Source organism: Mytilus edulis, chromosome 9, assembly GCF_963676685.1.
Source record: "Mytilus edulis chromosome 9, xbMytEdul2.2, whole genome shotgun sequence".
In the NCBI taxonomy this organism is placed as follows: domain Eukaryota; kingdom Metazoa; phylum Mollusca; class Bivalvia; order Mytilida; family Mytilidae; genus Mytilus; species Mytilus edulis.
The window spans coordinates 82006291-82150469 of NC_092352.1; the positions used below are offsets into that span (position 1 = coordinate 82006291).

The 144179-nt window shown below is 32.8% G+C and overlaps 6 protein-coding genes and 1 long non-coding RNA gene across 9 annotated transcripts in view; 1 reads left to right on the forward strand and 6 right to left on the reverse strand.

The window, feature by feature from the left end:
* LOC139489180 (uncharacterized) overlaps positions 1 to 1992 on the reverse strand; it is a 22388-nt gene extending 20396 nt beyond the window's left edge. For 2 of the 3 annotated variants that reach the window (XM_071275359.1, XM_071275355.1), the window contains exon 1: positions 1296 to 1410. The gene's annotated coding sequence lies outside the window, so the exon portion shown is untranslated. Of the gene's footprint in view, positions 1 to 1295; positions 1411 to 1858 lie in introns of those variants that run through there. The other variant, XM_071275356.1, reaches the window with a different exon arrangement.
* Positions 1993 to 12498: 10506 nt separating this feature from the next.
* On the reverse strand, positions 12499 to 30149 carry LOC139490218 (uncharacterized). The gene is made up of 5 exons (XM_071277066.1): positions 30036 to 30149; positions 22566 to 22634; positions 20768 to 20939; positions 19883 to 20083; positions 12499 to 13472 (listed from the first exon to the last, which is right to left on the reverse strand). Exons 3-5 carry the CDS (start codon positions 20919 to 20921, stop codon positions 12499 to 12501), a joined length of 1329 nt encoding a protein of 442 aa, XP_071133167.1. The 5' UTR covers positions 20922 to 20939; positions 22566 to 22634; positions 30036 to 30149.
* Positions 30150 to 34541: 4392 nt separating this feature from the next.
* LOC139489179 (uncharacterized) lies at positions 34542 to 81619 on the reverse strand. The gene is made up of 5 exons (XM_071275354.1): positions 81515 to 81619; positions 39305 to 39373; positions 37288 to 37459; positions 36426 to 36626; positions 34542 to 35567 (listed from the first exon to the last, which is right to left on the reverse strand). The coding sequence occupies exons 3-5, from the start codon at positions 37439 to 37441 to the stop codon at positions 34594 to 34596; spliced, it is 1329 nt and encodes a 442-aa protein (XP_071131455.1). The 5' UTR covers positions 37442 to 37459; positions 39305 to 39373; positions 81515 to 81619; the 3' UTR covers positions 34542 to 34593.
* A 4543-nt stretch (positions 81620 to 86162) lies between these two features.
* On the reverse strand, positions 86163 to 86543 carry LOC139490219 (salivary glue protein Sgs-3-like). The gene has a single exon (XM_071277067.1). The coding sequence runs from the start codon at positions 86541 to 86543 to the stop codon at positions 86163 to 86165; it is 381 nt and encodes a 126-aa protein (XP_071133168.1).
* A 4729-nt stretch (positions 86544 to 91272) lies between these two features.
* On the reverse strand, positions 91273 to 91587 carry LOC139490220 (probable basic-leucine zipper transcription factor R). The gene has a single exon (XM_071277069.1). The coding sequence runs from the start codon at positions 91585 to 91587 to the stop codon at positions 91273 to 91275; it is 315 nt and encodes a 104-aa protein (XP_071133170.1).
* Positions 91588 to 95083: 3496 nt separating this feature from the next.
* LOC139490221 (salivary glue protein Sgs-3-like) lies at positions 95084 to 104695 on the reverse strand. Its single transcript, XM_071277070.1, has 2 exons — positions 104582 to 104695; positions 95084 to 95779 (listed from the first exon to the last, which is right to left on the reverse strand). The coding sequence occupies exons 1-2, from the start codon at positions 104693 to 104695 to the stop codon at positions 95084 to 95086; spliced, it is 810 nt and encodes a 269-aa protein (XP_071133171.1).
* A 7485-nt stretch (positions 104696 to 112180) lies between these two features.
* Positions 112181 to 114433, forward strand: LOC139490461 (uncharacterized). Its single transcript, XR_011656338.1, has 2 exons — positions 112181 to 112363; positions 114062 to 114433. It is a non-coding gene; the product is annotated as an uncharacterized lncRNA (long non-coding RNA).
* Positions 114434 to 144179: the final 29746 nt, after the last annotated feature.

The following is a 144179-nucleotide window of genomic DNA, read 5'->3' on the forward strand; positions in this document are numbered from 1 at the left end:
AATTATTTACGTTACCGGATATAATTGGGATGTATAATTATGTTTACCGTGATTCTTAAAAATCAGTTATGTTTTTTTTATCGTCAAGTAGAAATGAACTCTATGTTTTTGTTGGAGTTTGTGTGGACTATTGTTTATATTTTCGTCGGTTTTTTTTTCTCACCATGTTGGAGTCTTGTCTTCGACTCATGGGTTCTAATGCACCTTTGCATCTTTTGTTCGTTTAAAAAAAGTAAAGTAGATTGCATTAAGACTATATTACTAATACATGCATTACATTTTGAATTAAATGAAGCATTCAAAATTATGAGTTAATCATTCTTTTTAAGGTACAGGGATGGATGTCTGTGAACCCAATTTTAGAATTTAATGAAAGTCAAACTATTGTTTAAACGATAATTTTTTTTTTATAGTTTCTTTAGAAACTAAGAAGTTATATATAATGAAATAAAATTATATAACACCATGCTTGACTTAAATTCACTTTGCATGTATTGATGTTTGAATGCACACGGAAACTAATTCAAACCGAATACTAACCAAACCCATGACACATCATTTATAACGAGATATTTTCATATACTCTAAGGAATAGTGTTATAAATAGAAAATATGGACTTTTTCATTAGGTTATTTAATACAGGATAGTTAACCCAGAGATATTATATTCACCGAGGTAAACGGACGAGGGTGATAGGTCTCTTGGGTAAATTAGGGAGCTACCATTTGATTTTTAGGGGGGGGGGGGGGGGGGGGGGGGGTTGGATGAAATTGGAAAAAAATAGGCAGGACAGGAGTTCTGAGTAAAAAAAAAGCAGGATGACACATTTTGCAAAAAAAAAAAGGCAGGATAACAATTTATGAAAAAAAGTCAGGACAAACTAATAAAAAAGGCAGGACCGAACAGAGCGAAAAATAATTAGGCAGTACCGAGATTGCTAAAAAAATGCAGGACAAAATTTTTCATCCTAGCTCCCCCCCCCCCCCTCCCATAAAAATCAAATGGTAGCTCCCTTAATCATTTTATCGACTGAAGTCAAAGTCAAAAATTGATTTATTATATGACTTTTATCATTCTCAAATGTTCTAGTATTTGCTCAAGATACTTTTAAAACTGCCTGTTGATTAATTATACTAAATACATCTTCTGCTTTTGAAGTTTCTAACTTTCATAGATAAATTTTTCAATAAAGGTTAATACAAATATAGACAATAAAAAATTAAAACATAAACCGACCACAAGATTAAGAAAAAGAAAAAAAACAGGTTCATTTTATAAACAAATATTTACTCACCCTATCTTTGAAATAATTTAATCAAATCCTTTTTGGAAAGGATTTATTAAATCCTTTTTGGAAATCAAAATCATTAATCCATTTTCTTTTATGAATGAACTACACATCCCTTTAACAAATCGCACGTGGTAAATGATCACTTTAAATGAAATTGAAATTAACATAACAAAAGACTTGATGTAGGATAAAATTGAAACTGCTTAATAAATACATGTAGCCTTTGTGAGAAATAAACAAAGATAAAAAACATACTTTATTAAAAAAAATATATATGGTGAGAGGTTAAGATACATAGATCGATAATGATTGAAGGTACATGTACAATTGTACGAGGATAGATAATTTTTATAAAGGTTGATGTTAATAATTCATAGTTGGAGTTTTTTTCTTCTCATTTGCTTTTTTCCCGACAAATGAGACTGTAAAAATTGGGGCCCCCTCAGTTGCTCCCCTGGGCAACTGAGGGTTGATGTAACAGGTGATTGTTAATAAAATATGTTTAATATTAAAAAAAAAAGAAAAAAAAGAAAAAAGAAAACCGAGATATTGCATGATGACGTTACCTTGGAATATCTATAAATAGATTTTTAGGCACACGGACGCAGCTTCAAATCTCATATCAACCTCTCACATTCCAATGTCAGTTATCCACCATCTTGATATTTTTATGCAGGTGGTTCATCCAGTTCACGAACAATTTATGGCTCTCTTTATTATATAATGTGTACTGAAGTAGTACAGATATGTTACAGTGAACAACTTTTTGTATTATAACTTTATATTTAAAAAAAATAACTTTTGCACAACCACTCACCCGTAGGAAAATGAAACTCTATCACTTTTCAGTGACTTTTATTATTACGAACTATTGTAAGCTTATTCATCGTTGTGTATATACAGTAGTTCTGCTTTAATAAATAAATTAATTAATTGCTGTCCATTCGTTTGATGTGTTTTGTTATTTGCTTTTGCCATTTGATTAGGGACTTTCCGTTTTGAATTTTCCTTGGAATTCAGTATTTTTGTGATTTTACTTTTTAATACAAAACAGAATATCTAGTTTGAAAACGGATTGAATGATGAGCCTTTGACAGAAAACTCACAGTAAAACAAAATAAGATTATATACGTTAAACACGTCTTTCGATATCTCGGAAGGAGATTTATTGACTAGTGAAGATATATATCGAAGTAAAAATACAGTATTTGAGGTGCATCTTCTTATTTTATCTTTAATCTTTACAAATTTAATATAAATAATAAATGACAAGAACAGATATTTCTCAACCATATATAATGCGAGTTTTAAATCAAATCAAATCAAATCAAATCAAATCAAATATTTTATTGTCATATCAAACTTTACAGTTTGTGACCAACATATATTAACACAATAAACACAATAAACATACATATTTAACATACACAATAACAACAGCATCACTTTTTTTTTAACAACAAACAAGTTGTTAAGAGTCCCCTGCCCTCAGTTCTAATGACTTTTTCAAGAAGGATCCTAACTTATTTGTTTGTAAAGGCGATGATGGATTTAGTAAATATTGAATGTTTTCTTCTTCATTTAAATTATTAAAGTTATTATTTTCAGTACATATGTGATGAAAAAAATCATTTCTTAGAGTTCTATTATACTCACAATAGAGTAAAAAATGTTTCTCATCCTCTAGTATTTTACATTAATGGCAAAGTCGTTCCTCTCTTGGGATTTTAAAATATCTCCCCTTTTCAATCAAAAGGGAGTGATCACTTATTCTAAATTTAGTGATTAATCTCCTTATCTGAAATTTAGATGTATTAAGATAAGATTCTAGTTTGTAATCTTTTTTAATTTTTTTATAAAGAAAAAAATTACTTTTATCATCAATGTTTTGAAATTTATTTTGAATTAAATCTTCATATCTATTTTTCATTTTTAACTTTATATCTTTTTTTTATTTTATTTACATCTTTTATGTCCTTACAAGTAGAAAGAATATTAAGGTCAACATTAGTCTCTTTAACAATATTTTTTGCATATGTATACCATGAGTAAGTTCCTGTCAAATCTAGAGACTGTGCTAGAGAAAAAGCTTCCTTTATCAATGGATTAATATTATTATTATATAGTCTAGCTAAATATAAAAGGGTTTGTGTTTTAATAAAACATTCGATAGGCAATCTCTCTAATTCAGCTCTTGCTCCCAAATTGGATGCATTTTTCCTTATTCCTAGAGTAGATTTACAAAATTCAAGATGCATATTTTCAATGGGGGTTTTGTCTATAAAATCAAGTTGATTAATTTCTTTTTCCTGAAGATAAGGCTCTGTTATTGGCTCGATGAAAAGAAATATATGTATCCAAAATTATAGGTCATAATTGGTTTTACTAAAGAATCAAAAAGACTATTTGCTACTTTTATAGGTAGATTATTCAATGGTTTAGTATAGGATTTTATTGCAAAAAATACTTGTTTTGCCTTTTTTGTCAACTGTAAAGTACTTTGTGATAAATTTCCATTACATTTTATCAACATTCCCAAAAATGAATATTCTGTTACACTCTCTATGGCTTTATTCTTATAGTAAATATGTGATGTTTTACTATTATGTTTTGACTGACTAAAAATCATGGATTTAGTTTTGTTTGTATTCAAAGAGAGTTGCCATTTGTTACAATATAATTTAACATTATTTAAACTGTTTTGAAGACCCTCTTTTGATTCTGACAGGATTAAAAGATCATCTGCAAAAAGGAGGCATCCCACCGTACTGTTTATAAGCTTAAGGGGACTTGAATCATTTCCCTCAAAAAATTTTACAATATCATGCCAATGCGTGTATCAGAGTAGGAATATTTCTTTTAAAATTTGTATTCCATCGAACTAGAGAAAAAGGATACAACATATTCAGTTAAGTCTGCCTCATATCTTGACTTACATCTAGAAATTGAAAATTGGGTCGGTTGAAACAATTGAAAACTTAACGACAAAAGAGATGATTTCAGCTTCTCAATTGTGAACTTTCCATTTCCATGTAGCAACATTCCATATCATTATTTCCTTGATAGAGGATTCCTGCTCACAAGGAAGCTATCAAACCAAGACTTCCAAATGGTGAAGTTGAAATCATCCCTTCGTAAATTTTACGGACGCCATTACGAGTAAGTTGACTGTGTTAGATATGTTCCTTATGTCGTTACTAAATCCCAGTTCTCCTTTCACGATCGCGAATGTGAATACTGAATATTTAATTACAACTTAACTATAGATGGTAACATCTATTTACTTGTCATATATCAAATATTATACACTTTGAGACTGTCACAGAAATGTGTTTTTCATTATTTCTATTTTCCAGTATTGTTTGCTGTTGTAAACTCATATCCTCATTATTAGAACCTTAACTTTCTTATTTCTCTGCTTTGGGAGAGGTACAAAGCTGCGTATCTTCATGTGATCACCATGGTTTTCATCCGACTGGCAGTAAACCTTTGTCAACATTGGATGTTTGTTTGATTGTGCGGGTTGTATTTTAATTTTCAATAAATGTCAAGAGTGGTGACGTTTTGTCCGATGCCTCTTGTAGCGAGAGTTCCACGCTCTCTACAGGTTAAGAGCCATTGCAACAACTCTTTAAAGGGCCATCGCTGGCCTTTTGTTTTAGCCTGTTGCAAGGTAAATTCCTGTCCTTATTCGATATACTTTCATTGTCCAGTGGCAGTCAAAATTTCATTGACCTTTTTTTCATCTTAGACGGCATCTATTACAGGACCTACCTATCATATGTACTGTTAAAACTGTTCTCGTTCTGAACATGCTTGTAATATTTCCCGCTGGATAATATAAAATGATAATATTGTGAGTACTTTATGAAATATATTATTATTATTTGGAGGACTCTCAGGAGGGTTAGTTTTAACTAATGGAATTATCAACTTGAAATAAAATTATTTATTTAAAATATTTTTCAATTATCCAGTGTCGGACTTTTTGATGTCGGACTATTGCGGAAAAATTGATTATCAGGTCAAGATCTATCTGCCCTGAAATTTTCAGATGAATCGGACAACCCGTTGTTGGGTTGCTGCCCCTGAATTGGAAATTTTAAGGAAATTTTGCTGTTTTTGGTTATTATCATGAATATTTTTATAGGTAGAGATAAACTTAAAAAGCAAAAATGTTCAACAAAGTAAGACCTAAAAATAAGTCAACGTGACTGAAATGGTCAGTTTACCCCTTTAGGAGTTATTGCCCTTTATAGTAAATTTTTAACCTTTTTTTACAAATCTTAGTTATCTTTTACAAAAATCTTTTCCTCTGAAACTACTGGGCCAAATTGAACTAAACTTGGCCACAACCATCATTGGGGTATCTAGTTTAAAAATTGTGTCCGGTGACCTGGCCAACTAACCAAAATGGCCGCCATGGCTAAAAATAGAACATAGGGTAAAATGCAGTTTTTGGCTTATAACACAAAAACCAAAGCATTTAGAGCAAATCTGACGGAGGTTAAAATGATTATCAGGTCAAGATCTATCTGCCCTGAAATCTTCAGATGAATTGGACAACCCATTGTTGGGTTACTGCCCCTGAATTGGTAATTTTAAGGAAATTTTGCTGTTTTGGTTATTATCTTGAATATTATTATAGATAGAGATAAACTGTAAACAGCAATAATGTTCAGCAAAGTTAGATTTACAAATAAGTCAACATGACCGAAATGGTCAGTTGACCCCTTTAGGAGTTATTGTCCTTTATAGTAAATTTTTAACCATTTTTCGTAAATCTTAGCAATCTTTTACAAAAATCTTCTCCTCTGAAACTACAGGGCCAAATTATTCCAAACTTGGCCACAATCATCTTTTGGGTATCTAGTTTAAAAAATGTGTCCGGTGACCCGGCCATCCAAACAAGATGGCTGCCACGGCTAAAAGTAGAACATAGGGGTAAAATGTCAAAAACCAAAGCATTAAGATCAAATCTGACTGTGGTTGAATTGTTTATCAGGTCAAAATCTATCTGCCCTGAAATATTCAGATGGTCGACACGTTGCTAAGTTGCTGCCCCTGAATTGGTAATTTTAAGGAAATTTTGCAGATTTTAGCTCACCTTTTCTAAAAGGAAATGTGAGCTTTTCTCATCACTTGGCGCCCTTCGTCGTCATCTGTCGTCGTTAACAATTTTGCAAACATCTTTTCCTCTGAAACCAATGAATGGATTTGGATGAAAATTAACATGATTGTTTCTTAGATTATCCTGCACAAAGTTTGTGCTTCGATTTTTAATCCGTCAAAAAACATGGCCGCAGTTTCTTAAAATAGAACATAGGGGTCAAATGCAGTTTTTGGCTTATATCTCAAAAACTAAAGCATTTAAAGCAGATCTGACAGGGGGTAAAAATGTTTATTAGGTCAAGATCTATCAGCCCTGAAATTTTCAGATGAATCAAACAACCCATTGTTGGGTTGCTGCCACTTAATTGATTATTTTAAGGAAATTTTGCAGTTTTTGGTCATTATCTTAAATATTATTATAGATAAAGATAAACTGTAAACAGCAAAAATGATCAGCAAAGTAAGATCTACAAATACGTTAATATGACCAAAATTGTCAATTGACCCCTTAAGGGGTTATTGTCCTTTAATGACAATTTTTCACAATTTGTTCATCATAACTTTAAAAAATCTTTTCCTCTAAAACTACTCAACCAAATTCAACCAAACTTCATTTGAATGATCAGTAGGGTGTATAAAATAAAGTTTGTGTTTTATTTTCTATTTCGTCAAAAAACATGGCCGAAGGCATTGTTTACCAGGTGAGCGATTCAGGCTCTTGAGAGCCTCTTGTTTTTTTAACCATTCAGTTATCAATATCATATTAAGCACTCTAAAAATTGTATGTTTCTTTGCTAAAAAATATGTTAAATCTAATGTAATGTACTGACTGCACAAATATTTACTTGTAAAGATCAATACCATTTAAAAAAAAACGCCCTTATGTTATTTGTTTTCTATACCATCATCTACGACATGGCTGTCGTTGTACGTTTTCTATGTTTATAGTTCAAATTAAATTCGCTTCGAACAACAGAACCTAGATTGAAATTATAAAAGAAAAATGCACAAACGCATACAATTTTTTTGTCACACAATTTAGACATTCGTTTGACAATGTCTCACTGAATCGTGCGGATGATTACACGATGGCGTACTTATTTGGTTGTATAAGTCTATATTTTGAATTTTCGTTTAAGTCTTTTGTGTTCCTCTCTGTTATTGCTTTACAGTATTGGATATAAAAAAAAACAGTACAGAAATATTTATAAAAAAAATTATGATTTACAAAAGAAAACGAAGAAGAAGTTAACATATTAAGTTAGGGTTGTCAAATCGTACACTTTTGCCTAACCGGTTACTCGGACAATCGTTCGACCGATTAACCGGTTAACTGGTAGTTTTAGGTGGTGTTTGAAAGCCTTATCAATAGTACCTTAAACATATTTACAAGATGTGGTATGAGTGTTAAATTGACAACCTTTCATCCAAGTCATAAATTTACGCTCCTAGAATTGAAGTTTGTCATTATAAGGCTAAAGGATAAATCGCTCTCACCCAATATGGAATTTACTGACCCCGTATATATCATATTAGGTCACTTACACACTATGTAACTAATAATTCATTTTCAAGACTTGATTTTGAATCTCGTGACTATCAGAGTTGCATCTACAGACAAAATATTTGTATTCCTCATCTCAGATTTAGACAATATACATGATACGTATAGTGTCTTGAGATATAAAATTTATTTATATGAGGCTTAGAAACCGAGCATTTTCCCGTTTCGTGCCGAATACAAATAAATTTCATATTTCAAGACACTATACGTGTATTGTCTCTATACTGAAATCGATAAAAAAATAAAAAAATATGTAACAAATATTGTTTAAAAAAAGTGTTTAGAATTTCCCTCATGGGGTACCATTTTGGGGTATTTCCCTATGAGCGTAGTCAAGGCGGTAAGACATTGACATTTTAAGGATTTAGAAAGGAAAAATGAACTTAATTAATAACATTTAATAAACATGGTATATAAATTATCAATTTGAAGATATACATTTTTTGTAACAAGTTTAAATTCATAAAAGTTTGACGGGGCTTATAGGTTAGTTGAGGTCATTGGCGTATAAAGCTAACGTTTAATTTATACGTATAGCTTTATCTGTATAGTAAAATAGCTGATTGCAGTATAAATGGTCTTACACGCAGCCTTTCACCTCATTTCCTCATCACTGATTTTTCGTCAAGATGACATATGTTTAGGACCCTTGATTCTATCCATTTACTGACAAAATATTATTTCTCCACGAGTTGCATCTCAAATATTGACTCTAACGCAAACTTTAATCAGTCACTTATATGTGAAATGTAGGTCAAGATAACATTTTTTTTATCAGGACCACTTGGTTATTCAATACGCATCTCTGAACAAAATCTCATGAACTATAACTTTAACACAGATATAAACAATGTGTGCTGTTAACTTACATTCAAAAAGTTCAGAATGAGTTTAATGCATAAAAATCTGTATTTATTGCAGAACCAATATTTTGAAAAAATGAGTACTACAAAATTTGTATTTGTTATGAAAAGCGCCAAATACTATTTCAGTGCAGCTGTTCTGTCATAACTATGTAGCATTAATATTGGAAGAAAAATTAGCTAATATCGTGATTTCTATTATAAACCATAAATGGGTCAAAAGTATTCAGTAGAACCCAAATTATACACATTCTACAATCATGTCATTTTACATTGTTTTCAATGGAAGAGTTGCGATACTTTTTTCTAGGTGTATAGATATGGAGTCGGGGTGTAGTGGTTAGTTCATCTGACTACTAACACAAAGGTTCCTGGTTCGATCCCCGTTTTGGCTCTCCTTTGACACCATTTGCGAGTGTGGTCTTGCGAAACGATGATAGTCTGTCGGAAGGAGTGTCATATATATTGCACGTAAAAAGTGAAATTACAAAAATACTGAACTTAGAAAAAAATCAATGCGGAAAGTCCATAATCACATGGCAAAATCAAATAACAAAACGCATAAAAAACGAATGGACAAGAACTGTCATATTCCTGACTTGGTACAGGCATTTTCAAATTAAAAAATGGTTGATTAAACATGGTTTTATAGCGCTAAACCTCTCACTTGCACGTAATAGACACCCTTGCAGATTTAGAAAAAAAAAAGAGGAGGCGATCGCGAATTCTGCTAAAAGGCAGAACTCGCACCCGCAAAGTGGAAAGGAATAAATATAAGTTTCAAGAAATTGTTTCCAAATCCACTATAAATAAATATGTTTAAACTAGATACTAGATGGATTTTAACTTTATGATGGACAGATGAAACACTAAATCCCTTTAGTCCAGCGGCTACAAGCATAATTCAGACGAATCGTGCACATCTTGCTACAAGCATGAAATTTATCATAGACCTTTCTCAACTATTACTCTTTAAATTCAGATAGGGAGGCATTTTAGAAAAAAATGTCTCACTTCCGGTAAAATCCAAAACGGCGGACATCATACTTAAATCGGCCCAATATCGAAGGCTAGTATGTGAAAAGGCATAATAATGATGCTACTGTAGTAATAGTTGGTACAAACCTTCGTTATGTACTACTTTTGGATAAATTGTATAGATAAGATGTGTTCGAAACCGCTACTTCCGGTAAAATTCATTATGACGGACATTGTATAAAAATAAGCTTATTTTTTAGGGAGGGTAGTTGAAATGTGTTTAAACGTATTGCTGCTATCATTATATTGTACAGGAACCTTTCATTGGTGCTTCTCATGGAAACAATTTAAAGGAAATAGTCTTTAAAACTCCTACTTCCGGTAATGTCCAATATGGCGGACATAGAAATATAAACTTTTTATTTAAATATATAGATATAGGAAGATGTGGTGTGAGTGCCAATGAGACAACTCTCCATACAAATAACAATTTAAAAAGTAAACCATTATAGGTTAAAGTACGTTTTTCAAAACGTACAAAAAAAAATGTGCTGGTCATTAAACTCTTGGCTTTAAGTTTCCTCCAAATCACTTATTCTCTATTATGTTTGAAATATTTTAATACAAAGTAAACACTTCCGGTTAAAAAAAAACAATATGGCGGAAATTTCAAAGATGTGTCCTCAATTCATCTCTATATCCTCGATGTAGAGTTTTCGATAGATTGATTAAAACAAAATAAAGTCGCTAAAGTACTAAAGTCTTTTTAAAATTACTACTAATCGGCCACAAACACATGTTTTAGACACAATCAGCGCCACAAGCAGTGCACGGAAGACCCGATTTTTCAAATTAACAATGACCGCGGCATCCTTTCTTACATCCTTTATGTACAAGCTCCTCACAAGATGATGAGACATCAGACTATTTTTTTAAAGGGTTCCCATGGATCCTCCTTGTTCCTTCGCCATCCATTAGGGCTTAGACTGGGTAGAATGAGAACCAATTCCAAGCTCGTCCCCCCAAAAAATCCGCTTTTAGTATATTGCACGTTTCCTCACAAACTAGATGATTTTCAGCTTCCCAATTGTGAACTTTCCATTTATATGTAGCAACATGCCAGCAGCACCTGCATACAGAGTATATTTATCCCAACTGATATGATATTCCCGCGCTTGTATTTCCTATCATGATTTCCTACGTCGTAACTACTATCACCTTCCCTTTTCATGAATGAGACGTATTAGACTTTTTATCGGGTGTGTATTGACATGAGCAACACGACGGGTGCCAAATACGGAGCAGGATCTGCTTACCCTTCCGGAGCACCTGAGATCACCCCCAGTTTTTTGTGGGGTTCTAGTTACTGTGTTTTCTTTGTTGTTTCTTGTGTACTTTTATTTTTCTGTTTATCTTTTTTTCATTTTTAACCATGACGTTGACAGTTTATTTTTAATTTATATTAGTTTGACTGTTCCTCTGGTATCTTTCGCCACTCCAAGCAAAAAGAGAACAGTATAACAAGCGGTAAAGCCAAAGATCACAGGAAGTGTGTGTGATCACTCATTATTTATTGCATTTGAAAGGTCATGGATAGACATTTATCTAAAGCGTTTTGCCCTCCAAAACACAAGCCATAGTTCGTATACCCCTATGTAACGGAATAGCAAAACAGTAATGACAGCATCATTGATATCATTAACGACTGTTCGAATCAGGACTCGTTTAAATCCATGTTTCACTGCATCAGACACATGCACCATGATTCTAGTGTCAGCCTCTTAATGTGAACATGGTGCTAAACTTGAAACATCATCATGTGGTGGATAAGATAGAACATCCTAGGCATTTGTTGCTGATGCATCTGATGCAAATGAGTCATGCTTCGAATACTATAGTCGATACTGATGTTGCTGTCATTGCTGTTTCGCTATTCAGTGACTTAGGGGCAAACGAAATTTGGCTTGCGTTTGGGAGTTGGCAAAGCTTTTGATATGTATCTATCCATAATCGTTCAAATGCATTTAAGTATATAATGTCCACCATATTGAATTTTACCGGAAGTGGTGCATTTTTTCAAATGCCTCCCTATCTGAAATCAAAGAGTTATACTGGATGAAGCTTTGTGCCAAGTTTCATGCTTGTACCAGGATGTGCACAATTTTTCACGAGGCCGCCGTACTACCACTATCATTCATAATAAAGTATAAAATTAAGAATGGAAATGGGGAATGCGTCAAAGAGACAACCTGACCATAGAAAAAACAACAGCAGAAGGTCACTAACAGGTCTTCAATGTAGCGAGACATTCCCGCAACCGGAGGCGTTCTTCAGCTGGCCCCTAAACAAATATATACTAGTGCACAGGTAAATAAAAAAAAAAAAAAGATATCGTCTTCTATGATCCTAGTAAAAAATGTGATTATAAGTATTGAACGTTTCTTTTAGTAAAATTATAGGGTTGTAAAACCTTGACCGCGCACACATTCTAAGATACCATATATACTTCGAACAACGCTTCGACACCCCTATACAAAAAAGATAATTTTATTTTTAAATAAAAGAAAAGGGTCAGTGATTGGTCAGGCGTTTAACAAATCAGTCGATTGGTCAGTTGTTTAATAAATCAACAAAATGTTAGCTGTCCAATTTGTCGTAATCCGTAAAAGAAAATCAAAACACATGACTTTTATTTGGTTATTTTTAATGGGGTCTTTATTAATAGACATACACAGAGTAAAACTGGTAATAAACTTATAATAGTATTCATCGTGTATCCCATTTCAGTACAATGCAAACCTCTGCAAAACAATTCCGAATCACTGACATTGGCATCATAAAATACTCCAAAGAGATATTGGAGTAAAAGGGCAGTAACTGCATGAGCTCCTTTAATCATACCGTAATTTCTGTTATAGTTGTCAATGTGAAACATTTCACTCACCACAGAGCAAACTAAAGCATACGAAGAACCTAACGCTGTTCCAGTTAAAAATGCAGATAAAACTATCAAAGCCTTGTTTTTAACAAGAAAAATATTAATGAAAGAACATAGTGTCTGTAGGACACACACAACTAAAAGAAAGGGGAGTCTTGTCAACGAGTCACGCAATTTATCAGACAATAATCCAACGACGATACCACCGATTGATGAAAATACAGGAACATAAATAAAAATGTACGAATCAAAACTACTTAAACCCGAAACTTGACTAAACACAGTTAAGTTGGTTTTTAACACCGAACCTGTGGCAAATGCTAGCGTTGACAACCAGGCTAACAACTGATAGTTTGGGTCTTTGATAATTTGCATGAATGTCTTTTTTAGTATAGCGTCTTTCGAATGTTCATTCAAACTACTTACATTTGGTTCGGGATTATCATCTTCATGTAATATATTTGTATAATCTGTTTGAGAATGAACTTCTCGAAGAAACAAAAAACAGAATATATACACAAATACACTAAAGAAAAATAGAAATATCATCAGCTGTTGAAATCTGTGACTTTTTGAATGAATGATGTAATAAGCAACGGAAAACAGCAGCATTCCAATACAGATACTTTCGCTAAGAACTGCCATAATTATTCCTCTGTTTGATGAAGAAAAATTCTTAGAAACTATCTTCTGGGATATAATAATCTGAATAGAATCACTTAATCCTAAAAAAAAAATGAAAATGAAACAGTATTTAAACTATCAGAAGTGGTTTGTGCTACATTAAACAACCAAGCATTCATCAATACAATAATTCCTATGATAGCAGAAAAAATCATGGATCAAGTGAAGCCCAAAATAATAGAAATTGTTGATGACAGAATCCAACCATATATTGACACTATTACCCAAAACAAAGATGCTCTGATACTGCAAGAGGCAGAAATGAAAAAACAAAGCGACGAAATAAAATCCCTAAAATCCAAGCTAATTAAGGTAGAATCAAGAATAGAGGAACAAGAGCAATATTCCAGGAGAACAAGTTTAAGGTTCCATAATGTTCCTGTACCAACCGATAATAACGGTGCAGTCATAACACCAATTGATACAGATGATCTTGTTTTACGCATTTGTAACAAAAAGCTCAAAGTCAAACTGAATATTTTCGACATAGGTCGATCCCATCCCATTGGTGAAATGAAAGACGGAAAGATCTCCATCATCGTAAGATTCCTTTCTTATCGTCAGCGTAACATGGTCTTCAGCAATAAGAAGCAACTTAAAAACAACCCCGACAAGATTTTTATAGCTGAGAACCTAACTAAACACAGATATGATCTGATATACAGACTAAATACTCTGCGTACCAAAGACAAGATACATTCATTCTGGACACATGACGGCACAATACTTGTTAAGAAAACTGATGTATCCAGCCCGAAAAAGATAAAATCTAGACAAGACATATATAAACTCGGTGGGGAAGTCCTTGAGGGTGATAGCCAAGATGAGGATTAGACATTCCGTTTGCACCAAGTTTAATATTCTTGTACTGACAAATTCTGTATAATATTGGGTTGTATTTAGCAAATTCATACGAATGTGTCTATTATTATTTTTCTTGCCGTTTTGAACTGTATTATCCTGTGTTTTGTTATTGTTATTATATTACATAACACGTGGTTCTGTTTACATACACTGTTGAGTGTGTAAATACTGTGGTAAATGTATGAGTAGAGTTCTCAGTTTCAAAACCTATATACAAATTATTTTGTGTTGTTTAATTAACATTCAAGTGTCATGCTTACTCTAGCGTGATTAGTAGTAAATAACATATGGCCTTAATATCATACATAATTAGACTCCGCCTCTTATTCATTTATCGATTTATAATAGTAATTGAAAATACAATAATTTTTTGTTTTTGTTCTTTGTATCTGAACATCAGTAATACATATATAACTTTTGTTTATCTCTTCAATAGAAATGATATTTATCAGATTATTATAAACTTAATTCTCTCGTTCAATTTCGCAATCACCACCCCCTTTTTTTCAATGTGTTCAACTTTTACGTTGTTATACCTCAATTTGTACATAATTGTTACAGCATGTAATGCCGTTGAAAAACTCAATTTTGATCATTCGAAGTGCTATTGTTTGTATTCTTTAAATGTCTTAAAACGGTCCTATTTTTTAATATTAGAATACTTTGTATTCGACAATGGGTAGTGATATTGTTGCACACAGAATATCAATAGGACTGTTTTATTGCAAACTGAGCTCTGGTTGTGTAAAAACAGTTATTAAACATACTGTTAGTTTTAATGATGTACTTTTTGAAATATGTGTAAATTTGGAGAAATGTAAGTTGTGGATACTAAGTAAATACAAATCATATTCTGATATTGTATCATTTTATATGTTGTTATATAGCTTATTGTTAATATGTGGCGATATAGAAAGTAATCCTGGTCCAGGAGGCACACCAGACCCGCCCGAAAAAACATTGTCAATTTTCCACGGTAATATTAGAAGTCTAAGAAACAAACTGAATTATATTACTGACATAATTGAAGATTTCGATATAGTATTTTTTACCGAATCACATTTAGATGTTAACGTTATTGATTTCGATATATCATTATTTGGTTTTGAGACACCAGTTCGAAAAGACCGAAATGCCAACGGCGGAGGCATAATTATGTATTATAAAAGTTTAATTAATATTGTTCGTCGTGTTGATTTAGAACATGATGAAGTTGAAAGTATGTGGTTCGAATTAAAAACGAAACTTCGATCAATACTGATTAATATTAATTATAGATCAGAGCGACAGTCTTCAGTTTGTTTCTGGCAATATTTTGATATGATGTTGAAAAGGGCCTTAGATGAAAATAATAGTATAATTTGTTTGGGTGATCTGAACAAAAATTTCATGTCAGATATATCGTCAAATATAAGAGATATTGTTTTCATTAACGGCCTCATTAACATTATAGATAAGCCGACGCACTTTGATACACGTACAGGTAACACTTCGTTGCTTGATCCTATTTTAGTGACAGATTCGATTCCTGTTGTCGATAAAGACACGGTACCTATTGATAGAGAGATCAGTGATCACGATGGGACATATGTCACAATTAATTGCGGATTTACAAGTAGTCGTACTTATAAACGCAAGATTTGGGATTATAAAAATGGGGATTTTGACCTCATGAATCAAAAGGTATCAAGGACCAATTGGGAGCATTTGATTTCTGACGCAGATAACATGAATGTTGCTTGCACTAATTTCACTAATTCACTCCTTGACATAGCATCAGAGTGTATACCTACACGAGAAGTTGTAGTGCGATGTGATGACAAAATTTGGTATAATTCTAACTTGCGTCGTGAAATGCGCAAGCGCGACAGATTTCGTAAATTATTTCTACGCTTGAAAACATCTTTCGCTGAACTTAAGTTTAAGCAACAGCGAAACAAAGTAAATAACATGAAAAAGCAGGCTAAAAAACACTTTTACGCCAGTTTAAATGAAAATTTAGATGAAATCAAACATGCGAATCCGAAACAGTATTGGAAGATTATTAATATGCACATTAAAAGCGACAGGCCTGTTCATGACGTACCACCTTTGAAGGATCCGAATCAAAATTATAATTTGGCATATGAGAGCTCTGAAAAGTCTGAAATTTTGAATAAATATTTCTGTTCTATAGCTAATTTGGAGAATCCAGATAAGGATTTACCGGCTTTTAACGATCGTTGTGCTGATTTCCTGTCATCGATTGTAGTTAGTGAACAAGACGTGCACGATATGATTTCCACACTTGATGTTGATAAAGCGGTGGGGCCTGATATTATAAGCAACAGAATGTTACTTGCTGTCAGAAATCAAATTTCAAAACCATTATGTTTATTATTCAATAGGTCATTACGGGATAAAATATTCCCAAACCAGTGGAAAATTGCACATGTTATTTCATTATTTAAAAGTGGTGATAAATCTTTGCCCTCAAATTATAGACCTGTCTCTTTATTATCTTGTGTGAGCAAACTTCTGGAAAAAATAGTTTTTAAAAATATTTTTAATCATTTGCATTCACATAATCTATTATACAAGTTTCAATCAGGATTCATTCCTGGATATTCTACTACCCATCAATTGATTGAGTTGTATAACCATATTATAAAGTCACTAAACGATAAACAACTTACTAGTATAACATTTGTGGACATAAGTAAAGCTTTTGATACAGTTTGGATCAAAGGTCTTTTATATAAGCTCGAAAAATATGGCATTAAAGGGGATTTATTATGTTGGTTGAAAAGTTATTTATCGGGACGGTCACAAAGAGTGGTTATGAAAGATTCACTATCCACATTGGGCTGTTTAGGAGCTGGTGTGCCCCAGGGGTCGGTACTTGGTCCATTATTATTTTTGATTTATATAAATGACATTGCAGACGATCTAAGTGGGTTCAGTAGACTTTTTGCTGATGACACATCTATTGGCCATACTGCACCCGATGTTACAAGTCTCAACTCTTTAATAAATATTGATTTAGATAATTTGCAAAATTGGTCTGAAAAGTGGATGCTAAAATTTAATCCTAATAAAACAGATATCATGATTTTTAATACTAGGAATATGCAGAACGTCCTTACTTTTGATTTTGGTGGAGTCTCAATAGCTCCTGTAGATACACATAAACATTTAGGTATTATTTTTAGTAGTGACTGTAAATGGAATAAACATGTTGATAAACTGATAGAGAAGACGTCAAAACAAGTAAATGTACTGAGGAAACTAAAATTTAGACTAAAAAGGGAATATCTTGAAAAGATTTATATGATTTTTATTCGTCCTATTTTGGAATATTCATCTGAAGTTTGGGACAACTGTGGGCAAATTAATTCCGAAAGGTTAGAAAAGATTCAGATTGAAGCTGCACGTATAGTTACCGGCTTACCATGTTATGCTAGTATCAACTCTATTTATAGAGAGACGGGATGGGAAAAATTAAGTGTCAGAAGGGAAGTTAAAAAACTGACCATGTTTTATAAAATTGTAAATAACCAAACACCGGATTATTTACAAGTATTGGTTCCTCCGTATGTATCAGATACTAATAATTATAACCTGCGAAATAGACATAACATTAATATACCATTGAATCGTCTATCAGTTTATCAACAGTCTTTTTTTCCATCTTCTATTACATTGTGGAATGAATTAGATTTGCATATTCGTCAAATTCCTACTTTCTCTTCTTTCAAGTTACAATTGCAACAACTGTATTTTCATAATGTAAAACCTCCTAGGTACTATTTTTATGGAGATAGACTGCTATCTATATTACATGCAAGGCTACGCAACAAGTGCAGTGCACTTAGCGCAGATTTAAACAAGGCCAATTTAGAACATGATGTATATTGTGCATGTGGGTACACTAGTGAAAGTGTTGAACACTATTTATTATATTGTGATAAATTTGCATCGCAAAGAAATGTTATGCTTACTGAACTGACCCACTTAGACATTCCTGTTACAATTGATTTGTTATTGTTTGGTAATGACAACTTAGATACAAAAGACAATTTTGTAATATTTTCTGCTGTACATAAATATATAAAAGAAACACAACGTTTCTCACTCTGATAACAACCTTGCTGGTTATTGTTTTATTTACTAGTCTACAGTACAGACGATGCATTGTTCGAATGATCGATTTGTTGTTCATAACGGTTAACATAATGTTTCGCCTCAATGGATTTCAATTATTGAAGTTAATACAAAAACGATACTTACATTAAATCTATGTTCTTGTCATCCCTTTATCCGCATTTTTAAAGTCAGAATTTAATGTCCGTATCACAATTATATATATTCACAATATTGCATGTTACTTTTACATCTTATACAGGTAAATATTATAGAAAGTCATTGATAAACACACTAGTAACAGTTGGTGTTTTCCCTTTAGACCGATCGTTTGGGTGTGTTTGATTATTCAAAATAAGAACGTTTGATATCCATTGAGCCGTTTCTATTATTTTTTGTGTATAAATATTATAATAACAATAGTTGTGATTTATTTAATTATTTTTCATGCCTTCATGCTTATTAGAAAAATACAAATTTATGTAATGTGCTATATAAATATAATGTATATTCATGTATATTATGGAGAAGACGGAACTAAGTTGAAAAACTTGTGTCTAATCCATTTGTTTTGAACAATAAAATATGTTTAAACTAAACTTAATCCTAAAAAAAAAGAAGGATGTTGGAATACTCAGGTGTCGGATTAGGCAGGTAACACGTACAGTATATATACACAATGTGACATATGTATTTTTATTTTAAATGTTTTATTGTTTTGTAGATTTTATTCTTGTCTTGTGTTATTCTGTTGACCAGCTGTCCTATGTTTAAGAAGGATTAAGTTCCAGCAAGCAAGTTCGACACTGTAGCATCATGCACCTGTATCGGCCTCTCCCAAGTCAAGCCAATATTGCTGTTGTTGTCATTTGTCGCTATATATCATACTTGACTCTCGTTTCAAGTTTAGTATGAAAATAAGGCCATCATACAGTTTTTGCTATGCCCCATTTATGGACATTATGTTTTCTGGTCTGTGCGTTCGTTAGTCCGTCCATCCGTTCGTTCGTCCGTCCGTCTGTCCCGCTTCAGGTTAAAGTTTTTGGTAGTTTTTGATGAAGTTGAAGTCCAATCAACTTGAAACTTAGTACACATGTTCCCTATGCTATGATCTTTCTAATTGTTAATGCCAAGTAAGAGATTGTCCCGCAATTTCACGGTCCATTGAACATAGAAAATGATAGTGCGGATGGGGCATACGTGTACTGGGGACACATTCTTGTTTTATTTGAATTGTTACCAAATTTGTTAAGTCAGAACCTGTTATAGTTCTATATGCAGTTTACGTTTTGCTCATCATAAAAGATCGTACATGCGATCTATATTTCATGGAGTTCATTATTCATTTAATTCCTTCTATTCTCTTTCTTTTTTGAAGTATTGATTTATTAGGATATGAAATCAATTGGTCATGATATGGTTAAAACAATATCGTTCTTAATTTACAACCAGTAAATACACTTACCGTTACACAGAAATCCGAACATAATAAAGTAACTGTTTATCATATGCTGATCTAATGTCGTAACCCCTAATACAGTCGGCCCAATCAGTGTAAACACAAAACCAACCACCAATAAACACATGGGATTTAATGAATCTGTAAACGTACATAACACGAATCCGATTCCGTTTCCTATAGTCTGGATGGACGCGAACATTTCAACTAATAAAAGAAGAAAAAGGAATCGTAATTAATAAAAATATCAACGAACCGATTTTAGATAAATTGTATAAAGGCATCTCAAAACTAAATTGTTGATTGGACTTTAACTGCATCAAAAACTACCTTGAACCTGAAACGGGACAGACGGACAAACGAACGTTGTTACAGTGTTAAGTTTTTGTGTGATACAGTTTTGTGTCTTTCTGTGTTACAGTGTCAAATTTCTCTCTGTGATACAGTGTCAAATTTCTCTCTGTGATACAGTGTCAAGTTTCTCTCTGTGATACAGTATCAAGTTTATATCTGTGATACAGTGTCAAGTTTCTGTCAGTGTTATATGATGACAAGTGTTTTCCGTGTTACAGTGTCAAATTATTTTTTGTGTTAGTGTCAAATGTTTCTCTGGGGTATGGTGTCAAATTTCTCTCAGTGTTATAGTGTCAAATTTCTTTCATTGATACATTATTAAACGTCTTTCTGTGTAACGATATCAACTTTTCTGTGTAAAAGTCTCAAGATTCTTCCTAATATTGACGGATATACATGTATGTGCAAATAGCCATTTTGAAATTACAAAATAAATCAGTCTTTGTAAAATTAAAGCATGACCGACTATAATATATATAAAAGGGCATACATGCTTTTCTTAATAGCTATTGATGGTTATACATATAATATCCTTACCTTGTTTCTTATTGACGTTAAATATGACTTGCAGCTCATTTGCATATATATAGAATATTTCTGATGGTCCCAACAGTGCATTGGCAAGAACACCAGCAACAAACGACAACCATAATCTCAATTTCTGACTTTTGATCGGTGATGAAATATTCATGTCTTTTGAGTAATTATGCTAGAAATAATAAGTGTAAAAATAAGAAAATATGGTATGATGTCCAATGCGACAACGCTCGAAAAAAAATGACACCGAAAGTAACAACTACCAATATTACAGATCTCCGTAACACCCATTACGCAAAGTCAGCTATAAATAGCCACGAAATGACTACTGTAAATTATTTCGAACATGAAAACTAACGGCCTGATTTAGGTACAAAATAATGAACGAAAAAACAAATTGATATAGCTACAAACGACAACCACTAAATTACATGCTCAAACATACTTCTATCTATACTCATCAATTTTAGATATGGAGTTGGAAATATAGTTAACTTCCGGTAAAATCCAAAATGGGGGATGCATGTTTAAATTTCAACTTTTCTTAATTCTCTTTCAATTTTTTTTAGTTTAAACTCCAATAACTAATGTTTTAATTGATCTAAATCACGTTAGATAGTTTTCAGTGTTGTTGAAGCAGCAATTTTGTGACGTTTTGTCAATTTCCGGTTGAAATTTCATGTTAAAATTCAAGAAAGTTGTCGAATTTTAATTTGCAAAAAGTGAGACCAGGATGTAAAAGAATCATGTATTTATTTCTTTGGAGACCATTAAAATTCAATTATTATGGTGAACAATATTGTTTCGTTATTATATTTGAATGAAGATAGTCATACACTTTATAAATCAAGAGTCTACATAACAATTTAAAGATGAGTTCTTAAAGATTTAAACTTATTGAGACATTCAATGATCAAAGACCAAGCAGTTTTTCCCCAAATTTCGAAGATGTTGACTGGACTTTTTTTAGTTCATTTATATGTTTCTGAGTTGAGTGTGACATCCATTTTCACTGAACTAGTACACAATTTTTTATTGGGGCCAGCTGAGGACCACCTCCGGGTGTGGGAATTTCTCGCTGCATTGAACACCTATTGGTGGCATTCGGCTGTTGTCTGCTCTTTGGTCAATTTGTTGTCTCTTTGACATATTCCCCATTTCCATTCTCAATGATAAATGTATAAGTGTCAAAATAAGACAGACGAATAGCTGCAATGCCCTACACCCGCAAAGTGTATCAATAGTTGTGCCGGATATGTTACTCTGGCGGGAAATCTCGTTAAATACAAAGAACTTGCATGTTTACCGTCTACAACCAATCTGTATACACAATATGATGGCAGTGGTCTTCCTTGTACTATGCACAAAAACTATGCCACATGGCATGAGACCTGCCATCTAAACACAGAACTAAAGAGAGCTATAATAAGACATCAAAAGGATACAGATGATATGTAAAAAGAAAAAACAGGCAATCGGAGCTGGAAACTCACCCGCACCAGCTTACCATGAAAATAGCAATGACAGAATGTGAGTGTTACTTTTGTAATATATAATGTGGCGGGGTTAACCTAGTTGGAAGGCATACACACCTCCTCTCTTAACCTTAAGTGGTGTAACAGAAAAACATAAGAACAAACTATAACAAAAACAGTTGTAAAGGGCTTAACTTATCAGTTCGATACAATGCAGATAAGTATGCATAATAAAAAACTTTGAAATATGACGTTTAAATATATACTAAAGGTTTCATATATGTACTCAAAGAGTATTTAGTAAAGCAATTCACAACACTTACCTTACCAACAGTATTCCACAAATTAAAGACCGTGTTTCAATATAAAACCTCTTTGACGTGTGAATAGATCTAAAAAATTAAAAAATAAAAATGGTTTATTAAAATTGTTAATTTATCAACTAGAATAGATACAGTACAATTTGATATTACATTCTTCCATATATGTCTTTTATGTTGTTATCTATTAATTAATATGAAATTTCATATTTCATTATAGTATGTAACAGGAGGTTGGACTACAATCATAGGTACAAATTCGTGTAACACTAAAAGACATTTGCGCTTTTAAATCAAATAATTGAAATTGCTTCTTTTTGTAAATGTGTTGGGTATACAAGCGTTTCCAGAAGTACATTTTGTAAGACGCACAGAAAATGTGCGCACGGTCAACGCTTTTACGACCCTATACACTTATTAAAAGAAGCATTCAATACTTATAATTACAGTTTTTGCTAGGATCATGCAAACACGAGTCCTATCATGTTTTTTTTTACCTGTGTGTGCACTTTATTGTAGACGCTCGTAACATCCTAGATGTTACATTGTATTTTTAAAGAATTGAATGCTTCTTTTTGTTAATTCATTATGGGAGGGATTGTGCCTGATATTCATATGATGAAGACATAATCTTTCAATCAGTTTAATTGAGGTCTTGAGCTGGCATGTCAGTTAACTGCTAGTAGTCGTTGTTATTTATCTATTATTGTCATTTTGTTTATTTTCGTTTGTTACATCTTCTGACATCGGACTCGGACTTCTCTTGAACTGAATTTTAATGTGCTTATTGTTATGCGTTTACTTTTCTACTTTGGCTAGAGGTATAGGGGGAGGGTTGAGATCTCATAAACATGTTTAACCCCACCGCAATGTTGCGCCTGTCCAAAGTCAGGAGCCTCTGGCCTTTGTTAGTCTTGCATGATTTTTAATTTTAGTTTCTTGTGTATAATTCGGAGTTTAATATGACGTCCATTATCACTGAACTAGTATACATATTTTTTTAAGGGGCCAGCTGAAGGACGCCTCCGGGTGCGGGAGTTTCTCGCTACATTGAAGACCTGTTGGTGGCCTTCGGCTGTTGTCTGCTCTATGGTCGGGTTGTTGTCGATTTGACACATTCCCCACTTCCTTTCTCTATTTTATTGGGATGTAAAAGCGTTAACCGAAGTACAATTGTATAAAGCGCTGAAGCTCTTCAGTCTAAAAATGTGCGCACGGTAAACGCTTTTCAACCCTAAAAAATTACTCAAAGAAGCATTTAATACTTATAATTACATAATTACATATTTTTGCTATTGATAATAAAAACTCGATTACTACTAAGTTTTTCTTTAATTTACCTATGCACTTCATTGTGAAAATGTGTGTCATTTTGACATGATAGTTGATTTTAGAATGACGCGAGAATGCTGTTAGCCGAATAAAAGAACGTATTTTAATGAAATATACATGTAATGTAATTTCAATGAAATCAAAGTTCACCAAGGGATGATGCAGGGTACTGAAGGGTGTTAAAAAATCCATATATACGAATCGTATGGCCTTAGTCCAAATCTGGCGATATTTACAGAAATTTGATCTCACATTGTTTATGAAATTTGGGAATTTGACGTATCATAAACAAGATGTAGGGTAGTAAAAAAAAAGGCAGGACCGAATACAGTAAAAAATAAAAAGGCAGGACAGAGATTTCAACTAAAAAAATAGCAGAACAAAATATTTCGTCCTAGCCCCCCATAAAAATCGAATGGTAGCTCCCTTACTATATATTGTGTGATAACATTTTGTGACAGAAAAAGAGGGACGAAAGATACCAAAGGGACAGTCAAACTCATAAATCTAAAACAAACTGACAACGCCATGGCTAAAAATGAAAAAGACAAACAGAAAAACAATAGTACACATGACACAACATAGAAAACTAAAGAATAAACAACACGAACCCCACCAAAAACTATGGGTGATCTCAGGTGCTCCGGAAGGGTTGCTCATGTGATTACAAATCCGGTAAATGTCTAATTCGGTAGGTCACATTCATGAAAGGGAAGGGGATTGTAGTTACGACGTAAGGAACATATCCGATATCATTTGTGAAACGGTTATTACATAACGGTCAACCAACTCGTGATGGCGTCTGTAAAATTTACGAAGGTATGATTTCAACTTCACCATTTGGAACTCTTGGTTTAATAGCTTCCTTGTGAGCAGTAACCCTCTATCAAGAAAATCATGATAGGAAATGCAAGCACGGGAATATCGTATCAATTGGGAGATATATACCCCGTATGCAGGTGTTGCTGGAAGGTTGCTACTTAGAAATGGAAAGTTCACAATTGGAAAGCTGAAATCATCTCTTTTGTCGTAAAGTTTTGTTTTCAACATGATGTTTCAATTCGATGTTTGTTATAGAACTGTTCATTTCAACGAACTTTATGACGATATCACTTTAAACAATATGAACGACATTTTTTGCAGTGTTTTGAAAAATGATTTAACTTTAAAATCACGTACCATTTGTGAACTATTCAATGTTTTACCAGGACGATTTTTTTGTATAAAGTCAATAAGTGTGTGAACTTTTGAAGCCCAATTTTTTTATAGCCTTAAATACGCTAATGAAAGATCTCTTTGTTCTTGCTCGTATAATGAAACTTTAATGTCATGTTCGTCTGTGATGACCCCCCCTTTCTGGGGATTGCATCAGAATTATAGTTATCTTGTATCGCATCATCGAGGATGACACATATTAACTGAACAATTATGTTTGGACTTAGTTTTAAGAAATGATGTCAAAGTAACATTATGAAAATGTCCCAAAACATTCACATGGCAGCAATTGCTTTTACAGTCTTTAAGGCTTTGATCTTTTTACAGAAGAGTGTCTACCATGCACTTGCACTGCACTATGATAATAGTAGAATAGAATGATATATGATATAAATAGATGAAAATTATATAATATATGCATGCAACAGTAATATCAATATAACATATAACAACAATTCTCTGAGACTATTATTATATCTAGACATAACAAACATTACATTGGTATTTAATTTGAAAATATCCCATAAAATATATTAATTTCAAATATTTTTATGATTAAAACTACTAACCTGAATACTTTATCGATCAAGTTTACTCATTTATAACAATATCGGAAATGACGTAACGTCATTTTCTGATTTCAAACAAATAACCATTTTTTCAATAATTTACCTGTAAAATGATGGAATCAAGTTTTCCTTTTTAGTCATTAATTGTGTCGAACATGATCGTTAACAAAAGTTCGCATTAAAAAATTGAAAAAGTTACACGTAAGTCAATGCCCCGTCTACGCCAAAATGAGAAAGAACGAGCTATTGCGATGTTGTCAGCAGGAATGACTCAAGTGCAGATTGCAAATAATTTTAATGTCTCTAGAATGACTATTGCAAGGCTTAAGACTCGTCGTAGAGATACTGGCACACCAAATGATCGCTCCCGTAGTGGCAGGCCACGTGAAACGACGTTACGTCAAGACAGGCACGTCCGCATCATTCATCTCCGGAATCGTTTGTTAGCGCGTCAAATACTGCATGACAAACCCACGGAAGACATAACAACAGGATATCTGCTCAAACAGTTCGTAACCGATTGCGTCAAGTTGGTCTAAGAGCTCGTCGTCAATTGAAAGGACCTATCCTTACGCAGCGTCACAGGGTGGCGCGACTTCAATGGACTCGGGTACGGATTCGATGGAATAGGCAAACATGGAGACAAGTTCTTTTTACCCATGATGAATCTAGATTCAACTTGAAATTTAGCGACGGCAGAGCCAGGGTCTACCGGAGGCTCAATGAACGATTTTCTGATGTGTGCGTGCACGAAACAGATCGATTTGGTGGTGGAATCATGGTATGGGGCGGAATTACCTACCAGGAAAGCACCGAGCTTAAAATCATCGTTGGTAACCTAAATACAACAAGGTATAGGGACAAAATTCTGACTCCAGTTGTCACGTGGCACACATTTCGATGACCTTTTTTGAGAATAACCATATTCGTGTTTTCCTTGGCCAGCAATGTCTCCAGATTGATCGCCAATTGTACATCTTTGGAACGAACTTGGACGACGTATCAGAAATAGCCAAAATCCACCGGAAACGCTCTCCCAGATCCGAACAGCTCTTTTCAGGGAATGGAACTGTCAACAACATCCCTCAAGACTTTATTCAACGTCTAATTGATTCCATGCGAAGGAGTTGTCAGGTGGTCATAAATGCAAGAGGTGGTCATACAAGGTATTGAAATGTTACCCTGAATTCTGTACTCGCCCTGTTCAAATTGTCCAAAAATGTGCAATATTGTTTTCAATAGAGAAAACTTGTTATTGTTCTCTTTAAAATTATGTTTGATAACTATTCCATTAACTTTTTGTTGTCAATTTTAATTAAAATTAAAATGATCTTACAAAGATGTAACGTTTCTTTTTGTAGTATATTAGTATAATAGTCCAAAGTATACTGATTTGTAGCACTACAATATAATAGTTATTATGGTGAGGTTAAATTTCCTGTCATTTATTCATCATCCAAGCACGCACGAACTTGTATCAGAAAATAAATATCTCTGTAAATTAACCTCAGTTTCAGTTTATAGAGATGTGATCTGTTTCTGTGACATGTGCTTTTGACCATCCACAAGAACCTGCGGTCATCCGATGTTCAGTACTTCAGTACTTTGATTTATGTTGTTGCATAAATGAATATCTGATAATTAAAGGATGGTATGATCAGTACACAGAATCATGCGCAACAAACCACATTTATGAATCACTTTCTTTAATAATGACAAAATAAGATTACCTTACTTACTCAAATATCATTTATTTTCGGACGACAACACCCTTTACTAGAAATAATTGAATTCATTTTAATTTTGAACAGCATCTTTTTCATCTATCTATATATTGATGTGGCGTAATTGATAGGGCGAAATTAATTTTTGAAGAATCTGATATTAACAGTGTTATGCAACACATGGTGACATAAATTTATACACACAGTTGTTACGTGTAGCAATTGACGCTATATAATTATGATAATATTTGACCAACAAAACATATCTCCTAAATAGCAGCACGAAAAATCATATACATGTACCATAAAACGGGTGCGTAAAAATCTCGTCGGGTGTTTTTTTTTTTTTTTTTTTATTTGGTCCGTCATATGTTTAGGACATCGTAAATGGTTGCCTTAATGATCAATTTTGTTGGTTTTCGATTTTTTTTCTTAATTTATTGAAAACAGATCTGCGAACGTTTCTTTTTGAATTTTCTTCAGAAGAGTCAAAAATCGAGTTTGACACTTTGCAAAGAAATTTTCGTTATTATTGACGGCAAATAGACAACACGATATAGTTTGTTTTTTGTTGTTAGAACACTGTCTCATTGGGGTATATCCATCGTCTCCTTGCAGTTTACATACACGTATATAAGAAAATTCAAATAAATCTTTCAATAACAGGTGTTTCTTTTTAGAGTCTGGACCGTGATCATATCAGTAAATTGCATTTAAATCTCGATTATCAAGTTTTAACTAGCATTCGTTAAGAGGCAAATATGTACATTTTTTTTTGTTTATTTTTTTCATTTTGTCTTAAAACTTTTAAACGTGATTAACCGTCATGAATACTTTCAATCATTGCACAATATACAAATCTAGTTAGAACCTCACTTAATACGAATCAAAGTCGCAAATCTAGAATCTTAACTCTATATAAACAACATATATATTGATTCCATACCCTTTAGGGGACCACCATTTGATATTCGGGGGGGGGGGGGGGGGCAGGAGGATTTGTTTTTGATCGGTTATTTATTTTTGTAAACTAAGAGGACAGATTATTCAGATTATTTTTTGTACTATTGAAGCAATATTATTTTTTTTTCATTTAAGCATGTGATTGATTATTCATTACACATATAGTACTAAGTTTGATAATATATGGGTATACTCAGGAGTATAGTTAAAAAACCAAGACTTTTTTCTTTAATTGACAACTTCTGTAACTATTATAAATAATTTATGACGTCGGCCTTACGAGATCAATTAGAAAAAATAAAACAACAAACATCTTACAATGCAATAAAATATGAAGCAGGCTTGTATGCGTCTAAGACTGTTTACATATTAAAGCCTTGGGTTTTGGAACTACTCTTTCTTGTTTTATTGACAACTTATGTTACTATAAATAATTTATGACGTCGGCCTTACGAGATCAAATAGAAAAAATAAAACAACAAATATCTTGCAATGCAATGAAAATATAAAGCAGACATGTATACGTCTAAGACTGCATGTTTACATATACGGACCCGTGTTGTAATAAGTGATTCTATAAATCTTTCAAGATTGTTGAAATGCCTTTTTCTGTCATTACCAAATTTTAGACTACGTGTTCTTTAATTAATTTAGATTGGGGTTTGTCAAACCCAATTATTTACGTTACCGGATATAATAGGGATGTATAATTATGTTTACCGTGATTCCTAAAAATCAGTTATGTTTTTTATCGTCAAGTAGAAATGAAATCTATTTTTTTGTTGGAGTTTGTGTGGACTATAATTGTTTATATTTTCGTCGGTTTTTGTTTCCACCATGTTGGAGTCTTGTCTTCGACTTATGGGTTCTAATGCACCTTTGCATCTTTTGTTCGTTAAAAAAATAATTAAAGTAGATTGCATAAAAAATATATTACTAACACATGCATTACATTTTGAATTAAATGAAGCATTCAAAAGAATGATTTAATCATTCTTTGTAAGGTACAGGGATGGATGTCTGTGAACCGAATTTTAGAATTTAATAAAAGTCAAACTATTTTTTAACCGATATTTTCTTTTTCTTTAGAAATTAAGAATTTATTATGAATTATAATGAAATAAAATTATATTACACCATGCTTGACTAAATGCACTTTGCATGTATTGATATTTGAATGCACACGGAAACTAATTCAAACCGAATACTAACCAAACACATGACACATAATTTATAACGAGATATTTTCATATACTCTAAGGAATAGCTTATTACAAAAAGAATTATGGACTTTGCATTAGGTATATACAAGAATAGTTAACCCAGATATATTATATTCACCGAGGAAAACGGACGAGGGTGATTGTAACTTAGGTCTCTTGGGTAGATTAATCATTTTAGTCAAAAATTAATTTATTATATAACTTTTACCATTCTCAAATGTTCAAGTATTTGCTCAAGAGTCAAGATACTTTTAAAACTGCCCGTTGATTTCATACTAAATACATCTTCTGCTTTAAATTTGCAGTTTCTAACTTACGTAAGACAAACGCATGTTTCAATAACTGTTACTGAAAAATGCACAAAAAAAGAAAGAAAAAAGAGACAACATAAACCGACCACAAGTTAGACTAAGAAAAAGAAAAAACAGAGATATTGGACGACGTTACCTTGGAATGTCTATATTTAGGTACACGGACGCAGCTCCAAATCTTAAATGCACATGTACATGTAAACCTCTCGTGTTCCAATGTCAGTTATTCACCATCTTGATATTTATATGGAGATTGTTTATACAGTTCATGACTTTTGTATAATTGGTGGCCCGCTTTATTGCATAAATGTGTAGTGAAGCAGTAAAGTTATGTTGAAGTGAACAATTGGAAAAAAAATGAAAATCGGGGCGACTTATTTAATAACATTTAATAAACATGATATATAAATTATCAATTTGAATATATACATTTTTTGTAACAAGTTTAAATTCATAAAAGTTTGACCATTGTTATTACACATTGTCATGGTTGTGACGTGACGTTGTTGATGAAATACAGTAGTTCCGGTAAATAGGCGGGGCTTATAGGTTAGTTGAGGTCACTGACGTATAAAGCTAACGTTTAATTTATACGTATAGCTTTATCTGTATAGTAAAAGAGCTGATTGCAGTATAAATGGTCCTACACACAGTCTTTCACCTCATTTCCTCATCACTGATTTTTCGTCAAGATGACCCTTGATTCTATCCATTTACTGACAAAATATTATTTCTCCACGAGTTGCATCTCAAATATTGACTCTAACGCAAACTTTAATCAGTCACTCATATGTGAAATGTAGGTCAAGATAGAAGAAAATTATCAGGACCCCTTGGTTATTCAATACGCATCTCTGAACAAAATCTCATGAACTATAACTTTAACACAGATATAAACAATGTGTGCTGTTAACTTACATTCAAAAAGTTCAGAATGAGTTTAATGCATAAAAATCTGTATTTATTGCAGAACCAATAAGAAAAAATGAGTACTACAAAATTTGTATTTTTTCATGAAAAGCGCCAAATACTATTTCAGTGCAGCTATTCTGTCATAACCATGTAGCATTAATATTGGAAGAAAAATTAGCTAATATCGTGATTTCTATTACTAGTATAAACCATAAACGGATCAAAAGTATTCAGTAGAACCCAAATTATACACATTCTACAATCATGTCATTTTACATTGTTTTCAATGGAAGGGTTGCGATACTTTTTCCTAGGTGTATAGATGTGGAGTCGGGGTGTAGTGGTTAGTCTATCTGACTACTAACACAAAGGTTCCTGGTTCGATCCCCGTTTTGGCTCTTCTTTGACACCATTTGCGAGTGTGGTCTTGAGAAACGATGATAGTCTGTCGGAAGAAGTGCCATATATCTTGCACGTAAAAAGTGAAATCACAAAAATACTGAACTTAGAGGAAAATCAATTCGGAAAGTCCATAATCACATGGTAAAATCAAATAACAAAACGCATCAAAAACGAATGGACAAAAACTGTCATATTCCTGACTTGGTACAGGCATTTTCAAATTAAAAAATGGTGGATTAAACATGGTTTTATAGCGCTGAACCTCTCACTTGCACGTAAAAGACACCCTTGCAGATTTAGAAAAAAAGAGAAGGCAATCGCGAATTCTGCTAAAAGGCAGAACTCGCACCCGCAAAGTGGAAAGGAATAAATACGAGTTTCAATAAATTGTTTCCCAATCCACTATAAATAACTATGTTTAGACTAGATACTAGATGGATTTTAACTTTATGGTGGACAGATGGAACACTAAACCCCCTTAGTCCAGCGGCTACAAGCATATTTCAGACGAATCGTGCACATCTTGCTACAAGCATGAAATTTATCATAGACCTTTCTCAACTATTACTCTTTAAATTCAGATAGGGAGGCATTCTAGAAAAATGTCTCACTTTCGATAAAATCCAAAATGGCGGACATCATACTTAAATCGGCCAAATATCGAAGGCTAGTATGTGAAAAGGCATAATAATGATGCTACTGTAGTAATAGTTGGTACAAACCTTCGTTATGTACTACTTTTGGATAAATTGTATAGATAAGATGTGTTCGAAACCCCTACTTCCGGTAAAATTCATTATGGCGGACATTGTATAAAAATAAGCTTATTTTTTAGGGAGGATAGTTGAAATGTGTTTAAACGTATTGCTGCTATCATTATATTGTACAGAAACCTTTCGTTGGTGCATCTCATGGATACAATTTAAAGCAAATAGTCTTTAAAACTCCTACTTCCGGTAATGTCCAATGGCGGACATAGAAATATAAACTTTTTATTTAAATATGTAAGTTTTTTCAAAATGTACAAAAAAAATGTGCTGGTCATTAAACTCTTGGCTTTAAGTTTCCTCAAAATCACTTATTCTCTACCATGTTTGAAATATTTAAATACAAAGTAAACACTTCCGGTTAAAAAAACAATATGGCGTAAATTTCAAAGATGTGTCCTCAATTCATCTAAATATCCTCGATGTAGAGTTTTGGATAGATTGATTTAAACAAAATAAAGTCGCTAAAGTACTAAAACCTTTTTAAAATTACTACTATTCGGCCACTAACACATGTTTTAGACACAATCAGCGCCACAAGCACACACAAGCAGTGCACGGAAGACCCGATTTTCCAAATTTACAATGACCGCGGCATCCTTTCCTACATCCTTTATGTACAAGCTCCTTACAAGATGATGAGACATCAGAAATTATTTTTTTTTAAAAGGGTTCCCATGGATCCTCCTTGTTCCTTCGCCATCCATTAGGGCTTAGACTGGGTAGAATGAGAACCAATTCCAAGCTCGTCCCCCCAAAAAATCCGCCTTTAGTATATTAGCACGTTTCATCACAAACAAGATGATTTTCAGCTTCCCAATTGTGAACTTTCCATTTCTATGTAGCAACTTACCAGCAGCACCTGCATACAGAGTATATTTACCCCAACTGATATGATATTCCCGCGCTTGTATTTCCTATCATGATTTCCTACGTCGTAACTACTATCCTCTTCCCTTTTCATGAGCAACACGACGGGTGCCAAATACGGAGCAGGATCTGCTTACCCTTCCGGAGCACCTGAGATCACCCCCAGTTTTTTGTGGGGTTCGTGTTGCTGTGTTTTCTATGTTGTCTCTTGTGTACTTTTATTTGTCTGTTTATCTTTTTCATTTTTAGCCATGGCATTGACAGTTTATTTTTAATTTATATTAGTTTGACTGTTCCTCTGATATCTTTCGCCACTCTTTAACATGCAGATTAGACCAAGTTGAGGGAATAGCCTCGATTAGCATTTCCTTTTCTGCAAATAATTATTTTCTTGCTTCATTACCCCATCTTATAAGTTTGTGCGATCTTAAAGTAAAAGTACGATGATTTAGGCTGATCAATCATATTGTTTAATGTTAAAGTCACATCAATGTCACCCACGCAGCCTTTTTTCCTATTCAAGCAAAAAGAGAACAGTATAACAAGCGATAAAGCCATAGATCACAGGAAGTGTGTGTGATCACTCATTGTTTATTGCATTTGAAAGGTCATGGATAGACATTTATCTAAAGCGTTTTGCCCTCCTAAACACAAGCCATAGTTCGTATACCCCTATGTCACGGAATAGCAAAACAGTAAGTCCATGTTTCACTGTATCAGACACATGTACCATGATTATAGTGTCAGCCTCTTAATGTGAACATGGTGCTAAACTTGAAACATCACATCTATAGGCATTTGTTGCTGATGCATCTGATGCAAATGAGTCATGCTTCGAATACTATAATCGATACTGATGTTGCTGTCATTGCTGTTTCGCTATTCCGTGACTTAGGGGCAGACGAAATTTGGCTTGCGTTTGGGAGTTGGCAAAGCTTTTGATATGTATCTATCCATAACCGTTCAAATGCACTGTGAAGTCCTATAATCTATAAAATATATCAAAAGTAGCACATAACAAAGGTGTGTACCGAATATAATGAATCATAGTAGCCTTCGATATTGGGCTGATTTAAGTATATAATGTCCACCATATTGAATTTTACCGGAAGTGGTGCATTTTTTCAAATGCCTCCCTATCTGAAATCAAAGATTTATACTGGATAAAGCTTTGTGCCAAGTTCCATGCTTGTAGCAGGATGTGCACAATTTTTCACGAGGCCGCCGTACTACCACTATATTTCACAATAAAGTATAAAATTAAGAATGGAAATGGGGAATGCGTCAAAGAGACAACAACCCGACCATAGAAAAAACAACAGCAGAAGGTCACTAAGAGGTCTTCAATGTAGCGAGACATTCCCGCACCCGGAGGCGTTTCTTCAGCTGGTCCCTAAACAAATATTTACTAGTGCACAGGTAAATAAAAAAAATAAAAGATATCGTCTTTTATGATCCTAGTAAAAAATGTGATTATAAGTATTGAACGTTTCTGTTAGTAACATTATAGGGTTGTAAAAGCCTTGACCGCGCACACATTCTAAGATACCAAATATACTTCGAACAACACTTCGACACCCCTAAACCAAAAAGATCATTCTATTTTTAAATAAAAGAAAATGGTCACTAAAATTGGTCAGGCGTTTAACAAATCAGTCGATTGGTCAGTTGTTTAATAAATCAACAAAATGTTAGCTGTCCAATTTGTCGTAATCCGTAAAAAAAAATCAAAACACATGACTTTTATTTGGTTATTTTTAATGGGGTCCTTATTAATAGACATACACAGAGTAAAACTGGTAATACACTTATAATAGTATTCATCGTGTATCCCATTTCAGTACAATGCAAACCTCTGCAAAACAATTCCGAATCACTGACATTGGCATCATAAAATACTCCAAAGAGATATTGGAGTAAAAGGGCAGTAACTGCATGAGCTCCTTTAATCATACCGTAATTTCTGTTATAGTTGTCAATGTGAAACATTTCACTCACCACAGAGCTAACTAAAGCATACGAAGAACCTAACGCTGTTCCAGTTAAAAATGCAGATAAAACTATCAAAGCCTTGTTTTTAACAAGAAAAATATTAATGAAAGAACATAGTGTCTGTAGGACACACCCAACTAAAAGAAAGGGGAGTCTTGTCAACGAGTCACGCAATTTATCAGACAATAATCCAACGACGATACCACCGATTGATGAAAATACAGGAATATAAATAAAAATGTACGAATCAAAACTACTTAAACCCGAAACTTGACTCAACACAGTTAAGTTGGTTTTTAACACCGAACCTGTGGCAAATGCTAGCGTTGACAACCAGGCTAACAACTGATAGTTTGGGTCTTTGATTATTTGCATGAATGTCTTTTTTAGTATAACGTCTTTCGAATGTTCATTCAAACTACTTACATTTGGTTCGGGATTATCATCTGCATGTAATATATTTGTATAATCTGTTTGAGAATGAACTTCTCGAAGAAACAAAAAACAGAATATATACACAAATACACTAAAGAAAAATAGAAATATCATCAGCTGTTGAAATCTGTGACTCTTTGGTGGAATGATGTAATAAACAACAGAAAACAGCAGCATTCCAATACAGATACTTTCGCTAAGAACTGCCATAATTATTCCTCTGTTTGATGAAGAAAAATTCTTGGCAACTATCTTCTGGGATATGATAATCTGAATAGAATCACTTAATCCTAAAAAAAAAAGAAGGATGTTGGAATACTCAGGTGTCGGATTAGGCAGGTTACAAGTACAGTATATATACACATATGTATTTTTATTTTACATGTTTTATTGTTTTGTATATTTTATTCTGGTCTTGTGTTATGCTGTTGACCAGCTGTCCCGCTGTCCTATGTTTGAGAAGGATTGAGTACCAGCAAGCAAGTTCGACACTGTAACATCATGCACCTGTATTGGCCTCTCCCAAGTCAAGCCAATATTGCTGTTGTTATCATTTGTCGCTGTATATCATACTTGACTCTCGTTTCAAGTTTTGTATGAAAATTAGGCCGTCATACAGTTTTTGTTATGCCCGATTTATGGGCATAATATTTTCTGGTCTGTGCGTCCGTTAATCCGTCCGTCCGTTTGTCCACCCGTCTGTCCCGCTTCAGGTTAAAGTTTTTGGTCGAGGTAGTTTTTGATGAAGTTGAAGTCCAATCAACTTGAAACTACACATGTTCCCTATGATATGATATTTCTAATTTTAATGCCAAGTTAGAGATTTTCTCGCATTTTCACGGTCCATCGAACATAGAAAATGGAAGTGCGGATTGGGCATCCGTGTACTGGGGACACATTCTTGTTTTATTTGAATTGTTACCAAATTTGTTAAGTCAGAACCTGTTATATTTCTATATGCAGGTTACGTTTTGCTCATCATTAATGATCGTACATGCGATCTATATTTCATGGAGTTCATTATTTATTTAATTCCTTCTATTCTCTTTTTTTTTTTTGAAGTATTGATTTATAAGATATGAAATCAATTGGTCATGATATGGTTAAAACAATATCGTTCTTAATTTACAAGCAGTACATACACTTACCGTTACACAGAAATCCGAACATAATAAAGTAACTGTTTGTCATATGCTGATCTAATGTCGCCACCCATAATACAGTCGGCCCAATCAATGTAAACACAAAACCAACCACCAATAAGCACATGGGATTTAATGAATCTGTAAACGTACATAACACGAATCCAATTCCGTTTCCTATAGTCTGGATGGACGCGAACATTTCAACTAATAAAACAAAAAACGGAATCGTAATTAATAAAAATATCAACCAACTGATTTAGGATAAATTGTATATAAGGCATCTCAAAACTAAATTGTTGACCGGACTTCAACTGCATGCATCAAAAACTACCTTGAACCTAAAACGGGACAGACGGACAAACGAACGTTGTAACAGTGTTAAGTGTTTGTGTGATACAGTTTTGTGTCTTTCTGTGTTACAGTGTCAAATTTCTCTCTGTGATACAGTGTCAAGTTTCTCTCTGTGATACAGTGTCAAATTTCTCTCTGTTATACAGTGTCAAGTTTCTCTCAGTGTTATATGATGACAAGTGTCTTACCGTGTTACGGTGTCAAGTTTCTTTTGTGTTAGTGTCAAATATCACTCTGTGGTATAGTTTCAAATTTCTCTCAGTGTTATAGTGTTAAATTTCTCTCATTGATACATTATCAAAAATCTTTCTGTGTAACGATGTCAACTTTTCTGTGTTAAAGTCTCAAGATTCTTCCTAATATTGAAGGATATACCTGTATGTACAAATAGCCATTTTGAAATCACAAAATAAATCAGTCTTTGTAAAATTAAAGCATGACCGACTATAATATATAAAAGGGCATACATGCTTTTCTTAATACCTTTCTATGGTTATACATATAACATCCTTACCTTGTTTCTTATTGACGTTAAATATGACTTGCAGCTCATTGGCATATATATAGAATATTTCTGATGGTCCCAACAGTGCATTGGCAATAACACCAGCAACAAACGACAACCATAATCTCAATTTCTGACTTTTGATCGGTGATGAAATATGCATGTCTTTTGAGTAAGTATGCTAGAAATAATAAGTGTAAAAATAAGAAGATATGGTATGATTTCCAATGCGACAACGCTCGAAAAAAGTGACACCGAAAGTAACAACTACCGGTATTACAGATCTCCGTAACACCCATTACGCAAAGTCAGCTATAAATAACCCCGAAATGACTACTGTAAATTATTTCGAACATGAGTACAAAATATTTAATTAAATGAACGAAAATAAAATGATATAGCTACAAACGACAACCACTAAATTACAGGCTCCTGACTTGGGACAGATATTCAAAGAGGGTTACGAAGTTAAACTAGTTTTTTGGTGCCAAACCCTTCCTTTAACCTAGAACAGAAGCGTAACCGCACAACATAAGAATAAACTCTGGCAAAAAATAGATGAGAAACAGAAAAAAACACCAATCAATAACAGACTCAAGATATGAGACAGGCACATATAGTCCAGCAGATAGGAGCAATATATAAAGGAATTGTGCACTTCGTGGTAAAAGCACCAAATTTTGCTCAAACATACTTCTATCTATACTCATTAATTTTAGACATGGAGTTGGAAATATAGTTAACTTCCGGTAAAATCCAAAATGGGGGATGTATGTTTAAATTTCAACTTTTCTTAATTCTCTTTAATTTATTTTTAGTTTAAACTACAATAACTAATGTTTTAATTGATCTAAATCACGTTAGATAGTTTTCAGTGTTGTTACAGCTGCAATTTTGTGACGTTTGGTCAACTTCCGGTCGAAATTTCATGTTAAAATTCAAGAAAATTGTCGAATATTAATTTGCAAAAAGTGAGAAAAGGATGTAAAAGAATCATGTATTTATTTCTTTGGAGACCATTAAAATTCAATTAATATGGTGAACAATATTGTTTCGTTATTATATTTGAATGAAAATAGACATACACTTTATAAATCAAGAGTCTACATAACAATTCAAAGATGAGTTCTTAAAGGTTTAAACTTATTGAAATATTAGATGATCAAAGACCAGGTAGTTCTTCTTCAAATGTTGAAGAGGTTGACTGGACTTTATTTAGTTCATTTATATGTTTTTGAGTTGAGTGTGACATCTATTTTCACTAAACTAGTACACGATTTTTTATTGGGGCCAGCTGAGGACCACCTCCGGGTGCGGGAATTTCTCGCTGCATTGAACACATATTGGTGGCATTCGGCTATTGTCTGCTCTTTGGTCAGTTTGTTGTCTCTTTGACATATTCCCCATTTCCATTCTCAATCATACATGTATAAGTGTCAAAATATGACAGACGAATAGCTGCAATGCCCTACACCCGCAAAGTGTATCAATATTTGTGCCGGATATGTTACTTTGGCGGGAAATCTCGTTAAATACAAAGTACTTCCATGTTTACCGTCTACGACCAATTTGTATACACAATATGATGGCAGTGGTCTTCCTTGTACTATGCACAAAAACTATGCCATCTAAACATAGAACTAAAGAGAGCTAAAAATAAGACATCAAAAGGATACAAATGATATGTAAAACAAAACAGGCAATCGAAGCTGGAAACTCACCCGAACCAGCTTACCATGAAAATAGCAATGACAAAATGTGAATGTTACTATTGTAATCTATAATGTGGCGGGGTTAAACTAGTTGGAAGGCATACACACCTCCTCTATTAACCTTAAGTGGTGTAACAGTAAAACATAAGAACAAACTATAACAAAAACAGTTGTAAAGGGCTTAACTTATCAGTTCGATACAATGCAGATAAGTATGCATAATAAAAAACTTTGAAATATGACGTTTAAATATATACTAAAGGTTTCATATATGTACTCAAAGAGTATTTAGTAAAGCAATTCACAACACTTACCTTACCAACAGTTTTCCACAAATTAAAGACCGTGTTTCAATTTAAAACCTCTTTGACGTGTGAATAGATCTAAAAGAAAAGAAAAATGGTTTATTAAAATTGTTAATCAATCAACTAGAATAGATACAGTACAATTTGATATTACATTCTTCCATATATGTCTTTTATGTTGTTATCTATAATTAATGAATATGAAATTTAATATTTCATAATAGTATGTAACAGGAGGTTGGAATACAATCATAGGTACAAATTGCTTTCGTGTAACACTAAAAGACATTTGCGCTTTTAAATTAAATAATTGAAATTGCTTCTTTTTGTAAATTTGTTGGGTGTACAAGAGTTTCAAGAAGTAATTTTGTAAGACGCACAGAAAATGTGCGCACGGTCACCGCTTTTACGACCCTATACACGTATTAAAAGAAGCATTCAATACTTATAATTACATTTTTTGCTAGAATCATGCAAACACGAGTCTTATTATGGTTTTTTTACCTGTGTGTGCACTTTATTGTAGAAGCTGGTAACATCCTAGATGTTACATTGTATATTTAAAGAATTGAATGCTTCTTTTTGTTAATTCATTACGGGAGGGATTGTGCCTGATATTCATATGATGAAGACATAATCTTTCAATCAGTTTAATTGAGGTCTGGAGCTGGAATGTCAGTTAACTGCTAGTAGTCTGTTGTTATGTATGTATTATTGTCATTTTGTTTATTTTCTTTTGTTACATCTTCTGACATCGGACTCGAACTTCTCTTGAACTGAATTTTATTATGCGTATTGTTATGCGTTTACTTTTCTACTTTGGCTAGAGGTATTAGGGGGGGGGTTGAGATCTCATAAACATGTTTAACCCCACCGCAATTTTGTGCGTGTCCAAAGTCAGGAGCCTCTGGCCTTTGTTATTCTTGTATGATTTTTAAATGTAGTTTCTTGTGTATAATTCGGAGTTTAATATGACGTCCATTATCACTGAACTAGTATACATATTTTTTTAAGGGGCCAGCTGAATGTCGCTTCCGGGTGCGGGAGTTTCTCGCTACCATGAAGACCTGTTGGTGGCCTTCGGCTGTTGTCTGCTCTATGGTCGGGTTGTTTCCATTTCCTTTCTCAATTTTATTGGGATGTAAAAGCGTTAACCGAAGTACATTTGTATGAAGCGCTGAAGCTCTTCAGTCTAAAAATGTGCGCACGGTAAACGCTTTTACAACCCTATAAAATTACTCAAAGAAGCATTTAATACTTATAATTACATATTTTCGCTATGATCATGAAAACTCAATTACTACTAAGTTTTTCTTTAATTTACAAATGCACTTCATTGTGAAAATGTGCGTCATTTTGAAATGATAGTTGATTTTAGATTGACGCGAGAATGCTGTTAGCCGAATAAAAGAACGTATTTTAATGAAACATACATGTAATGTAATTTCAATGAAAGTATCAAAGTTCACCTAGGGGTGATGCAGGGTACTGAAGGGTGATAAAAAAATCCATATCTACGAATCTTATGGCCTTAGTCCAAATCTGGCGATATTTACAGAAATTCGACCTCACATTGTTTTATTGAAATTTGAGAATTTTACGTATCATAAACAAGATGTAGGGTACTACTTTAAATATAACCCTACAGGTTGTCAAAAATAAAACGTTTTTAATCCAGAAACAGAGAAACTCGAATTTACAGAATTTGGCACTCAACTTGCATAGCTAGATCAGATGTCCCATTCATTGACAATGTGGTAGCCAAGTGATGCATTTACTTAAATGAGTGCAAACGAACGACATTATAAGATAACATCGTTAGTGGATTACAATGTAATTATATTTAATTACAGGCATTATCAATAATCTACAGAATTCGATATTGCACAAGGAAACACCCAGGTAGCACAAACATATTTTATTGATATTTTAAAAATATATTGCAAAATGTCACAAAAATATCATTCAAACACATTTTTTTGACGTGATATGTCTGGCTTTACTCATGTGAACAGCATATTTTCTGGAAATATTTGTTCTGAATGTGTAAAGAGCATTATTTTTAAATATCTTGATTTTATATTGAAATAACATAATTTTGATATTATGCAGTGTCAATTGAAAATATCCAGATAACATATTTCAAATATCTGGACAAAATATCCTTCTCATGTCTAGGAAATGTTTTATGGATGTCTACCAAACGTTTTTTACAGTCTGTCAACCATATACCAATTTTATTGAAAAGATAATGCAATGAATTGAATGATTATTATTGAACTCTTATTACCTTAGAATTGGAAGAACAATTTTTTTCACCGGTCACTCGTTTCTTATGACTTTAAGTTAGTCTTCAGCAAGCAAACTATAACAAAAGTGATTTTGATTTTTTCATTAACCTTCTGTTACAGTAATCGTTTATAATTTTATTTACATGTAGATATTAAAAATGAGTTCAAAACATCGCCACTCATAATTGCATTTGGTATGTTGCCTGAAACATATAATGTTTAATAAACATTTTCAAAACGTAAGTGGAGCCAGATTTAAAAATAGGAACGGAGAAAAGTTTTGTGTACAGAAAATAGATTTTTACAGAGGATTACCTTGAGGTCACTTTGATGTATTAATTGCTATCGCCTAAATTTCCATCATGCATAATAAATTAAGCAAATTAGTTTTTGGTTTTCAACCGATCTATAAAAATTATAGATCCGCGGTCATTACAAAGGAAAAAGGTGCTTTTTTATAACGTCGATTTCCGTTCTCCTGTCGTACGATGTTTCAACAAAATATGGAATCATTTCAGTTGTTGATTTAGTACTGAACATTTGACTGAATCATCTCTTATAAATACGGTTTTATATGTTAAATGCGTGTTTAAGAAAGAGGTCAGTTGCTCTTGTTCATTCATAAAATTATCGTAAAATCAAAATCACCACACAGGTTATAAATACGTTTCCCTGTATTAATCTAAAAATAGACAAACTTAGCTGACATCCCTTACTATAGTGTGTGATAATATTTTGTGACAGAATTAAATGATTGCTATAGAACTGTTCATTTCAACGAACTTTATGACGATACCACTTTAATCAATATGAATGGAATTTTTTGCGGTGTTTTGAGAAATAATTTTACTTTAAAATCACGTCACGTCATTTGTGAACTTTTCAATGTTTTACCAGGACGAATGTTTTGTATAAAGTCAATAATTGTGTGAACTTTTGAAGCCTAAATTTTTATAGCCTTAAATACGCTAATGAAAGAGCTGTTTGTTCTTGTTCGTATAATGACAATTTAATGTCATGTTTGTCTGTGATGACCCCCACCCTTTTGGGGAATTGCATCAGAATTATAGTTGTCTCGTATCGCATGAGGATGACACATATCAACTGAACAATTATGTTTGGGACTTAGTTTTCAGAAATGATGCCAAAGTAACATAATGAAAATGTTTTTAGTAAGCTGAAATATATATTTATTTTTTACGTGACATGTTTATGTCTTGTAAGATATTTTATTTCTGTCCCGTTTTTCAACATTTGCGTCTGGAAAGTTGAAATGTTTTCACTTAATGGTTAATTTGAATCAATTATGAAGATTGTTAAAATTAAATCAATAAAGGAAGTTATTGCCCAGTTACAAACACTACCATGGGATAATCCATAATGAATTATTTTAGTTATAATTATGTTTCAGCACATGTATAATTGACCCCAACTTTAGCCTGGTAAACTTGTCTCCATGTGAAATATAAAACATATTAAAAATGAGTTCCTGCTAAAGTTTTTTACTGATTTAAATTAAAACCTTCTTGCTTCTCAATAGACATCACTCCAGTCCTGTCAGATTTAATTCTTATATTAATGTATATGGATGAAAAATAAAAGTCCCCAAAACATTAACATGGCAGAAATTGCTTTTACAGCCTTTAAGGCTTTGATTTTATTTTACAGAAGAGTGTCCACCATGCACTTGCACTGCACTATAATAATAGTAGAATAGAATGATATGATATAAATAGATGAAAATTATATATAAATGCAACCGTAATATTAACATAATACTAGAACACACCCGTGATATCGCGGGTCCGTGACTGAATTAAAGTATATAACTATGCGTAAGCCTTATTTTAGTATTGGTATTGTCATCTGATATAGTCGTGCCGATTATAAGATACACAGTTTTCTCTGCTTTCAAATCTTTCTGTTTGAACCCGTCGACCTTGGAACTTATCAATAATTGGTAATATTCAGGTCCTGGAATTGAGTTTTTTTTAATCAACAGCATTGTCCAATAAAAGAGGGACGAAAAATACCAAAGGGACAGTCAAACTCATAAATCTAAAACAAACTGACAACGCCATGGCTAAAAATGAAAAAGACAAACAGAAAAACAATAGTACACATGACACAACATAGAAAACTAAAGAATAAACAACACGAACCCCACCAAAAACTAGGGGTGATCTCAGGTGCTCCGGAAGGGTAAGCAGATCCTGCTCCACATGTGGCACCCGTCGTGTTGCTTATGTGATTCTTTGATTCGCTGTTTTACATCATGCCCGCTAACAAATTAAAAACTGTACCTATACGCCATTTTTTAAGTCCAGATTTTTAGTAAAGTCTTACTGATTAAAATACTACAATAGGTAGCAATTTGACTGAATTTAGTAGTGTCAACCCTGTGATTATGACCCGTGTATATAGCAAAATCAAATACACCGTTTGGTGGTTCGCCTGTCAGATGCGGAACGTACAGATAAGGTAATAGGTAACAGGTGAATATACTATTGGTATCGGTATCGGATTCGACCGGAACTTGTTAATTATTGGCATTATTAATTATGTGCCAAACAAAAGGGTCTGGAGTGGTGTAATTTTTAATCTACACCATTGTCCTATATTAGCTATATATAAAGTTGATTTCTTTGATTTGTCGTTTTTACCCGATGACGGGTGATAAATTGGACCTCGTTATTTTAGTATTATAGATATAACAACAATTCTCTGGGACTATTTTTATATCTAGGCAAAAAAAGAAACGTTTTTAATTTGAAAATATCACATAAAATATATTAATTTCAAATATTTTTATGATTAAAACTAGTAACCTGAATGATTTATCTATCAACAATTAATTTACTCATTTAAGTATCGGAAATGACGTGACGAATCTAAATTCAACTTGAAATTTAGTGACGTCATTTTCTGATTTCAAACACATAACCATTTTTTCAAAAATTTACCTGTAAAATGATGGAATCAAGTTTTCCTTTTAGTCATTAATTGTGTCGAACACGATTGTTAACAAAAGTTCGCATTAAAAAATTGAAAAAAGTTACACGTAAGTCAATGCCAAGTCTACGCCAAAATGAGAGAGAACGAGCTATTGGGATGTTGGCAGCAGGAATGACTCAAGTGCAGATTGCAAATAATTTTAATGTCTCTAGAATGACTATTGCAAGGCTTAAGACTCGTCTTAGAGATACTGGCACAACAAATGATCGCCCCCGTTGTGGCAGGCCACGTGAAACGACGTTACGTCAAGACAGGCACATCCGCATCATTCATCCCCGAAATCGATTTGTAAGCACGTCACTTACTGCACGACAAACCCACGGAAGAAATAACAACAGAATATCTGCTCAAACAGTTCGTAATATAACCGATTGCGTCAAGTTGGTCTAAGAGCTCGTCGTCCATTTAAAGGACCTATCCTTACGCAGCGTCACAGGATAGCGCGACTTCAATGGACTCGGGTACGGATTCGAAGGAATAGGCAAACATGGAGACAAGTTCTTTTTACCGATGAATCTAAATTCAACTTGAAATTTAGCGAAGGCAGAGCTAGGGTCTACCGGAGGCTCAATGAACGATTTTCTGATGCATGTGCTCGTGCAGGAAACAGATCGGTTTGGTGGTGGTGGAATCATGGTATGGGGCGGAATAACCTACCAGGAACGCACCAAGCTCAAAATCATCGTTGGTAACCTAAATGCAACAAGGTATAGGGACAAAATTCTGACTCCAGTTGTCACGTGGCACACATTTCGATGACCTTTTTGGAGAACAATCATATTCGTGTCTTGCTTGGCCAGCAATGTCTCCAGATTTATCGCCAATTGAACATCTTTTGGACGACGTATCAGAAATAGCCAAAATCCATCGGAAACGCTCGCCCAGATCCGAACAGCTCTTTTCATGGAATGGAACAACACCCCTCAAGACTTTATTCGACGTCTTATTGATTCCATGCGACGGAGGTGTCAGGCGGTCATAAATGCAAGAGGGGGTCATACAAAGTATTGACATGTTAACCTGAATTATGTACTTGCCCTGTTCAAATTGTCCAAAAATGTGCAATATTGTTTTCAATAGAGAAAACTTGTTATTGTTCTCTTTTATGTTAGCTAACTATTCCATTAACTTTTTGATATCAATTTTTTGTCATAAAAAAAATAAATGATCTTACAAGGATGTAACGTTTCTTTGTTTGCCTAGTATATTAGTATAATAGTCCAAGGAATACTGATTTGATTTGTATCACTACAATTTAATAGTTATTACGGTGAGGTTGAATTTCCTATCATTTATTCATCATCTAAGCACGAACTTGTATCAGAAAATATCTCTGTAAATTAACCTCAGTTTCAGATAAAGAGATGTGATCTGTTTCTGTGACATGTGCTTTTGATCATCCACAAGAACCTGCGGTCATCCGATGTTCAGTACTTCAGTACTTTGATTTATTCTCGACTCCTAGGAGTCGAGATTAGAATTGAACGATGGACAGTTAGGGCGTGAATTTTTCTTGCTACCTGATTGGAAGATATTACGAGACGTGAATACTCAAAATTTATTGATTGGTTAGGACAATCCAAACCAAGTAAATGTCCTTCAATAGATTTTACACAGGTAACCTTTATCTATAAATAGTCGAATCTTCTGGAGTAAACAACAAGTAATAGCTTTTCTAAAAAGCTTGCCGTATTTTAGCTGATTACATTGAGGGTTTAGAAGTATTATAGGTTATTTTTTGTTGTTGGAATATTGCACTCCAAGCAATATGAATGCATAGCGCTTTTTTCTACTAATTTGTGATTTTAGTTGTATTATTGGTGGACCAGAGTTATAATGGAAGGAGACTTAATAATAATTGAGAATGGAAATTGGCAATGATATTATAATACTGTGTCTATAATCAACTTGATAAAAAAAGCATTATAAAATACATGTACTTTTGAGGATTACAACTTGACAAAATGGACTTCTACAGAAGGTCTTTCAAATTTGAGAATGTTACATCTTATATCTTCATGTATAGAAGTGATTGATATCTTATCTTACTTTTGTCTTAGAAAATGCAATTATTTTTGACTGTACAAGTTAAGTGTTGTTATTACTAATTTTCAGATGTAATAATACTTGAAAAAGATGTTTTTATGGCAATGGGATTTGGAATGAAATGTTAATTGCAAATAGTTTTCTTCAACATGTTGTCACCTGCCTTCATATATGTTTTAATATATCACTTTGTGATTTGTAATCTTGACAATTATTTTTTGAAGTTCCAGTGGCGGATTCAGGGGGGGAGGGTCCGGGTTGGAAGTTCCCCTTTTTTCGGCCGATCAATGAATTTGAAATGGGGCATATAGTTGGAAGCCCTCCCCCTTTTGTCCTGGGTAGGAACCTCCCTTTTTAAAATGGCTGAATCTGCCCTGAGACCTGAAAATGAGAGCTTCATATTAGTATTAGCCTTTTATAGTGCTTTATATTTGGTTGCACGTGTTATCAAGATTTTGTGACATTGAATATTTATATTTTCATTTCTAATGGCAAACATTTCATGTAATACATATTGTCAGGATTATTAGTTAGTTTTACTTGTTAATATTTATTGTCATAATCGGAAAGTGAGTGGCAGATCCAGAAATTTTCATAAGTGGAGACAGGCTCTCGCGTGTGTGGTAAAATTTGTTCATTGATGCACGTGGCTATTCTAGTAAATGAATTAATCTACAAAGCGAGAGCACTTTCCATTTTCATCAGCTAAGAGTCGAATAGCCCTTTTTGAAAGGCTAACGCTTGTGTTGTTGCATAAATGAATATTTGATAACTAAAGGATGGTATGATTTGGACACAGCATCATGCGCAACAAACCACATTCATGAATCACTTTATCTAATAATGACAAAATAAGATTACCTTACTTACTCAAATATCATTTATTTTCGGACGACAACATCCTTTACTAGAAATAATTGACTTCATTTTTAACCGGATTTTTGTGACAAAAATGTCGGTTATTGATTTGGGGATGTACGGCCGGCGGCTGGGCGGGCGGGCGGTCGGGCTTGCGGCAATCAAATGTTGTCCGTGCATTTACTCATGAACCGTTTAACCAAAGCTTTTAAAATTTTTATATGTTGTTACTGACAACTAAATGAAGGTCAAGTTCAATAATGGCGATTTTGACTTTTACCGTTCAGGAGTTATGGTTCTTGAAAGATTGAAAAATGGAGTTTCCAGTCGTGTCCGTGCATTTACGCATGAACTGTTCTACAAAAGCTTCCCAAATTTTAATATGTTGTTACCGATGACAAAATGGAGGTCAAGTTTAATAATGACGATTTTGACTTTTACGGTTCAGGAGTTATGGTTCTTGAAAGATTGAAAAATGGAGTTTTCAGTCGTGTCCATGCATTTACGCATGAACTGTTCTAACAAAGCTTCCCAAATTTTAATATATTGTTACTGATGACAAAATGGAGGTCAAGTTCAATAATGACGATTTTGACTTTACCGTTCAGGAGTTATGGTTCTTGAAAGATTGAAAAATGGTGTTTCCAGTCGTGTCCGTGCATTTTCTTATAAACCATTCAACCAAAGCTTTTGAAATTTTTATATGTTGTTACTGATGACAAAATAGAGGTCAAGTTCAATAATGACGATTTTGACTTTTACCGTTCAGGAGTTATGGTTCTTGAAAGATCGTAAAATGGCGTTTCCATTCACGTTGTTGCATTTACTAATGAACCATTCAATCTAAGCTTTTCAAATTTTAATATGTTGATACTGACTACAAAATGGAGGTCAAATTTGATATTGACGATTTTCACTTTCAGCATTCATCAGTTATGGTTCTTGTGATATTGCCAGGACACAAATAAATGTTAATAAATCCGGTTTGCTGTCGTTGTGACAGCCTCTTGTTTAATTTTGAACAGCATCTTTTTTCATTATATATTGATATTTCCAATCATATTGTCTTGTAAAATGATGCCCTTTATGGGTTCTTGATTAGATTAACAAAATTCTTATCTTATCTTATTATTGATGTGGCGTAATTGATAGGGCGAAAATGATAAAAAAAAAAAAGCCAACTTATATATATTAAAAATCTAATATTAACAGTGTTATGCAACACATGGTGACATAAACTTATACACACAGTTGTTACATGTAGCAATTGACGTTATATAATTATGATAATATTTGACCAACAAAACAAATCTCCTAAATAACAGCATGAAAAATAATATACCATAAAACGGGTGCGTAAGAATCTCGTCGCGTGTGTGTTTTTTATTTTTTGTGTCTGTCATATGTTTAGAACATCGTAAATGGAATTTTGTTGGTTTTCGATTTGTTTTGAAGCATTTTTTCCCTTAATTTATTGAAAACAGATCTGCGAACGTTTCTGTTTGAATTTTCACATTTTCTTCAGACGAGTCCAAAATCGAGTTTGACACTTTGCAAAGAAATTTTCGTCATTATTGACGGCAAATAGACAACACGATATAGTTTGTTTGTTTTTTGTTGTTAGAACACTGTCTCATTGGGGTATACCCATCGTCTCCTTGCAGTTTACTTAAGAATTGAATGCTTCTTTTTGTAAATTCATTGGGGTGTAAAAGCGTTGACCGAAGTACATTTTGTATGAAGCGCGGAAGCGATTCATTCTAAAAATGTACGAACGATCAACGCTTTTACAACCCTATAAAGTTACAAAAAGAAGCATTCAATACTTATAATTACATTTTTTAGCTATGATCATGAAAACACGAATTTTATATATTTTATTATTTAATTCACCTGTGCACTTTATTGTTGGAGCACGTGTTATCATGAGTGAAAAGTTGTATTGAGCAATGCAACTGCTTACAGAATAACACGTGATGTGCAGTTAGCCAATCAGAATAAAATATTATAATGAAACATACATCTAATGTAATTATATACATGTATAAGAAAATACAAATAAATCTTTCAATAACAGGTGTTTCTTGTTAGAGTCTGGACCGTGATCATATCAGTAAATTGCATTTAAATCTCGATTATAAAGTTTTAACTAGCATTTGTTTATAAGAGGCAAAAATGTACATTGTTTTTTTGGTTTTTTTTTTCATTTTGTCTTGAAACTTTTAAACGTGATTAAACGTCATGAATACTTTCAATTATTGCATAATATACAAATGTAGTTAGAACCGCACTTAAAACGAATCAAAGGCGCAGATCTAGAATCTTAACTCTATATAAACAAAATTTATATTGATTCCATACCCTTTATTCCAAACTAGCAACATTGACGGAACACGTAGTTAATTTATATGGGTATACTCAGGAGTATTATAGTTAAAAACCCAAGACTTTCTTCTTCAATTGACAACTTCTGTAACTATAAATAATGTATGACGTCGGCCTTACGAGATCAGTTAGAAAAAATAAAACAACACACATCTTCCAATGCAATGAAAATATGAAGCAGGCTTGTATACGTCTAAGATTGTTTACATATTAAAGTCTTGGGTTTTGGAACTACTCTTTCTTGTTTTATTGACAACTTCTGTTACTATAAATAATTTATGACGTCAGCCTTACGAGATCAAATAGAAAAATAAAACAACAAATATCTTGCAATGCAATGAAAATAGAAAGCAGACATGTAAAAGTCTAAGACTGCATGTTTACATATACGGACCCGTGTTGTAATAAGTGATTCTATAAATCTTTCAAGATTGTTGAAATGCCTTTTTCTGTCATTCCCAAATTTTAGACTACGTGTACTTTAACTAATTTAGATTGGGGTTTGTCAAACCCAATTATTTACGTTACCGGATATAATTGGGATGTATAATTATGTTTACCGTGATTCCTAAAAATCAGTTATGTTTTTTTTATCGTCAAGTAGAAATGAAATCTATTTTTTTGTTGCAGTTTGTGTGGACTATAATTGTTTATATTTTCGTTGGTTTTTGTTTCCACCATGTTGGAGTCTTGTCTTCGACTTATGGGTTCTAATGCACCTTTGCATCTTTTGTTCGTTAAAAAAATAATTAAAGTAGATTGCATAAAAAATATATTACTAACACATGCATTACATTTTGAATTAAATGAAGCATTCAAAAGAATGATTTAATCATTCTTTTTAAGGTACAGGGATGGATGTCTGTGAACCGAATTTTAGAATTTAATAAAAGTCAAACTATTTTTTAACCGATATTTTTTTTTTTTTTGTTTCTTTAGAAATTAAGAAGTTATTATGAATTATAATGAAATAAAATTATATTACACAATGCTTGACTAAATTCACTTTGCATGTATTGATATTTGAATGCACACGGAAACTAATTCAAACCGAATACTAACCAAACACATGACACATCATTTATAACGAGATATTTTCATATACTCTAAGGAATAGTATTATAAATAGAATTATGGACTTTTTCATTAGGTTATTTAATACAGGATAATTAACCCAGAGATATTATATTCACCGAGGTAAACGGACGAGGGTGATAGGTCTCTTGGGTAGATTAGGGAGCTACCATTTGATTTTTAGGGGGGGGGGTTGGATGAAATTGGAAAAAAATAGGCAGGACAGGAGTTCTGAGTAAAAAAAAAAGCAGGATGACACACTTTGCAAAAGAAAAAGGCAGGATAACAATTTATGAAAAAAAGTCAGGACAAACTAATAAAAAAAAGGCAGGACCGAACAGAGCGAAAAATAAATAGGCAGTACCGAGATTGCTAAAAAAATTGCAGGACAAAATTTTTCATCCTAGCAAAAATTGATTTATTATATGACTTTTTATCATTCTCAAATGTTCTAGTATTTGCTCAAGATACTTTTAAAACTGCCTGTTGATTAATTATACTAAATATATCTTCTGCTTTTGAAGTTTCTAACTTTCATAAGATAAATGTTTCAATAAAGGTTAATACAAATGTGGACAATAAAAAATTAAAACATAAACCGACCACAAGATTAAGAAAAAGAAAAAACAGGTTAATTTTATAAACAAATATTTACTCACCCTATCTTTGAAATAATTTAATCAAATCCTTTTTGGGAAATCAAAATCATTAATCCATTTTCTTTTATGAATGAACTACACATCCCTTTAACAAATCGCACGTGGTAAATGATCACTTTAAATGTAATTGAAATTAACATAACAAAAGACTTGATGTAGGATAAAATTGAAACTGCTTAATAAATACATGTAGCCTTTGTGAGAAATAAATAAAGATAAAAAACATACTTTATTAAAAAAATATATATGGTGAGAGGTTAAGATAATTTTATTTTTATAGATCGATAATGATTGAAGGTACATGTACAATTGTACGAGGATAGATAATTCTTATAAAGGTTGATGTTAATAATTCATAGTTGGAGTTTTTTGTCTTCTCATTTGCTTTTTCCCCGACAAATGAGACTGTAAAAATTGGGGCCACCTTAGTTGCTCCCCTGGGCAACTGAGGGTTGATGTAACAGGTGATTGTTAATAAAATATGTTTAATATTAAAAAAAAAAATTAAAAAAAAAAAACCCGAGATATTGCATGACGACGTTACCTTGGAATATCTATAAATAGATTTATAGGCACCCGGACGCAGCTCCAAATCTCATATCAACCTATCACGTTCCAATGTCAGTTATCCACCATCTTGATATTTTTATGCAGGTGGTTCATCCAGTTCACGAACAATTTATGGCTCTCTTTATTATATAATGTGTACTGAAGTAGTACAGATATGTTACAGTGAACAACTTTTTGTATTATAACTTTATATTTGAAAAAAATAACTTTTGCACAACCACTCACCCGTAGGAAAATGAAACTCTATCACTTTTCAGTGACTTTTATTATTACGAACTATTGTAAGCTTATTCATCGTTGTGTATATACAGTAGTTCTGCTTTAATAAATAAATTAATTAATTGCTGTCCATTCGTTTGATGTGTTTTGTTATTAGCTTTGCCATTTGATTAGGGACTTTCCGTCTGGAATTTTCCTTGGAATTCAGTATTTTTGTGATTTTACTTTTTAATACAAAACAGAATATTTCGTTTGAAAACGGATTGAATGATGAGCCTTTGACAGAAAACTCACAGTAAAACAAATTAAGATTATATACGTTAAACACGTCTTCGGATATCTCGAAAGGAGATTTATTGACTAGTGAAGATATATATCGAAGTAAAAATACAGTATTTGAGGTGCATCTTCTTATCTTATCTTTAATCTTTACAAATTTAATATAAATAATAAATGACAAGAACAGATATTTCTCAACCATATATAATGCGAGTTTTAAATCAAATCAAATCAAATCAAATATTTTATTGTCATACCAAACTTTACAGTTTGTGACCAACATATATTAACACAATAAACACAATAAACATACAAATTAAACATACACAATAACAACAGCATCACATTATTTTTAACAACAAACAAGTTGTTAAGAGTCCCCTGCCCTCAGTTCTAATGACTTTTTCAAGAAGGATCCTAACTTATTTGTTTGTAAAGGCGATGATGGATTTAGTAAATATTGAATTTTTTCTTCTTCATTTAAATTATTAAAGTTCTTATTTTCAGTACATATGTGATGAAAAAAATCATTTCTTAGAGTTTTATTATACTCACAATAGAGTAAAAAGTATTTCTCATCCTCTAGTATTTTACATTTATGGCAAAGTCGTTCCTCTCTTGGGATTTTAAAATATCTCCCCTTTTCAATCAAAAGGGAGTTATCACTTATTCTAAATTTAGTGATTAATCTCCTTATCTGAAAATTAGATGTATTAAGATAAGATTCTAGTTTGTAATCTTTTTTAATTTTTTTATAAAGAAAAAATTTACTTTTATCATCAATGTTTTGAAATTTATTTTGAATTAAATCTTCATATCTATTTTTCATTTTTAACTTTATATTTTTTTTATTTTATTTACATCTTTTATGTCCTTACAAGTAGAAAAAATATTAAGGTCAACATTAGTCTCTTTAACAATATTTTTTGCATATGTATACCATGAGTAAGTTCCTGTCAAATCTAGAGACTGTACTAGAGAAAAAGCTTCCTTTATCAATGGATTAATATTATTATTATATAGTCTAGCTAAATATAAAAGGGTTTGTGTTTTAATAAAACATTCGAAAGGCAATCTCCCTAATTCAGCTCTTGCTCCTAAATTGGATGCATTTTTTCTTATTCCTAGAGTAGATTTACAAAATTTAAGATGCATATTTTCAATGGGGGTTTTGTCTATAAAATCAAGTTGATTAATTTCTTTTTCCTGAAGATAAGGCTCTGTTATTGGCTCGATGAAAAGAAATATATGTATCCAAAATTATAAGTCATAATTGGTTTTACTAAAGAATCAAAAAGATTATTTGCTACTTTTATAGGTAGATTATTCAATGATTTAGTATAGGATTTTATTGCAAAAAATACTTTTTTTGCCTTTTTTGTCAACTCTAAAGTACTTTGTGATAAATTTCTATTACATTTTATCAACATTCCCAAAAATGAATATTCTGTTACACTCTCTATGGCTTTATTCTCATAGTAAATATGTGATGTTTCACTATTATGTTTTGACTGACTAAAAATCATGGATTTAGTTTTGTTTGTATTCAAAGAGAGTTGCCATTTGTTACAATATAATTTAACATTATTTAAACTGTTTTGAAGACCCTCTTTTGATTCTGACAGGATTAAAAGATCATCTGCAAAAAGGAGGCATCCCACTTTACTGTTTATAAGCTTAAGGGGACTTGAATCATTTCCCTCAAAATTTTTTACAATATCATTTATAAAGACATTAAAATGCCAATGCGTGTATCAGAGTAGGAATATTTCTTTTAAAATTTGTATTCCATCGAACTAGAGAAAAAGGATACAACATATTCAGTTAAGTCTGCCTCATATCTTGACTTACATCTAGAAATTGAAAATTGGGTCGGTTGAAACAATTGAAAACTTAACGACAAAAGAGATGATTTCAGCTTCTCAATTGTGAACTTTCCATTTCTATGTAGCAACATTCCATATCATGATTTCCTTGATAGAGGGTTCCTGCTCACAAGGAAGCTATCAAACCAAGACTTCCAAATGGTGAAGTTGAAATCATCCCTTCGTAAATTTTAAGGGCGCCATTACGTGTGAGATCTCAACCCTCCCCCTATACCTCTAACCAATGTAGTAAAGTAAACGCATAACAATACGCACATTAAAATTCAGTTCAAGAGAAATCCGAGTCTGATGTCAGAAGATGTAACCAAAGAAAATAAACAAAATGACAATAATACATAAATAACAACAGACTACTAGCAGTTAACTGACATGCCAGCTCCAGACTTCAATTAAACTGACTGAAAGATTATGATTTCATCATATGAACATCAGGCACAATCCTTCCCGTTAGGGGTTTAGTATCATACCATCATAACATATATGAGAAGAACATAACCCGTGTCATGCCAACAACTGTTTTTAGAATAAATGTGTTTAGTTCCGATGCAAAGACCTTATCAGTGACTCAATATTAACGCCAAAATATGCAATCTTTAATGACTTGACAACAGTATCGTAATTATATCCCTTCTTAATAAGTCTATTCAAAGGTTTTGTATGTTTCTGAGGTGAATACTGACACCTTTGTGCTTTATAAAGAATATTTCCATAAAAAATTGGATGTGAAATACCTGAACGTATTAGAAGTCTGCATGTTGAGCTATATTTACGAATGATGTCTTTATACCGATGATAAAATTTAGTAAATGTTTTGAGTAGTTTTTGATATCGAAAACCCTGGTGTAATAATTTTTCAGAAATACATAAATTCTTAAACATATTTACAAGATGTGGTATGAGTGTTAAATTGACAACCTTTCTTCCAAGTCACAAATTTACGCTCCTAGAATTGAAGTTTGTCATTATAAGGCTAAAGGATAAATCGCTCTCACCCAATATGGAATTTACTGACCCCGTATATATCATATTAGGTCACTAACACACTATGTAACTAATAATTCATTTTCAAGACTTTGATTTTGAATCTCGTGACTATCAAAGTTGCATCTACAGACAAAATATTTGTATTCCTCATCTCAGATTTAGACAATATACATGATACGTATAGTGTCTTGAAATATGAAATTTATTTATATGAGGCTTAGAAACCGAGCATTTTCCCGTTTCGTGCCGAATACAAATAAATTTCATATTTCAAGACACTATACGTGTATTGTCTCTATACTGAAATCGATAAAAAAATAAAAAAAATATGTAACAAATATTGTTTAAAAAAAGTGTTTAGAATTTCCCTCATGGGGTACCATTTTGGGGTATTTTCCTATGAGCGTAGTCAAGGCGGTAAGACATTGACATTTTAAGGATTTAGAAAGGAAAAATGAACTTAATTAATAACATTTAATAAACATGGTATATAAATTATCAATTTGAAGATATACATTTTTTGTAACAAGTTTAAATTCATAAAAGTTTGACCATTGTTATTACACATTGTCATGGTTGTGACGTGACGTTGTTGATGAAATACAGTAGTTCCGGTAAATAGGCGGGGCTTATAGGTTAGTTGAGGTCATTGGCGTATAAAACTAACGTTTAATTTATACGTATAGCTTTATCTGTATAGTAAAATAGCTGATTGCAGTATAAATGGTCTTGCACGCAGCCTTTCACCTCATTTCCTCATCACTGATTTTTCGTCAAGATGACATATTTTTAGGACCCTTGATTCTATCCATTTACTGACAAAATATTATTTCTCCACGAGTTGCATCTCAAATATTGACTCTAACGCAAACCTTAATCAGTCACTCATATGTGAAATGTAGGTCAAGATAACATTTTTTTATCAGGACCACATGGTTATTCAATACGCATCTCTGAACAAAATCTCATGAACTATAACTTTAACACAGATATAAACAATGTGTGCTGTTAACTTACATTCAAAAAGTTCAGAATGAGTTTAATGCATAAAAATCTGTATTTATTGCAGAACCAATATTTTGAAAAAATGAGTACTTCAAAATTTGTATTTTTTATGAAAAGCGCCAAATACTATTTCAGTGCAGCTGTTCTGTTATAACTATGTAGCATTAATATTGGAAGAAAAATTAGCTAATATCGTGATTTCTATTATAAACCATAAATGGATCAAAAGTATTCAGTAGAACCCAAATTATACACATTCTACAATCATGTCATTTTACATTGTTTTCAATGGAAGAGTTGTGATACTTTTTTCTAGGTGTATAGATATGGAGTCGGGGTGTAGTGGTTAGTCCATCTGACTACTAACACAAAGGTTCCTGGTTCGATCCCCGTTTTGGCTCTCCTTTGACACCATTTGCGAGTGTGGTCTTGCGAAACGATGATAGTCTGTCGGAAGAAGTGCCATATATATTGCACGTAAAAAGTGAAATTACAAAAATACTGAACTTAGAGGAAAATCAATTCGGAAAGTCCATAATCACATGGCAAAATCAAATAACAAAACGCATAAAAAACGAATGGACAAGAACTGTCATATTCCTGACTTGGTACAGGCATTTTCAAATTAAAAAATGGTGGATTAAACATGGTTTTATAGCGCTTAACCTCTCACTTGCACGTAATAGACACCCTTGCATGTTTTAGAAAAAAAGAGAAGGTGATCGCGAATTCTGCTAAAAGGCAGAACTCGCACCCGCAAAGTGGAAAGGAATTAATATAAGTTTCAAGAAATTGTTTCCCAATCCACTATAAATAAATATGTTTAAACTAGATACTATATGGATTTTAACTTTATGATGGACAGATGAAACACTAAATCCCTTTAGTCCAGCGGCTACAAGCATATTTCAGACGAATCGTGCACATCTTGCTACAAGCATGAAATTTATCATAGACCTTTCTCAACTATTACTCTGTAAATTCAGATAGGGAGGCATTTGAGAAAAAATGTCTCACTTCCGGTAAAATCCAAAACGGCGGACATCATACTTAAATCGGCCCAATATCGAAGGCTAGTATGTGAAAAGGAATAATAATGATGCTATTGTAGTAATAGTTGGTACAAACCTTCGTTATGTCCTACTTTTGGATAAATTGTATAGATAAGATGTGTTCGAAACCCCTACTTCCGGTAAAATTCATTATGACGGACATTGTATAAAAATAAGCTTATTTTTTAGGGAGGGTAGTTGAAATGTGTTTAAACGTATTGCTGCTATCATTATATTGTACAGGAACCTTTCGTTGGTGCTTCTCATGGAAACAATTTAAAGGAAATAGTCTTTAAAACTCCTACTTCCGGTAATGTCCAATATGGCGGACATAGAAATATAAACTTTTTATTTAAATATGTAAGTTTTTTTCAAAACGTACAAAACAAATGTGCTGGTCATTAAACTCTTGGCTTTAAGTTTCCTCCAAATCACTTATTCTCTATTATGTTTGAAATATTTTAATACAAAGTAAACACTTCCGGTTAAAAAAAACAATATGGCGGAAATTTCAAAGATGTGTCCTCAATTCATATCTATATCCTCGATGTAGAGTTTTGGATAGATTGATTAAAACAAAATAAAGTCGCTAATGTACTAAAGCCTTTTTAAAATTACTACTATTCGTCCACAAACACATGTTTTAGACACAATCAGCGCCACAAGCAGTGCACGGAAGACCCGATTTTTCAAATTAACAATGACCGCGGCATCCTTTCTTACATCCTTTATGTACAAGCTCCTCACAAGATGATGATACATCAGAATTTTTTCTTAAAGGGTTCCCATGGATCCTCCTTGTTCCTTCGCCATCCATTAGGGCTTAGACTGGGTAGAATGAGAACCAATTCCAAGCTCGTCCCCCAAAAAAATCCGCTTTTAGTATATTGCACGTTTCATCACAAACTAGATGATTTTCAGCTTCCCAATTGTGAACTTTCCATTTCTATGTAGCAACATGCCAGCAGCACCTGCATACAGAGTATATTTATCCCAACTGATATGATATTCCCGCGCTTGTATTTCCTATCATGATTTGCTACGTCGTAACTACTATCACCTTCCCTTTTCATGAATGAGACCTATTAGACTTTTTATCGGGTGTGTATTAACATGAGCAACACGACGGGTGCCAAATACGGAGCAGGATCTGCTTACCCTTCCGGAGCACCTGAGATCACCCCCAGTTTTTTGTGGGGTTCGTGTTACTGTGTTTTCTTTGTTGTTTCTTGTGTACTTTTATTTTTCTGTTTATCTTTTTTCATTTTTAACCATGACGTTGACAGTTTATTTTTAATTTATATTAGTTTGACTGTTCCTCTGGTATCTTTCGCCACTCTTTAACATGCAGACTAGACCAAGTTGAGGGAATAGCCTCGATTAGCATTTCCTTTTCTGCAAATAATTATTTTCTTGCTTCATTACCCCATCTAATAAGTTTGTGCGATCTTACAGTAAAAGTACGATGATTTAGGCTGATCAATCATATTTTTTAATGTTAAAGTCACATCGATGTCACCCACGCAGCCTTTTTCCTTTTCAAGCAAAAAGAGAACAGGTTAACAAGCGGTAAAGCCATAGTTCACAGGAAGTGTGTGTGATCACTCATTATTTATTGCATTTGAAAGGTCATGGATAGACATTTATCTAAAGCGTTTTGCCCTCCAAAACACAAGCCATAGTTCGTATACCCCTATGTCACGGAATAGCAAAACAGTAATGACAGCATCATTGATATCATTAACGACTGTTCGAATCAGGACTCGTTTAAATCCATGTTTCACTGCATCAGACACATGCACCATGATTCTAGTGTCAGCCTCTTAATGTGAACATGGTGCTAAACTTGAAACATCATCATGTGGTGGATAAGATAGAACATCCTAGGCATTTGTTGCTGATGCATCTGATGCAAATGAGTCATGCTTCGAATACTATAGTCGATACTGATGTTGCTGTCATTGCTGTTTCGCTATTCGGTGACTTAGGGGCAAACGAAATTTGGCTTGCGTTTGGGAGTTGGCAAAGCTTTTGATATGTATCTATCCATAACCGTTCAAATGCATTTAAGTATATAATGTCCACCATATTGAATTTTACCGGAAGTGGTGCATTTTGTCAAATGCCTCCCTATCTGAAATCAAAGAGTTATACTGGATGAAGCTTTGTGCCAAGTTTCATGCTTGTACCAGGATGTGCACAATTTTTCACGAGGCCGCCGTACTACCACTATCATTCACAATAAAGTATAAAATTAAGAATGGAAATGGGGAATGCGTCAAAGAGACAACAACCTGACCATAGAAAAAAACAACAGCAGAAGGTCACTAACAGGTCTTCAATGTAGCGAGACATTCCCGCACCCGGAGGCGTTTTTCAGCTGGCCCCTAAACAAATATATACTAGTGCACAGGTAAATAAAAAAAAATGAAAGATATCGTCTTCTATGATCCTAGTAAAAAATGTGATTATAAGTATTGAACGTTTCTTTTAGTAACATTATAGGGTTGTAAAAGCCTTGACCGCGCACACATTCTAAGATACCAAATATACTTCGAACAACGCTTCGACACCCCTATACACAAAAGATAATTCTATTTTTAAATAAAAGAAAAGGGTCAGTGATTGGTCAGGCGTTTAACAAATCAGTCGATTGGTCAGTTGTTTAATAAATCAACAAAATGTTAGCTGTCCAATTTGTCGTAATCCGTAAAAAAAAATCAAAACACATGAATTTATTTGGTTATTTTTAATGGGGTCCTTATTAATAGACATACACAGAGTAAAACTGGTAATAAACTTATAATAGTATTCATCGTGTATCCCATTTCAGTACAATGCAAACCTCTGCAAAACAATTCCGAATCACTGACATTGGCATCATAAAATACTCCAAAGAGATATTGGAGTAAAAGGGCAGTAACTGCATGAGCTCCTTTAATCATACCGTAATTTCTGTTATAGTTGTCAATGTGAAACATTTCACTCACCACAGAGCTAACTAAAGCATACGAAGAACCTAACGCTGTTCCAGTTAAAAATGCAGATAAAACTATCAAAGCCTTGTTTTTAACAAGAAAAATATTAATGAAAGAACATAGTGTCTGTAGGACACACCCAACTAAAAGAAAGGGAAGTCTTGTCAACGAGTCACGCAATTTATCAGACAATAATCCAACGACGATACCACCGATTGATGAAAATACAGGAACAAAAATAAAAATGTACGAATCAACACAGTTAAGTTGGTTTTTAACACCGAACCTGTGGCAAATGCTAGCGTTGACAACCAGGCTAACAACTGATAGTTTGGGTCTTTGATAATTTGCATGAATGTCTTTTTTAGTATAACGTCTTTCGAATGTTCATTCAAACTACTTACATTTGGTTCGGGATTATCATCTTCATGTAATATATTTGTATAATCTGTTTGAGAATGAACTTCTCGAAGAAACAAAAAACAGAATATATACACAAATACACTAAAGAAAAATAGAAATATCATCAGCTGTTGAAATCTGTGACTCTTTGGCGGAATGATGTAATAAACAACAGAAAACAGCAGCATTCCAATACAGATACTTTCGCTAAGAACTGCCATAATTATTCCTCTGTTTGATGAAGAAAAATTCTTGGCAACTATCTTCTGGGATATGATAATCTGAATAGAATCACTTAATCCTAAAAAAAAAGGATGTTGGAATACTCAGGTGTCGGATTAGGCAGGTTACAAGTACAGTATATATACACATAGTATTTTTATTTTACATGTTTTATTGTTTTGTATATTTTATTCTTGTCTTGTGTTATGCTGTTGACCAGCTTTCCCGCTGTCCTATGTTTGAGAAGGATTAAGTACCAGCAAGCAAGTTCGACACTGTAACATCATGCACCTGTATTGGCCTCTCCCAAGTCAAGCCAATATTGCTGTTGTTGTCATTTGTCACTGTATATCATACTTGACTCTCGTTTCAAGTTTTGTATGAAAATTAGGCCGTCATACAGTTTTTGTTATGCCCCATTTATGGGCATAATATTTTCTGGTCTGTGCGTCCGTTAATCCGTCCGTCCGTTCGTCCATCCGTCTGTCCCGCTTCAGGTTAAAGTTTTTGGTCGAGGTAGTTTTTGATGAAGTTGAAGTCCAATCAACTTGAAACTACACATGTTCCCTATGATATGATATTTCTAATTTTGATGCCAAGTTAGAGATTTTCTCGCATTTTCACGGTCCATCGAACATAGAAAATGGTAGTGCGGATTGGGCATCCGTGTACTGGGGACACATTCTTGTTTTATTTGAATTGTTACCAAATTTGTTAAGTCAGAACCTGTGATATTTCTATATGCAGGTTACGTTTTGCTCATCATTAATGATCGTACATGCGATCTATATTTCATGGAGTTCATTATTTATTTAATTCCTTCTATTCTTTTTTTTTTTTGAAGTATTGATTTATAAGATTTGAAATCAATTGGTCATGATATGGTTAAAACAGTATCGTTCTTAATTTACAAGCAGTACATACACTTACCGTTACACAGAAATCCGAACATAATAAAGTAACTGTTTGTCATATGCTGATCTAATGTCGCCACCCATAATACAGTCGGCCCAATCAGTGTAAACACAAAACCAACCACCAATAAGCACATGGGATTTAATGAATCTGTAAACGTACATAACACGAATCCAATTCCGTTCCTATAGTCTGGATGGACGGGAACATTTCAACTAATAAAACAAAAAAACGGAATCGTAATTAATAAAAATATCAACCAACCGATTTAAGATAAATTGTATATAAGGCATCTCAAAACTAAATTGTTGACCGGACTTCAACTGCATCAAAAACTACCTTGAACCTAAAACGGAACAGACGGACAAACGAACGTTGTAACAGTGTTAAGTGTTTGTGTGATACAGTTTTGTGTCTTTCTGTGTTACAGTGTCAAATTTCTCTCTGTGATACAGTGTCAAGTTTCTCTCTGTGATACAGTGTCAAATTTCTCTCTGTTATACAGTGTCAAGTTTCTCTCAGTGTTATATGATGACAAGTGTCTTACCGTGTTACGGTGTCAAGTTTCTTTTGTGTTAGTGTCAAATATCACTCTGTGGTATAGTGTCAAATTTCTCTCAGTGTTATAGTGTCAAATTTCTCTCAGTGTTATAGTGTTAAATTTCTCTCAGTGATACATTATCAAAAATATTTCTGTGTAACGATGTCAACTTTTCTGTGTTAAAGTCTCAAGATTCTTCCTAATATTGACGGATATACCTGTATGTACAAATAGCCATTTTGAAATCACAAAATAAATCAGTCTTTGTAAAATTAAAGCATGACCGACTATAATATATAAAAGGGCATACATGCTTTTCTTAATACCTTTTTATGGTTATACATATAACATCCTTACCTTGTTTCTTATTGACGTTAAATATGACTTGCAGCTCATTGGCATATATATAGAATATTTCTGATGGTCCCAACAGTGCATTGGCAATAACACCAGCAACAAACGACAACCATAATCTCAATTTCTGACTTTTGATCGGTGATGAAATATGCATGTCTTTTGAGTAATTATGCTAGAAATAATAAGTGTAAAAATAAGACGATATGGTATGATTTCCAATGCGACAACGCTCGAAAAAAATGACACCGGAAGTAACAACTACCGGAATTACAGATCTCCGTAACACCCATTACGCAAAGTCAGCTATAAATAACCCCGAAATGACTACTGTAAATTATTTTGAACATGAGTACAAAATATTTAATTAAATGAACGAAAAAACAAAATGATATAGCTACAAACGACAACCACTAAATTACAGGCTCCTAACTTGGGACAGATATCAAAGAGGGTTACGAAGTTAAACTAGTTTGTTGGTGTCAAACCCTTCCTTTAACCTAGAACAGAAGCGTAACCGCACAACATAAGAAAAAGACTCTGCCAAAAAATAGATGAGAACAGAAAAAAAACACCAATCATTAACAGACTCAAGATATGAAACAGGCACATATAGTCCAGCAGATAGGTGCAATATATGAAGGAATTGTGCACTTCGTGGTAAAAGCACCAAATTTTGCTCAAACATACTTCTATCTATACTCATTAATTTTAGATATGGAGTTGGAAATATAGTTAACTTCCGGTAAAATCCAAAATGGAGGATGTATGTTTAAATTTCAACTTTTCTTAATTCTCTTTAATTTTTTTTTAGTTTAAACTACAATAACTATTGTTTTAATTGATCTAAATCACGTTAGATAGTTTTCAGTGTTGTTGCAGCAGCAATTTGTGACGTTTGGTCAACTTCCGGTCAAAATTTCATGTTAAAATTCAAGAAAATTGTCGAATCTTAATTTGCAAAAAGTGAGAAAAGGATGTAAAAGAATCATGTATTTATTTCTTTGGAGACCATTAAAATTCAATTAATATGGTGAACAATATTGTTTCGTTATTATATTTGAATGAAAATAGACATACACTTTATAAATCAAGAGTCTACATAACAATTCAAAGATGAGTTCTTAAAGATTTAAACTTATTGAGACATTAGATGATCAAAGACCAGGTAGTTCTTTCTCAAATGTTGAAGAGGTTGACTGGACTTTATTTAGTTCATTTATATGTTTTTGAGTTGAGTGTGACATCTATGTTCACTAAACTAGTACACGATTTTGTATTGGGGCCAGCTGAGGACCACCTCCGGGTGCGGGAATTTCTCGCTGCATTGAACACCTATTGGTGGCATTCGGCTATTGTCTGCTCTTTGGTCAGTTTGTTGTCTCTTTGACATATTCCCCATTTCCATTCTCAATCATACATGTTTAAGTGTCATAATATGACAGGCGAATAGCTGCAATGCCCTACACCCGCAAAGTGTATCAATATTTGTGCCGGATATGTTACTTTGGCGGGAAATCTCGTTAAATACAAAAGAACTTCCATGTTTACCGTCTACGACCAATTTGTATACACAATATGATGGCAGTGGTCTTCCTTGTACTATGCACAAAAACTATGCCATCTAAACATAGAACTAAAGAGAGCTAAAATAAGACATCAAAAGGATACAAATGATATGTAAAAAAAAACCAGGCAATCGAAGCTGGAAACTCATCCGAACCAGGTTACCATGAAAATAGCAATGACAAAATGTGAATGTTACTTTTGTAATCTATAATGTGGCGGGGTTAAGCTAGTTGGAAGGTATACACACCTACTCTCTTAACCTAAAGTGGTGTAACAGTAAAACATAAGAACAACTATAACAAAACAGTTGTAAAGGGCTTAACCTATCAGTTCGATACAATGCAGATAATATGCATAATAAAAAAACTTTGAAATATGACGTTTAAATATATACTAAAGGTTTCATATATGTACTCAAAGAGTATTTAGTAAAGCAATTCACAACACTTACCTTACCAACAGTTTTCCACAAATTAAAGACCGTGTTTCAATTAATTTAAAACCTCTTTGACGTGTGAATAGATCTAAAAAAAATAAAAATGGTTTATTAAAATTGTTAATCAATCAACTAGAATAGATACAGTACAATTTGATATTACATTCTTCCATATATGTCTTTTATGTTGTTATCTATTAATGAATATGAAATTTAATATTTCATAATAGTATGTAACAGGAGGTTGGAATACAATCATAGGTACAAATTGCTTTCGTGTAACACTAAAATACATTTGCGCTTTTAAATTAAATAATTGAAATTGCTTCTTTTTGTAAATTTGTTGGGTGTACAAAAGTTTCCAGAAGTACATTTTGTAAGACGTACAGAAAATGTGCGCACGGACACCGCTTTTACGACCCTATACACTTATTAAAAGAAGCATTCAATACTTATAATTACATTTTTTGCTAGGGTCATGCAAACACGAGTCTTATCATGTTTTTTTTGCCTGTGTGTGCACTTTATTGTAGAAGCTGGTAACATCCTAGATGTTACATTGTATTTTTAAAGAATTGAATGCTTCTTTTTGTTAATTCATTACGGGAGGGATTGTGCCTGATATTCATATGATGAAGACATAATCTTTCAGTCAGTTTAATTGAAGTCTGGAGCTGGCATGTCAGTTAACTGCTAGTAGTCTGTTGTTATTTATGTATTATTGTCATTTTGTTTATTTTCTTTTGTTACATCTTCTGACATCGGACTCGAACTTCTCTTGAACTGAATTTTAATATGCGTATTGTTATGCGTTTACTTTTCTTCTTTGGCTAGAGGTATGGGGGGAGGGGGGGAGATCTCATAAACATGTTTAACCCCAGCGCAATTTTGTGCGTGTCCAAAGTCAGGAGCCTCTGGCCTTTGTTAGTCTTGTATGATTTTTAATTTTAGTTTCTTGTGTATAATTCGGAGTTTAATATGACGTCCATAATCACTGAACTAGTATACATATTTTTTTAAGGGGCCAGCTGAAGGTCGCCTCCGGCGGCGGGAGTTTTTTGCTACAATGAAGACCTGTTGGTGGCCTTCGGTTGTTGTCTGCTCTATGGTCGGGTTGTTGTCGATTTGACACATTCCCCATTTCCTTTCTCAATTTTATTGGGATGTAAAAGCGTTAACCGAAGTACATTTGTATGAAGCGCTGAAGCTCTTCAGTCTAAAAATGTGCGCACGGTAAACGCTTTTACAACCCTATAAAATTACTCAAAGAAGCATTTAATACTTATAATTACATATTTTCGCTATGATCATGAAAACTCGATTACTACTAAGTTTTTCTTTAATTTACAAATGCACTTCATTGTGAAAATGTGCGTCATTTTGAAATGATAGTTGATTTTAGATTGACGCGAGAATGCTGTTAGCCGAATAAAAGAACGTATTTTAATGAAACATACATGTAAAACATGAAAGTATCAAATTTCACCTAGGGGTGATGCAGGGTTCTGAAGGGTGATAAAAAATCCATATCTACGAATCTTATGGCCTTAGTCCAAATCTGGCGATATTTACAGAAATTCGACCTCACATTGTTTTATTGAAATTTGAGAATTTGACGTATCATAAACAAGATGTAGGGTACTACTTTAAATATAACCCTACAGGTTGTCAAAAATAAGACGTTTTTAATCCAGAGACAGAGAAACTCGAATTTACAGAATTTGGCACTCAATTTGCATAGCTAGATCAGATGTCCCATTCATTGACAATGTGGCAGCCAAGTGATGCATTTACTAAAATGAGTGCAAACGAACGACATTATAAGATAACATCGTTAGTTGATTACAATGTAAATATTTAATTACAGGTATTATGAATAATCTACAGAATTCTATATTGCACAAGGAAACACCCAGGTAGCACAAAAACATTTTATTGATATTTTAAAAATATATTGCAAAATGTCACAAAAATATCATTCAAAAACATTTTTTTGACGTGATATGTTTAGCTTTACTCAGGTGAATAGCATATTTTCTGGAAATATTTGTTCTGAATGTTTAAAGAGCATTATTTTTAAATATCTGATTTTATATTGAAATAACATAATTTTGATATTATTCAGTGTCACTTGAATATATCCAGATAACATATTTCAAATATCTGGACAAAATATCCTTCTCATGTCTAGGAAATGTTTTATGGGTGTCTTCCAAACGTTTTTTACAGTCTGTCAACCATATACCCATTTTATTGAAAAGATAATGAAATGAATTGAATGAATATTATTGAAATCTTATTACCTTAGAATTGGAAGAACAATTTTTTTCACCGGTCACTCGTTTCTTATGACTTTAAATTAGTCTTCAGCAAGCAAACACACAACAAAAGTGATTTTGATTTTTTCATTAACCTTCTGTTACAGTAATCGTTTATGGTTTTATTTACATGTAGATATTAAAAATGAGTTCAAAACATCGCCACTCATAATTGTATTTGGTATATATGTTGCCTGAAACATATAATGTTTAATAAACATTTTCAAAACGTAAGTGGAGCGAGATTTAAAAATAGGAACGGAGAAAAGTTTTGTGTACAGAAAATAGATTTTTACAGAGGATGACCTTGAGGTCACTTTGATGTATTAATTGCTATCGCCTAAATTTCCCTCATGCATAATAAATTATGTAAATTAGTTTTTGGTTTTCAACCGATCTATAAAAATTATAGATCCGCGGTCATTACAAAGGAAAAAGGTGCATTTTTATAACGTCGATTTCCGTTCTCCTGTCGTACGATGTTTCAACAAAATATGGAATCGTTTCAGTTGTTGGTTTAGTACTGAACATTTGACAGAATTATCTCTTATAAATACGGTTTTATATGTTAAATTCGTGTTTAAGAAAGAGGTCAGGTGCTCTTGTTCATTCATAAAATTATCGTAAAATCAAAATCACCACACAGGTTATAAATACGTTTCCCTGCATTAATCTAAAAATAGACAAACTTAGCTGACACCCCTTACTATAGTGTATTATAACATTTTGTGACAGAATTCAATGTTTGATATAGAACTGTTCATTTCAACAAACTTTATGACGATACCACTTTAATCAATATGAATGAATTTTTTTGCAGTGTTTTGAGAAATAATTTTACTTTAAAATCACGTCACGTCATTTGTGAACTTTTCAATGTTTTACCAGGACGAATGTTTTGTATAAAGTCAATAATTGTGTGAACTTTTGAAGCCCAAATTTGTATAGCCTTAAATACGCTCATGAAAGAGCTGTTTGTTCTTGTTCGTATAATGACAATTTAATGTCATGTTTGTCTGTGATGACCCCCCACCCTTTTTGGGAATTGCATCAGAATTATAGTTGTCTCGTATCGCATGAGGATGACACATATCAACTGAACAATTATGTTTGGGACTTAGTTTTCAGAAATGATGTCAAAGTAACATTATGAAAATGTTTTTAGTAAGCTGAAATATATATTTATTTTTTACGTGACATGTTTATGTCTTGTAAGATATTTTATTTCTGTCCCGTTTTTCAACATTTGCGTCTGGAAAGTTGAAATGTTTTCACTTAATGGTTAATTTGAATCAATTATGAAGATTGTTAAAGTTGATTTCTTTGATTTGTCGTTTTTACCCGATGACGGGTGAAAAATTGGACCTCGTTATTTTAGTATTATAGATATAACAACAATTCTCTGGGACTATTTTTATATCTTGGCAAAAAAAGAAACGTTTTTAATTTGAAAATATCACATAAAATATATTAATTTCAAATATTTTTATGATTAAAACTAGTAACCTGAATGATTTATCTATCAAAAATTAATTTACTCATTTATAAGTATCGGAAATGACGTGACGAATCTAAATTCAACTTGAAATTTAGTGACGTCATTTTCTGATTTCAAACACATAACCATTTTTTTTTAAATTTACCTGTAAAATGATGGAATCAAGTTTTCCTTTTAGTCATTAATTGTGTCGAACACGATTGTTAACAAAAGTTCGCATTAAAAAAATTGAAAAAAGTTACACGTAAGTCAATGCCCCGTCTACGCCAAAATGAGAGAGAACGAGCTATTGGGATGTTGGCAGCAGGAATGACTCAAGTGCAGATTGCAAATAATTTTAATGTCTCTAGAATGACTATTGCAAGGCTTAAGACTCGTCTTAGAGATACTGGCACAACAAATGATCGCCCCCGTTGTGGCAGGCCACGTGAAACGACGTTACGTCAAGACAGGCACATCCGCATCATTCATCCCCGAAATCGATTTGTAAGCGCGTCACTTACTGCACGACAAACCCAGGGAAGAAATAACAACAGAATATCTGCTCAAACAGTTCGTAATATAACCGATTGCGTCAAGTTGGTCTAAGAGCTCGTCGTCCATTTAAAGGACCTATCCTTACGCAGCGTCACAGGATAGCGCGACATCAATGGACTCGGGTACGGATTCGAAGGAATAGGCAAACATGGAGACAAGTTCTTTTTACCGATGAATCTAAATTCAACTTGAAATTTAGCGACGGCAGAGCTAGGGTCTACCGGAGGCTCAATGAACGATTTTCTGATGCATGTGCTCGTGCAGGAAACAGATCGGTTTGGTGGTGGTGGAATCATGGTATGGGGCGGAATAACCTACCAGGAACGCACCAAGCTCAAAATCATCGTTGGTAACCTAAATGCAACAAGGTATAGGGACAAAATTCTGACTCCAGTTGTCACGTGGCACACATTTCGATGACCTTTTTGGAGAACAACCATATTCGTGTCTTGCTTGGCCAGCAATGTCTCCAGATTTATCGCCAATTGAACATCTTTTGGACGACGTATCAGAAATAGCCAAAATCCATCGGAAACGCTCGCCCAGATCCGAACAGCTCTTTTCATGGAATGGAACAACACCCCTCAAGACTTTATTCGACGTCTTATTGATTCCATGCGACGGAGGTGTCAGGCGGTCATAAATGCAAGAGGTGGTCATACAAGGTATTGACATGTTAACCTGAATTCTGTACTTGCCCTGTTCAAATTGTCCAAAAATGTGCAATATTGTTTTCAATAGAGAAAACTTGTTATTGTTCTCTTTTATGTTAGCTAACTATTCCATTAACTTTTTGTTATCAATTTTTTGTTATAAAAAAAATAAATGATCTTACAAGGATAAACGTTTCTTTTTTTGCCTAGAATATTAGTATAATAGTCCAAGGAATACTGATTTGTATCACTACAATTTAATAGTTATTACGGTGAGGTTGAATTTCCTATCATTTATTCATCATTCAAGCACGAACTTGTATCAGAAAAAAAATATCTCTGTAAATTAACCTCAGTTTCAGATAAAGAGATGTGATCTGTTTCTGTGACATGTGCTTTTGATCATCCACAAGAACCTGCGGTCATCCGATGTTCAGTATTTCAGTACTTTGATTTAGAGTCGAGATTAGAATTGAACGATGGACAGTTAGGGCGTGAATTTTTCTTGCTACCTGATTGGAAGATATTACGAGACGTGAATACTCAAAATTTATTGATTGGTTAGGACAATCCAAACCAAGTAAATGTCCTTCAATAGATTTTACACAGGTAACCTTTATCTATAAATAGTCGAATCTTCTGGAGTAAACAACAAGTAATAGCTTTTCTAAAAAGCTTGCCGTATTTTAGCTGATTACATTGAGGGTTTAGAAGTATTATAGGTTATTTTTTTTTGTTGGAATATTGCACTCCAAGCAATATGAATGCATAGCGCTTTTTTCTACTAATTTGTGATTTTAGTTGTATTATTGGTGGACCAGAGTTATAATGGAAGGAGACTTAATAATAATTGAGAATGGAAATTGGCAATGATATTATAATACTGTGTCTATAATCAACTTGATAAAAAAAGCATTATAAAATACATGTACTTTTGAGGATTACAACTTGACAAAATGGACTTCTACAGAAGGTCTTTCAAATTTGAGAATGTTACATCTTATATCTTCATGTATAGAAGTGATTGGTATCTTATCTTACTTTTGTCTTAGAAAATGCAATTATTTTTGACTGTACAAGTTAAGTGTTGTTATTAATAATTTTCAGATGTAATAATACTTGAAAAAGATGTTTTTATGGCAATGGGATTTGGAATGAAATGTTAATTGCAAATAGTTTTCTTCAACATGTTGTCATCTGCCTTCATATATGTTTTAATATATCACTTTGTGATTTGTAATCTTGACAATTATTTTTTGAAGTTCCAGTGGCGGATTCAGGGGGGAGCTTCCGGGTTGGAAGTTCCCCTTTTTTCGGCCGATCAATGAATTTGAAATGGGGCATATAGTTGGAAGCCCTCCCCCTTTTGTCCTGGGTTGGAACCTCCCCTTTTTAAAATGGCTGAATCTGCCCTGAGACCTGAAAATGAGAGCTTCATATTAGTATTAGCCTTTTATAGTGCTTTATATTTGGTTGCACGTGTTATCAAGCTTTTGTGACATTGAATATTTATATTTTCATTTCTAATGGCAAACATTTCATGTAATACATATTGTCAGGATTATTAGTTAGTTTTACTTGTTAATATTTATTGTCATAATCGGAAAGTGAGTGGCAGATCCAGAAATTTTCCTAAGTGGAGACAGGCTCTCACGTGTGTGGTAAAATTTGTTTATTGATGCACGTGGCTATTTTAGTAAATGAATTAATCTACAAAGCGAGAGCACTTTCCATTTTCATCAGCTAAGAGTCGAATAGCCCTTTTTGAAAGGCTAACGCTTGTGTTGTTGCATAAATGAATATTTGATAACTAAAGGATGGTATGATTTGGACAAAGCATCATGCGCAACAAACCACATTCATGAATCACTTTATCTAATAATGACAAAATAAGATTACCTTACTTACTCAAATATCATTTATTTTTGGGACGACAACATCCTTTACTAGAAATAATTGACTTCATTTTTAACCGGATTTTTGTGACAAAAATGTCGGTTATTGATTTGGGGATGTACGGCCGGCGGCTGGGCGGGCGGGCAAACGGGCTTGCGGCAATCAAATGTTGTCCGTGCATTTACTCATGAACCGTTTAACCAAAGCTTTTAAAATTTTAATATGTTGTTACTGACAGCTAAATGAAGGTCAAGTTCAATAATGGCGATTTTGACTTTTACAGTTCATGAGTTATGGTTCTTGAAAGATTGAAAAATGGAGTTTCCAGTCGTGTCCGTGCATTTACGCATGAACTGTTCTACCAAAGCTTCCCAAATTTTAATATGTTGTTACCGATGACAAAATAGAGGTCAAGTTTAATAATGACGATTTTGACTTTTACGGTTCAGGAGTTGTGGTTCTTGAAAGATTGAAAAATGGAGTTTTCAGTCGTGTCCATGCATTTACGCATGAACTGTTCTAACAAAGCTTCCCAAATTTTAATATATTGTTACTGATGACAAAATGGAGGTCAAGTTCAATAATGACGATTTTGACTTTTACCGTTCAGGAGTTATGGTTCTTGAAAGATCGTAAAATGGCGTTTCCATTCACGTTGTTGCATTTACTAATGAACCATTCAATCTAAGCTTTTCAAATTTTAATATGTTGATACTGACTACAAAATGGAAGTCAAATTTGATATTGACGATTTTCACTTTCAGCATTCATCAGTTATATGGTTCTTGTGATATTGCCAGGACACAAATAAATGTTAATAAATCCGGTTAGCTGTCGTTGTGACAGCCTCTTGTTTAATTTTGAACAGCATCTTTTTTCATTTATCTATATATTGATATTTCTAATCATATTGTGTTGTAAAATGATGCCCTTTATGGGTTCTTGATTAGATTAATAACATTTTTATCTTATCTTATTATTGATGTGGCGTAATTGATAGGGCGAAAATGATAAAAAAAAAAAGCCAACTTATCTATACTATTAAACGAGAAGACCTCATTTTGGGTGTCGCTTCTCTTCTTTCCACAATAAATTAATCAACACGCCTCTGTGTCCTATAGGTACAGTGCATAGTCGCATTTGTCATCCATTCATATGATTATTCAGATTGAGTTATTTTTGGAGAAAAACGAGAAAAGGGCATCCGGATATTGTCCCGTCATTGGACAAAATTTTAAGTCAGATTATACTTCCGGTTTGCGTTTTTTTTTGTATACTTGATCATACTTTGAACATACATATACTACGAATAAAGTGTATTTTCAGAATTCTATCTGCTATCATTTTCAAGTTTACTATCCACGGTGGTCACAGAGTTTATTAAATAGAGAGGGTCTGTATATTATATCAATGACCACCATGGATCGATTAGAAAACTTAGAATTGAAAGTAAATACACTTTATTTATATATAGATACAGATAAGCGCTAAAATTATTCATGTGCTCTTTTGATACCTTTTCTGAAATTCCCCAGTCATTAAATCTTTTACAAAATTTATTGATTACAAAAAAAAGAAGATGTGGAATGATTGCCATGTTGACAACTCTCCACCACAAGAGACCAAAATGACACAGAAATTAACAACTATAGGTCATCGTACGGCCTTCAACAACGAGCAAAGACCATACCGCATACTCAGCTTTAAAAGGCACCGAAATGACAATGTAAAACAATTGAAACGAGAAAACTAGCGGCCTTACTATTTATGTACAAAAAATGAACGAAAAACAAATATGTTACACATAAACAAACGACAACCACTGAATTACAGGCTCCTTACTTAAATGTTCATAACACACTAAATGTATATTCATATAGAAATTGATAGAAAACCACAAATTGGGAATTTTGGAAATAAAGGAGGAGGGATTAAAAAAAACATTTTCCTGTCCCCAATAACCTATGATTTAATATTTCAATATTTCACAAAATTCTTCAAACAACACTTTACATACTTTAAACTACGCTCTGAATGCCCGCGATTTCGCGGGTGTGTTCTAGTATATATTAAAAATCTAATATTAACAGTGTTATGCAACACATGGTGACATAAACTTATACACACAGTTGTTACATGTAGCAATTGACGCTATATAATTATGATAATATTTGACCAACAAAACATATCTCCTAAATAGCAGCACGAAAAATAATATACCATAAAACGGGTGCGTAAGAATCTCGTCGCGTGTGTGTTTTTTATTTTTTGTGTCTGTCATATGTTTAGAACATCGTAAATGGAATTTTGTTGGTTTTCGATTTGTTTTGAAGCATTTTTACCCTTAATTTATTGAAAACAGATCTGCGAACGTTTCTGTTTGAATTTTCACATTTTCTTCAGACGAGTCCAAAATCGAGTTTGACACTTTGCAAAGAAATTTTCGTTATTATTGACGGCAAATAGACAACACGATATAGTTTGTTTGTTTTTTGTTGTTAGAACACTGTCTCATTGGGGTATACCCATCGTCTCCTTGCAGTTTACTTAAGAATTGAATGCTTCTTATTGTAAATTCATTGGGGTGTAAAAGCGTTGACCGAAGTACATTTTGTATGAAGCGCGGAAGCGCTTCATTCTAAAAATGTACGCACGATCAACGCTTTTACAACCCTATAAAGTTACAAAAAGAAGGATTCAATACTTATAATTACATTTTTTAGCTGTATGATCATGAAAACACGAATTTTATATATTTTATTATTTAATTCACCTGTGCACTTTATTGTTGGAGCACGTGTTATCATGAGTGAAAAGTTGTATTGAGCAATGCAACTGCTTACAGAATAACACGTGATGTGCAGTTAGCCAATCAGAATAAAATATTATATAATGAAACATACATCTAATGTAATTATATACATGTATAAGAAAATACAAATAAATCTTTCAATAACAGGTGTTTCTTTTTAGAGTCTGGACCGTGATCATATCAGTAAATTGCATTTAAATCTCGATTATAAAGTTTTAACTAGCATTTGTTTATAAGAGGCAAAAATGTACATTGTTTTTTGGTTTTTTTTTTTCATTTTGTCTTGAAACTTTTAAACGTGATTAAACGTCATGAATACTTTCAATTATTGCATAATATACAAATGTAGTTAGAACCGCACTTAAAACGAATCAAAGGCGCATATCTAGAATCTTAACTCTATATAAACAAAATTTATATTGATTCCATACCCTTTATTCCAAACTAGCAGCATTGACGGAACATGTAATTAATTTATATGGGTATACTCAGGAGTATTATAGTTAAAAACCCAAGACTTTCTTCTTCAATGGACAACTTCTGTAACGATAAATAATGTATGACGTCGGCCTTACGAGATCAGTTAGAAAAAATAAAACAACACACATCTTCCAATGCAATGAAAATATGAAGCAGGCTTGTATACGTCTAAGATTGTTTACATATTAAAGTCTTGGGTTTTGGAACTACTCTTTCTTGTTTTATTGACAACTTCTGTTACTATAAATAATTTATGACGTCAGCCTTACGAGATCAAATAGAAAAAATAAAACAACAAATATCTTGCAATGCAATGAAAATAGAAAGCAGACATGTAAACGTCTAAGACTGCATGTTTACATATACGGACCCGTGTTGTAATAAGTGATTCTATAAATCTTTCAAGATTGTTGAAATGCCTTTTTCTGTCATTCCCAAATTTTAGACTACGTGTACTTTAATTAATTTAGATTGGGGTTTGTCAAACCCAATTATTTACGTTACCGGATATAATTGGGATGTATAATTATGTTTACCGTGATTCCTAAAAATCAGTTATGGTTTTTTTTTATCGTCAAGTAGAAATGAAATCTATTTTTTTGTTGGAGTTTGTGTGGACTATAATTGTTTATATTTTCGTCGGTTTTTGTTTCCACCATGTTGGAGTCTTGTCTTCGACTTATGGGTTCTAATGCACCTTTGCATCTTTTGTTCGTTAAAAAAAAAATTAAAGTAGATTGCATTAAAAATATATTACTAACACATGCATTACATTTTGAATTAAATGAAGCATTCAAAAGAATGATTTAATCATTCTTTTTAAGGTACAGGGATGGATGTCTGTGAACCGAATTTTAGAATTTAATAAAAGTCAAACTATTTTTTAACCGATATTTTTTTTTTTTTTGTTTCTTTAGAAATTAAGAAGTTATTATGAATTATAATGAAATAAAATTATATTACACTATGCTTGACTAAATGCACTTTGCATGTATTGATATTTGAATGCACACGGAAACTAATTCAAACCGAATACTAACCAAACACATGACACATCATTTATAACGAGATATTTTCATATAGTCTAAGGAATAGCTTATTATAAATAGAATTATGGACTTTTTCATTAGGTTATTTAATACAGGAACGTTAACCCAGAGATATTATATTCACCGAGGAAAACGGACGAGGGTGATTGTAACTTAGGTGTCTTGGGTAGATTAATCATTTTAGTCAAAAATTAATTTATTATATAACTTTTACCATTCTCAAATGTTCAAGTATTTGCTCAAGAGTCAAGATACTTTAAAAACTGCCCGTTGATTTCATACTAAATACATCTTCTGCTTTTGCAGTTTCTAACTTGCGTAAGATAAATAGTAGGGTGCCCAATCAACAAATATTATCGATTTGCCTTAACGGAATAACATACGGCTATATTTTATATCATTGGAAAGAGGAGAACAATCCTCATCGAAATAGCGTTGTGGTCGCTGTACGTGTCTACCGTGGTCACGATTTTTTTTTAAATCAGGGTCCAAGGTCAGAGCAAAAATTCAAGGAAAATGCACAGTCACATTTAGATAGCTTGATTCTATGCGTTTGGAGCAAAATAAAAACAATTAATTTATAGAAAAATATCTTTTGTGTCTACATTTAATTTTTTATATTTTTATCCCCAAAAATGACTTTAGATTGACTTTTTTGCATGTAGGGTGCAAATTTGAAATTTTCAAACAGCTGTTAAATAACAGTAACCTTGACCTATTTCAATTTCTAAATTTATTATTTTTGTATTCAATTCATTACAAGTAATATCTAAAGACGTTTTTTAGATCTTAACTTTAATCTTTTGTTGAAAACAAAATGTGTTTTTCACGTCATTTGATAGTAATGTGTTCGTCAATTTCAAGGTAAAAATCAAATTTCTGTTATTGGGTGCGAAATAGTATATATAAATGATTTGTTCTGAAATTAACGTCGAACTTGATTGAATTTAAAGCTATGTGTATAACTTTGCTTTAAAGAAGTAAAAATCACTGCAAACAGAGAAAAAGAGGGGGGGGGCAAAAGTTATGAAAACAAAACGTCTATTAGAACAGGTAAAACACCCCTTCTTACATATACTAAATGAGCAACAATTGGCTATAATGTTTATAAGTATTCCAAAAATGTAATAAGGGAGAGGGTTATGTACAGCACCGATGTTTATACAAACAAATGCAAACAAAAAAGGCGTAAGAAACCAAAGGAACATTAAAAACTTATAAAATGAAAACAAGCAGACAACAGTATTGCTAAAACACACACACACAAAAGATCAAATGCAAATAGAAAATTATGATCGAGGCTAGTATTACCTACTACGTTCTGTTATCTCCTGTAGTTTTAGCCAGGCAGGGTTTTTTTTTTTTTTTTTTTTTAATTTACATATCTTTCGGAATCCCCATTAGAAAGATTATTACTATATTTCCAACGATATCAAAATTGATTATATGTTTTATTTATTGTTTAGAAAATATTATGGACTTCTTAATTTTCATTCGATAACTAACAATGATTTATAAGGTACATACAGAAAAATGATATTTGCATCGTCATCAATGTTTTTACTGCAAAAAGATGAGTTTTTACATTTTGACATATGTCATTTGCCTGACATGGGCATACATCTGTACAGGATAGATTTTGTCGAAGCAAATGCAACCCTTTGAAAACACAGATTCCCCCTCACAAGTACAAACTAATCTTGCAGAAATTCGGATGAGATCTGACCTTCGAGATAGACAAGTCATTTTTCTTTTCCCATTCGAACTGAAGAGGAGAATGCTAGGTTAGTTTTGCTATTTTGGAAGATATCTTTACGTCTGGAGTGAAGCGCTTATTTCATATTGTTTAAAAGTAGATTCACAAGTAGGAAATTTGACAAGGGAGAAATTTTAAATTGTAGCCAATTTTACGCTCAATTTGTTTAAGCACAATGATCTATTTTTAGTTTTGACTTGAGATCATCCAACCTAACAACAAGATCTCGAGCTGCATTAATCGATTCATCGATGTCACAATAAGAAAGGTTTGACAAATCGGTGAAATCATCTGGGTTGTCCTTTTTAAAGACTTATAAAAAGTGCGCCTATCGATCCTAAACAGGACCGATTACATTGATTGTATCGCATCATGTAACATCATGTGCGGCTGGTACCATGTTACAGGTGGCAAACCCGATACTTTTACATGTGTCATGGACAGGTAAATAGCGGAGCAAATCTTGTGTGCAAGCTATATTGCCAGTTTGAAACCATAGCTCAAGCAAATCACAAAATACAAATGGACAACAACTGTCATATTCCTGACATGGTACAGACATTTTCAAATGTAGAAAATGGTGAATTGAACCTGGTTTCATAGCGCTAAACCTCTCACTTGTACTTATGAACCCATAAGATAAGAACATCTGTATCTTGTGACTTTTTTACTAATAGCCTACTCTTGATTCCTTTCACACCGAACTCTTTGTCTACATGTATAGCATGTACAATCATGCGAGTATCTACTTCATCGGGCGTACAAAATAATTCTTCAAACCTGAATACTCCGTCTGAGCTGATTTAGGGTCCTTGGAAGTGTTAAATAGAATATGACTTCTTCATGTATCATAGTAACTGTTGATATACCATGATGCCGCACAATCAATTCACCAAGAAATCTGATTAAGGCCTGCTGGTTCTCACTGACCCAAAGAAATTTTATACAGTCAGGAATTTGACGACCTTCTATAAATGCCCTGAAACACTTTACAGACGAACAAGAACTTGATAAAGCTTTAAAATAACTGCAGTTGTGTCTGCTAGTGTAAGATTTATAGCAAGAATGATGGTACAACATTTTGTAATCATCAGTACGAAGATAGTCTAGGTCTGAAGCATCGTGCAATATACTAAAATATACATGATCTTTCCGTCCTCCCATAGCCTCGATAAAGCTTTAGTGTTAATTCCTCGCATATTAATAGGCAATTCAGTAGAAGAACCATGACATATAAGTTATAACACACTTATCCCATTGTATTTCAGTCCTACTTTGCTTAGGGTTAGATTAGCATAGTTTAACAGGACTGTGAATGTGTGCCATATACCGGGTCTGACACGTGATCGAAGGATTTGTTTTGTATATTACAATTATAACAAAACTATCAATTAAAAGAAAACAATTAAAGTTACAAAAACCAACAAAATGATATTTCAAGTTACAAAACAACGATCTTCAAACAAACTGGACTATCAAAAACAAACAAATTGGCCATACAACAAGCAAAAAAAAGAAATGAAGTTAGTGACAATTGTCCTAGTTAATGACCTAATAGTGTAAGCTACAAAACGATTAACGACACGAGAAAAGACGTGTTTGAATCAAGACAAAATTATCACTAAATTTGTGTTTTTAATTGCTATTTTCTTTTCACCGATTAACATTACACGAAATATATTTGGCACACATATGGGTTCATTCTCATTTATCCAACTTTTTTAAAATTATAGGTAATACAGGTAAAAAAAATAATTGGATAGACGAGATCAAAGGTAATCAAGAACAAAGGGTTTTTCATTTAGAGTTTGGGTTGAATGACAGGTGAAAAATAAGACTGAAAATTATACCTGGATTACATTTTCTGTAGTATTATTTAGCATAGCATGTTAAAATGTGCAGCTGACATTTAGTTAATGTAATGTAAATCATTTGAACGTATTTTTAAGTTTTTTAACCGTTAATTAAAATGTGAATTGGATAGAAAAATATCAGTTGCACTTTTATTCATGAAGAGATTTGTCAATAAGATGGAGCTTTTTTTGTGTAATAGATCCTCTTCGTTCATTTTTTTTTTTCGGTTCTGACCAAATGATCCAAATAAGACAAAATATAAGTTGAATACGTTTTACTACACAAAGACTAAACAGAACAAAATTCACATAATATATAATCCTAATAATTTTTTTTTATATATATAAACAAAAGCAAAGCACAAGGGTTAAAAAACATAGCACAGAAAGATCCATAGCACACACTAAATGAATGTTCAGTAGATCTTCATCCTAGTTTAAGTAGGTGGGATACTGCATCAGTGTAGTGATATACGTTGATTGCATATGGAAAATTGACTTTATTGTACAACAGTGCTAAATTAAAGCAATCATGTCACTGTCTAGATCTGATAGGTGGTATATATGGTACATGAATAAATATGGTGATTGAACTTGATGGCAAAATGTAGGTCCGATGATGTGACTTAGTTGCTTACTAATGGATATTGAAACAATATGATACTACCAAAGGCTATCCAGATTGTGAAGTAAAAATGCTATACCAAATATACATGTTACTAGTATAAATGTAAATTAAAACAGAACCTAAAATGAACATATATTACTGATTTGTGGGGTTCTTCTGTATAAATGATGAAACATTTATTTATTATTTAAAATATACTAAATTTTATTTAAAAATAGTTTACATTTTATGTATGCCTATTTTATATATATATTTTAAATAGTATAAAAACATACAGGAACAAATTTACTGTCAAATTTTAGAAAGAGACCTTACTATTACTAAACAAACAACACAATAATTAACAAAAATAAAAAGTTGGCTAAATGAGAATACCTTATTTTAAAAAGTTGGATAAATGAGAAGACACCCACATATGAACCATGTCTTATTGATGTAATCAGAGTAAAAATCCCGTGAAAGTAACACGTAATAAAATTGCTTTCGTTGAAAATGTTGTTAATTTCAGCTATAAAAATAGACCTACTAAAATCATGAAATACTTATACTTAAATTATATTAATATTTTTTAGCTTTCTTTATATGAATAATTTGATATTAATTTTAAGCTAAATGATAAGTACAATTTGAACAAATAAAACAAAGAGGAATAATTTTATTTTTTGTGTTGAATATGACCTGTACTGTACAGTATCTTTGGGTACCATAAGAAACAACGAAACTTCGAAAGACGTGACCACGGCAGCATACGACGACATTCATGATTGGAAAATATAATGATTTTTCAACAGTTTGCATCTAAATTTAGCCGTATGTTCTCCGTTAACTTAAACTCGTTACCTAGACGTCTTTTTCGATACTGGGCACCCTACTAAAACGCATGTTTCAATAACTGTTACTGAAAAATGCACAAAAAAAGAAAGAAAAAAGAGACAACATAAACCGACCACAAGTTAGACTAAGAAAAAGAAAAAAAACAGAGATATTGCACGACGTTACCTTGGAATGTCTATATTTAGGTACACGGACGCAGCTCCAAATCTTAAATGCATGTACATGTAAACCTCTCGTGTTCCAATGTCAGTTATTCACCATCTTGATATTTATATGGAGATTGTTTATCCAGTTCATGACTTTTGTATAATTGGTGGCTCGCTGTATTGCATAAATGTGTAGTGAAGCAATAAGTTTATGTTGAAGTGAACAACTGTTTTTGTATAAACTTTATGTATATGAAAAAAAAATCATTTTCACAACCATTCACCCGTAAGAAAATGAAACTTTATCCCTTTTCAGTGACCTTTGATATAACTACACACTATTATAAGCTTATTCGTCGTTGTTTATATACATTAATTCTGCTTTAATAAATTAATACAAAACATAATATCTAGTTTCAAAAAGGATTCAATCGTGGGATGAGCCTTAAAAATAAAAACACACAGTAAAACACAATAAGGTTATATACGTTAATCACGTCTTCAGATATCTTGAAAGGAGATTTTTGACTAGTCAAGATATATATCGAAGTGAAAATACAGTATTTGAGGTGGTGCGCATTCTAATTTTATCTTTAATCTTTACAAATTTAATATAAATATAATAAATGACAAAAACCGATTTTTCTCAACCATATGTTATACAAGTACTTTATGAATATATTATTACTTTTTTGAGGACTCTCAGGAGGGTTCGTTTTAACTAATGGAATTATCAACTTGAAATAAAAATTATTTATTTAAAATATTTTTCAATTATTCTAATTAGTGTTGGACTTTTGGGTGTTGGACTATTGGGGTGTCGGACTAATGGAGTGTCGGACCAATGGGAGCCCCGATGTTCCGACACCCCGTTAGTCCGACACCCCATTTGTCCGACACCCCACTAGTCCGACACCCCATTGGTCCGACACCTCATTCGTCCGATACTCCACTTGTCCGACACCCCATTTGTCCGACAACGCATTAGTCCGACGCCCCATTGTTCCGACACACCAATAGTCCAACAATACAATAAATCCCGACCAAGGCTAGCGTTAGACCAGTTTTTAGACATCAATCAGGGACACATCGATAGTACTATTATGTAAATGTTTATCTTTACGAGGAACAACATACGATAACTTGCAAACCGAAACTGTGAACACACACACTCCACATCAATTAACTTGTCAATTAACCCGCTATCCGAACCGATTTTTTTACCCCTCACCCTTCCATTGCGGGAGATGCAAACAGCAATCTTCAACTTCAACTCATTTATTGGACGTCAAAGAATTGATTCAATATTATTGATTAAAGATGTATATACATTCATTGGTTACTTTGACCGAAACCGAAAACTGTGACTTATTTCCGTATTTATTTAATTATTTATTGTTTGTCCTATTATATAGATCTATTGTATATGAAATAAAAGTGAACACAAATATAGGAATTTTGCGACTTAGATCAAGGGGTACCTCTAGAGTATCTATATCAAAGGCAACAAAAAAAGACCTAGTATACATTTTTGTTTAGGGGCCAACTGAAACACGCCTCCGGGTGCGGGAGTTTCTCGCTGCATTGAAGACCTATAAGTGGCCTTCGACTGTTGTCTGTTCTTTGGTCTGAGTGTTGTCTCTTTGACACATTCCCCATTTCCAACCTCAATTTGACTATTAAGAAAAATAAAAGTTGTTCTAAACAAAAACTCGCACTCACAACCTGCAATTTAACTAGGTGATCTGGAAGGATATGAACAACACTACAAAGAAAGTCTCATCAGAAGATCGTTATATTCTTACTTTCTTACTTGTTACCGGTATTCTATTGTGCAATAGTAGTTTCACGGAACCAAGAAAAAAAAACACGTACATGTATATTATTACAAAAAGCATCTAGCTGAGCAAAGTATCAAACTATCAACCAAATAAATGCAGGTTCAAATGTTGAAAGTAATGTTATGGCAGTTCTGTGTTTGTTTTTATACGCCAGTCAAAATTGGACGTTTTATGGTACATAAATGTCCGTCTGTCCGTTTGTCAATCTGTTTGTCCGGCATAAACATGTCACATCGTAACTTGAGAACGACTCATCCGAATTTCATGAAACTTAACATGATAGTTGTTTCTTATGATGGTCAAACGATCTGTATACTTTTTGATGACAAAAAGATTTAAACTTTTTGAGTTACGGGACTTTGTAACTAAAACAGGGGTGTAATTTTTTCACATGTCGAGCCGTATCTCAAAAGCCATTGACGATTAGCGCTTAAAACTTCACATACTTCGTAATTTTATTAATCTAAAGATCAATATATACTTAGTTTTTGGTTTTGATTCAAAATTTTATTTACAGATATTGAGGTTTGTTTTGGGTTTTTTTTTAATAAAAAATGGAGGGGGTGTCACATGTTGCGGCGTATCTCAAAAACAATTTATGATTTTAACTAACAACTTAATACACTTCTTAGTTATATTAATGTGTTAAGATCTGTATACTTTTGGTGATGATTCAAAATTTTATTTTAGAGTTATTGATTTTTTTTAAAGGGGGGTTCTCACATGTCACGCCATATGTATGAAAATATAATTTATGATTATTGCATAAAAATTCACACACAAGACGACGGACGTATCATGCGCTCATGGCGCAGCTGTTCATTAAACAAGTATTGCTGCGCATATATCTACATATGCTGACGTCATCGAATGCATAATGGAGTTCTTTATCGCTTCATATATCGGGTTGTTTTTGCGGGGTGTAAACTTTTGAGGATAGAATAAAAACTACAAATTAAATTCCGAAAGTGAACATGCAAAAGTATGATAAAAGTTATGAATCCGCAAAAATATTAACTTCCAAAATATTGCGCATGTATACCTTATTCAATGAAAACCGTGAATTGTTACAACGGCGAAAATAACCCGCTATACCGTATAAGAATAAAATAATATTTGTATATTCCGAAGGCATACTGGATATTTTACGGAGGGGACCAACCTAGTAAAATCCCAACCCTCCCCTAACCTGGGACAGTGGTACAAACGATAACAGTATAAACATAGGAACGAACTATACAAATCAGTTGGCTTAACTCATCAAATGGACAAAAATACAAGTGGATGTGGCCGGGTACTTGTACATTCCAACAAGAAATAGACACTAGGAACAGATTTGCTAGCATGTTTTTGAGTGAAAATTTTATATATCTTTTAATGTACGAATGTAGTTTGCAATTATAATTTTCAGTATTTCAAGCATTTGAATAGTTACATGTATATAATGTCATTATAACATTAACGCTACCAATTTCCCTGCACCAGATGCGCATTTCGACATTACATGTCTCTTCAGTGATGCTCGTGGCCAAAATATTTGAGATCCAAATTGAAACTTTTAACATAATCTATAATGTTAAAAGTGTCGGACTAACGGGGTGTCGGACTGGTGGGGTGTCGGACTAATGGAGTGTCGGACTATTGGGGTGTCGGACCAATGGGGTGTCGGACTAACGGGTTGTCGGAATATCGGGGCGACCCCATTTAGGAATAGCAACGTTCTTCAAATAAAAAAAAATCGATTCGCAAATTTGAATACAGTCTTGGAGGACCTTCCTTTTTTCAACGTATCTTAAAATCATTTTTAGGTGAAATGTGTTCTGTAAAAAAATTATTTTTTGTGTACTCAATATCATACATGTCAGGTGTACTAAATAAAACCCCATAAACTAAGCAAACTTATCACGTGCACAAACAATAACATGTACATGTACTAAGGCACCACTATTGCTAAATTCAATCAGTAAACAACATTTGAACAATCAGTAATAATTCGAGGGGTTAATGCCAAAACCATGTATCTGAATTTTGCAGCATTTTGGGAAATCAATAAAAACATAAATTTTCACTTGTCCTTTGAATAAAATGCTTGAAATTTTATAGTTATGTAAAATTAAGAATAGTTAATAAAATGTCATCTCCCCTCAAGTAGTAATTATTATTTTAGTGATAATTTAATTGATTTACACTATACATTTTGTTTGCTGAATGTATTTGTTTTGATTAATACCAGCTATCAATGCCATTACAGAGTACTAACAATTGACTTTGCATTGATCTTTTCCATTGTCTATCCTTCTGCCTCTTCTTCCGTTTGGCTTTTGTCTCTGTTTTTTTCTGACAATAATCTGTCCATGCGTTTAGCAGAATCATCTGTTGGTGTTGAAAAATTTGAATCACTGGAGTTATAATCATGTTTTGTAGGTTTAAATGAATCTCCACTCTCATAAATTGACTCCAATTTACTCCCTATCTCTTCAGTTGCTCTTTTTTGGTCATGTTTTCGTTATAACTGTTTCAGTGGTATATATTGTCGTCACTTGATTCACTATCAGTTTGCTTATCCATAGAATGTGGTACGCATTGTTTTAATTTCTTTGTTTTCTTTCTTCGTCTTTTATGTTTTCTTTGGTAATACAAGCCTACAGCGATAGTATCAGATTGGGTGGTTGTAGCTTGTTGTGATGTCATCGTTATTACGTAGCTTCTTTAGTGACAGTTGATTCCCTTATTGTATTTATAGCTGGATTAGCCCTTGTAGTTTCTGCTGTTGTATCTTAAGTAGAAGTAAATGCAAATTCTGTGTTACATTGTAGCTGTCAACGCTTAATTGGTAGGGACAGGTGGTGTGGTGGTTATTGCAGTTTTTATTGCATTTGCTATTGATGGTGTCTCTAACGTGGTGATTGATTCGTCTGTCGTAGTAAATGCAGCTGTAGACGCAATTTTTTCATCTGTAGTAATTGTCGCTTTGATAGTGCAGGATGCAGCTTTGGTGTTAGTTCTTGTCTCTGCAGTGGCGGTGCTAGATTGTGTGTTGGTAGTATCTGTAGTTATCATTGCACATACTGTTGAGGTAGTGTCTGTAAGGATTTTTGCTGAATATGTTATATTTATAACTGACACAGTAGCCGTTTCCACTTCTGTAGTGTATATATCTTGGGAAGAATCAGTGTTATCTTTGGGAATGGTTTCTGCAGTTGTCATTGCAATAACAGATTATTTCTTATCTAAAGTGTTGCTGGATTCTTCAGGAGCAGCTGTACCAGTTCCACAGGTAACTTCTGTACCATGTAGAGTAGTCATTCCAGTGTCGGTTGTCAGTGTCGGTTGTCATGTAGAGTAGTCATTCCAGTGTCGGTTGTCATGTAGAGTAGTCATTCCAGTGTCGGTTGTCATGTAGAGTAATCATTCCAGTGTCGGTTGTCATGTAGAGTAGTCATTCCAGTGTCGGTTGTCACGTAGAGTAGTAATGCCAGTGTCGGTTGTCATGTAGAGTAGTCATTCCAGTGTCGGTTGTCATGTAGAGTAGTCCTACCAGTGTCGGTTGTCATGTAGAGTAGTCATTCCAGTGTCGGTTGTCACGTAGAGTAGTCCTTCCAGTGTCGGTTGTCATAGTAGTCCTTCCAGTGTCGGTTGTCATGTAGAGTAGTCATTCCAGTGTCGGTTATCATGTAGAGTAGTCATTCCAGTGTCGGTTGTCATGTAGAGTAGTCATTCCAGTGTCGGTTGTCATGTAGAGTAGTCATTCCAGTGTCGGTTGTCATGTAGAGTAGTCATTCCAGTGTCGGTTGTCATGTAGAGTAGTCCTTCCAGTGTCGATTGTCATGTATGTTGTAATAGTGACAGGTAGTGTAGTGGTGCTTTCTGGAAATTGTGTTGCAGTTGTTGAAAGAACTTCAACGGTGCTGTTTACTTCATCTGTCAAAGTTACAGATACACCAGTCGTTGCCACCGCTTTGTTAGTTTTATTTTGTGGAGAAGTATTTGCAGTTTTTGTGTAATCTGTCGCCTCTTTAGAAATAGTGCTATTTTGTATTGTAGTTGCTTCTGCGGTAATCATTGCACTTACTGATACAGTCGCTTCTGTAGTAGTGGTTGTTGAACCTGGCATAAGTGTAACAGGCACATTAGTAGTTGTGAAATATGTTGTTGTATTTTCAGCATAAGTAGTTGCAGTTTCATTTGGTATTTTCTGCACCTTCAGTTGTTATGGCAGCTAGCAAGATGATAGCATCTGCGGAATTCGTAGTACTTATTGTTGTAGAAGTGTCTACAGTGGGGGTTTCTATTATTACTGTAATGGTACTAGCCTAAACAGGTATCATATTTGAATCTGGTTCCCTTGTTGTTTCATCTTCGGTTGATGGTGTCAATACTATAGTGGCAGTGGCCAAATGTGTATCGGTAGTTTCTAAAGTTCTTGATATGGCTCTAGTTTCTTCTACAGAGGAACCAGTATTATTTTCTGTATTTACAGTTGCTAATAATACTGATGATGTAGTTGTCCATTCATGTTGAAAGTCTAAAATGAATTAAAAACAAATATTTTAAATAAATAAAAAGAAACTTGCCAATACACAAAAATTTACTTATCTGAAATTCTGATAGAATGAATTTTTTTTCTATATTTAAAATCATTATTTTGAGTCTTTTGTTTAAATTGTAAGACTTCAACATTTAATTTTAGCCAAATAGCTACCTGTATAAACTGTAATATATGTGTAAAAATTATAAAGATTTAAAGTCTTTAAAGTTTGTTTCACCCTCCTGTTATATACAATGTATATAGTTATGTTTCTCCGAAAATCTTTTAGTTTTTAAGCGGATTTAGAGGGAAAATCGGCTGCCAAACAGTGTTCGTTCATTAACATGCAAACGCTTTGACAAACATTTCTCAAATTTAGATATGTTTTTTTTTTATATATTTTTCAGGACGTTTGCACAAAACATTAAGGTGTGATCGTGTGCAAGACGATTGAACATAAAACCATATTTATAATTCAGACAAGGGTATGGGGTTTCTATACATTTATCACCCTGAAACGATGAACAAATAATGTTTTCGGGGGAGGGGGGTGGATTTTGGGTGTTTCATAATTTGAGCATTGCACGCACAGATAATTATGGTTCCTATACCCTATGCATGTATACTAAATTGGTCCCTATACCCTATACATGTATACTAAATTGGTCCCCACACCCTATAAATGTATACTAAATTGGTCCCTATACCCTATACATGTATACTAAATATTAGATAACAGTATATTAACTGTTGTGCTAAGCTCTTGGGAGCTTTATTCTAGATATTTTTACAGTTAATACATTTTAATTTATCAAACTTACCTTTTGTCGGGTGTATTCCACTTTGTTTAATTATATTCATACCTCCTTGCAGTTTGCTGGAAAAAAAATGAAAGTAAAGAAATTTACAACATTTAAATCTTTATTCTTAAACATTGATTTATAGATTAAATACTGATTACTTAATCAATCTTAATTTCTTAATAATATATAATCATGCAACACATGTTGTTCTTAATTATAATAACTGATAAAAGAAATTTGAAATATTTGAAACTAATAATTAATACATACATTTCTTTTTTATGATCCAATTTCCGATTTTCTATAATTTCTTTCTACAAAAGAGGGACGAAAGATACCAAAGGGACAGTCAAACTCATAAATCCAAAACAAACTGACAACGCCATGGCTAAAAATGAAAAAGACAAACAGAAAAACAATAGTACACACGACACAACATAGAAAACTAAAGAATAAACAACACGAACCCCACCAAAAACTAGGGGTGATCTCAGGTGCTCCGGAAGGGTAAGCAGATCCTGCTCCACATGTGGCACCCGTCGTGTTGCTTATGTGATTACAAATCCGGTAAATAGTCTAATTCGGTAGGTCATATTCATTAAAGGGAAGGGGATTGTAGTTACGACGTAAGGAACATATCCGATATCATTTGTGAAACGGTTATTCCATAACGGTCAACCAACTCGTGATGGCGTCCGTTAAATTTACGAAGGGATGATTTCAACTTCACCATTTGGAACTCTTGGTTTAATAGCTTCCTTGTGAGCAGCAAACCTCTATCAAGAAAATCATGATAGGAAATGCAAGCACGGGAATATCGTATCAATTGGGAGATATATACCCCGTATGCAGGTGCTGCTGGAATGTTGCTACTTAGAAATGGAAAGTTCACAATTGGAAAGCTGAAATCATCTCTTTTGTCGTAAAGTTTTGTTTTCAATCGACCCTCATTGTCAATTTCTAGATGTAAGTCAAGATATGAAGCCGACTTAACTGTATCTGTAGTATCCTTTATCTCTAGTTCGATTGGATAGATGAGGTCCACATTGTCACCAAATTCTGAATTGTTTAGTGAAAGAACATCATCTATATAGCGGAAAGTAGAGTTAAAGGATATTGCTAACTTCTTATCTTTCTTCCTAAGAAGTTTCTGCATGAAGTCAGCCTCATAATAATAAAGAAACAAGTCGTCGAGTAGAGGGGCACAGTTTGTTCCCATTGGAATGCCGACAGTCTGTTGAAAAACACGTCCTCCGAACGTAACAAATATGTTGTCAATCAAGAAATCAAGCATCTTGATAATATCAGTTTCAGAGAATTTTTTGTTTGAATCAGAGTGATTCTTTACAAAGTAGGATTTATCCCTCCCTAAGACAAGATACTTGTATCTACGTTGGCCAACTGGTTTCTGGATAACACACACACGCCTCAGCTAAAGAATTCTTTATGCTAGGATGAAATTTGAAAAAAATAGGCAGGACAAGAGTTTTGAGTAAAAAAAAAGGCAGGACGACAATTAAGGTAAAAAAAAGTCAGAATAAACTAAAAAAAAAAAGGCAGGACCGAACAGGGTGAAAAATAAAAAGGCAGGACAGAGATTACAGCTAAAAAAAATGCAGGACAAAATTTTTCATCCTAGCCCCCACCCCCGTTAAAAATCAAATGGTAGCTCCCTAATGCAAGTTCAATTCAGCTGAATGTGTGACTATTTGGCAGTTGACTTTTTGTGGTAAATTTTATAAGACTTTTCAGTTCTGGTCAATACAAAATACAAACCTTATCGCAATGGTCGGATAATTACAGATATGAATTTTCGCATACCTATTAACATATTAGATACAAAAACTAAAACTTGAAATTTTTTCAGATACTACATTTTGTCAGTAACCCATATATATTTTTCATGTACATTGAAAAATCCTCATGTTTTATTTGTATACTTGCATCGGCATCCAGCATGCACATATATGGGTTTGGGGGGGGGGGGGGGGGGGGGTGTAAAGGGTGTAAAGAAATAGAAAACCTCAGAAATAAAAAACCTATAAATAAACTCATCATAGATACCAGGATTGAAATTTTATATTTGCGCCAGACGCGCGTTTTGTCTACATAAGACTCATCAATGTTAAAAAGGCCAAATAAAGTACGAAGTTGAAGATCAATTGATTTTGTATCAACAAAATCATACAAAGTCATTAAATATACCCATCATAGATTCCAGGGTTGAAATTTTGTACGCCACATGCGCGTTTCGTCTACAAAAGACTCATCAGATATGCTTCAATTAAAAAAGTTAAAAAGATCAAATAAAGTACAAAGCACAAAGGGCCAACATTTTTAAAAGGTTTTCTCATATACAACATGTACAACTAAGGTAATCTATTCCAGGGATAAACAATATTGTAGAATTTCGACAACTGACAAAATCAAACGCTTTCAATCAACGACAAGTGAAAAATAACAGACATTTTCCTTGAAAGTCTGAAAATAAGTTTTTTGATTCATCATGTTCAATTTATTGGCATATTATAATGTTACATTGTTCGTTTGGTACGTTTATGGTTTTTCTATCCACAGTCCCTCTTAGTAGTTTTTGTTGGTTCTGTTATGATTGTTGTTGGATCTGTCGTGGTAGTTGTTGGTTCAGTTGTGGTTGTTGTTTGATCAGTTTTAGTACTTGTTGGAATAGTTGTAGTAGTTGTTGGATCAGTTTTAGTACTTGTTGGATCAGTTTTAGTAGTTGTTGGATCAGTTCTAGTAGTTGTTGGATCAGTTCTTGTACTTGTTGGATCAGTTGTAGTACTTGTTGGATCAGTTGTAGTAGTTGTTGGATCAGTTGTAGTACTTGTTGGATCAGTTTTAGTAGTTGTTGGATCAGTTGTTGTAGTTGTTGGATCAGTTGTTTAACTTGTTGGATCATTTTTAGTAGTCGTTGGATCAGTTGTAGTTATTGTTGGATACGTTGTAGTAGTTGTTGGATCAGTTTTATTAGTTGTTGGATCAGTTGTAGTAGTTGTTGGATCAGTTGTAGTAGCTGTTGGATCAGTTTTAGTAGTTGTTGGATCAGGTTTAGTAGTTGTTGGATCAGTTGTAGTAGTTGTTGGATCAGTTGTAGTAGTTGTTGGATCAGTTGTTTAACTTGTTGGATCAGTTGTAGTAGTTGTTGGATCAGTTGTTTAACTTGTTGGATCAGTTGTAGTAGTTGTTGGATCAGTTGTTTAACTTGTTGGATCAGTTGCAGTAGTTGTTGGATCAGTTGTAGTACTTGTTGGATCAGTTGTAGTAGTTGTTGGATCAGTAGTAGTTTTTAGATCAGTTGTAGTAGTTGTTTGATCTGTTGTCGTAGTTGTTGGATCAGTTGTAGTAGTTGTTGAATCAGTTGTAGTAGTTGTTGGATCAGTTGTAGTAGTTGTTGGATCAGTTGTCGTAGTTGTTGGATCAGTTGTAGTAGTTGTTGGATCAGTTGTAGTAGTTGTTTGATCAGTTGTAGTAGTTTTTTGATCAGTTGTAGTTATTGTTGGATACGTTGTAGTAGTTGTTGGATCAGTTTTATTAGCTCACCTGGCCCAAAGGGCCAAGTGAGCTTTTCTCATCACTTTGCGTCCGGCGTCCGTCGTCCGTCGTCCGTCGTCGTCCGGCGTTAGCTTTTACAAAAATCTTCTCCTCTGAAACTACTGGGCCAAATGAAACCAAACTTGGCCACAATCATCATTTGGGTATCTTGTTTAAAAAATGTGTGTCGTGACCCGGTCAACCAACCAAGATGGCCGCCACGGCTAAAAATAGAACATAGGGGTAAAATGCAGTTTTTGGCTTATAACTCAAAAACCAAAGCATTTAGAGCAAATCTGACAGGGGTAAAAATGTTTATCAGGTCAAGATCTATCTGCCCTGAAATTTTCAGATGAATCGGTCAATCGGTTGTTGGGTTGCTGCCCCTGAATTGGTAATTGTGAGGAAATTTTGCTGTTTTTGGTTATTATCTTGAATATTATTATAGATAGAGATAAACTGTAAACAGCAATAATGTTCAGCAAAGTTAGATTTACAAATAAGTCAACATGACCAAAATGGTCAGTTGACCCGTTTAGGAGTTATTGCCCTTTATAGTCAATTTTTAACCATTTTTCGTAAATTAAAGTAATCTTTTACAAAAATCTTCTCCTCTGAAACTACTGGGCCAAATTAATCCAAACTTGGCCACAATCATCTTTGGGGTATTTAGTTAAAAAAATGTGTGGCGTGACCTGGTCAACCAACTAAGATGGACGCCACAGCTAAAAAAAGAACATAGGGGTAAAATGCAGTTTTTGGCTTATAACTCAAAAACCAAACGGTTTGAGGAAATCTGACATGGGATAAAAATGTTTATCAGGTCAAGATCTATCTGCCCTGAAATTTTCAGTTGAATCAGTCAACCCGTTGTTGGGTTGCTGCCCCTGAATTGGTAATTTTGAGGAAATTTTGCTGTTTTTGGTTATTATCTTGAATATTATTATAGATAGAGATAAACTGTAAACATCAATAATGTTCAGCAAAGTTAGATTTACAAATAAGTCAACATGACCGAAATGGTCAGTTGACCCCTTTAGGAGTTATTGCCCTTTATAGTCAATTTTTAACCATTTTTAGCTCACCTGGCCCTAATGGCCAAGTGAGCTTTTCTCATCACTTGGCGTCCGGCGTCCGGCGTCCGGCGTCCGTCGTCCGTCGTCCGTTGTCCGTCGTCTGTCGTCGTCCGTCGTCCGGCGTCGTTAACTTTTACAAAAATCTTCTCCTCTGAAACTACTTGGCCAAATTTAACCAAACTTGGCCATAATCATCATTGGGGTATCGAGTTTAAAAAATGTGTCCGGTGACCCGGCCAACCAACCAAGATGGCCGCCATGGCTAAAAATAGAACATAGGGGTTAAATGCAGTTTTTGGCTTATAACTCAAAAACCAAAGCATTTAGAGCAAATCTGACAGGAGTAATATTGTTCATCAGGTCAAGATCTATCTGCCCTGAAATTTTCAGATGAATCGGACATTCCGTTGTTGGGTTGCTGCCCCTGAAATTGTAATTTTAAGGAAATTTTGCTGTTTTTGGTTATTATCTTGAATATTATTATAGATAGAGATACACTTTAAACAGCAATAATGTTCAGCAAAGTAAGATGTACAAATAAGTCAACATGACCAAAATGGTCAGTTGACCACTTTAGGAGTTATTGCCATTTATAGTCAATTTTTAACCATTTTTCGTAAATCTTAGTAATCTTTTAGAAAAATCTTCTCCTCTGAAACTACTGGGCCAAATTTAACCAAACTAAGCCATAATCATCATTGGGGTATCTAGTTAAAAAAATGTGTCCGGTAAGTCGACCAACAAACCAAGAAGGCCGCCATGGCTAAAAAAAGAACATGGGGTAAAATGCAGTTTTTGGCTTATAACTCAAAAACCAAAGCATTAAGAGCAAATCTGACAGGTAGTAAAATTGTTGATCAGGTCACGATCTATCTGCCCTGGAATTTTCAGATGAATCGGATAATCGGTTGTTAGGTTGCTGCCCCTGAATTGGTAATTTTGAGGAAATTTTGCTGTTTTTTTGTTATTATCTTGAATATTATTATAGATAGAGATAAATTGTAAACAGCAATAATGTACAGCAAAGTAAGAACTACTTGTTGGATTAGTTTTAGTAGTTGTTGGATCAGTTATAGTACTTGTTGGATCAGTTGTTTAACTTGTTGGATCAGTTTTAGTAGTCATTGGATCAGTTGTAGTAGTTATTGGATCAGTTGTAGTAGTTGTTGGATCAGTTGTTTAACTTGTTGGATCAGTTGTAGTAGTTGTTGGATCAGTTGTAATACTTGTTGGATCAGTTTTAGTAGTTGTTGGATCAGTTATAGTACTTGTTGGATCAGTTGTTTAACTTGTTGGATCAGTTTTAGTAGTCATTGGATCAGTTGTAGTAGTTATTGGATCAGTTGTAGTAGTTGTTGGATCAGTTGTTTAACTTGTTGGATCAGTTGTAGTAGTTGTTGGATCAGTTGTAATACTTGTTGGATCAGTTTTAGTTGTTGTTAGATCAGTTGTAATACTTGTTGGATACGTTGTAGTAGTTGTTGGATCAGTTTTATTAGTTGTTGGATCAGTTGTAGTAGTTGTTGGATCAGTTTTAGTAGTTGTTGAATCAGTTCTAGTAGTTGTTGGATCAGTTCTAGTAGTTGTTGGATCAGGTTTAGTAGTTGTTAGATCAGTTGGGATACTTGTTGGATCAGTTGTAGTAGTTGTTGGATCAGTTGTAGTAGTTGTTGGATCAGTTGTTTAACTTGTTGGATCAGTTTTAGTAGTTGTTGGATCAGTTGTAGTAGTTGTTGGATCAGTTGTAGTAGTTGTTGGATCAGTTGTAGTAGTTGTTGGATCAGTTGTTTAACTTGTTGGATCAGTTGTAGTAGTTGTTGGATCAGTTGTAGTTATTGTTGGATACGTTGTAGTAGTTGTTGGATCAGTTTTATTAGTTGTTGGATCAGTTGTAGTAGTTGTTGGATCAGTTTTAGTAGTTGTTGAATCAGTTCTAGTAGTTGTTGGATCAGTTCTAGTAGTTGTTGGATCAGTTGTGGTACGTGTGGGATCAGTTCTAGTAGTTGTTGGATCAGTTCTTGTACTTGTTGGATCAGTTTTAGTACTTGTTGGATCAGTTTTAGTAGTTGTTGGATCAGTTGTAGTAGTTGTTTGATCAGTTTTAGTAGTTGTTGGATCAGTTGTAGTAGTTGTTTGGTCAGTTGTAGTAGTTATTTGATCAGTTGTAGTAGTTGTTGGATCAGTTTTAGTAGTTGTTTGAACAGTTGTAGCAGTTGTTTGGTCAGTTGTAGTAGTTGTTAGATCAGTTCTAGTAGTTGTTGGATCAGTTGTGGTACTTGTTGGATCAGTTTTAGTAGTTGTTGGATCAGTTTTAGTAGTTGTCGGATCAGTTTTGGTACTTGTTGGATCAGTTTTAGTAGTTGTTGGATCAGTTGTGGTACTTTTTGGATCAGTTTTAGTAGTTGTTGGATCAGGTTTAGTAGTTGTTAGATCAGTTGGGATACTTGTTGGATCAGTTGTGGTACTTGTTGGATCAGTTTTAGACTTGTTTGATCAGTTGTGGTACTTGTTGAATCAGTTATAGTACTTGTTGGATCAGTTTTAGTAGTTGTTGGATCAGTTATTGTAGTTGTTGGGTCGGTTGTGGTTGTTTGGCTTTGAGTTGTTGTTCCTAGACAGCTTTTTTGAATGGTATCATTCATGTTACACGGCAAACAAGGTGGCTTAGTACATGTTGATGGTATATCGCAAGAAAGAGAATTTACGGTAGGTGCTGAAAGTACATTTTAAAGATCAATAAAATAAGCAGTTATGTATTATATTATAGTCCATGATTACAATACATTGGATTAATTAATGATAAACATCTGTAAATATCTGAAAAACAACAAATGTGTTTTATACCGACACATTCAGAACGTGTTTTTAATCATTTGCGTAGAAGAATTATGGGAAAAGAAGGCGGGGTCATAGACTGCGTGAATAGTTTTTCGAAACAGCGGATACAGTCAGTCTAGATCTTTAATGAAATATGCATATTAAGAGTTTGTACTTGGATACCGCAGGGTGTTTGCATACTAGTTATCATATCAACGGCTATAAACGTAGATTACTAATAATCTATACACATATGACACTTTTGCACATCCTGTAGCGTGAAAATTTACAAGTACCGGCTGCGTCTACTCTGTTTTTGTTAGATGAATGTCTAGTATCCATCTGATGAGTCAAGCTTTTTTCAACTAATTTTTATAGTTCGTTCTTATGTTTTACTGTTAACCACTGTCCCATGTTAGGGGGAGGGTTGGGGTTCCCCTTACATGTTTAACCCCGCCACATTCTGTTTGTATGTGCCTATCAAGGAGCCTGTAATTCAGTGGTTGTCGTTTGTTGATGTGTTAAGTATTTGTTTTTCGTTCATTTGTTGTACATAAATAAGGCCGTTAGTTTTCCCGTTTGAATTGTTTTACATTTGTCATTTTGGAACCTTTTATTGCTGACTATGCGGTATGAGCTTAACTTATTGTTGAAGGCCGTACGGTGACCTATCAATGTTAAGTTCTGTCCCATTTGATCTCTTGTGGAGGGTTGTCTCATTGAATTGGCAGTCATAGCATATCTTCTTTTTTATATCCACGATACATACTTTTTTATTATATCTTCGAACAAAGCATGATATGACCTTCCGTTCATGTCCATCAAAAAGCCGTTCATACGTTTTATTCGTTAAACGTCCGGTCGAAGTCCGGTAGACGTCCGTTGGTGAATTTTTCTACTGGACCTTCAACGAATGTATGACGGACAAGTAACGGATAAAACGGATACGTATTGAATGTAAAACGGCAAAATACCAATTGAAAATTTTGCGTTAGAAATGCCCATTATTGGTATGTCCAATTTCTTGAGTGTCATGAATGGGTATTTTTCATGATGGGTCTTTCTTTTCCACGTCCTTTTCCACCCTTACCCTTTTGCAGCATTTTGAAGAATAAACAAAAAATGGTTACGCATACACTTGTTTTTATTTAAAGGTCACGTGAATTGGATTTTCATGTATTATTATTCAAAATACTAAGAATTTTCTTAGCCTTAGCCGTATTTGGCAAACATTTTTGGAGTTTTGGGTCCTCCTTGCTCTTCAAATTTAAACTTGTTAGGCTTTCACTATTTTAATCTGAGCGTCACTGATGAGTCTTATGTAGACGAAATGCGCGTTTGCCGTATCAAATTATGAGCGTGATACCTTTGATAACTATTTACAAACCAAAGCCGAGGACATCATGGTGGGTTGAACCTGGTTTAATGGCATGCCAAACCTGCCGCTTTATGACAATGTTTAACCATATCACTAAAACACTACGTGATAGAAATACAACACAAACACACGCAAGAACATTCATAACAGAGAAACGCACAAACAAATAAAAAGTAGTTGGCACAACATGCAAACCACAGAACAACATAGAACATATTATAATATAATAATATAAGATTTACAAATACACAAAGCGTTATAAGGACAGGGACCAATTTGTCACAAATGTATTGTATTTTTCCTTATCAAGCCTATTTTTTGAAGTTATATAAAATCGTTGTTTAATTTTGACCTGGATAAGTTATCAGAAATGTTAAATATTAATAGTAAAATAGAATAATAAAATGGAATAATATTCCTTATATGAGATAGATTGGTATTTATTGAATTATTATTTTACTGAAGAAAAAAAACTGTTAAGTAAATGTTTTTTCTCCGCTATTACCCACAGCAGGTGTCCTGGTTTACTTGCAAAACTGATTCGTTTTATTCGAGTGAAATTACATGCAATCAAATACATTTACTCTTATTTCAGTTTTATTCCTGATTTCAAAACTTGTTTAAATGATGCACACAACACTTCAAGTTCTTCTAGATCTTTTACACTTAAACCTTAACATCGCTCTTAGCATACTAGAGTTTAACGTCCGAAAATCCGAAAATAGAAACGATCGTTCGTTTCCCTAAAACCTCATATAATTTATTTCCTTGTATTACGGCAATTTTACTATGTTGCATTGTTAGCGACAATATCGTACCAATAACATGTTTTATTTAACAAGTTTAAAAAAAAAACAAAAAAAAACCGACATTATAACAAAACAAAGGATTAATTACACTTATAGTGTTTAATTGGTAAACATTTATACAAAAAAAATCTGTAAAGTTATCCCCCTTGTATTCTTATATTTGACCGTTCTGTTCTTAGGAGAAGGGAGATTACTGCATACATTGCTAGAAATGGTTTCCCTTAAACAATTAACAAAGTAAAAGATATTATATTGACATAAAACATCACCCTCTTTGGGGTCCTGAAATAAAGTTAGCCATCACGATTGTTTTTATTAAAAAGGTTAATGATTTCTTCTAAACAATAAACGCTAAAACTACATTGAAAAAACAAGTGAGCTACCTCTCTCTGTTTAATGTTTATAACACACGAAAAACTACTACATTGTAAGTGCATATCGTTCAGAGCTATAATATTATACATTCAAGTCTAACTGAACAAAGATTTGAAAATCTTCTTTATCAGTTAAACTTCGGTACTTCAATCGATTGCATTCAGTAAAACATGTCCATTCAAGATATCGGCCTATTATTTTCTCTTTATGTATTAAAGTTTTCAGAATAATAGGCAAACTTGTATTTTAGATTAATCAGTCTATCAATGTAGTATTTTGACAGTTTTGGTCATATGGTTGACCATATCTTTTTGAAATGTTTGTAGATATTAGAAAAAGCAATCATCACTTGGATTGTCTAATTCTATCACACCAGAAAGAATTATGTTGTATTTTACCTCCTATACATTTATAGGAATATGAACTGAGTGAACCAAATGGAAAAAAAAGAACATTTTACGAGATAAAATTGTTGTCACAAAGAAAATATTACAAAAATGATAATTCATGGCGTAGGAGATAAAATATCAAGTTATATAAATTGAAGGATTGTCACAGCGATGTTACTTGCAAAGCGGAAACCTAGAAATACCATCGGAACTAAGGCCGAATATGGAATTTGTTTTAGTGCTTCTGATTTATTATTTTGTCATTCAAGGTAAATATAGATGATCTTTTTAAGTAACTTTTCAATTCGAAATTTGGTTTATTTCTTACTTTGTATGTTTATGAAAAACTTCTTTTTATGCTTTAAATATTTCAATTTCAAGGAAAAAGAAATTAAATGGTTTGATCGAATTTTTGTTTTGTTTTATGTTCGTGTTATTTCTATAAATTGGCGGGAAATACAAATATTTGAAGATCAAGTTGTTTTTACAAATCCGTTTGCACGATAGCAAGATGAAATCGTTCTTCTTTTATGTTCATTTAAGTCCGTTTAATTAATTAATATTGAAAGCGTTGGAGAAATTGATTATGAAGCCGACATTTGCATGCTCTTGCACGAAGGTTCAAGTGGAAAACGATAGGAAAGTATACGGAATTTGAGTACCCTGAATATAAAACGAAAATCCCGGATATTGTGTAACCTCGTCCCTAATGCCCCCATTTTTTATAGCTATATAAGATTTCATAGAATTATTGACGTACACTTTGAATTTCGTTTTAAAACAATATCCAAGAACCAAAAAGTATTGTCATATTTTTAAAAGGCAAAGTACCAAAGGGTCACTAAAAACCTGAATTCGAGGAACGATAATGACTCCTTTTCTAAAACTATGCATTACGAAATTACAAAAATAATGCAAATATGTCAAAACACATAATTTGCCGTGCATATGTTACAGTGAATTTGTATAATCAGTTATAATGTAGAATCCCTGACATTTTTAGGGATTCTGTGAAATCACTGGTCAGTTTAGGGATTATACATGATCTCTAAAAAAAAATTCCGGGATTATGTAGAATCACTAGAAAACATGTCAGGGAGTATACATAATAACTGAAATAATAAATTAGTTTTATTTATATAGAAAATGAATAAAAGTTAGATAATTCAATCTATATAATCATGTTAAAACATCAATATAAACATAAATTGTAAATTGTTAAGCAAATTCATATCCCTAAATACATTAAAATGTTTGGTAGAACATATTGAAATGTTCAAAAAATATCTCAAAAACAATCATCTATTTTACAAACTAAATTTGGATGACATCGACTTTTGGATATTTTCCCTGCTTTTCACATCTGTTTTTTACATAATATCCACATTTAAGAAAAACAAACTTGTCCTTTAAATATCGAATCCGATTTGATCCACTTGTAAGAAAAATAAATATTTCAGTATAAACATCTGAGGTACCAAAACTAGAGGCTCTAAAATGCATGTGTCGCCCGTCTGATTCTACTTTGGTTTTGGAAATCATGTAAAAATAGATTAAAATCATAACAGATACTGCCAATCGTTCCTTCTGTTTTATACATTTTGTTGCGCCAGTTCCCTCAGTTTCAATATCTTGTTCATTTGAACACAAAATACACAAAACAGATGTTCCATATAACCTTCTTCACCATTTGTTTTACCACAAATAACATGCACTGTGGATTTACATTTATCTATAAAAAAAATAATGTGTAATGATTGCCAATGCTACAACTATCCACAAGAGAGCAAATGACACAAAAATTAACAGATACCACTGTACGGCCTTCAACAAAAATTATTAAAAAATTTCTCTAGATACTTTCTTAATTTTGATTGTAAAAAGATAAGCTGTCCTAGTTTGGTAAAAAAATTCTGGATGGTTTATGAATCTAGTGAATGTTTAAATACTTTTACTGCAGACTGTATGTAATGTTAACTGGAAAAAAAAACTAAGTAAATTTGTAAGTAATATTACATACAAAAAACCGGAATACATTTTTACAAAATGTCATGCTAGATACTAGCTTTTTATCATAATCTAGCTTCTGTCCAAATTTGGTACAAATCCAGGATAGTTTAAGAAAGTTATTAGATTGATTCAAAACTTTAATCACAGAGTAAATGTAATATTAACTGCCAGAAACAGCAAGTCCATTTATAAGTAAACTATGGATAAACAGGATTTTTATTACAAAATCTTTTAATGCATTTTATCTTATCATCATAAACAAGCTTCTGTCCAAGTTTAGTAGAAATCCAGGATTTTTCAAGAAAGTTAGTAAAATTTTAAAAACTTTAACCACAGAGGAAATGTAATGTTAACTGGCAGAAAAACTAAATCCTTTATAAGTAAAATACGAATAAACAGGATTTTTGTTTACAAAATTTATTTCTGTCATGGAATTATTATATTGACAATATAATACTTCCATGCTTCTATATACTATCTTATGAGCATAAACAAGCTTCTATCAAAGTTTGGTACATGAAGAAATCCAGGATAGTTTAAGAAAGACAATGGTGTAACAGTACAACATAAGAACATACGAACAAGTGAAAATAACTTTACTCATCAGATGGATACAAATAAAAATACATACAACACAAAAAAAGAGTGGATGTGGCCGGGTACTTGTACAATCCAACTTAGAAATGTCATATGATCTTGGTAAACCATGAAGGACTTTAAACAGCATATATATCAACTAAAATAAAATATTTACGGGAATTAAATTCTTTGATAACAAATAGTTGAATAACAAGTCACAAACCTGATCAAACAATAGTATACTATTGAGACGCTAATCGTAGAAATGTGCAGATGATAAATAGTACTTTTATATCTGCATTTCTAGTTTTTAATATTTGTGCTATTTACAAATTTATTTTTTCGTCAGATATCTAAGATTTATTATTTTCTAGATCAATGCCCACCAGACCAAATCGTATGTTAATGGATAACAATGTAAAAAGTGTAATCTTTATGAAAAATGTGAGATAGTAGGAGCCTTTAAACAATTTAAAATCATGACACACTGTTCACTGAAACTTTCAAGGAATGAGAAAAAACAAATGATTTTTGTCTGTATTTAACTTTTATCAAACAAATTAAAGGATCTTTGGATTATTGATAAACCTAAAATCATTTCAGGGAGAATACTTGTTAAAAGGTTCAGTGATTATGTAAAATGACTGGTCATTTCAGGGATTATATATAATTACTATTGGTTTTAGTGATTCTACATAATCCCTAAAAAATCAGGATTCTTCATAAGCGAAACAGCCAGTTCATATTCAAAACTTGTATTACCCAATTATATTTCCTCGATAAACTAAGGACAAACATGTTGAATCAGGTAGACGAATACATATTTTGATACAAATAAAAAGATGTAGTATGAAAGGAAATGAGACCATCCACTTTTCTTTATGTAGTCACGAAGCAGTTTGTCAATATTGATGAATTTCTGATTTATCCATGCAAATTAAACTCATCTTGCAGAAGCATCTACCTACGGAATATATATCTTTCATTTACAATACTCCAGAGCGTGTGTTTCCTATCCTGCTTTCCTTGATAGAGGGTTTCTGCTCACACGGAAACATGAAACCAAGAGTTCAAAGTGGTGCAGTTGAAATCATCCCTTCGTAAATGTTACGGCTAATACCACATTTCCTTATTTACTACAGTACTCCTGTTGAAGGTTGGTTGGTCTCACTGCACAATCCGGTTATCCCAACCAATAAAAAATGACCACCACAAAATAGCACAATAGCATTTTATTTAACAGAACATGATAAAGTAATCCTGAAATTTACCTTTTATATAATGGCTAAGGCATATATTGATTTAAAGTATCAAATTAAAAGTTTTTTTACACAATGTACGCACACAAGAAATTAGTTACGCATAATGCACATTTTAACAAAACTTAAGCAAATGTATAATTCAGAAAACTATACCAAATCTTATTTTCTGTTTTCACAGGTATGTCTAGTATGTCAATGCACGAAAGAATACGAACTTATGAAGTATGTCTTTCTTTAGATACAGTTGGAATTTTCCCAAAATCAACATGTTTCGAAATGGAAAAATTGCAAAACTTTATATGTGAACAATGTAACGATGAAGATTGCTACAACCGGTACATGTGTTATCTTTGACACAAACATTCATGAACTATGTTTTATAATTGTTCATGTACAGTAAAAGGAAATACAATAACTATCATGACTCTAATACAATTCAAGTGAATTTCTGGAGTAAACATAATTTAAGAAACCCACTACATTTGACTTTAACATGTTTAAATTTGAAATAACATCTATGTATATTTTCTGAATCGTTTCAATACATCCATTAAATTCCATACATTCTATACTTTTGTTATTTGTCTATACTTATAACATGTATCAATTGTCGGCAGGAAATCTCAAAAATACATTCGTATTTGGGTTTTTGTATTGTTACACAAATACTATCATTACTTTATTATTTTGAAAAACTAAAGAATGAAGAATACTTCGGAAAAAAGGAAATATTTCACATGTTGAGTACTATTGCATGAAGAATGAATCGCACATGTACTCGATGGTATAAGCAAACCCTTTAGTTTTCCATGTTGTGTCTTGTGTACTATTTTTGTCTGTTTGTCTTTATTATTTTTTAGCCAAGGCGTTGTCAGTATATTTTCGATCTATGAATTTGAATGTCCCTCTGGTATCTTTCGCCCCCCTTTTATTATAATAATAATGATTAATCTTTTGTTGATTTTATCGGCTTTAGTCTTTGAATTTGTTCGATTTCCACAAAGAAACATGATTTTCTGCAAGACAATTCAGCAAAGGTGTCGACAAAAATAAACTTAGCGTGCAATCTTAATTGTTTTCTTTGAAATAACTGACTCTGATTTGGAAACGGATTTTTTTTCTTCAAGATTTAATAACAAAAACCTAAATTTTCTTCCAATTAGAACTCGAATAATTTATGATGTTTTTTCTGTGAGGAGATCGATTTTTTAATCAAGCAAATTCGACTCATCACAGTTAAAGTAATATTGAACAAACAGAATTTTAAGATATAAGACTATTTCCAATAAACTGGACTAACAAGGTGTAATATGTAAAACATGTAAAAGGTAAATAACTACGAATTACTTAATACGCTCAAATTAGCAATTGCGTCGACTTAATGTGTAAAATATAATAGAAGAGCAACTTTTGAGTACTTTCTTAAAATTTTAGCACGTATACACCACACAAACTACTGTTGCACGGTTCTAGAAATCAGAGCTCCATATGTTGAACATGTTACATTCAAGTATATAGGGGCTAAGGCATACATACAGTTCAACAACTGCATGTAAATGAAAAAACTCCAGGGAACCAGTCCTTTCTTATGGTTGAACAACTACGTAATTTATTTAGGACAAAATGACATTGTTCGCAAAACCTTATTCGGAATACAAAAAACATACGTTTTGATCAAGTGTGATCTCTTGTGGATGGATAGTTGTGCGCTTCAGTAATTTTTCCAGATTAGCATACGCCCATCCCTTTACTATCAGCCACTGACAAAAACTCAAAAACATTGTTCTACATTATATGTAATTTAAAAGATTGACAGTTTCTGCTGTGCCAGAACACTTTCCTGATTACGATATGCACATGTTTATTCCTTCTTCTGGCCGACTTGTTCCTTCGTTCATATGACGCTGACTTCATGCAGATTCCTCTTATGAAGAAAAAAAACCCCAAAAATAGTAGTATACTTTAACTTTACTTTCTGCTATATAGATGATGTTCTTTCACTGATTAATGAACAAAAATGGTGACTATGTTGAACGATTTTATCCCACGAACTTGATATTAAGGATACAACAGATACAATGTACAGTTAAGCGTGCCGCATATCTTGACTTACATCTAGAAATTGGAAATCAGGGTCGGTTGAAAACAAAACTTTGCGACAAAATATATGATTTCAACTTCCCAATTGTGTGAACTTTTCATTTCTATTTATCAACATTCCAGCAGCGCCTGCATTAAAAGTATATATATCCCATGGGCAAGTTAATACGATATTCCAGGGCTTGTTTTTCATATCATGATTTCTTTGATAGAGTCTTGCTGCTCACAGGGAAGCTTAAAAGTTAAGAGTTCAAAGTGATGAAATTGAAATCGTCCCCTCATAGTTTTATGGACACCATCGTGAGTTATTTGGCCGTTGTTGAATATCTGTTTCACAGATAATAGCGGATATGTTCCTTATGACGTAACTACAATCACGTTTCCCTTCCCGAATGTGACCTACTGACTTATAAGACTTATTACTGGGTGTGTACTAGCATGAGCATCACGACGAGTGCCAAATGTGGAGCAAAATCTGCTTAACCTTTATTTCATTTTCGACTTGGAAGTTTAAACGTCTCTCTGATACCTTTTGCCCCTCTTATTCCTGACTTGGTGTGGGTATTTACGAAGAAATGATTTGTAAATATACTAGGGTTGTTAACATTTAAAAATATTCATCTTTTGTCACAACTGTATTTTCCATTGTATTATTTGATAAAGAGACATTTATATTTTTAGATTATAGTTAACATATCACATTTGAATACCCTTTTTTCGATTCTTTAGCCTAGAAGTGCAATAACCGATATGAATGTCTTATCTAGAAATATATAATTGTGTTCATGATCTATCATTTACTTGTTTTAAATTAAAATCTAAATGAAAGTAGTTGACTTATTATATGTTGAAAATTATAATGTATTTAGACAAAATGACAGATTACAAAACGTTTAATATATGTGTACGTCATGCGATTGTGCGTTAAATTATATGAAAAAACCGCGTCCTCCCTTGTGAAATCATATGACAAAACCGGGTCGTACACTTGACAGGCTCCTTCAATTTTGATATGATCCATTTCGATCGTTTAATGCCTAATAATACAAATATTGAAATTGCACAAAATTAAATATTCATGTATTAACGGATTTCGAGACCGAAACAAGTACATCAAATAACTATAATAGAATGATCTGCTGCAGAGAATTGTTAACGTATTCAGTTTCAATAGTCATTTATTAAACTCTACACTCAATTTTATCATTTTTATTTATGATTGCTGATTTGAAAAGTCTAAAAGATACGAACTAAAGTATTGTATTGAACAATCAGTAATTGAAGTTACTTAACACTTGACATTTATTATAGCAAATACAGACAAGCCTACAATGCAAACCAAACTTGGAATAAGGACTTTGTACTGGGTTAACACGAAACACAAGATGGTACTTTTGAAGTGAAAATGAACGTACTTAATCAACAGTGATTCATTCATGATCAATTAAACTTTCAACATGTGCAGTAGGAACAGAATGAGTAATATAATGGTCATGGTTATGGTTTCGTTACATAGGTCTGAAAAATAATTATAAATATATATTTCGCTAAAAACATCTCAGATTTTATATTTCCATAATGTTATTCCCTTAAAAATTGAGAAGACCACTTTATAAATGTCGTATGTGTAAAATGCTGTAAGGATTTACTTTCATCAGGAACGATCAAACCCATGAGTGTGAAAGAAAAAATAATTTAGCATAGAAAAACGTTAGGAAATAAAATGGACCTTAAAAAGAATACAACATTTAGCTAATGTTAACTTTGCTTGAGGGATTTAGTCTAATGCATGTAATCCAAGTGGAGAAAGAGACTTAAAGTTATATATACGAGTTGATTTATATTGAGGGGGATTGATAGGTTGAGGCAGCGGGAAGTGGGAGTCAGGGGAAGATAGCTGGGCTAAGCAATAGGGATACATTGTATTCAGTATTTTTTTTCACCAATTTTTTACTTTTTTGATTTTTATCTGTATACTGATAAATGGACAAACTTTTTCAAAGTTAATATTGAGATACATTCCAAGAATAAAGTTTTTCAAACAGTAATTTATTTGTAAAACCTTTATAAAAAAAAATTGAAAGTCGAACATAAGGTGTTTTATGATCAAAAGTCAGTATCCAGAGCATAATAGAAATACATTTGTTTTCGGTACTTTGTTTAATAGTTGATAAATAGATTAAGTCTAGAATTAAAGTTTGTTATACATCAATTAACTCTTTGCCAAACTTTCCTCGATTTTTATGACAATTAGATAATGTCTGAAAAATATTCAGGATCAAGAAATAAACTCATACAAATACCAGGATTGAAATTTTGTATTTGCAATAGACGCGCGTTTCGTTTACAAAAGACTCATTAGAAAAAGCATCTAAAGAAACAGCTTGATTTTTTTTTAAATTCTGTACCTAGACTTATAAAAGGATTAACTTCTTTACTGTTCACTGTACACGGACAGCAACATCCCCAAACCAGACAGCATGTTCTACGAAACCCATTTGAATTTTTATATTATACCAGACCATCTTCGAAAATTAATTATTCCCAGTGCCCATTCACGGAATTGGCGCATACAAATGGAAAAAAAAAATAGATGAGGTAAAAATAAAAAATAGAAAAACAACTTTGAATTGGCAACCCCGCATATCCTTTTAACAATATTTTCAAGAATTGGTTTGCATATTTTAAGACCATTAGATTTCAAATCCACCAAATAAAATAATTAAGCATAAAAATAGACTTTAAATTATGTTGCTTTTGGTTAGATTTTAATGAGAGCTATGGTATCTCTATCTCGATAAGGAGTCAGATTCAGGGGGCTTCGCCCCCCGTCGAACATACTAGATGGAAGTCCTCTGTGCTGAACCAGCAGGTGATATAGCCCCTCTAAGTGGTTCGGGCGTACACTAGAAAACAGCATAAATACGACACCGAAGAACCCCCGTAATCTGAATAAATGAAAATAACTAAAATAACTAGATTAACAAACTCTTAGGAAAATTCAAATTGAAGAAACCCTTTAAAAGAATTCAAACCTGAAAGAATTTTAATCTCGATCTAAAATATTTTTGTTGTATCTCTCCTATATTTGTAAGTAAAATTCATACCGCATATAATTCAACTCCTCCTCCGAATCTAAATTTATATAGAAATGGTTAATTTGTATATGACTTTTCAATTTTATTGTCATTCGAGGGTGTATAATTAGTGTTACATATAAATTAATATCTGTCTTTTACGTTTAACCAACTCATGTTATATGTAAATAAAATGATTACAACTTTTCATGTTTGACTATTGTTGTTGTTCTGCTCGGATGCAACATTGGTTTCACTGTAAGATTTCAATTTATCGTTTTGTGAATGTCTAAGTGTCTCTCAGGAAAAAACAATGGCAATCAGGGACATTGTCTCTGTATGGGAACTGTATTTAAGAATTGAATGCTACTTCTTGTAAATTTATTGGGGTGTAAAAGAGTTGACCGAAGTACAATTTGTGTGAAGCGCGAAAGCGCTTTATTTTAAAAATGTACGCACGGTCACCGCTTTTTCAACCCTACGAAATTACTAACAGAAGCATTCAATACTTATATTTACATTTGTTTTGCTATGATCATGAAAACACGATTACCATCAACTTTTTCTTTTATTTACTTTATTGTGGAAACATGTGTCATCATGTATGTTACAATTCATGCAATTCATTTTGAAATGAAGAATGACGCAAGATTGCAGTTAGCCAATCAAAATAACGCATAATAATGAAACACACATCTAATGTTATTATTTAGTCATAAAAGCCATACATGTAAGTGTTATCAAATGAGGAGGAATTGATAGAAATACATCAGTCTATTGATTCGTTAAATGAAAAGTACTTATTATTTGATTTTATGAAGCTGAATTATGTGACAAATCGAAAATGATCAGTTTAATCATTTATCATCGTGCTTAGTTTGAAAATGTAATTCTAAAAAAAGAGATTATCAGTATTCACCAACATAATTGGCAATGACTTTAAATGTCAAAATTGTGGCTGTTGGATTTAGATTTATTTAAAAAAAAAATATATGACATTTGACTTTCTGACCTCCATCTTGCCATACGAGGGAGAGTATCACGAAAGATTTGTTTTGATTTAACATCACTAAAAGAAAATCATCACGAAACGTGTTCTTATAGTAGCAACATTACCCTATACATACACATGATCCACTGTATTTAAATGCTGTGCGCAGTCTTGCGTTGTTTATTTAGTGGTTTATATTTGCTGTATAGTCTAAATGGTTGTTCGTTTTTTCGATGTATTATCAGTTTCTATTCTACATGTAGGTTTGATTATCATTTTTATAATTCATTTTTTTAATGTAAATTTTCTCAATAACATAAAAGAGGGACGAAAGATACCAGAGGGACAGTCAAACTTATAGATAGAAAATAAACTGACAACGCCGTTGTTAAAAAATATACAGACAAACAAACACATAATAGTACAGTAATGTTTGTCTTTTTTCTACTTTCTATGTATCTGTTCAACACGACAAACAGCATACAGCAACTTTTTAAGTATTTACGTTCCTTTATCATGTTTATGTTATTTTTCTTTTTTTGATTATTAACGGTCCTTCTGTCGTTGTCTGTATGCATCCCTGACAATGCTCTTGTCTGAGGAGACGTATTGGGTGTGAATGAAAGTAATCTACCAAAGATGGTGAATTCGTCAACACAAATTACTGAAAATCTTTGCTTAATCAAGTCATTGATACAAACATTTCGTTTCCTTGGATATTGTTTATATTGCCCGTTTATTTATGCAAGGTGTACGAGAACTTATTGAAATGTAAAATTTAGCTAGATCTTTAATCGGTACTGACATGATGTTGTTTGTTTGCAGTGATTCTAGATTAGAAACCAGTGAGTGAGTAAACTTAACACTATTTGTTTTATTCAATTCACGACATGTTATATTGTGATGTTTTGAATGCGTAAAATCATTGTTATATATAGCTGATGACAAACAAGCTAAAGGTAAATGATTATCTACTAGAAACATCATACGTTCTATTTATACTGTTAGTGTATAATCTCTATATCTTGCGTTATGAGCATTCCTTTTTTACACAACCCATTATAAACGCCAAACACCAACAACCTTGATGCTAAATAAAACCATACCATGCCACTCTTGTGTTCGAACAGACATGCAGTTTCGCAAAGTCTGAGTAAAAGCAGAAAGGTCTTGAATATCATATAAGATAAGATATACATGTAAATGGTACCTATGCGATGGAAGTTGGTATGTTGATGACATAGACCATGGCACTACGCTAGCTGGGTTAAAGAAACTCCGTTGTTCGAACTGCTTGTAAAATGTGTTTTATTTAAACACACTTTTTTGGTCTTTTGAAAAATGTTGTTTGTGCTGTAATTAGACTCTTTTACCGCGAAATTTGTTTTGCATGCACACGTATCGTTTTACATTTCTATTTCGCCTACGTTTTATATATTTTATGTTCAATAAGATCTGGGATATAATATTTCGCCTGGTACCTCTGATAACTATGTACACCAATAGGTCGATGTCACTGTTGGTGGACGTTTCGCCCCCGAGGGTATCACAAGCCATTTAGTTAGCACGTAGGTGTTGACATAAATACCAATCATATGGTTATTTTTAATAGATTAACTGTCTGAAACACTTTGACTTATTATTTTCTCATCCTAGGTATTGACAACCTAAGCCGTATTTGGCACAACCTTTTCGAATTTTGGGTCATCAATGCTCTTCAACTTTGTCCTTGTTTGGCTTTATAACTATTTAGATCCGAGCGTCACTGATGAGTCTTGTGTGGACGAAACGCGCTTCTGTCGTATTGAATTATAAGCCTGGAACCTTTAATAGGGGTATTGTGAACTACACAAAAGAGACCTTTGGGAATAAAACCTTTTAAGGCTCATAATTTGTAAGTACTTTATTCGAATTGATAAAACGTGTTCACCTTTCATCATGAACTGGTAACCCTTTCGCTTCTGTTTTGTTGTATATATTTTCACGAGCCAAGATACTTATGACTCCATTTCGTTGATTCTTACGAATGAAGCGTTCTTAAAATTGAGATAAGACGTGGCACGGTACTTGTCTATCCCAAATTCATGTATTTGGTTTTGATGTTATATTTGTTGTTCTCGTGGGATTTTGTCTGATGCTTGGTCCGTTTCTGTGTGTGTTACATTTTAGTGTTGTGTCGTTGTTCTCCTCTTATATTTTTATGCGTTTCCCTCGGTTTTAGTTTGTTACCCCGATTTTGTTTTTTGTCCATGGATTTATGAGTTTTGAACAGCGGTATACTACTGTTGCCTTTATTTCTTAAAAGTGGTAAATCCAGATTGCGTTTTGAATGATTTATTAACGTAGCCAGCATCTGAGGGAGGTTGCTCCACTCTTTCATCTGAAGAATGTTTACCTGTTGAAGAAATATTGAACATATTTGAAAATTCGAATGTTTTGTTTGTAAAACAACGTGTTTTGAAAGCAAATTAGAATTATTGAGTAAGTAACCTGTCTGCTTGTGTTACAAAAACAGAAGTACACCTTGAATATATTGAAACCTTTGAAAACGTTGCCGATCGTTCGTTTTTAAAGTGGACTTAAAAATATCAATGTGCACGAAACATTACTGACAAGTGAAAGGTATATATGTGGACCTACTTTCGTCTAATATATATAGATGATTAACAACTCATAATTATATACAACTCCTTGAAAGAAATAAACCCTTATCTACCAACACCATGTTTTGTTAATCGCGCGCTGTATCAAATCAAGGAAATAAAAAAAAAATCAACGAATTGCTTTCAAGGTCTCAACGGTGTTGCTAATTCCAAACAATTAGTCATGTAATTCCGTAATACGATTAAATGCACCCTGTATACGGTTACTGGAGTTTTAAATACTATTACAATCGATACATGTTATTGCGTATATATTCATTAAAATGAATAACATAATATTTGTGTTTGAATTGCCTGAAATCCGATGTTTTATTATGTTGCTCATACTTTATTAATAAGAACAGTAGTAAAACTGAAAATAGTAATTTGAGTTAACATTATTATTTCATTTTTTTAGTAATTAAATACGTATAGGGTTCCCTAGTTGGAAAAAGACATATGATTAGTCAATGGAAAAATGATATTTTATGGCATAGAAAATACAATATAAAAGTATATAAATTGAAGGATTATCACAGCGATGATACTTACAAAGAGAAAACAGAGAAATAACATCGGAGTTAAGGCCGAATATGAAACTTGTTTTAGTGCTTCTGATTTGTTGTTTTGTCATTCAAGGTAAATATAGATTATCTCTTTAAGTAACTTTTCAATTAGAAATTTAGTTTATGTTTTACTTGGTTGTATATAAAAACTTCTTTTTATGCTTTAACTATTTCTATTTAAAGAAAAAAGAAAATAAATGATTTAATTGCGTTTTTATTTTTGTTTTGTGTTCGTGCTGTTTCTGTTAATTGATGGGAAATACAATAACATTTTTGTACAAGGTTTTTACAAAGTCGTTTGCATGATTACAAGAAAGCATTGTTCTTATTTTTGGACATTCAATTAGAACATTTAATTGAATAATACTGGAAGTGTTGGAGAAATTGATTATGAACCCGACATCTGCCTGATCATTCACGAAAGTCGATGGAGAAAACGATAGGAAAGTATACGGAAGTTGAGTACCCTGAATATCAAAAAAAAATCCCGGATATTGTGTAACCTAGTATTTTTGTCCCCTTTTTATAGCTTGGTGAGACTGACGTACACTTTAAATTTCGTTTAAAATAAATCACAGAACAAAATGTATTGTCAAGTTCTCAAATGGCAAAGTTACTTAATTACAAAATAATGCAAAATTTCAAAGCATTTTTCGTACATATACTATGACATGTTAGTAGAGACATCATTGTAAATTTTGATAGGTTATTGTTTTATTTCATTTTATTTAATTTCACTAAAGATGGTCAACATAATAGGCCGTTTGTGTTCTAGTTTGAATTAATTTAAATTAATTTTGTGATTTTGGGGCCTATTATAGCTGACTAAACTGTGTGGGCTTTGCTATTTTTTACAGGCCGTATGGTGACCTATACCTGTTAATGTCTGTGTATTTTGGTCGCGTGTGGAGAGTTGTCTCATTGCCAATCATACCACTTTTTTTATTATTTTTTCTATTTATGAATTTATTAAACGGATTTTAAGCCTGATATTTTTCAACATATACTACTCACTTGGTGTTACAAACAATGGTATAGTGGTATTGCTGTTTCTCTATTGGATTTGATCAAAAACATGAAAATTATAAAACAGAAACAGCCAGTTCGTATTTTGTTTACTTGTATTACATAGTTATATTTCCTCCATAAAACATGTTGAATCAGGTAGATGAATACATATTTTGATACAAATAAAAAGATGTTGTATGAAAGACAATGAGACAATCCTCTTTTCTTTTATGTAGTCACTATGCAGTTTGTCAATATTGAAGAAATTTCTGATTTCTCATCTAAGTAATTTATCCATGCTAATTAAACTCATGATGGAGAAGCGTCTGAATACGGACTATATATCTTCCATTTGATGCGATACTTAAAAGCTTGTATTTCCTATCGTGCTTTCCTTGATAGAGTGTTGCTGCTCACAAAGTAAATTTTAACCAAGAGTTCAAAGCGGTGAAGTTAAAATCATCCCATTGTTTATTTTACGGCTAACACCGCATTACCTTATTTTGATAGTACTCTAAGTGAAGTTCAATTGGTCTCTCCACATAATCCGGCTATCTAAGCTAAAACAAACTGACCACCACAAAAAAGCACAATAGCGTTGTACTGACAGGCCTAGGTACTTGGAGTTTACCTTTTATATTATGTCTAAGGTATATATTGATTTAAAGTATCAAATTAAAAGTTTTTCACACAATGTACGCACAAAAAACATAATAACTCATAATACAAACTTTAACAAAACTTTTTTTTTCTATTTTCACAGGTATGTCTAGTATGTCATGGCAAAAAAGAATACGAACTTTAGAAGTATGTAGTTCTTTAGATTCAGTTGGAACTTTCCCAAAATCAACATGTAACGAAATGGAAAAATTGCAAAGTTTTATATGTGGACAATGTATCGATGAAGATTGTTACAACCGGTACATGTGCTATCTTTGACAAGAACATCCATGGACCATGTTTTGTAATTGTTTATGCACATTATTTAAAATGGAATACTATGACTATCATGACGTTAACACATTCATAAGTATATATTTCTGTATTGTATTGCTACTAAATATATCTCAAGTAATTAATTACCCACTACATTTGACTTTAACATGCTAAATATGAAATAAAATTTGATTATTGATATATTTTCTGAATCTTTAAAAACAAAATCCATTAAATTTCATACATTCGATAATTGTGTTACGTGTCTACCATATGATTTTACTCACATATCCAGTCGGCCAAAATTCTAAAACAAAATAATCGTATTTTGGTTTTTTTTGTATTGCTACTCAAATAATAGCATTACTTTATTATTTTGAAAATCAATGAATGAAGAATACGTAGGTACAAGGTCTATTTTACACATGTTCATTACTATAGCATGCAGAGAGAAAGGATATCTGATTTCAATCAAGAGTGAATCGCACATGAACTCGATGGTTGGAGCCAACCCTTATAATTGTATCATAATAATACTGATTAATCTTCTGTTGATTGTATTGACTTTAGTCTTTGCATTTGTTTAGTAATTCCACAATGAAACATGATTTTCTGCAAAACAAACAGCAATTGAAGGTTCGACAAAACAAAAAACTGAACGCGAAAACTTTATTGTTTTACGTAAGAAAACAGATGAATTATATTTCGAAGCAGATTTGAATTCAAAATTTGAAAACAAAAATTATAAAGCTAAATTTTCTTTCAATTAGAATTCGAATAATGTATGATGATTTTTCTGTGAGGAGATCGAATTTTTAATCAAGCAAGTTAGATTCATCACAATATAAGTAATATTGAACAAACAGATTGTTAACATATAAGACTATTCCCAATGAATTAGACTAACAAGATGTAATATGTTTAACATGTATAAGTTAAATACCTACAAATAACTTAATACGCTCAAACTAGCAATTGCGTCGACTTAATGTGAAAAATATAATAGGAGGGCAACTTTTGAGTACTTTCGGAAAATGTAAGCAATTTTACACAACATAACTATCTACAAACTACTGGTGCACGGTTCTAGAAAATCAGAGTTCCTTTGTTAAACATGTTACATTCAAGTATGTAGGGCTAACAAATTAAAAACGACACGTTTTATAATTTTTTTGCGTCCGAAGCGCTTTTCATGATTTACCTTCATCAGGAACGCCCAAAGCCAAACATTTGAAATCCGAAGATGTAAAAGTACCGATGGTTGAACTATATCTATGGTAAGGCGTACATAAAGTTCAACAATTGCATGAAAATGTAAATACTCCGGGGAATCAGTCCATTTTTATAGTTCAACAGAGAAATAGTTTCTATCAGGATAAAATTGCATCATAACAATTTTGGCAAAAAAGACTGTGTTTGGAAAACCTTGATCGGAATACAAACAAAAAAGTTTTGATTACGTGTGATCTCTTATGGATGAAAAGTTGTTCACTTAAGTACATTTTCTAGATATTTGCATACGCCCAATCCCTTTATTATTCTGCCTAGAACCCCGTTGTTGTAAATGTGCATCAGCCACTGACAAAACACATTGTTTTACATTACATGTAATTAATTGAAAAAAAAATACATGTACAGTTTCGGTTGTGCCAAAATCGAACACTTTCCTGATTATGATTTGCACATGTTTATTCCTACAACTTGCCGACGTTTTCCTTCGTGTGAATGAGGCCAACTTCATACAGAAACTTCTTATGAAGAAAAAAAACCCAAGAAGATGAGAGTATCCTCTACCTTTACTTTTCGCTATAATATAAGTTCTGTTCTTTCACTTAATAATGAAAAATGGTGACTTTGTGGAACGATTTTATCCCACGAACTTAACATTAAGGAGGCTCGAGGGTACAAAAATTTTAGCAAAATCGTAAACATTTTTTTTTTTTCATTACAAATTTTATTTATTACTTTATTAATTGTCACTTAACTATATGGTACAAAAATCCACTAAAAAAATCAATTCGTTTTGGCCTCAGATGATATTCAAAACATACATATCATTGCAAAAGCTCCAAATTATCTCTCTTGGATGCAAAAAGTGCATTTGTTTGGCCTTAAAATTAAAATATCCTTTTTAACTCATCGGTGACCTATATTTTTTATTATGTTTTTCAAATAAGGTGTACTTGAACAAAACTTTTGTACAATTTAAGCGATTTCTGTGATTAAACTCTTTTTCTAATTCGATATTATCTCTATTTCTCCTTTTAGTTCAACAGAAGAAAAACGGATCTTAATAAAAATGTATGCCTTTTTGGGAGGCCGATTTTGAGCTTAAAAGAACGTTGACCCCATTTTTTTATTTCGTTTTTCTATTAAGTATATAATAAATAATAAAATTGAGAATGGAAATGGGGAATGTGTCAAAGAGACAACAACCCGACCATAGGACCGACAACAGCAGAAGGTCACCAACAGGTCTTCAATGCAGCGAGCAATTATCGTACCCTATACCTCTAGCAAATGTTGAAAAGTAAAGCATACCAATACGCACATTAAAATTCAGTTCAAGGGAAGTCCGAGTCTAAATCTGATGTCAGAAGATGTAACCAAAGAAAATAAACAAAATGACAATAATACATGAATAACAACAGACTACTAGCAGTTTACTGACATGCCAGTCCCAGACTTCAATTAAACTGATTGAAAGATTATGTCTTCATCATATGAATATCAGGCACAATCCTTCCCGTTAGGGGTTTAGAAGCATACCATCATAACATATATGAGACAAACATAGCCCGTCTCATGCCAACAACTGGTTTTTTAATAAATGTGTTTAGTTCCAATGCAAGGAGCCTATAAGTGAATCAATTTTAACACAAAAATACGCAATCCTTAATGACCTGACAACAGTATCTACTAACTATATCCCTTCTTAATAAGTCTATTTAAAGGTTTTGCTAGCTTCTGAAGTGAATACTGACATTTTTGTGCTTTATAAAGATTTTTTCCATAACAAAATAAATGTGAAATACCTAAAGAAGTCTGCATGTTGAGCTATATTGACGTATGATGTTCTTATACCGATGATAAAATTAAGTAAATGAGTTGATAAAGTTCATTTATAGAAAATATACCGAAATCCTATATTAAAAAAAAATATTTATACCCGCAAGCCCCCTTAAGAATATATAAGAACCAGATACAGTTACGCTAGCCGCATATCTTGACTTGCATCTATAAATTGGAAATCAGGTTCGGTGGAAAACAAAACTTTGCAACGAAATATATGATTTCAACTTTACAATTGTGAACTTTCCATATCAATGTACCAACATTCCAGCAGCGCCTGCATTAGAAGTATATATATCCATGGACCAGTTGATATGCTATTCCAGGGCTTGTTTGTCATATCATGACTGCTTTGACAGAGGCTTGCTTCTCACAATGAAGCTTTTAAATTAAGAGTTCAAAGTGATGAAATTGAAATCGTCCCATCGTTGTTGTATTGAGCCATCGTGAGTTTGTTGGCCGTTGTTGAATATCTGTTTCACAGATAATAGTGGATATGTTCCTTATGACGTACCTACAATCCCGTTTCCCTTCCCGAATGTGACCCACCGACTTATAAGACTTATTATCGTGTGTGTACTAGCATGAATATCTGCTTAACCTATATTTAATTTTCAACTTATGAGTTCTAACATCCTTCTATTATCTTTCACTTCTTTTTTATGACTTGGTGAAGGATTTTTATGGAATAAATGGTTTGTAAATATACTAGCGTTGTTAACATTTCAAAGTAGACATCTCTAGCAACAACTATTTGTTCTATTGTATTATTTGATATGGAGCCTATAATATTTGTAGAATATGGTTAATATATCACTTTTCCTTTTTTTAAATTTTTGGCCAAGAAATGAGTAAGATTTTATAGACTTGTGAGTAATAACCTAATGAATTTAACATGTTCAACTGTATAAGAGTCCAATAACCGACATGAGTGATTCATCTAGAAATATATATGTGTGTCCATCATCTAGAAATATATATGTGTGTCCATCATCTAGAAATATATATGTGTGTCCATCATCTATCATTACTTGTTTTTAATAAAATCCAAATACAAGTAGCTGACTTATTTGTTGAAAATCATTATGGATTAATACAATATGACAGATAACAAAACATTTAAAACATTGAACGCCGGATCGTGCATGTTGTGTACGTCATGCTATTGTGTGTTAATATCTATGACAAAACCGCGTCCTTCTTTGTGAAATGTCATGACAAAACCTGATCGTACAAATTGACAGGCCCCTTCCATTTTGATATAATTTATTTTGTTCGTTTAATGCTTACCAATACAATATTGAAATAAAAAATATTAAATATTCATGTTTTAACGGATGTCTAGAACGAATAGTTATCAAAGGTACCAGAATTATAATTTGATACGCCAGACTCGTCTTGCAACGAGTACATAAAATAATTAGGTACTAGGTTGATCTGCTGCAGAAAAATGATTATGTATTTGGTTTCAATAAATTATGTATTAAACCTCATTTTCTTTTCGAAAGCAGACACTCAATTGTATCATCTATATTTGTAAATGCTGAGCAAATATTGATTGAAATAATCTAAAAGATACGTAAATTGCATTGAAAAATCATAAATTGAATTTACTTTACACTTGCTATTAATTAAAGTCAATACAGACAAGCCTACAATGCAAACCAAACTTGAAATAAGGATTGTGTACTGCAGGTTTAAGTGGGTCTCGTTGGGGTCTAAGCGTGACGCGGGATTGTCGATTTTTTTTAAGCGTGAAAGTCAAATTATTGTGCCGTGAAAACGGGAAATGAAGTTAAGCGGGACACGGGAAGTTACCAAAAAATGAGAATTGCTTACATACATAGTGTAAGTGGGATACGGGAATCTGACAAAACAGTAAGCGGGATTTGGGAACAGAATCCCCCTATGAGACCCCTGTTTAACATGAAACACGATATTGTGCTTCTGGAGTGACAAACCACAGCGATTTATTCACGATCACATAAACTTACTTTCATCATGTCAAGTAAGAAAAGTAAGAGTAATAGAATGGGCATGTTTATGGTTTCGTTACATAGGTCTGATTAAAAATTATAAATATATATCACTATAAACGTCTCACACCTTATATTGCATTGATGTTATTCCCTTACAAATTGAGAATACAACTTTAAAAATGTCGTCTGTGCAAAATGCTGTAATGATTTACTTTCATCAGGAACGATCAAACCCATAAGTTTGAAAGCAAAAAATATTTAGCATAGAAAAACGTTAGGAAATAAAATTGACCTTAAAAAGAATACAACATTAAGCTTATATTAACCTTGCTTGAGGGATTTAGTCTAAAGCTTGATATCCAAGTTGAGAAATAAACTTAAAGTTATTTATACGCATTGATTTATATTGAGGGACTGGACTGAAATGTGGCCGCGGGAAGTTGGAGTCAGGTGAAAAGAACCGGACTTAGCAATAGAGATGCATGACCATGCATTGCATAGAGGATTTTTTGAAGAAAAAAACATATTTGCGCCAGACGCGCGTTTCTTCTACAAAAAACTCATAAAAGAGCATTTGATGAAACAGGTTTATTTTCCAATTATGTGTCTATCAATGGATTTACTTCTCAAAGTCAATATTTTACTGCACACGGACAAAAAACAACCCCATACCAGACAATAGGTTCAAGGAAATTCATTTGAACTTTCATGGAATTGGCGCATACAAATGGGGCTAAAAAAGATGAGGTAAAACTAAAAAAATAGAACAACAACTCTGAAAGGGAAAGCCCGCATATCCTTTTAACCATATGTTTAGGAACTAGTTTGCATATTTCATGCATTTCAAGACCATTGATCAGTAAGATTACAAGTCCACCAAATAAACAAATCAAGCGTGAAAAATAGATTCAAAGTATGTTACCTTTGGTTAGTTATTAATGAGAGAAATGGGTTCTCATTTTCGATAAGGAGTCAGATTCAGGGAGCTTCGCCCCCTATCGAACACACAATCTGGAAGTCCTCTATTTTGACCCAGCAGGTGGTATAGCCCCAATGAGGGGCTCGGAAGTACACAAGAAAACAGCATAAATACGGCACAGAAGAACTCCAGTATTCTGAATGAATGAAAAAAGTAAAATAACAAAATTAACAAAATCTTAGTAAAATTCAAACTGAAGAAATTCAAACCTAAATTTTAATCTCGATCCTAAATATGTTTGCATCCCTCCCATATTTGTAAGTATATTTTATACTGCATACAATTCAACTATTCCCCCGAATCTAAATATATGTATAAAAGATTGATTTGTACATGACTTTTCAATTATTTCATATTGTCAATTGAAGGTGTATATTTAGTGTTACATATACATTTAAATCATCATTTTTATGTTTAACCAAATCTTGTTATTTATGTAAATAAATTGATTAAAACTTTTCATGGTTGACTACTGTTGTTATTCTGCTGGAATGCTGCATTGGTTTCACAGTATGATTACAATTTATCGTTTTGTGAAGGTTCAAGTGTCTCTTTGGGGAAAAAAACCAATGGCAATCAAGGATTGGAACTGGATTTAAGAATTGAAAGCTACTTTTTATAAATTTATTGGGGTGTCAAAGAGTTGACCGAAGTACACTTTGCTTCATTTTTATAATGTACGCTTTTACAACACAATGCAAATACTAAAAGAAGCATTCATACTTATATTTACATTTGTTTTGCTATGATCATGAAAACACGATTACTATCAATTTTTTCTTTTATTTACTTTATTGAGGAAACTTCTGTCAGCCATCATGTATGTTACAATGCATGCAATTAATTTGATATTGAAATGAACAATGACGCAAGATTGCTGTTCGCCAATCAGAACAACGTTTAATAATGAAACATACATCTACTGTGAGTATTTAGTTATAAAAGCCATACATTGTACATTTAAATGTAATCTAGTAGGAAGAGTCTTAATCATCAGTCTTTTGATTCGTTTATTGAAAAGTAATTATTTGATTCCATGAAGTAGAATTACATAGATATAGGAAGATGTGGTATGAGTGCCAATGAGACAACTCTTCTTTTAAATAACAATTTAAAAAAAAGTAAACCATTATAGGTCAATGTACAGCCTTCAACACGGAGCCTTGGCTCACAACGAACAACAAGCTATAAAGGGCCCCAAAATTACTAGTGTAAAACCATTCAAACGGGAAAACCAACGGTCTAATCTATATAAAAAAAAACGAGAAATGAGAAACAGGTATCCATTACATAAACAAACGACAACTACTGTACATCAGATTCCTGACTTAGGACAGGTGGAAACATTTGCAGCGGGATTAGACGTTTTAATGGATCCAAACCTTCTCCCCTTTTCTGAAACAATAGCATAACATCACAACATAGAAATACACACGATAAAATATCAATTGGCAGGCTTAACTTAATAAAAAAACGTAAATTAATACAATATGAACGAATAGATTTGATCTGCTATATCTGAATGCAAATGCACAGTTAATAAAGTATTATGGACAAACATTCAAGGTCAAAAAGCAAACAAACAAGTCCAAACAAAGCCATGACAAGACACCACTGCGAAATATTTAACCCTTCAAAAATATTCACTTTGTATGTTAAAAATCTAAAGTGATCAGTTAAATTATTGATCATCGTCCTTAGTTAAAAAATTATTTTAAAAATAGAGATTATCAGTTTTCACCAACATAATTGGCAATTACCTTAAATGTCAAAATTATTATTTAAACATTCAATTTTTGTCGCTTTCAAAATAATTCAAACGCCTTATTTGAATATCTACTTTTCAAAGGTAAGGTTTTGCTTATATTTAAGAATTAATGTTTTTCATTATAAGTCTCGCTGTACGTTTATATTGTGACAAATCTGGACTGATAATTGTTATTATTTTATTGTATTATTAATTGTATATTACATATATTTATTTGAATATTGCCGGGTGGTCAACTTCTCGGGTGTGCTGAAATGCATTGACTTGCATACTCATGATTTAAACTATTTGTACTTTGCAAGTGATAAGGGCCAGTTTTATATGTATATCTTGGTAATGTTTACCTATGAAATACTTTGATTATCCCGTCATATAGTGATTTATTTTGACAAACCTTGTCGTGAGATTCAACTTGTTTACCTCCGCCATGACACCTTTCTGTACTTTCACTTTGCGATCTCAATATCATTATTTGTTTAAGTTAACACTTTATCAATGCGGATAAATTGCGTATTTAGTATGTTTGTGCCTCCCTTTTCATTAACAGTGTCTTTATTTATGATAGAACAGGGTTTTCATTGATCTCATTTAAGCATTATATCTAATGCGTAAGGTTAGGTAAATTACACATAAGTTCATACGCCGTAGTGAGAAAGGAATTTACTGTCCGTTTAAATATAGCATTATGTAGAAATGTCCTTTTGGTTTTATTCGCTTTTAAATAAAATTCGGACAAGAAGGACAAAATGAGGACAACTCAATAATGAGTATTTATTTAGAAATAACGAAATCGGATTGTCTTCTTGAACGTTTCAAGCCAAAAGACGTAAGAAACGTTGCTTTTGATTGGACGATTAGATGTTTACTCTAACGTCATAGTAAGTGCCAAAACACATAAATAGGAGCCTGTAGACAGACATGTCATTCTGAATCAATCTCTTGAACCGTCAACTACCTTTTATATTGACCACCCGATTTATTGTTTTATTTGTTGAAAGATGAATGTGTATTTGATGTGTATTATATTGAAAGAAGAACTGAGTCAAAATACGACTGAAATAAATACTATTGTTATGTATTACAAATCTTAGTGTTTCTTCACGCTGCCGTTGATTCCACTCCTCCTGAATGATGAGTTAAACAGTTTTATAGTAACCCTAGGTTTGTTACAGTTTGGTGTCAGAAGTGGGATGACAAAAAAAATAATTGTCATCCAGTGATCGAATACCTCGCCTGTGATTTTTAAGTTTGATTAGAATATTAAATTTTCAACGATTTTAGTAAACTGGTAATAATTTTCAATGTCTGACGAATCCGATTCAGAAATCGAGTTTAATATGGATAAACGTGAAACGGTCGAGAAAAATAATGAAGACTCTGCATTAAATACAGTAAAACAAGGTCAAGGTGATATGGAAAGTGAATTTAATGATAACATACGAGACGATATGGTTAGACAAAGAAATACAGTCGAGACGGAACGGAATTTTGAAGTTAATCCGGGTGTTTTGTATTTTGAAAATAATAACAGTCAAGAACGAAAATGGGGAAATGCACCACGATTTGGCCGTGAACAGTTACCAATTGCTGGACATCCTGCTACAATTCGCCCAGATGCTTATAGTGGGTCAGATTGGGAAGAATATTATTCGCATTTTCAAGATTGTGCAGAACTAGGCAGATGGAGCATGGAGGATAGAGTGTTGACACTTGCTGCAAGTTTAAAGGGCCCTGCGCGAACTTTTTATATGAGCCTTCCTTCACATGAACGCCGAACTTACAGTATCCTTGTCCGACGCTTAGAAGAAAGATTCGGAAGTGCTCGTCAACAAAATCGCTGGTTATCGCGTTTTGAAATGAGAAAGCGAAATTCAGGTGAAACAGTTGCTGCTCTCGGTGATGACCTCCGCCAGATGGTACAAAAAGCTTATTGTAATTTAAATTCAATGGCACAAGAAGTTTTGGCACTCAATCAGTTATATAAGTCAATTCCTTTAGAAATGAAATGTCGATGCGTAGATCGCGAATGTAAAACGGTCGCTGACGCAGTAGATATAATTGAAAGATATGAGGCTCTTTTAGGGGAGTCAAGTCAAAAGAAAACCAGTGTGGTGACCCAAATGTCAGATTAATTTCCCAACAGCCAAGTAATGACAGAACCATTCAAATGCTTTTAAGTAGAATGGATAAGTTAGAAAATCAGATTCGGAATACGAACGACCGATCCAACTTTAGATTTGGCCGCAACAATTACCAAAACGGGAGTAATACACAGAATCAAAGAACCTGCTTCATTTGTGACTCGCCTGATCATTTTTATAGACAATGTTCTATGTCTAATGGTCATGAATTTAGGGAGAATAAACCCCCGAATTCACAGAATTTTAGAAATTTCAGACCAAATACAACTATGGAAACGGTTCAGGGAGACAACCTTCCGTTTATTCAATAGGTCGGGAGTTGACGGTTACAGAAATCGTATTTTGTGTTAATTAAATGATTTTAAATGTGTTGGAAATGAAATTCAGACTCAAATTATAAATAGCAGAATAAATCAAATAGGGGGTCAAACAAAATAATAGATAATGGATTTTATATGCATGGTTCCGTTTATGGACAAACATAAGAGAACTTTGGCAAAATATGTTTTATGAAAATAATGTGATTATTTGTGATATTACCTTGATAAAATTTTAAAACAAGATTTATTATCTAAATTCGTGCAGTACCAGTAAATTACGGAATATTGATGTGACAAAGAAAGCAGGAAAAGTATTTCACATAGATAGACTCGCAGAATATAATGGAAACGATATCACAAAATGGTTTAAAGTGATAAAAGAAAGTGTCTCATAATCTAGCAAGAAGTGAAGTTAAAACCAAAGAAGAGGACACGACGCCATTCAAAATTTATTGTGCTTATGTGTTTAAATGTGTATCACTCGTTATTTTTATTTTTTTATGAATAAGATTATTCATGTGTTGAGATATAGTGTATGTGAAGAAGTATTGGTGCAGTGTTGTGAATGCATCCAGTTGTTATGTGATATTTCTAGAAACGTAGCCCAGATTTGCCTATAGGGACTGATCACCCCAGAGTTGGTTGAAAAGAGGGGGTTTTCTAGAAAATTTGGTGGAATATTGTGATATGTCCAAGGTAGTTAATAATTATAGTTGCAGCGTCAACAGAAATTATTATTTGATGTTAAAGTGATACTGTGTTTTTGTAGATAAGTTGAAGAAATTCGTGAATGGCTCTAGTGTTTCTCTATGGTTTTTAAAATGTGTCCGATGTCTTATCAGAAATAGCTATGAGTGTAATAGTGAAAATTATCTACAGATGACAGAAAGATGATTTCCCTGAAGACACAGAAGTACTAGTGTGGATGATATAATTAAACAGTGTGAATATATTCCATTAAAGATTGAAGAGCACAGAGACTATAAGTAAAAAATAAAAGTACTGGTATACTGTTACCTCCAGAAAATACAGGAGTATTTTAAGACTTGGGTGGGGGAAATTGTGACAAATCTGGACTGATAATTGTTATTATTTTATTGTATTATTAATTGTATATTACATATATTTATTTGAATATTGCCGGGTGGTCAACTTCTCGGGTGTGCTGAAATGCATTGACTTGCATACTCATGATTTAAACTATTTGTACTTTGCAAGTGATAAGGGCCAGTTTTATATGTATATCTTGGTAATGTTTACCTATGAAATACTTTGATTATCCCGTCATATAGTGATTTATTTTGACAAACCTTGTCGTGAGATTCAACTTGTTTACCTCCGCCATGACACCTTTCTGTACTTTCACTTTGCGATCTCAATATCATTATTTGTTTAAGTTAACACTTTATCAATGCGGATAAATTGCGTATTTAGTATGTTTGTGCCTCCCTTTTCATTAACAGTGTCTTTATTTATGATAGAACAGGGTTTTCATTGATCTCATTTAAGCATTATATCTAATGCGTAAGGTTAGGTAAATTACACATAAGTTCATACGCCGTAGTGAGAAAGGAATTTACTGTCCGTTTAAATATAGCATTATGTAGAAATGTCCTTTTGGTTTTATTCGCTTTTAAATAAAATTCGGACAAGAAGGACAAAATGAGGACAACTCAATAATGAGTATTTATTTAGAAATAACGAAATCGGATTGTCTTCTTGAACGTTTCAAGCCAAAAGACGTAAGAAACGTTGCTTTTGATTGGACGATTAGATGTTTACTCTAACGTCATAGTAAGTGCCAAAACACATAAATAGGAGCCTGTAGACAGACATGTCATTCTGAATCAATCTCTTGAACCGTCAACTACCTTTTATATTGACCACCCGATTTATTGTTTTATTTGTTGAAAGATGAATGTGTATTTGATGTGTATTATATTGAAAGAAGAACTGAGTCAAAATACGACTGAAATAAATACTATTGTTATGTATTACAAATCTTAGTGTTTCTTCACGCTGCCGTTGATTCCACTCCTCCTGAATGATGAGTTAAACAGTTTTATAGTAACCCTAGGTTTGTTACAGTTTGGTGTCAGAAGTGGGATGACAAAAAAAATAATTGTCATCCAGTGATCGAATACCTCGCCTGTGATTTTTAAGTTTGATTAGAATATTAAATTTTCAACGATTTTAGTAAACTGGTAATAATTTTCAATGTCTGACGAATCCGATTCAGAAATCGAGTTTAATATGGATAAACGTGAAACGGTCGAGAAAAATAATGAAGACTCTGCATTAAATACAGTAAAACAAGGTCAAGGTGATATGGAAAGTGAATTTAATGATAACATACGAGACGATATGGTTAGACAAAGAAATACAGTCGAGACGGAACGGAATTTTGAAGTTAATCCGGGTGTTTTGTATTTTGAAAATAATAACAGTCAAGAACGAAAATGGGGAAATGCACCACGATTTGGCCGTGAACAGTTACCAATTGCTGGACATCCTGCTACAATTCGCCCAGATGCTTATAGTGGGTCAGATTGGGAAGAATATTATTCGCATTTTCAAGATTGTGCAGAACTAGGCAGATGGAGCATGGAGGATAGAGTGTTGACACTTGCTGCAAGTTTAAAGGGCCCTGCGCGAACTTTTTATATGAGCCTTCCTTCACATGAACGCCGAACTTACAGTATCCTTGTCCGACGCTTAGAAGAAAGATTCGGAAGTGCTCGTCAACAAAATCGCTGGTTATCGCGTTTTGAAATGAGAAAGCGAAATTCAGGTGAAACAGTTGCTGCTCTCGGTGATGACCTCCGCCAGATGGTACAAAAAGCTTATTGTAATTTAAATTCAATGGCACAAGAAGTTTTGGCACTCAATCAGTTATATAAGTCAATTCCTTTAGAAATGAAATGTCGATGCGTAGATCGCGAATGTAAAACGGTCGCTGACGCAGTAGATATAATTGAAAGATATGAGGCTCTTTTAGGGGAGTCAAGTCAAAAGAAAACCAGTGTGGTGACCCAAATGTCAGATTAATTTCCCAACAGCCAAGTAATGACAGAACCATTCAAATGCTTTTAAGTAGAATGGATAAGTTAGAAAATCAGATTCGGAATACGAACGACCGATCCAACTTTAGATTTGGCCGCAACAATTACCAAAACGGGAGTAATACACAGAATCAAAGAACCTGCTTCATTTGTGACTCGCCTGATCATTTTTATAGACAATGTTCTATGTCTAATGGTCATGAATTTAGGGAGAATAAACCCCCGAATTCACAGAATTTTAGAAATTTCAGACCAAATACAACTATGGAAACGGTTCAGGGAGACAACCTTCCGTTTATTCAATAGGTCGGGAGTTGACGGTTACAGAAATCGTATTTTGTGTTAATTAAATGATTTTAAATGTGTTGGAAATGAAATTCAGACTCAAATTATAAATAGCAGAATAAATCAAATAGGGGGTCAAACAAAATAATAGATAATGGATTTTATATGCATGGTTCCGTTTATGGACAAACATAAGAGAACTTTGGCAAAATATGTTTTATGAAAATAATGTGATTATTTGTGATATTACCTTGATAAAATTTTAAAACAAGATTTATTATCTAAATTCGTGCAGTACCAGTAAATTACGGAATATTGATGTGACAAAGAAAGCAGGAAAAGTATTTCACATAGATAGACTCGCAGAATATAATGGAAACGATATCACAAAATGGTTTAAAGTGATAAAAGAAAGTGTCTCATAATCTAGCAAGAAGTGAAGTTAAAACCAAAGAAGAGGACACGACGCCATTCAAAATTTATTGTGCTTATGTGTTTAAATGTGTATCACTCGTTATTTTTATTTTTTTATGAATAAGATTATTCATGTGTTGAGATATAGTGTATGTGAAGAAGTATTGGTGCAGTGTTGTGAATGCATCCAGTTGTTATGTGATATTTCTAGAAACGTAGCCCAGATTTGCCTATAGGGACTGATCACCCCAGAGTTGGTTGAAAAGAGGGGGTTTTCTAGAAAATTTGGTGGAATATTGTGATATGTCCAAGGTAGTTAATAATTATAGTTGCAGCGTCAACAGAAATTATTATTTGATGTTAAAGTGATACTGTGTTTTTGTAGATAAGTTGAAGAAATTCGTGAATGGCTCTAGTGTTTCTCTATGGTTTTTAAAATGTGTCCGATGTCTTATCAGAAATAGCTATGAGTGTAATAGTGAAAATTATCTACAGATGACAGAAAGATGATTTCCCTGAAGACACAGAAGTACTAGTGTGGATGATATAATTAAACAGTGTGAATATATTCCATTAAAGATTGAAGAGCACAGAGACTATAAGTAAAAAATAAAAGTACTGGTATACTGTTACCTCCAGAAAATACAGGAGTATTTTAAGACTTGGGTGGGGGAAATTGTGACAAATCTGGACTGATAATTGTTATTATTTTATTGTATTATTAATTGTATATTACATATATTTATTTGAATATTGCCGGGTGGTCAACTTCTCGGGTGTGCTGAAATGCATTGACTTGCATACTCATGATTTAAACTATTTGTACTTTGCAAGTGATAAGGGCCAGTTTTATATGTATATCTTGGTAATGTTTACCTATGAAATACTTTGATTATCCCGTCATATAGTGATTTATTTTGACAAACCTTGTCGTGAGATTCAACTTGTTTACCTCCGCCATGACACCTTTCTGTACTTTCACTTTGCGATCTCAATATCATTATTTGTTTAAGTTAACACTTTATCAATGCGGATAAATTGCGTATTTAGTATGTTTGTGCCTCCCTTTTCATTAACAGTGTCTTTATTTATGATAGAACCTCATATCACAAAATTGTGAAACATTAGGCTTATCACAATTACTATCTGGTTTTGTTTTCATTGATACACATGATTGATCTAAAGTCATTACCCTTTATCATCGAAATCAATCCGAAGAGTAAGTCACATACTCGCATTTGTTTACACATCGGCCGAAACCAATTAAAAAGTGGAATATCTTTTACAGAAGTATATGTACATTGGTATTCCTTTACCAATCTGCACTTATTTTGACATGGAGCAAATTGATTATTGTTTTTATATAATAGTGGAGTTTCATTCAAAATTAACAAATACAACTTAATAGCAAATTTTGTTGGCACGATAACAAATAAACATTCACATACTGTTCCTTCATTTCTAATCAAAATTAAAATCAACGTCAATTGATGCTCGCTCTATAAAACAACGGTTTGAATTATATTTGATTTATTTAGATGTTTTCTTCAATTATCTCAGGGGCCTCTGTGGCCGACTGGTCTAAGTAGTCGAATTACTGTATCACTAGATCACTAGCCTGTCAACACTGAGGTTGTGAGGTTGGAATCCCTCACAAGTACAAGACTCCAATTCTAATTGATTAAGATTGACGATTTTCCTACCGAAGTTCGGTGGTTCTTTCCAGCCATTCCAACTATAAAAACTGACAACCACGAAATATCAGAATTGTGCTGAAAGTGGCATAAAAAATCAATCAATTATTTCAAACATTTAAGTGATATATATATAAATATAACAATTAAAATAGCTCACCAACTGCGCTTACCAATACCAAAACTATAGTTAGATAAGGTCTCATCATCATGCAATTGCTGAAATAAATATAAAGAACAATCCATTATTTTTAACCGAAATATGTTAATAGTAATTGAGGGGCAGAAATAAAGATTTCACTGAATGTGACAAGTGTTACTCATTTCAACCAAATTTAGGCCCAAGAAAAAGAGCGCAAGGTTCAACATATTCCAAATTTAGGCATAGGAAACAGAGCATATAGTTCAACTAATTAAATCAATCAAGGCAGATAGGTTATGTGTCATACACAATCTTTTTGTCGACACACTTGCAATATTTTTTCAGTCCTAAAGCCTAACAGAAACTAGCCTGGTTCAATGAATTTAGTAGAAATAAACTCACCATAGATACCAGGATTGAAATTTAGTACGCAAGACGCGAGTTTCGTCTAAAGAAGACTCATCAGTGACGCTCGAATACAAAAAATTAAAAGGCCAAACTAAGTACGGAATATTTCGTTGCTTAATATTCAGCGGAAAAGTTTATAAATACTAGAACATGAACAAATAAGAATTTAATAAATAAAATAGTTCGACAGACATGAAGAAAAATTAGGGTAGTAGTATTTTTAACAGGGCAGACATTTATCTTGCATCTGCCCGTCAAAAATATCTCCATTTGCATAAGTTTCAACGTTCCCGCCCCTCGTCGCAGTCGACACACTTAGTGAACCTATGGATTGGAACTATAATTGATTTGTTTCATTCTGAATATACAAAGGGAAAATAACAGAAATACTGGAATCCAAAGAAAATTTAAAACGGAGAGTTATCAAACACATCAAACGAATGAAAAACAACAGTTACTGTCATATACCTGACTTGGTACAGGTATTTCCTTATGTAGAAAATGGCGGATTCAACCTGGAATTTTAGTTAGCAAGACCTCTCACTTGTGTGAAAGTCGCATAAAATTCCATTATATTGACAACAATGTGCAAAACAAACAGACATGTTAGGTTAAAATGTCAAAAATTGGGGTGTAGCAGTCAACATTGTGTTATAATCGTAATCATTATAAAAAAAACACAACTATGTCAACAAAGAAAAACAACATGGCATATAGACACTCTATAGACAGTGCAAATATGTATAAAACCGAGGATATTACCAAACATGGACTAAATAGTAAAGGTTAAAAATATACAAAGATAAATAAAAAGAACACTATAACAATAATGAAGATGATAACAACCTCAGTACATATTCTTCAAGACCATGTATTATTTGTGAAGTTGATACGAAATATTTATCAATAAGGTCTTCCGATGATTTTTTTTTAAGAAAAAAGGACATAACGTTCTTTGACGTAACCCTGGTTTCATCAACTTTCTGCTCAGACACTGGTGACGTTTTATAAAGTATAAGTACCATCTGCAATCGAATGAGTCGGGAAATGTATATCTCATATACAGGTAAAGTTAGTATGTTGCTGAAAAAAGTTATAATTTCAAAATTAAAATCGTCTCATTTGTCAAAAAATTCTAGTACTGAGATGACCACTGTTATCGACTTCGAGGTATATTTCTAAACAATTACGCAGATGAAGCCGTGTCTGTTGTTTCTTTAATTTCTAGGTCTGGAGGATATATTATTGGAACCCAAGAAATATTTGCACATGATGTCCAGAAAGTAACAAACATTTTTATCTATTTTTAAGCATGTTTAATTGCGCAATGTACAGCCGAAAACCAACTAAATAAGCTATTTATATTATTTTATTTTTTTTAACTGTTCAGAGGAAAAGTATGAAGTAATATTTACCTTTTTTCACCTCCTTGCTGTGTACAGTTATTTACTGCTGTCTGTTGACTTTTTATACTACTTGCATGATTTTATTGTCCAATAGAATATAATTTCTTTTCAACCTGGGGCTATACAGTCCGATATGCGTTTTAGATAGAACAAAACAATTCGACCTTTAATGAACTTTGTATACGGTTGTCAAGATGTCACAAAAGTGAATCATTTAACTTCAAAAGGGGGTATGGTTTTCTTGTCTGAGCGTGAACATTTATTGTCCGCCTCCATCAATCAAATATTTTTTTCTTTCAAAACTTAACACTATAAGGTTTAAGAAGTTCAGAATTCATAATATAGTTTTTGGTTTTAAATTTTGACTGACAACAATATTTTTTCGAAAGAATTTTGGATCAGACGACATTTTTTTTTAATGAATGTTACCCTTCACTCTTTTTCACAATTTCAATTTAAATTTTCGTTCCCGTATGTAAATAACCAGCACAAAGACTTTCGTTATCTTTTTTTATATACATTTGAAGACTTCCATCGCACTGTTCAAACCAATATTCAGTGGCGGATCCAGAATTTTACATTAAGGGGGGGGCGGGGCGCTGACTGAACTACGGAGAGCTTACTCCAGTCATGCTTCAGTGATTCCCTATGTTTAAACAAACAAATTTTTCCGACTAAAGTCAGCAATAATATAAATCATTACCATCAGTATTACAAGGCTATGAAGGATGCATTCACATCTCTTCTGTTATGGATACGTTTGACAAATTCTGTATATATAAAAAACAAGTTCCTTTTGTGGCATAACTTTATTCATATAGATTATTTCTCTTACATATCTTTATATATTGCTTTCTTTAGTTCAAATTGGAATCTCAGATATGCATCTGGTACTTTAAAACCTCTCCTCTCTGTTCCATGCCTCTGGTCGACATGTGTACATCAGAATAATTCCTGACTGTCAGATGTATGGCAGAACTTTCACATAACTTCTTGATAAAACTGCTGTCTTTCTCCCTTTTCGACACTGCAAACAAAAAATCGAACTGGCAATTAAAGAGGGGGTTGCAACCACATGTTCCCCGTACAAACGGATCGGAACTTAGAGCTCTTTCCCGGATCTGGCACTAGATTTATACATCAGATGCATCACAAAATAAAAACCTGTTATTAAATATACTAGAATATGAAATAAAGAAAAAAATAAATTGAACATGTTGAATTATCATTCATGTCTACAAAACCACAAGATCCTACTTAATTGGCCATGTTTTTAAATCATATCAAATGTTTTCATTGGTCTTCACTTGTTAGAAAAATGTACTGAATTTATTGTTAGCTAAATTATCAATGTTAGGTTATTGCATATTCTTCAGAGCTGTATCTTGAACTAATGAATTGAAAAAGAGGGGATGGGTATACGTACTAAACATTTGTCTGTATTTTCAACATATCTAACAAACATGTGAGAAAAATTAGTTTTAGAATACGAAATATCTCTATCATTCTGTAAACAGATATTGTAGGATTGTTAAGGTATTTTTGTATTTTTTTAAGCCCCCACCCCCCCTCCTCCTCCTTATTTTTGTAATATACACCATAAAAACATTTAGTTAGGATAAAGAACTAATAAACGATAGTCCAATAATGTAAGGCTTCAGAGTTTCATATCATTTACATTCAACATGTTTATCGGATTTTTTTTTACTATCAATGTTGAACCATTATTTTTTATCGGTTTTTTTTTAACTTCCAATGTTGAACCTTTCAACATTGAAAGTAAACAAAAATCCTATAAAAAATGTTGAATGTAAATGATATGAACTTCCGGTCGTATATTAACAGACAATATATAAGACTTCTGAGGTTCATATCATTTACATTCAACAGTTTTATCGGATTTTTTTTTACTAAGAAACGTTCAACATCAATAGTAAAAAAAATCGATATAAAAACGTTGAGTATAAGTGATATGATCCTCCGAAATCAAACATAATACCACTACGGTAAATAGAATAATTGAAATTCAGTTAATTGAGTGCGGAAGGCTATTTTAATCCACTTTATGAGTGTGTATTATATAATGTTACAATGTTACAAACCTATCAAACACACCGTGCAAAATAACATTATCTCCCCTGGAAATGCTTAACAACAAGACACAAAAATCTGCTACCTTTTTTTTGCCCTATATCACATAATTATGAAAACACATTACATAGATCTGTGCTTGTGAACACGTTTGAATGTGTAGGTGGCACACTCAGAACGATCGTCGCTAGATTTATTTTTTTAATTCGTCCCGGCCTTTCTGGGTTCACGTAGCAACACGTTTCCTTCCTTTCCAGCTATTCCTGATTATGAATTAATCCAAAACATGCATGTATCCCAATGCAACAACTATTAAACAACTCACCTATACCAATGGTGATCGTCTAATTCCTAGCTGATTCCTTAAATCGTACTTTTCTTGACGACAACCATCGTTGTAGCGTCTTCCATTGGCAGTAGCGAAATTACATGATTTGACAGAAGACCGAAATAAACAAGGGGAGCGATTTTATCGAACCGCATTTCGGACTACACACAGTTTTTGAAGACAATAACTGAGAAATAAATTTTACTCAATACAAAAATAATATAAATATTACAATAATTCTGTAGAGAAAAATATTTACATGTACATGAATATATTTTACAAAAGTTATATTTACATAGTTTACAGTAGATAAAGATACTGAGTTCTTTATGTAAATATGTAAATTTTTTTATCAGTACTATATGTGTTTCCTTTGTCAGGTCTTAATCGTAATGTTTTATTATTCTCCTTCTTCTTTTCTTTTATTTTGCTCAATTGTTTTTTTTTTTATAACTATTGAATGCTAAAAGATTTATTATTTTTTCCAGGAAATATATGTAATGGTTTGCATTATGAAGTGGATTATATCTGTTTTCCAATTTAAACTCAAAGCTTTGCACATAATCTAGATACGAAGTATGAGCATATATGGAGCTATAAGTGTGAATCTGTATGGGAACATCTGTTGTCAATTTACTTATAAATTTTGGTGTGCAAAAGTGTGTCTGTTGCATATTTGTGTACAGAATTAACAAAAGATATGTGTGTTCATTTTGTGATCTAAGAAGAAGAATTTTGAGGAACATCTGGATTAATTGGAACTGTGGTGAGAAAAGTGCGAACTTTATATAAAATATGCAATTCACCAAAGATATAAATTGTGAAATATGAGTGTACCTATGACTACATGTATATCGAGTGGTGCTAAGTTCAACTCTAATGTGAATGAGTTTTGTTACACATGTCATCATAATCATACACAAAATAAATATCACTATATAACATGTATTACAGTATAATATTCAACTAGTTTTACATTTATTTGTTTTCATATAAAGGTTCTGTTTGTACAGTACTGATAAATGCCATTTGATTTCAGTTGGTGTTATTAAGTTACCAAAGTTTTTGACAGTTTGACTGTGGACTATCACCTTCGTTGTCATGCAAAACATGGGTCGGGGTAACTGGAGACCGCTCCACGTTTCTGTTGTTTTTTTGTTTTGCCGGAGTTGATACAGATTCCTGTTGCTCCGATACAAATGAGGTAATTTGAGTTTGTGTTGTTTTTCTCTCTTTCTTTGACTTTTTTTCGTTTTTTTTTCTGCCTCCAAAGATGGTACTGATTGGGACATATCAATGTCTTCTTCATATACACTCGTTTATTCATGTTCACTATTTGTATATGGATCATCTGTGTGATTTGTTTGTTGTGTTGTATCATTTTCTACAGTAGTGTCCTCAGCATCATTTGTGTTTTCATTTGTGCTTTGATGTTCATTAGGATGTTGAGACTACATAAGGGGTTCTTTAACCCCCCAATGAGGGGTACCCTCAGAATCATTTCGTTCTTTAACCCCACAAGGAGGGGTACCCTCAGAATCATTTGGTTATTTACCCCCCCCCCCCCCCCCCCCCCCATTGAGGATACCCTCAGAATAATTTTACCCTCAATGAAGGGTACCATCAGAAATCAATCAGTGGATAAATGGGACTGGTACCCCTAGAAATCAATCAGTTCAATGAAGGATACCCTCAGACTCATGGGAAATCTTTCAAGGGTGTCTCATATATTGATACTGATCTACCAGCAGATGTAGCAGCAATTACAATAACTGAAGTGAGAGAAGATCTAAAGTATATGTATTAATGATCTATCACCTGACCATAAAGGTGAACTTTGTTTTTATAAATAAATGATTATATGATACTTACCTTCAAGAATATACAGCTTATAGTAAATAAAACATGCCATATTTAACAGTAGTTGTCTGGTGATGTAGGTATAAAAAATCACATGAGAAGATCTGAATGTCAAGTGTATATAAATTATCTATCACCTGATCATAAAGATGAACTCTGTTTTTTTTTTTGGTTTTTTTTTTCTTTCTTTTTTTCTGTAAACATGATCAAAATATACATCTCATAAAAAAAATAACAACTTTTTTTTGTAAACATATCAAAAAACAAAACAAAAATCAACAATATACATTTGATGGACATAAAAAGTTAATATCATACATGTAAACATTGAGGAATGGTCCTATTAATAAAAATCACTGTGTATACCCATACACATGATATTGTCAGTGATGTACCATAGATTGATACTGGTGTACCAGTAATTACAATTGTTGAAGCAATGGACAAAAACGCATCAGACTGTCTAGTAAGATTTTTACTAGAAGCAATTTTTTGTAATATATGTTATTCTGTGTAATTTCTTTTTCCCTCAGTTTTAGTTTGTTACCCGGATTTGTTTTTTTCCATCGATTTATGAATTTCGAACAGCGGTATACCACTGTTGCCTTTATTTAGGTCTATGGTCGTGCTATAACATCTTACATTTAACATCATCAGAACTATCTGCACAGACCTGACTTGAGGGACAACACATATACAAATAAATCGTGCAGTTTCATGTAATTAGTTATTTCAAAAATAAACTGAGAACAGGATAGAATATGACACAATATTATGAAATAATAGTGCGCAGTTGCCAACAATTCTGGGAAAGTAAAATAACATTTTGTTTGTACAGGTGTCTCATCACTCTTATATTTCCCTACATTATGATACAAAGTCATATATTTGTTAAAAATTTATGACACGTCATTGCTGTGAAATAATTATTATACTAGAACACAACCACGACATCGCAAGTCGGTCACTGAATTAAATCCGGTTTGCATCTTTATTAGTAAACAGGTAATAAGTAACGATTAGTCGTGACAAATTTGTTTACTAAAGTCAAATTATATGGTAGACATAGTAGGTCAAAAGGGGAATCTCAGTCAAGGTAACATTTATTAAAATATAACCACAGCTTGAAATGGAATTATATTCCATAGGACAATAAAATCATACATTCAAGTAGTATAAAAAAAACACTGTGCGGGCCAAATTTGCAATTCCAGAATTGGCAAATCTGACTTTGTCGGTTTACAAGATATCAAAAATATTTTTTGTACAAGTGATAGATAATCAAAAAAATAATTTCCCCACATGTCCCAACATGTCACTGTTGTCACCACAGCTGAATAAAAGTACATTTCCCATGGGAAATTAAAAAATTCCCATTTCTGTATACCTTTGTTCAACTTAGGTGATACCAGAATAAAATGATATACAAAAGAAGAGATCGAATATTCGTCGAGTAACGGTCGAATTGCTCGGTAAAGGATCGTGTAGAGATCGAGTTGGAATACAAATTTGTTACCGATCATTACCCGATCATCTCGACCTTTGCACGATTAGTATCAGATCATTTCCCGATCAACGCCAACCTGTTTGATCTGTGGTCCAGATTAACTCGACCAATGCCCGATCGCTTCCAGATCAACGCGACCTCTATATTATTTTGACCCAAGACCAAATCGACCAATACCCGATCTCTACGCGACCACATTCGACATCTCTTCGATCTTTACTCGGCCATACACGAGTACACATGATTGCTACACGATTCAGTAAAAGTGTTTGCAGATCTAAATAACTCTCGTAACTTTGCCGTCTCAAAACATATATTGTCACTATTTATTTTTAATTGTACTAAAAATCCTCCATGTACAGTACTTGTCTCTACATTTGCAAGGAGGGGTAAAATTTTAACAGAGAGTCAAAAGATACCAAAGGAACAATCAAACTGAAAGGTCGGAAATACCGACGCAGCCATTGCGAAAAACGACGAGAAGACAAACATGCAGAAGTCCACATAACACAACATAGAAAGCTTAAAACTAATAAGCAACACGAAACCTTACAAAACCTGGCTATCTCGTGCAGGTGTTCCGGAAGGGAAATAGATTCTGCATTTTGATCCCGGAAGTTTTACAGATATAAAATTACAAGAAAACAAAAATTGTGAGCCTCTATTTTGTATTTCATATTCCGATTTAATTCGGATCATAAAGTCAAAAAGTGTGCAAAATATTTTAGAAATCGGGAGATATGCCATTCTGTATCGTGTTACTTGTGCCATTAAATGTATTGTAAACTCCCGTGGCACATTCTATTTTATTGTCATTCAATGTTTTTTTATTTACTTTTTGTTGCTGTGTTACAAATTTGTTTTTCTTTCATTATTTTGTACACAAATAAGGTCGTTAGTTTGAATTGTTTTATGTTTGTCATTTCGAGGCCTTATATAGCGGACTTTGCGGTATGGGCTTTAGTCATGAAGGTGACCTATAATTGTTAGTTGATGTGTCTTACGTATCTTTTGGAAGCGTTAACGATGGTTAAAAAAAAACAAAAACAACTAGTGCATACATGTAGTATGTTTTCCATTTTTTTTTTATAAAGAGAATGTACAAACCAACAATAATTCACAAATCGATCTAGAAATTATGATATTTTAAAAGGAATAAAGAGGGGGAATTTTAAATTCCACCACCATGAAAGCGTCTACCGCTTGGTTATGTCGGCGTAAATATAATAAAAGGAGGTAGGGTGGGGGAAGAGGGGAAGCTGACAGGTGAATGAATCCATTTATTGGTGATTAATTCATGCATAACAATCCGTTTTGTCATAAATAAAATAAAGATTACTGACGTGCGATATAGTGTTATGTGCTATAATATAGCCACGAGCTCAACGCTCGAACATGTGGGCGTTCTTCAAATAATTTTAATTGACCAAAATGGGAGGAGTAAGCAATTCAAATTACTGTTTAAACAGGTTAAACGATAAATCTCCTCCATCAATCACTTACTTATTTCTAATAATTATTTGATTTGTGCATAGACGATAAATTAACTGGTACATGTATGTAACAGGAGGGTCGGGTGTCTATGCGTCACCGTTCCCTCGTGAGTACTTATGTGAACCTGGAATCGCCAACAAAATCCAACACCAACAACCTTTGACCTTAAAGCAGTGTAAATGTAATTTATTCCATTTATAACCCAAAATACTGTTAACGACGGATGCCTTTTATATTGGTCTCAATGGCAAATATATACCACAAACTTCTGAGTTAGCAATTCAGGTTTCTCGTTCGTCCCTCTGGGAGATTGTGTTTTGGTAAGGAAGACTCAAGATTTATTAAGTTCAGATACTTTATATAGAAATAACATCAATCAACATGTAACAATTAACAAGTGTAAACAAGATCCAAAATCAGTATAATTATATCAAAAAGGCAAAGAAAACTATAAACAGTTTTCTTCAATTTAACTTCAATAAATCGGTACTTTGTTTACAACAAAAATAGAGCACCAAACAACAAAATATACAAAAATAAACTTATTTCTTTCTTTAAATTGAATTTATATAAAAAGAAGTGTAGTAGCTATCTAAATATTAGTGTTGAAATATCGGAACACCCTCCCTACGGAAAGTCGAGTGCACCGCGACACGTGGATGAATATGGGTAATCTATTTATAAATTAACATCGCAAAAGTACTAAATAAATCTAGAATCAGAAGAACACACTGCGGTGAACGATTGAAAAGTTTTACCAAATAAAATTCTACATTTTTATCTTAAAAATTAACCAGTCTACTTAGAAGGGGAAACAATATTTAATCAAAACTTTAATCACTGACAAAATCTCGGCTATGTATATATAGAGAGAGGAGAGAGAAGTAGACCTTACTCAAGTCACTGGCCAAGAGACAAACTTAAGGATGTTCGCTACTCTGTTAAAAAATAACAAGTTTTTTAACAGACTATTATGAATTGATAGTATGTAAATAATGAAACTAAAAAAGTAGAAAAAAATGTAGGGTCCGTGTGCTCGTTTTAGAGATATAAGCCATTGAAAATTTGGCGGGAAATTATTCTCTCTAGATTTTCCATATATTTAACATTGGCACCTTATAATTTGTTTCTAACACTATGAAAAAATAACAAGAATTTCATAAAATTTTGAAATATGGCTTTTTAAACTTTATGTAATAAAATTATAAAAAGAAAAGTAGGGGTTAGTGGGCAAAATTTTTTGATGACAATACATGGATAAAACCAGAGGATTCCGAAAATCTGGCAAAAAGTCAAAAAATGGAGGAGCAAACATCCTTAACTTCGAAACGGCCGCTTTTATACCACCGTTGACCAATCAAATTAATTATTCAAATTTATTTTCCTTAACCCATAATTAGCCAATGAAAATCGCGGTATCAGACATCATTCGGAATCAGTGCCAAAATGGATGACATAATAACATTTGAAGATTTCCAAAATGAAATATCGGAACTATCTACTTAAAAACACAATTTACACCCAAAAATATGTGAGACAAAGTTAAACTAGATGGTAAGTGACAACGTTTCTCCCTCTTATGTGAACACGAACTATAAAATTTAAATTATATACGAAAAACCGGCAAAAGTTATTTTTACAGGCAATTTTATCAAAACAATTAATTTGCATTATCCAATTCCGCTATAGGTATATAAATAGCGGTTAACCGATAAAAATACCTTTTGAACCAAATGGTACACCATAATTTCCCACTTAATTCTAATAGGAGAATATCACATTTTTGTTGTGTTGTCCATTCAATTAGTCTTTATCTTTTTTCAGATTGCTGTAATCCCTTAGCATTAACTGTACAGATGTGAAGTTTTTGATCAGCCATGATTATTAATATTAAAAGGTAAGTTTATGATTGGGGAACCCCATCTATTTATGGTATCAATTATTGATTTTATGCTTTCTGTTACCAGTTCACGCGTGTTTACTTTTCAACAGGTGAATAATTAAGTTTTGCTGTACTTTTAGCATTAAATTCTTTATACTTTCTAAATAGTGCACATTGTTTCACTATAAGAAGTGATCCTACATAAAAACATATTAAATAGTGATCAAATTTAATCACAATAATTAGATACAATGTATCATTAATGTTTAACTTTACGGTATTATGATGTAAAAGAATATTACACAGTGTTGTTTTCAAATTGACAATGTATACAGTTTTTACACATGATGACCTCGCCTTACGGGTCATTATTTGGGTCAACAACTTGACTTTGTTTACAAACTGAGCTGTGACAAACATATACCACACACAGTCCGATTTGCGATTTAACATAGAATAAAATAATTCGACCTCTTGTGTTTATTTATTTAGAAGGTAGAAAAGTGTAATGAACTTTGTATACGGTTGTCAAGATGTCACAAAAGTTTCTTTCCGTAATGTCATTATAAATATTTCACCTCGTTTAATTTTCATATTGTACAATTGTTAACAATGCAACTTACAAACAATCGTTTTTAAAACGACCACAAGTCAAGCTGTTACGTCATTTAGGGGGCCTCCTCTTATAAACTGCTACTTTTTTTTGCCCGACATAGAAAAAATCTGGGGAAAATTACAAAAATCGAAAAATGAATTGTCAATCGTTTAAGACCATTCCCAAAGTGGCACACCTAAATACGACATTAGGACGCAACTTCAAAGTGGGATGTTATATGACGGGGTTTTGTTAATTAATTTAAGCATCGAACACACCCGTCCTATATATGTAACATCACAATAGACAATAGACAATAGACAATATTTTATTCGCACAAACACATTTACATTAAATGGTTATGGCATACAAAATTAAAACAATAAACTGACAATAGTTAAATTGATTATAACTATATTAGAGTGACAGTGGTATTCACAGCGAAGAAGAAAAAGGCTATAAATATCAACAGTTTACACATTGTTAATGTTCATGAACAATTATAAAAAAGAACACAAACAAAAATTAGGTTGCATATTAAACAAAGTTACACAGATGTTCTTAATAAAAGACAATCATTAATATACTTTATGGTGATTTTTATAATGACTGGTAGACTGCTATTTAAAAGTACAGTCAAATGATTTAGTGTTATAGTGGACTGCAATTTAATAAAATTGAAATTAAGATTTTTATTAATATTTTGTATATAGGTATCCCTTAATGATTTATAGCATGGACAGATTGAGAAGAAATGGTATTCATCCTCAATTTCTTGTCTGTTACAGGATAAGCAAATGCGTTTATTTCTTTCAATGTTGGTATAACGCCCTCTTTCTATTGCTAGGGAATGCGCACTTAGTTTAAATTTACTGAAAACTGATCGGTCGGTTTTGAATTTACATATATCAATATATGGGGGCCTTTTTCTAATTCTTTTAGTATGACAAAAGAAATTTAATTTTTCACATTTATTGATAGAACAATTCATAATTTGATAAGCCTGGTCATAGATTCTTTGTTGGATACTATTTATGTGATATTTTAAATTAAAAGTATTAAAAGTGAGATGACCAAAACCTAATTTATTTAACCAGTCTTTTACAATGTTAACCCATTTACTTGTTTTCTCTACATTATTATATATTTTATGGACTAAAGTGTTAGGAGAGTTTACAATGTGGTTTAGAAATTTTATAGCTGAAAGGTGAATTTTAAAGTACAAAGGGATTCTGTTTGTCTCAGTTAAACAGGCTACATTTGTTGTTTTGCACTGTACTCCTAAAATTTCTTTAATAAATTTAATATGTAAATGTTCAAATGGATCTGAATCTTTGAACACTTGGCTTACACCCCAAACTTCACTTCCATAAAGAGTTATTGGAACAACTAAAGTATCAAATAATTTTTCAAGCATACTGCAGGAATTATCTAAAGAGACTGTTTTTTTAATTTTAAACCAAGCTTTTCTTCCTTTTTCCATAAGATTTTTTTTTGAATGATTTAAACTTCCTGAACAATTTATAGTTATTCCAAGGTAACAAATAGATTTAACAGTCTCAAGATGTTCTTTTTCTACTTTAAAATAATTACAATGAGATTTTCCATTAGAATTGAATATTATAATTTTTGATTTTTGTTTGTTAACATCAAGTTTCCATAGGGAACAAAATTTAGTTAACTCATTTAGTGCATTTTGTAGCCCTTCTTGGGTTTCAGACAATAAAATAATGTCATCTGCATATAAAAATGATGTTAGTTTAACATCTCCTATAATAATTGGTTGAGTGTTTGCATGATCAAGGTCATTTACAAGGCCATTTATATAAATATTAAACAAAGTGGGGCTAAGTACATCCCCTTGTTTTACTCCGCAATTTGATATAAATTCATGGCTAATACCATTTTGAAATTTAATTCTGCATTTGTTGTCATTATACATTGATTGGATGACGTTAAAAAGTTTGCCTGGAAGTCTGTTTTGGAGTAGAATGTAGAATAAACCCTCCCTCCAGACAGTATCAAAGGCTTTTCGCAGATCTATAAATGCTGCAAAAATTTTCTTTTTTTTAGTTTTATATTTGTCTACAATAGACTTTAATGAGAATATATGATCTGCTGTTCTAGCTTTTTCTTTGAAGCCAATCTGATTTTCACTTATCAAATTATTGGTGTTAATAAACTTCATAAGTCTAGTGTGTATAATTTTATTGAATAATTTTCCCAAATTAGAAGTCAATGAGATACCTCTATAATTAGAGGGGTCAGATTTGTTCCCCTTTTTATGAATTAAAGTAATCAGACTTTTGTTCCATAATTTTGGGAAGCTGCCTTTCATAAATACTAGGTTAAAAAGTTTTAATAGGGGTTCTAATAATACTGGCATACCGCATTTAATCATTTCGTTAGAAATTAAGTCTTCAGCTGATGATTTACCATTTTTAAGTGTTTTAACTGCATTTAAAATTTCAGCTGGCTGAATGTGTTTATTAAATTCGTTGTCAGAGTTGCATGTATT

Bases quoted from the DNA above. Each gene is read 5' to 3' on its own strand.
- LOC139490218 (XM_071277066.1), bottom strand. From the start codon at position 20,921: ATGAATATTTCATCACCGATCAAAAGTCAGAAATTGAGATTATGGTTG. The intron at 20,084-20,767 runs GTAAGGATATTA...TTCTTTTATTAG, and splicing joins TAACGTCAATAAGAAACAAG to TTGAAATGTTCGCGTCCATC. The intron at 13,473-19,882 runs GTAAGTGTATTT...TTTTTTTTTTAG, and splicing joins GTTCGGATTTCTGTGTAACG to GATTAAGTGATTCTATTCAG.
- LOC139490220 (XM_071277069.1), bottom strand. From the start codon at position 91,587: ATGATCCAACAAGTTAAACAACTGATCCAACAACTACAACAACTGATC.
- LOC139490221 (XM_071277070.1), bottom strand. From the start codon at position 104,695: ATGTTTTTGAGTTTTTGTCAGTGGCTGATAGTAAAGGGATGGGCGTAT. The intron at 95,780-104,581 runs GTATGTTTTTTG...TGATCAAACAAG, and splicing joins AGATCACACTTGATCAAAAC to TCTAAAACTGATCCAACAAG.
- LOC139490219 (XM_071277067.1), bottom strand. From the start codon at position 86,543: ATGACAACTGCAGAAACCATTCCCAAAGATAACACTGATTCTTCCCAA.
- LOC139489179 (XM_071275354.1), bottom strand. From the start codon at position 37,441: ATGCATATTTCATCACCGATCAAAAGTCAGAAATTGAGATTATGGTTG. The intron at 36,627-37,287 runs GTAAGGATGTTA...TTGTTTTATTAG, and splicing joins TAACGTCAATAAGAAACAAG to TTGAAATGTTCGCGTCCATC. The intron at 35,568-36,425 runs GTAAGTGTATGT...TTTTTTTTTTAG, and splicing joins GTTCGGATTTCTGTGTAACG to GATTAAGTGATTCTATTCAG.